The 130,117-nt window shown below is 44.3% G+C and overlaps 5 protein-coding genes across 13 annotated transcripts; 3 read left to right on the plus strand and 2 right to left on the minus strand.

The window, feature by feature from the left end:
• The first annotated feature begins 1,080 nt into the window (after positions 1–1,080).
• Positions 1,081–19,248, plus strand: PHC1 (polyhomeotic homolog 1). Of its 7 annotated transcripts, none has more exons than XM_064644810.1 (16): positions 1,081–1,198; positions 4,957–5,113; positions 5,704–5,814; positions 7,000–7,077; positions 7,585–7,626; positions 7,836–7,985; positions 8,927–9,082; positions 10,197–10,695; positions 11,016–11,776; positions 13,366–13,513; positions 13,623–13,831; positions 14,415–14,529; positions 15,081–15,189; positions 15,865–16,015; positions 16,510–16,741; positions 17,073–19,248. In XM_064644810.1, the coding sequence occupies exons 2-16, from the start codon at positions 5,000–5,002 to the stop codon at positions 17,225–17,227; spliced, it is 3,030 nt and encodes a 1,009-aa protein (XP_064500880.1). In that variant the 5' UTR covers positions 1,081–1,198; positions 4,957–4,999; the 3' UTR covers positions 17,228–19,248. The 7 variants fall into 7 exon arrangements, with proteins under 7 accessions (XP_064500880.1, XP_064500881.1, XP_064500884.1 ...); XM_064644811.1 differs by having other exon boundaries at positions 8,951–9,082; XM_064644814.1 differs by lacking the exon at positions 8,927–9,082.
• A 367-nt stretch (positions 19,249–19,615) lies between these two features.
• On the minus strand, positions 19,616–25,141 carry M6PR (mannose-6-phosphate receptor, cation dependent). Its single transcript, XM_064644822.1, has 7 exons — positions 24,945–25,141; positions 23,472–23,642; positions 23,095–23,267; positions 22,896–23,005; positions 22,566–22,696; positions 21,919–22,045; positions 19,616–21,363 (listed from the first exon to the last, which is right to left on the minus strand). The coding sequence occupies exons 2-7, from the start codon at positions 23,639–23,641 to the stop codon at positions 21,241–21,243; spliced, it is 834 nt and encodes a 277-aa protein (XP_064500892.1). The 5' UTR covers position 23,642; positions 24,945–25,141; the 3' UTR covers positions 19,616–21,240.
• A 208-nt stretch (positions 25,142–25,349) lies between these two features.
• On the plus strand, positions 25,350–40,581 carry LOC135409384 (killer cell lectin-like receptor subfamily G member 1). The gene is made up of 6 exons (XM_064644823.1): positions 25,350–25,473; positions 28,488–28,667; positions 33,135–33,227; positions 33,938–34,089; positions 36,689–36,792; positions 37,748–40,581. Exons 2-6 carry the CDS (start codon positions 28,550–28,552, stop codon positions 37,857–37,859), a joined length of 579 nt encoding a protein of 192 aa, XP_064500893.1. The 5' UTR covers positions 25,350–25,473; positions 28,488–28,549; the 3' UTR covers positions 37,860–40,581.
• A 2,795-nt stretch (positions 40,582–43,376) lies between these two features.
• On the plus strand, positions 43,377–73,393 carry LOC135409376 (alpha-2-macroglobulin-like). Its single transcript, XM_064644802.1, has 36 exons — positions 43,377–43,609; positions 45,439–45,622; positions 46,678–46,837; positions 47,716–47,768; positions 48,283–48,303; positions 48,647–48,815; positions 50,007–50,091; positions 50,920–51,043; positions 52,425–52,539; positions 52,777–52,886; positions 53,376–53,534; positions 54,860–55,087; positions 55,404–55,467; positions 55,947–56,089; positions 57,906–58,055; positions 58,704–58,874; positions 59,472–59,622; positions 61,321–61,429; positions 61,768–61,996; positions 62,268–62,394; positions 63,041–63,162; positions 64,458–64,509; positions 65,015–65,098; positions 65,480–65,656; positions 66,155–66,239; positions 66,747–66,903; positions 67,225–67,299; positions 67,581–67,746; positions 68,030–68,253; positions 68,842–69,060; positions 69,417–69,544; positions 69,888–69,978; positions 71,222–71,290; positions 71,683–71,785; positions 72,369–72,410; positions 73,214–73,393. Exons 1-36 carry the CDS (start codon positions 43,521–43,523, stop codon positions 73,237–73,239), a joined length of 4,461 nt encoding a protein of 1,486 aa, XP_064500872.1. The 5' UTR covers positions 43,377–43,520; the 3' UTR covers positions 73,240–73,393.
• A 2,591-nt stretch (positions 73,394–75,984) lies between these two features.
• On the minus strand, positions 75,985–113,208 carry LOC135409377 (alpha-2-macroglobulin-like). 3 transcript variants are annotated; one of them, XM_064644804.1, is made up of 36 exons: positions 113,002–113,208; positions 108,677–108,860; positions 107,827–107,983; positions 107,232–107,284; positions 106,505–106,525; positions 104,575–104,743; positions 103,214–103,298; positions 102,366–102,489; positions 101,507–101,621; positions 101,270–101,379; positions 100,277–100,438; positions 99,789–100,016; positions 98,066–98,129; positions 96,696–96,838; positions 96,192–96,341; positions 95,808–95,978; positions 94,973–95,066; positions 93,447–93,573; positions 92,925–93,153; positions 91,767–91,893; positions 91,047–91,168; positions 88,608–88,659; positions 87,907–87,990; positions 87,623–87,799; positions 86,659–86,743; positions 85,954–86,110; positions 85,604–85,678; positions 83,274–83,439; positions 82,080–82,303; positions 81,277–81,495; positions 80,793–80,920; positions 80,359–80,449; positions 79,706–79,780; positions 79,216–79,318; positions 78,602–78,643; positions 75,985–77,101 (listed from the first exon to the last, which is right to left on the minus strand). In XM_064644804.1, the coding sequence occupies exons 1-36, from the start codon at positions 113,088–113,090 to the stop codon at positions 77,076–77,078; spliced, it is 4,428 nt and encodes a 1,475-aa protein (XP_064500874.1). In that variant the 5' UTR covers positions 113,091–113,208; the 3' UTR covers positions 75,985–77,075. The 3 variants fall into 3 exon arrangements, with proteins under 3 accessions (XP_064500874.1, XP_064500875.1, XP_064500873.1); XM_064644805.1 differs by having other exon boundaries at positions 94,976–95,066; positions 113,002–113,206; XM_064644803.1 differs by having other exon boundaries at positions 94,967–95,066; positions 113,002–113,206.
• Positions 113,209–130,117: the final 16,909 nt, after the last annotated feature.

Genomic DNA, 130,117 nt, shown 5'->3' on the forward strand with positions numbered 1-130,117 from the left:
GTTGTGCAGGTCTCCACTGTGCATCTTTGCATGTGCTGTACACGACACGGGCAGAAAACCTCCCAGGCACCATCATTACCTCTGTGTTCTGGCTGTTCAGCAAAGCTTGTTCCAGGTACCAACACAAGCAGCTTACAACCTACATTCTTCTCCAGGGCAGAGGGTGACAGGACAAGAGGACATAGTCTTAAACTGCACTAGGGGAGGTTTAGGCTGGGCATTGAGAGGAATTTCTTCAGGGTGATCAGATATTGGAATGGGCTGCCCAGGGGGGTGGTGGAGTCACTAGCCCTGGAGGTGTTTAAGGGAAGAGTGGACATGGCACTTAGTGCATGGTCTAGTTCACATGGTGGTGTTTGGTCACAGGTTGGACTCGATGATCTCAGGGGTATTTTCCAACCGAACTGATTCGGTGATTCTGCGATACACAAAGCTACTAACGTTTAACAAGGTTAACCAGTCTCCAGAAGGACCGACGGTGAAGTGTACCCCAGCACAGGGGACATGTGCTCAGGTCGGCGAAGAGCACTCTGTGCCTGCCGAACCACCGGGCTGTGATGCTTATCAACACCTCTGTGCCTCGGTCCGCCACCCCTGCAGGCCCAGCACGGAGCCGCGAGTGCGGTGCCGGATGGCCGATCCAGCCGTTCCCGCCGCTCCCAACCCCGCGTCCCGCCAGGCTCCCGCTCCCGTCACCAGGGCAACGGGCAAGCGGCGCCCAGGGAAGGGCACCACGTGCCCGGAAGCGCCTCGAGGGAGGAAGTGACGGAGGGCCGGGGGAGCCCCGGAGGCCGAGATTTAAAAAAAAAAAAAAATTAAAAAAAAAAAAAAAGAAAAAAGGGACTAAAAAAGGAATGTAAAAAAGAAAAGAATAAGGGGGGGTCCGGGGGCTGAGCGGGCACGCGTCCCGCCCTCCGCCTCCGGGGCCGCCCCGCCACAGCGCGGCCCCGCCGGGAGCCGCGGGCAGGTCCCGCCCCCGGCACCGCCCGCCCCGGCCCGGAGCCCCCGCCCCGCCCCGCCCCGCCCCGCCCGCTCGGCGGGCCCGGCCCGGCTGCCCGCGCGCGGGGGGCGTGTCGGGCGGCGGCAGCGGCGGCGGCGGCGCGGGGGCTCCGGGAGCGCGGGCACCGCGGGCACCGCGGGCGGCGGAGCCGAGCGGGGCAGAGCGGGGCAGAGCGGGGCAGCGCCGCGGCGGCCGCAGGTGAGACGGGGCCCGGGGCGCGGGCGGCCGCGGCCGGGAGAGTTCCCCGGGGCCGGCGCGGGATGGAACTTGACAGCGGCGGCGGTGCAGCCATTGTCTACCCGGCCTGGCCCCGGGCAGCTCCCCGGCGCAGCCCCGCTCCGGCCCCCGGGCAGCCGCCGCCCGGCTCCGGGCATCCTGCGGCGCATCCCGCCTCTCGGTGCGGCGGGGCTGCGGTCACGGCACGGCGCGGCACGGCACGGCACGGGCGGTGGGGAGGGCGCCCGCACGCCGTGCCGGGTGAACTTTGCCGCCGGAGTTGCCGGCGGCCTGGGTGCCGCCTGCCCCCTGCCAGCCTGTCCTGCCGCCCCCCGAGGCCGGGAAGGGCGGGCCGGGCACGGCGGAGTAGGGACAGGGTGGTGCGGGGGTCCTGCAGTGCTCCAGCGTCGCACCTACTGCTGCTTCCAGAGCATCCTAGAGCAGAGTTAGCATGTCCCGGCAGCTTCGCACCTCTGGTTAGGTAGCTTGGAAGCTGTTGTGGAAACGTACAGTAACGGAGGAGAGTGCGCTGCAGTAGTGCTGATTATCAGTTTTTCTCCCCCAAACCTATGGGGCAAACCTGTGCAAATCTTACTTGTTTGCTAACTTAGTTTCTCAAGGATGATGTGACAAAACCAGTTAGAAGGTTAGGAAATGTTCTGCAGACAGCAGTCGTGTGCCGGGGGGAATGGATGGGGTGAGCAAGTAAAACTTTTCTGCCAAGTGTTTGATGACTAGAGTAGATGTTTGACCTGACTCTTCTCTGCTCTTATGCTTGAGAAAGGTCAGGAACTTGTAGATGGGCCACCTGTGGTGTTCTTGGGGTGTGCTGAGATCAGCAGTGTGGGTTAGGCTCTGGACTGGCCCATGTTCTCATGCTTGTACTGCTGCCTGAGCCAATTTTCTCCCTTTTCCCTTCGTTTTTGCTGTGTGGTCATTCCTGCCATGGAGCTAAAAGGCCTTTGTATCCTTCAGGGGCTGCCTTTTAGGGGTGCAGTTCTAGCTGTTGTTCAAAGGTTAATTTCAAGTAATGGCCACATTGTTAGTCTGGGGGGTTTTTTGTTTGTTTGGAAAACCCATGGTTTAATCATTTTTAGTGAGTTATCCAACTCATGGAGCAGCTAGATGAGTCAAGTGATGTGATAGCATAGTGATCACTAAATTTTTGTAAGAGGAAGGTGCTGGAAGATGCACTTGGAGGAGGGGAGGGGGTGTAATTCTGCTATTCTGTCTGGGAATAGCCTGTGTTTGGATCGGATTACACTAACATGGAGCTGCAACCTTAGATGAACTTGCTTGGGGAAATACTGTGTCTTTTCACTTTGGTATTTGGAAAGGGTTTTGCTGGATAACCCTACTTGCTGTGAGTGACTTAAAATTCTTACTGCCCTTCTGCAGTATGCTTTTCTGTCCATGTCTCCAAAAGGCCTTCTGCCTGCACAGAAATTCAGCAAAATTATTCAATGCCTCTCGTGCGAGAGGTGTTTCAGTAAGATTCTCTTTGTTCTAGGACCTGATTTTAATAAGATCTAGATCAATATGGAATTCTCAAAAATGCTGGTAATCTTGGGATTAGTGCTGTTTAGTGAGGAAACACAGATTGGTGAAACAGAGCACCAAGTCAGAAGCCAGGTTTCCCCTTTTGCAGCTGTTGAGGGTAAGGGTGAACATTAGTTACATTCTTTCCTCTCACTGACACTTGTGGCATCATAAGTAAGGTAATTCAGCTCACTGATCTGGCAGGAAATGATGTTGAGGGTAGCTTTTCTGCAGAGTTAACAAGCTGATCTACTGAGCACCAGAAATGAGGTGAATGCTGGGAGGTTGAGCGTGAGCAAGGGAGCATAAATTGTCTTCTAATGGCAGCTGAGCTACTAGAAAACTCGGTGTAATGTGTGTAGCTTCACTTGCATTTTAACTCCATTCAAAGTACTTCATTTATCCACCACAGTGGATAAAAGTCTGTATTTATTCTCTTCCTTCTCAGTTTGTTTATTTTCAGGCTTCATTTAATTTTTGTGGTGTTGCGCTCTGGGGAAGACCTTTGAGGCAGTTGTTTCTCCAGAGCTTTTATATTCTGGATAGTTTTATTGCCCAACTCTTTCTAGCTGTAGTAGAGTTGTGCCTGAAGATGGTAGTGACCAGTTAGGGGAGGCTCAGGTGAAGAGAAGATGACTTCAGGGCAGAATTACCGATGGCCGCTGCTGAAGCAGTGCAGGAAGCCAGTGTTGGATTAGCAGGGCGATGCCTGGGCAGGACTTGAGGGTAAAGATGTATATGGGAGACAGGACTGGAGCAGCAGCTTTCTGCTTGCCAATTAAAGATTTTCCAGATTCTGAGGAGCAGGTTTGAAGCAGCAATTCCTTCATTTAGCCACCCATCCTCTGCAGTGTTAATGCTGTTGCCCTACTTTTGAGTTATCTGCTGTCCTTAACACCATGTCAGAATTTAAAAAGTTGTCTGGTTGAGACTATTGTTGAACCCTCTTTTCTGCTGCACTAGTCTGTTTGTTTATGCACTAGGAAAACATTGTTTGGTGAAGGCTGTGAAGCTCAAAATCTCTGGATTTAGAAAGGGCTAGATAAAGGGGTTGTGCCAGTGGTCTGGACTCCTGGAAGCTCATTTAGAGGGGTATCATATAGAGGTCTCATATACATTACAGAGGAGCCAGCTGGTGTTTTGGAAATAAATAGGCTGTCAGTGATAATAGGACTATCAGAAACTTTTTTAAAAATCTTACATGAAATGATATCCTTCTAAAAAGTCAGGTTTGCGTTTTTTTTTTTTTTTTCCCGGTGGAATTCTGTTGAATAATCACTTTTGTTCCCTTTTCTGACTCTAACCCCTCCTGCCACTACTCCTGGTGTAGCTCACGTTTCTTGCTGTAGAAAACTCCCTGATCATGTCAATGCATTACTCTTCTGCTAAGCACTCTCTTCAGTCTCACTTCTCTTCCTCTTGGCTGATGAAAACGTTCTCCAGTCCTTTCTCAGTCCTGCGATTCACTGCAACTCATCTTTCTGCTGCTGGAAGATCTTGGTTCTGCATGACCTCTTCAGCAACTTTTGCCTTACAAGTATTGCCAGTGAACACTTCATCCACTCTGCTTCTGACTCCATTCCTCCTGAAAGCAACTTGCCACCACAGATACCAGCCTCTAGTCTGTTATCCAAGAGAAGATCTGTCAGGAACTACAAGTAGTTAGAAAGTCCATATGATCGGAGAAAGAAAGAAAGGGTTGAGGGCTGGAGGCTAAGTTAGGAGAAGGAGGGACAGAGTTGGTATATCTGCAGTAGGGCGATGGAGTTGAGGTACTGGAGGAGGAGAGGATCAGAAGTTGCCAAAGTGCAATGGAGGACTGGAAGCACAGTGGAATTTGCCTGAGTTCACTAGCCCCTCTTGAAGGAAAGGTCTGTAAACAAATGATTGCCTGAATGAGCTGCAGCTGCTCCTTCACTACCTTTTCAAGATTTCATGATGCCGTAGGTTCCAACTATAGCATGGTAATAAAAATATGAGAATGTGTGCATTACGTCTCTGACTGTGGTCATAAAAGATTTAAACTGTGAGTATAATTTCTGGGTGATTTCGGAAGCCCACCATCCCTGGTCCCTGTGATGTAGCAAAGTTGTGCATGGAGCCTGGTATTGAGATATTCCAGTAAAAAAGCTATGTAATGTAGTGAAATACAGTTTGTTTTTTTCTGTAGCCTGACTTACTTTCCAACTCTCTCAATGTAGATCTGGAGTCCAGCTCAGCCTGAGCTCCTGGGATCCTGTCACCATGGAGACTGAAAGTGAGCAGAACTCCAACTCCACCAGCGGGAGCTCCAGTTCTGGAGGAAGCACCCGTCCTCAGATATCACAGATGTCTCTCTATGAGCGACAGGCAGTACAGGTGAGACACAGTTATGTTCTGGGATGGCAGGTGCCTCAGTGGAAGGTGGTGGTAAGCTCTTTTGTGTTCCCCTGAGTTATGTGTCCAAGTGGGAGCATGCTCAGAGGACTGTCGTGTTTTCAGATTTAGAAATTCTTATGCTAGCCCTCAGTTCTTACAGCCTGAGACGTCATGTTTTATAGGTTACTCCTTCAGTGTCCAGCCTCTTAGGTATATCCTGTACTGTGATCCAATACATTGATTTTAGCCTGCTGTTCTAGAGCAAGTCACTCAGTTTACCGTCCCAGCCTGTCTATACCCTCCATACATGGGAAAACTTGTCTGCGTATGTGACCACACACATCCCCAGATTCCTGGAGTTTATTAAGCTCTTGCAGGTGTGCTTCCTGCTGTCCTGGAATACACCTGTGATTCAGTCTGTTACCAAATTTGTGACTGTACTATGGATTTTGAGGTGCTAATCTAGTGCATGCTTTTTTTCATTTGGTCTAGGGATGTTCTTGTGGCTGTTACTTATTTCTTCATTGTGCTCTTCAATCACCCTTCAAGCACACACAAGTTTTGACAATTGGGTTTTCCTCTTTGTCTAGGCCCTGCAGGCACTCCAGAGGCAGCCCAATGCAGCCCAGTACTTCCATCAGTTTATGCTCCAGCAGCAGTTTAACAGTGCCCAGCTTCACAGCCTGGCTGCTGTCCAGCAGGTGAGTTGCCAAGAGGCAGAAGGAGAGGAATTGGATCATTCTCTGGGGAAGATCCAGAAGTTATCTTCTTGTGCAGTGCCTTGTGCACTGAGGTCATCCTGATCCCTGATGAGACAACAAGTCCTCTTGTTTAGAGTTAATACAAACAGCTTAGTAAACTGGAAGCCTGATGCAAAGATTCATTTGTTTTTCAGGTACAGAGCAGGGGAAGATAAAATTTGGTATCCCCATCAGGGAAGTTGCACTCCAGAGGCCTATGACTACCCCCTGCACCTTCTTTAAATAAAAGATGGGGTGGTTAAATCAGCTGTGAATGCAATAATGTTAAAAACTGTATTAAAGGGAACAGTGGATTGTTACTTCTCTGAGAATAAATGTGTTTGTGTTTGAGTGAAATTTCAGGCGGTATCCTCTGAATTTTCTGTCTTGAAACTTAGTAGCTCATGTTTTCTTTAACAGCAAGAGGGACCTGGGGTGGATCTTGTCCAGCCAGGAGGCTTTCTTTTTAATTGAGACATATATAGATCAGTATGAATCAAGATATTTTATGATGTATAACTATTGAATATTTTTTTTTTTATCAACTTTGCTCACCTACTAGACTTTATCATCAGTTGAGGATGGATTATGTGTGATGTGAATACAGTTCTGTTTGTGTAACAATATCTCAGTAGCTGAACTCCTTGACAGTCCAGGATGTAGTTGTTCATAAAATACCTACCTGTTGTCTTATACTACTGAAAGATTAGAATCCTCGTGTCATTTTTGCAAAAATCTTAGTTATAAAATTAACTAAACTCATACAGGTGAATTCCCATGGGATCAGAGAGGGGGAAATAAAGAAACCAATATTTATATTCCTCCACAAACCATATGTACTGTAATCTGAAATTTGTTACTTGGAGTACTATCATTGCATTGTTACTAAACTGCCTAGTTAGCCCAGCAAAGTGCTAATACTGCAGGGAATGTCTGGATGTTAACAGTGGATTTCAGCATTAGGGTGAGAGCTGCAGTGTGTAGCATGACAAGCTGGGGGACAGTAGGGTGTTTACCCCTGGGTGGAAGGACTGGAGGTCCTTCACTGTCAGGCTAAGGGACTAGGTGTTCTGACAAAGCCAAATAATTGGCCTGGATTAAAAAGTTTGTTCCAGGCACTCATTTCTCTGTCAATCTTTCTTGCAGGCTACAATTGCAGCCAGTAGACAGGCCAGCTCCCCCAACACTAGCACCTCTCAACAGACCACCACCACCCAGGCTTCTGTAAGTAAAACTGCTCCCTCACACATATATTGAAGCCTCCCTATTACTCCCCACGTTGTTTTTTCTCCTCTTTGTATTTAAGGATGGCAGTCAGCCACACAGCTTCTGAGAATGCTGGGAATCCACTTTGAGGATTTGGGGTGCTATCATTATTGGTGGGGGTTAAGGAGACCAGATAAGGTTTTTGGGTGGGAGAGGCCTCTTAGCTGGAAAGGTAGACATGGATCTCTGTTTGCTGAGGCTTTGGGGTATGTTGTCATGTTTTAGAAAAGGGTCAGGACTTTGGAGAAGGAGTCATGGCAGCTTGAAAGGGAATCTCCTTTTGTCTTGGGCAGAGTAGTAGTTTGTTGAATGAGAGGATGTCTGTTTTGTAGTGAGTATTGAGAAGCTTGGATTTGTTTGGAGAGTAGATGAGTGGGTAGGGTAGAGAAGATTTTGTGGGTTTTCTACCTTTACTTGAGAGGCTGGAGAAAATGATGTAATTTTTTTTTGGATCTCTTATTACAGTTGCATGCTAACAGTGATACTCAAGCTCAGCATACGAATGAGGTTAGTATCCAGGGCTTTGGCTAGTTTAGATTGCATAGCCTCTAAGATGAGCCCTCTAAGACAAGAACTTTCTTCTTCTTGGTCCCCTGTGGGATACAGGAAAAAAACTGTAAAATGTCTGTTCTGGCTGTACCCCACTAAGTGAATTTGTACTTATTTCTTGGTCTCCATGTCTTCATATATGATTTGGAACTTTTTTCTGTTCTAAGATCAACCTAGCCACCACATCAGCTGCTCAGCTGATCAGTCGGTCACAGAGCGTGAGTTCCCCCAGCGCCACAACCCTGACACAGTCTGTGCTCCTTGGGAATACCACCTCACCACCTCTCAACCAGTCACAGGCCCAGATGTATCTTCGGGTAAGAGATGTGCATGCAAAATGTGTCCTGACCGTGAAACCCGCTTAATACCTCCTTCAGTGTCTCACTGCTTGGGATTGCTATCACCTATGGACTAAGTCTAACTTTATGGATTTGCAGTGTATTTTAAAATTGTATCGGGAAACTCTTGTCCCTGAAACCACAAATTTGATTCTGGGCTCTGCTTTTGAGGGTAGATGAGCTTTGTATTTTGTGACTCAGGTGAGAATGTTAACAACTGTGTGTCTCTGCTCTGCATAGATGTTAAAGATCCCATAGCACTTCTCACTGGAGTGTAAATGTGAAATATATGTCCTAGACTTGAATATAGCTCACAGAAAAAGAACTACTCTTCTGGTTCAGTACTGGAACAGATATATGGTAAATTATTCTTCTACTGTTGCTGTGCTCAGCAAGTTTAGAAACATAAATGAATGTGAACAAATAGTCATTGCTTTAATTGCTTTGAAGTTCAGCTAAATAGAAAACACTAGGCTTGACTATATAGTTAATCTGGGGCTTGGTTACCTACTTAAAAAGTCAACTGTGTCTCAGTTGACTTCAGATACAGATTGTAATCCCCATCTTCTCAAGCAACCCTGATCTTGGATGTATGTCTTTTATCGCCATTTCCCTACCAGTCCCTGGTAAACATCTGAAAATTCAATGATACCTCAGTTTTTTAGCCAGCCTCAGGCAGTCTGTGGGAGTTGGCCCAGGCCCATGTTTGATAGAAGAGTGCTTGTTTCCTTGAAGAAACTGTTCTCAGTTTCCTGCTCCTGAGGGTTAGGTTCAGTGTTACAGTGCAAGGAGGGTTGGTGGTTTTGCAGTGTGTGACATTGCAGCCCAGTGTTGCTTTGTAATGTTTGCTTGTGGTTCGTTGTCTTTCTTTTTCTCTTCCCCTCCATTCCTTTCATTCCACATCATCTGATCCTCAACAGCCACAGCTGGGGAACCTGTTGCAGGTAAACCGGACCCTGGGTCGCAATGTGCCTCTTGCCTCCCAACTCATCCTGATGCCCAACGGGGCTGTGGCTGCTGTCCAGCAGGAAGTACCACCCACTCAGTCTCCTGGGGTCCATGCAGACACAGACCAGGTCAGTGACACCCCCTCCCAGTGACACCCCTCTTTCCCCTGCTTTCTGTCACCCCACACTCTGGTCTTTGTCTTAAGCTGTCCCTGTAAGGCAGATCATCTCTATTTTATCCCCAACCTGTGTCCCTGTGCAAGCAGGAGATTCTGTTTTCTTTTACCACCATATTTTCATGTTTGCTTTTTGCCTTCAGAGATGGGACTAATTTCCGCTGAAAATTTCTGATGTGAGCCACTGGCTGGATCAGCCCCATTTTCACAGTTTTATGACTGTGCTTGTGCAGAAAGAACTATGTCCAGTTTTCAGTTACTCTTCAGTTTAATGTCTTTGCCAGAGGTAGTATTCCTTCACCCAGCTGATTTGTTCTTGTAAAGATGGCAAAGATTGAACAGGCCACAAGGTCTTAGTTGCTTCATTCATCTGTAAGTAATTCTCTGGGTCAGGGAACTGCCATGGCTTTTCATTTACCTTGTCTTATCCCAGTCATTCTTGGGATTTCCAGTTACTTCATATTTTTCTTGTCTGGAGCATTTTCTTTGAAGAAAAGTCAGCCATGATCAGACTTTGAAGAGAACATTGCATTTGGGGGAGGAGTCACAACAGGATGGCAGCACCAAATTACAGAGGAACTGGTGAAATTGGAAGGGGTGCTGGCCATAAGTAGATCTGTGGGCCTGCTGAATGGAAAGCCCTGCACAGGGGCAGGAGGCAAGTGGCACAAAAATTGAAAAGGAATGATTGGTCTTTAAAGGAGTATCTCAGTGCTTTTAGACCCACACTAAACTGGGTCCTACCAGTGCAATGGTATGGCAGGCAGGTCTGAAGGCTGTAACATGCCTCGGAGAAAGATGGTATCCTCAAATCTTGTTCACAAAGTGCCATGAGATCTTTAATTTCCATCAGAGATGGAGCAGGAGGGAGTTCAGGATAATGTGCTTCCTGAGACGGGCCATGCCTGAGCTTTGCCCTGCGGTGTTAGCCATCTTCTCACGTGAGACTTGAGGCATCAACTTAGCCTGCATGCCAGTAGAGTGTGTTGCTTACACATGCTCTGTCAAACTCCCAGCAAGTAATGTGTATAAAGCAAATGGATTCTGTTTTGTATGTGTGTTTCTAGGTGCAGAACTTGGCTGTGAGGAGCCAGCAGACCTCCACCACTAACACCCAGCTCCAAGGCTCTGCTCAGAAGGCAGCTCTGCCAGGAAGCTCCCAGGCTTCGGGCTTACCACAGGCCACCAGCACAGGCCAGACCATGGCAGTGGCTCAGGCCTCCTCTGGCACTGCTGGCCAGTCCCTCAACCTGAGCCAGGGAGCAACAGGCAGCAATGGTGTCTCTGGGGGTGTGGTGGCAAGTGGTGGGAGCCAGACCTCAATGGGATTGAGCCAGACCTCCTCGGCAGGTGCTGCTGGCAGTTGCCAAAGGAAGGGCACAGGGGTGGTTCAGCCATTACCAGTAGCGGCTGCCCAGGCTGTGACTGTCAGCCAGGGAAGCCAGACAGAGACAGAGAATGCAGCCACAAAAAAGGGCGAAACGGACAGCAGCGGACAGCAAACAGTGGGCATGAACCTCACCAGGACTGCTACACCAGCACCCAGTCAGACCTTGATTAGCTCAGGTAAGTGCACACCTGCTTTTTCTCTTGGAGACCACTGGGCTTTCGCAAGAATAGCATTTGAAAGCCCTGATGGTGAAAGGTTTTCCCACACACCTCCCAGCTTCTGGGCTCCCAGAGACCTCTTGTTTTGAGGGGTTATTCCTCCCTATTAGCATGAGAAGTTGATTTAGTCCCTTATGTCCTCTGCCAGTAAGCTAACAGTCATTTTGGAGCTTAATGTCTCAAACCAATGCAGTGGCTGCCTGCCTTGTTTTTGTTGTTCCCAGCTGCATCGTTACTAACTTTTCTGCTCTGTTTTTTCTCACTCTATGTTTGTGTAGCAACGTATACGCAGATTCAGCCACACTCACTGATCCAGCAGCAGCAGCAGATCCATCTGCAGAAGCAGGTGGTGATCCAGCAGCAGATAGCCATTCATCACCAGCAGCAGTTCCAGCACCGCCAGTCCCAGCTTCTCCACACAGCCACTCATCTTCAACTGGCCCAACAGCAGCAACAGCAGCAAGCAGCATCTCTGACCCAACAGCAGCAGCAAGCTCAGCCTCCACAGCAGCAGGCTCCACCTCAGAACCAGCAGCAGGCTCAGACCCTTGTGGTACAACCTATGTTGCAGTCCCAACCCCAGCATTTGCAGCTCCAGCAGGACAGTCCTTGCCAGCCAGCCACAAAGTCACCTGTTCCAATTCAGTCAAAATCTCTGGTCACCCCCATCAAACCACCTCAGCTTGGGCCTGCCAAAATGTCAGCAACACAGCAGCCTCCACCACACATCCCAGTGCAGGTAGTGGGTACTCGGCAGCAGGGCTCAGGCCAAGCCCAAGCGCTGGGTTTGGCTCAGATTGCTGCAGCAGTGCCGACATCCCGGGGAATGCCAGCTGTAGTCCAGCCTGTTTCCCAAACCCATGCTGCTTCCCCATCATCATCTTCAGCTCCAGCATCCTCACAGGAAGCTCCCCCTCTCACCACAGGGGTGAATTTGGCACAAGTTCAAGGCACAGCCCACATGGTGAAGAGCCCAGCTTCCTCTCCAGTTGTGGCTCAGATGCCAGCAGCTTTCTACATGCAGTCTGTCCAGTTGCCAGTAAGTGATACCATTGAGAAGGAGAATAGCATATGGATTCTCTTTGTTCATTCCTAGGACACCAATCGCAGTCCAGGCCCAGGTCAGTGGGATGGGATGGGCAAGGGGTTTGGGGAAAGGGATGTGGAGACTTTTTTGCTCTCAAAAACACTAATTCCAATCCAACCCCTGGGATTACTGACTACAAGCATTTCTCTTCCACATTATCATTCAAAGGCTTGCCCCAAAATGGGGCAGGTGTCCACATCACATATTAAGTATGACACGTAACAGTGGGGTGGGTTGACCTTGGCTGGCTGCTGGGTGACTACTAAGTTGGTGCTCTATCACTCCTCATTCACAACAGGACATGAGGAGAAAAATACAATGAAAAGCTTGTGGGTTGAGAGAAGGATGTGGAAATCATTTGCCAATTACCGTCACTGGCAAAACCAACTCAATTTAGGGAAATTAATTTAATTTACTGCCAATTAATCAGTGTAGGGTAATTGGAAAAGAACAAATCTAAAAAATACCTGCTTCCTTCCTCGTGGGCTCAGGCTTCACTCCCAGCTTTTCTACCTCCTCCCCCTGAGGAGTGCAGGAGGACAGGAAATGGGGGTTATGGTCAGTTCTTAAGGTTTTGTCTCTTTCTCATGCTTTTCCCTTGCTGTAGCATGGGATCCCTCCGATGGGATACAGTCCTTTACAAACTTCTCCAATGTGGGCCTTTTCCACAAGCTGCAGTTTTTCGTAAACTGCTCCAGTGTGGATTCTTCTGTGTCACAGACCCCTTGGTATATGGTAGCAGATACTGACTCTAGGCCTGAGAGGATCTCCTAGCAACAGGCTGTGCAGAGGAAAACAAAGATGGTTCATGTTCCACAAGCCTCGTCTGTGCTGGTGTGAATTGTCTGGTTAGGACCTGCCTAAATCCCTGGGACAACAGCACTTTACAAACTCAGATCATAGAATCATAAATGATTTGAGTTGGAAAGGACCTTAAAGATCATCTAGTACCAAGCCCCCTCCTGTGGCAGGGACACAGGTTGCTAGGCCAGGTTGCTCAGAGCTCCATTTAGCCTCACTTTGAACACCTCCATAGCCACTTTCTGAGATTGTTTCTAGACTCCGTCTGCTTCTTCAGGAAGGTGTCACAGGATTTGTCTCATATTTAGAGTGGGGGCAATTATGCTCTTAGGGAACATGTGTCCCCTGCTTTTTTGACTCTACTTTGCTGAAACTGATGTGATTTAGCCAAAAACCTGTTTGGAAATGAATGCCATTCCATTTCATTCTTCCTGGAACAATCCTTTGAGGTTCACATATTGTCTTGATATTATACCAGTGTATCAACATGAATTGGGACACCAGATCCTAGTCCGTGGTATGGTAGTGAGTATTGTCAAGCTTTGTTCCTTGCTACGCAAATGCTCCTAAGTGGAGGTATGTACTGTGAAGGAGTTAGAAGCATGTCCAGAAGGAACCAGGCTGGAAATCAAGTATGATGGAGCAGGATACTTTTTTTTTTTTTTTTTTGCCTTTTGTCTGTTGCGTTCTTTGCTTTGGAGCTCTTCTATGTGCTTACGTGTTCCTCTTTATTCATGCAGGGCAAATCTCAGACCTTAGCAGTAAAGCGCAAGGCAGAGTCAGAGGAGGAGAAGGAGGAATCACCCAGCGTCACTGCACTCCTGCCTGCCAGGTCCTCTCCTGTAACAGACAGCCCCAAAAACATAGAGGAGAAGAGTGGCCTTGGAGGTGAGGTACAAAGGAGAGCTCTGCTTGTGTGTGCTAATCATCTGATCTTATATTCTGCTTGAAGTAGGTGGAGCAAAGGGAACTGACTCTTGTGCTGTTAACTTTCCAGATAATTCTGACACTGCTGCCATTGCAACCCCAAATACCACGTCAAGTGAAGGAGCCTCAGTTACCCCCACCTCTGCTGCCACCCCAAACCTGGCAATGGTGTCACGTCAGATGGGAGACTCCAAACCCCCACAAGCCATCGTCAAGCCCCAGATCCTCACACACATCATTGAAGGCTTTGTCATCCAGGAAGGAGCAGAGCCCTTTCCAGTAGGGATTTTTTGTTTTGGGGGGAGGGAGTTGTAGAAGCTTCTTGGGAGGGTGGTGGGCTTCCATCTTTCCCCATATTTCAACTCAGCATTTCTAGCTTGAGATGCAGACAGTGAAGGGGAAGGGAATGGAGGGAGGTGTCTTGAATGAAGCAAGGCATTAAGAAGTGTCATTAAAGAGAACGAGTTGGAAGGAGTAGAACAAGTATTACGGCAACTGTTTACTCCAGTAGTCCCCAAAGCAATAATTTATGCAAGAATTACAAGGAGGTTCTTCTTTCTGATTTTTAGTGAGGGAAAGATGCATTTTGAAGAGGCAGTGAGTGAAGTTGAAGCAAATAAGGGGAAGTGCAGTTACATGGAATTGCAGGCTATATATATTGCAGGCAGATAGTATTTGGGGATCTTTGAACGAATGGCCAAGCCTCTGAGTCAGGAAGGACTTAACTTTGTTCAGCATGTCTCCTTCCCTATAGGCAGAGAGATTCTTCTGAGCTGAATTTTGAGCTGCATATACTTTGCAGAAGATGCTGAACACAGAGAATCCTTTACTGTTGGGTCTAACTCATTCTCTTCCTATCCAGGTGGGTTGTTCTCAGCTGCTGAAAGAATCTGAGAAACCACTGCAGGGAGAGGCTCCTTCTGGCCAGAATGAAAACCTGTCCAGCAATTCTCTGGGAGGGGACAGTGCTTCCATGGGTGAGTTTCAGCACCAGGAGGTCTAGTTAGTGTTACTGAAAATTTCTGCTCTCTGATACTGTATTATTAACATTATAGACTTGTGCTTCTTCCTGCTACCTCTTAAGAGACTCAAGCTATGGACCTAGAATCTCCTTTTCTTGAGTGCAGAATATTTTTTGTTGTTAATATGATCTAACACATCCCATGTCAGTAGTAAGCAGAAGAATCTGAACTGTACCTGTCTCTAATGACTGTGAAGGATGTGTGGACAGAGCAGAGAGTGCAGCTATGAAGATTTCCCCCCCAGCCTTGTAGGATGTGAGGGATATGCTGTTTTTCACTTGTTCCATGAAACTGTACTGACAAAGAGAAAAAACCTGCTCTGTTCAATATCCTGAAGTCCTAATTAGTGGAGCTTCTTCCCCAAGCTAACTACTTACTAGATTCAGTAGAAAATCATGCTTGGAATCTGTCTCTTCAGAAGAAGAGCAGTGGAATGGAGAATCATTGTGTGTGTGATCTGCTTCAGTTCAGATCATCAGCTAGTGTGTATCTCTGTATCTCTCTAGAGCTTGATAAGAAGGCAAACTTGTTGAAGTGTGAATATTGTGGGAAGTACGCCCCAGCAACCCAGTTCCGTGGCTCCAAGAGGTTTTGTTCCATGACCTGTGCTAAAAGGTAATAATAGCAAGACAGAATTTTCCTTCTCTCTGACTATGCATTTTATGGAACGGGGCATGTGCCCCTTATCCAAGTAGTTTACAACACTGCAGTATATCTGATTCTCCCTCCATGGGATGTACTGGCCACAGAGATCCTTTAGGACTCTAAATGATTTGTAAATGCTTCTAGGTCCAGAGAGGTGGATGTGGTGTTGAGTATAAACAGAATTTCTGGCTTGCTCAGGAAATGAAGTGGGAAGGGGGAAGTTCTAGGGCTGCAAAGAACCTCTCTTCAGTGAAATGTACATTTGACTGACTAAATTAATGCACACTGATCGCTGTCTGATACATTGGTACTAGACAAAGACACAAGGGAGCATTTGGGAAAAAAATGGGGAGAAGTTAGACTAGTCATTGCTGCTTCCTGTTGATAGCAGAGTGCTTGTTATGGGTCTTTTTTCCCTTAGGGGAATGACTTAATTGACCCTTCAGATGTTAGATCAAGACTCTGGTGTCCAAATATTGCTTGTGTCAGAAGTCTGGACTGGTTCCTTCCAAGGGGAAGTCTTAAAAGGAGGAGGAACAGAACTTGATGGTAAAGAGGAGTTTTATCCCCATCTAGAGCAAGGAGAAGTATTAGGCTTAGATAGTTGCTGTTTCTTAACTGCTGCTTTGCTTCTGCTTATTTGAGGTACAATGTCAGCTGCAGCCATCAGTTTCGGCTGCAGAGAAAGAAGATGAAGGAATTCCAGGAAGCTAACTATGCTCGTGTGCGCCGACGGGGGCCTCGGCGCAGCAGCTCCGAAATTGCTCGAACAAAGATCCAGGGCAAGCGCCACAGGGTAAGGACATTGTCCTGCCAGGGCAGGTCTGTGTAAAATTTGTCGTTGCTGGATGTACCACTTTGTCACAGTGGATGTAGTTATACAGAATGTGCTGAGTGCACATTGACGCACTTGTTACACAAGGCACAGTGAGCTGTTCCAATCATTCATTGACTGCAGAAAGTGGATTCGTGTTTGTACTTGTTCTGTTCACTCTGTGTTCACTCCCGTGTGTGTTTCGAAGGTCTCAGTGAGTGAGATCAGCTGACAGCCTTGCTAGAAAACAATCCACATGAATGACTTAAATCAGATTATAGAAGAATTGAATGAGCTTCAGTGCTGATGTGAGGAAGAGAGGGAGCTCTTGGGTCAGCTGCCTGTGGACCAACAGCCTGAGACAGTTGTTCCAGACTATTGGGACAACTTCTGCTTGTCCCAGTGTCTTATTTTGCAGCTAGTAATTTTGAATTTTTTACAAAACACTTTTTGTTTTCTTTCCTATGGGCTTGTAGGGTCAGGAAGACTCGAGTCGAGGCTCTGATAACTCCAGCTATGATGAAGCCTTGTCCCCTACATCTCCAGGACCCCTGTCAGTAAGGGCCAGTCATGGAGAGAGGGACCTGGCAAACTCTAGTATGGCCCCACCTACCCCAGATCTACATGGCATCAACCCAGTCTTCCTGTCCAGCAATCCTAGTCGTTGGAGTGTGGAGGAAGTGTACGAGTTCATTGCATCACTGCAAGGTGAAGTTAAGATCCTCTCCTGCACTCCTGTGATCCAGTAGCATGGGGAGATCTGTTGGCTCTCGTTCTGGAAAGAAAATAGTGTCAGTGGTGCCTAGTGCTCTTGCATGTTTCTGAATTGGAGTAAGTCATACAGATGGATTCTCAAGATGCATTTCTCAAGTATCCTGTGTGCTCAGGGAGGCTGAGGACTAAAGTGGGGAGGGGGGTCGGTTAGATTCCTAGCTTGCTTTTCTGTACCCGCCAGAGGTGCAGAGAGTAGGTGCAGGGGAGTGCCCAAGGCATGTATGTTTCTCACTACTCTTTTTTTGTTTGTTTGTTTGTTTCACAGGGTGCCAGGAGATTGCTGAGGAGTTTCGGGCACAGGAAATTGATGGTCAGGCCCTGTTGCTTCTAAAGGAGGAACATCTCATGAGTGCCATGAACATCAAGCTGGGACCAGCTCTCAAGATCTGTGCCAAGATCAATGTCCTCAAAGAGACCTAACAGCTCTGAAGCCAGAGGTCTCACGTTTGCTCTGAGCCCAGGGCAGCTGCCAGTTTTGGAGCATCCTGCTGGGGCGGGGAAGAATGGAACAGTCCCCTGTGGTCTTGCATTCAAGAAGAATGAGAAGGAATTTAACTGATTGAAACTGCCATGCACAAGCCCATGTCTTGATCTCTTAATGGTGCTATGAGGTTGGGGAGAACTGCCACCTGGGGCCTTTAAACTACTTTCCTTCTTACTGATTTTGAATATGACTCCCCTGTATACCACATAAAACTGTGAAGGGGATCTCTTTCTGTCTTAAAAGACTTCTGAAAGGGAACTGCCCTCATCCGTGTTTGCCGTGGCAGGTCTGCTAGATATTAGTTTTGAATATCACTGCCAGAACTTGAGGCATAAGAGCTGGCCCCACATGGACATTGGGAGCACCTGTGCTTGGGGTTTCATGAAAGGTAACTAGAAAATTTTGAGTGAGAAAGGTGGACAAAGAAGAATTTGAGCAAAAGGGGCTGCTGCTTTTCCACTTTTAAAAATACCTAGGCTGCTCATGAACTGGGTTTAATAGCCATTCCAGCACACATACCAAACTTGAAGGCCTGTGGCAATAGGAGCTGTCGTGTCTTCACTCTGCATGTCTACAGGAGACAGTAAAGCTAAAGTGTTGTGGCAGCTGTTCACTCCAGGTGCTTCTCTCAGAACCAGTCAGAGGATTTTTCCTGAGTGCTCATGACAAAGTGATGGGAAAATCAAAGGGGAGGGAGATTGTCTAATATTAGGGAACCTTGCAGCACTAGGTTTGTCTTCCCATTGTGCTAGGGCATAATTTACAGATCCAAAGGAGTCTCCAGAAGCACCAAGGCTCTTTGTGAAATAGGCTGGTTTTTTTTTTTTTTTTTTTTTTTTTTTTGTGTGCGTGTTTTCTTACCAGTTTGTATTCTTTTGTCTGTCTTCATTATCCTCAGGAGAGCTTATGGGACAAAGTTTAAGCTGGCAGGACTGTACTGCCTGCCTAAGGCTCTTTTTTTTTTTTTTGGTGTTATAAAACAAATATTTCTCTTCCTCAGTTAAAAAACTGAACACGCCCCACAACAACTGAATACTAATTCTTTAATGTTACTTCTCATTTCAGAAGGGTAGAAGTTATGTTATAGACCGAGTTCCTCCTGTTCAGCCCCTCCAGGTTTGGGTTTTGGCTTTTTTTTATATGTGGTATTCTGAAGTTTTGTAACCAAATTGCCAAAGGTGAAAATCTGGGCAGAGTTCTCTTCCAGAAGCACCTCTGCTTCAAACAAACAGGCAAAAAACCTGAAGGAATTACACAAACTATGAAGAGGTAAGTGCCCTCTACAGCCAAATACCTGAAAGCAAGATGGTGTTATAAACCATGTGTCTTGGCTTTTCTGTTTTTAGAAGTTCCACATGAGTATTTGAGTAAAACATAATACTGTTCTGTGTGGAAAGCATCTACTGTTGCAGAAAAGCTGTAGTGACATGGGAGAAGGCCTGATAGCATAGGTAGGAAAACATTAGAGATCTTTGGAATGGCCTCTTTATTGACCCCTCTTAGAAAAAGAGAGGAAGGAAAGTGCTAGTAGATGGATAAAATGTGGCAGCAGCTTCCTTGCATTTTTAACTATACTGTTGGATCTCTTTCATTACATCCTTGTTCTTGGGAGAGAAGACTTCTGCGGCTTCATGAATGAAAATAGGCCCAAAGGAAGTTGCCTATGCTTGATTGTACCCTGATAACACTATTTGGTCCAATGTAATCTGGGGGCAGGGAAGGAGGAGGTTAGAATCAGCAATCGGCAGAAGAAGTGTGCCCTTAAACTGTTTTATCCTTAGCAGGCTGGGTGTGATAGAACTCCTGTTCAGTTTGACCCTTGGCAGGGTGGGCAGACAGCTAGCCTGCCAGTGTTACTAGCTACTTCTGAGGACTGGATTTTATTTCAGTCAAATGGGAAGGCTTCCCTTCTTCATTTCATGTTCACTGTTCTTAATAAAAGGATGCTTGATCAGGCTTTGCACGTCTGGCTGCTTTTTAATCCCCCTCCTGAACCTGAACATTAACCGAGTCTTTGAGAAGTACAACCTTCATCACACAGCTACTTTTGATTTTTGTTGCTGCAGAAGAATACACAGCATAACCCATCCATCCATAACTACCTGAGCTTTTAAAGTTTCAGTTTTGAAAGATGTGCATAGCCTTCCCTCTTAAGCCCTAGGGGAACTGGTGTGAAACAATGTGGCAGCAAAAACCATGAACTAACATAAATGGATTCATTATTGGCAAGAGTAGTTCAGGCACAAGGCACCACCTTTCAGCCTTGGGTAAGAGAGATACTTTGGCACCAAAGCAAGCTCCTGTTACATCAGCACAACACTTCATAAGGTTTTTTGGTCACTTTATTTTTGAAAGTTGTGTTTTGTACAAAAAAAATTACCTTAAACACCACCATGAAAAACAGTTACAACAGACTTCCTATTTTTCCCATGTTATGAGAAAGACTGAGACTGTAACAAAAGTCAAAGAAAGCAGGAATTGTTTGCCCACTCTAAACCCAGCAAAAAAGCAGGGCTACCCCTTTTCTCTCAATGTCGTTGTTCAGACAGCATTAAAAATACATGAATCTTGTCTGTACTCTGCTGTTAACAGTAGTGGCTTGCTTATTCACAGTCTCTGCCCTCAAGACTGAGGGCAGTTCTCCTGCCAGTCCACAATAGGGTAGAAGGGGATTGCTCAGAGTGTAGCCTCTCAAATAAAAAGCCATTAAGAATCAAGGTGCCAAGTTCCAGAAGGTTCCCCGTAAGTCTATAACTCAGCTGTACCTGCTTTTCACCAGGGCCCCAAGAGAAGATCTCTCACTCCCAGACATTGGCAGCATGTGAGTACCATCTGCACAGGGCAAGTGTATTAAGACTGGCCTGCACCATGCTTAAGGGGACAGTAATTTATGAAAGTTGACCAAGTAAGTGCAAGAGTCCCTTATGCAGTTTTCAATGTGTTACCATTCTTATCCTGGGCTTCCGTGGTTCCTATTATATAAAAATAAATTCTGATAGCTTCACAGGAAAACCCTCTGCCAAACAAGGAACTTCTGGCAAGCATGAAATCACAATGCTGACAGTGACTGTGCTGTGTGGGCAGTCACCTTGGGAAGCTTGTATCAGAACTCAAATGGCAGCTACCTGTCTCATTTTGTCTTAATGTCAGTTCAGTTTCAGCAAATGTTCCTTTTCCTTAGCAGCACATCGTTTCCTTTTGCTTCTCAATGATTGAGAAGACAGAGACAATATTTTGACTGAACTGAAGTCATGAGACTATATTTAACTCCTATATCTTTTTAGCATTGCCCCTCTCCAGTCTGAGAGGCTGGCATGCATCCCTTTACAGCTGTTGAAGGAAAACAGTGCATACTTCTCAATACTTTGCCATTCGTAAAACAAAAGACTGCACAGGTGCTAATGCCTCTTCCGCCCCCAGAGTCTGGCATAGAGCACTCTGTGCCAGGTATGCCAGCAGAAACTGTGTAACAGTGCAGAAGCTAGAAAAGCTGAAAATGCATTCAAAGAAAAATAATTCCAGTGTAAACCCTAGGGAAAAAAAGACAAAATATGCCTTTTACAGTGTCAGCTGTTTTAGCACATGGCCTTTTTTCCTTCCCCTTTCTGCACCCATCCATGGCCCTTTTTTCTTCTCAGTGATTCATCTCCCATTCCTGCTCAGTGCTGAAAACTCATATTGCTTTCTTGTTGTCTTTACTCAACTCTCAGCACTTCTCCCCGAGCTTTGCTGCATTTTTAAAAACCTAAAACAGCATTATATTTGTAAGACACACCATCAGGGACCAGTGCTGTTCACATCCAGAGGCATCCATGGGACTCAACACACCGGAGACGGCAGAAGCAGTGTAAAGAAAATCAGAAGTGAGAGAAGGAGAACTGGCTGGGAGGCACCCGGCTAAACAAGCACTGGGAAGATGGGGAGAAGAGAACTTGGTGTGGAAAGCCTATCACATTGGTAGCAAGTGGTCATCCCGTTCTTCTGACTCCTCGCCCAGCTGGTCATCCCCCACACCACGGTACGCGGCTGGCGCGTTTCGAGGCTTGGATCGGCACACAAAGTCACAGCCGTCCTACAAGCACAGGACATGGCACCAGCATCAGACTCTGCAACTGACTCAGCATCCAAAGCAAAGCGGCTCCTGCGACCTCTTTTGCTAAGGGATTATGCCTATCACTGTGCTACCTAAGACATGTCCCCAGAACTTGTCTTGACATAAAAACATCCTACTCGGTCATGAAAGCTCTGGGCATATTGATTAACAGTGTGCAGCAACATCAGGCCAAGGCAAGCACGAGGGATAAATGGCACTGCCTATAATGACCAAGGGAGGGTTTCAGGGAGGTCGGACATGAGTATTTCACAGTCCCCAGGTGAACATTTCTCTCTGCAAAGCATTAATCCCTAAAAAGTATGTGTTCCAATTACGTAGCAGTTGCAGGATAGTGGCAGGGAATCGGTCTTGGCAAGGATTCAAAAACAGAATACTCAAGAAAAATGAAACAGATATCTTCTTCTTCTGCTTCAAAGTACATCACTCTGGCAGTAGGTCTACCCAAGAGACATAGTCTGCCATTTTCTCCTAATACAGGTGCCAGGCTGGGAATATACAGGGATTTTCACTCACCGCCACCAAATTGCCCAGATCTTGCCAGAAGGCAAAGTGAGGAAACTGCTCCATGCCCTTTGCTCCCACTACAAGGCGCTGGTAGAGGAACCCACCAATGATGTAGACTGCAATCAGTGAGGCAAACCTGGAATGCAGAATTAAAATAAATAAATAAAGCTGAAGAAATCCTATAGACAATCTATTTCAACCCAGCTACCTGCCTCATATTGGCATTAGAGCAAGTATCTGAGCACCACTCAAGAGCAGAGCTAAGGTCCCCAAATTATCGATTTGATAGTATAAATCTTTTAGCAGCATTATGTGAAGCAGTGCCTCTAAGCACAAACACAGAAAATTAGTCAAGATTCCTAGTCTGCATTCTGAGCTCTAGCAAAGAGCCATTATACATTTTTAGGAAGTCACATCTCCATGTTTAAGTGCATTTATCTGTAAGCTATGAAGGACACTCTTTACAGGGAACAGAGCAGCCCTGCATCATGCTTAGAGCAAGAGCTTTTGTCCAAAAAGCTCAGAGGCATAGTAACATCTAATGGTGGCTGTGGGTAGGTATACTACAATTTGTTAGTCTACTATAGCATTTGCGAGGTTTCTAAATAGCACTGGAGATTATGGCCTAGGCACAAACAGCTCTTCCAATGACTCACGTGATCAGTAGAATGGAGCCAACGCTGAGGTGGGAATTCTCAGCTGGACAAGCCACACTGCTGTCCATCTCAAAGAGGTAGAAACATTCCTGCTCCTTTTCCCGCTCTTCAGAAATAATGCTGAATGAACTCTGTAATTTGGAAAAGTTAAGTCATGTGAAAACATGCCCAGGCACACTGAACTTCACCAGGAGACAGTTTTATCATTGCTGGTGCAGCTAGGCAACAGATACTAGAGGACACCTTGCTGGCCCCTCAAAGCCCTTCTGCTTACAAACAACTACTTGTCTGGCAGCCTCCTGATCCTCTCCCACCTCATATGTCACTCACCGCTGTAACTCCTCGCTTGCAAGAAATCATTATCACAGCTCGTCTCTTCTCACCACTGCAGTGACTGCCATATGAATCACCTCCTTTATAAATCAGCATGATCCAGTCACCTGCCAGGAGAGAAACATACAGGCTGCAAATCCAGATCAGGAAGCAAAAGGCAGCTGCTGAGTAAGAAAAGTGTGGAGTGGAATCTTACTTCCATTGAAGACCTGGGTTTCATTGATTCTTCCTATCACTGTGGTCTTTCCATTCTGTCTATCTGTTTGCACCAGGCCACCATAATCGTGAGAGGTGCTGTTGACCTCCCTGCACACCCTGAATTGGTAGACGTAGTTTTCCGTTTTGCCTTTCTCCACAGTCACGTTAAACCTGCAGCAGGGAAAGGACAGAACAGACAGCCCATCGGATTACAAAGAACAATTCTCAGAGCAGCAGGCACTTCAGACCTGCAAAAGTCAGAGTCCATACAGACGGGGGGAGCCCATTTTGCAGTTCTACCCCAAATCTTCCCCTCCTCCTGGCCCAAGGGCTGGCACTGCACAGCCCCGAGGCCTGCAGGGTGTTGTACTGTACCTCATGTGGCTCAGGGGCTCCAGTTTCTTCAGCAGGGCTCTTTCCATTTGTGACTCACTGCTTTCATCACCAATCACATCACAGCTCCTCTCTTCAGACTGCTCAGCCCCCGCTACAGCCAGGGCCATAAAGACCAGCAGCAAGGCAGAGGTATGGCAAGGTGATGACATCCTGGACACAAGCCACAGGAAACACAGAGGATTAAGTGTTTCAGCCCCCTGCAAACTAACTTCAGGGTCACGGAGTCAATGATTAGCCACTTCCTCAGTCCTGACTGCAAAAAGGAGAAGGTGAAGTCTAGAAACAACTCACAGTTCCCAAGAGACACTAAATTTGAGTCTCTTACCTGGCCAAAGGCAATTCGCTTGGCCCACTTGGGAGTCTTTTCTGAATTTTCCCTTGGGACCTCAAAACGTTTTGCTGCTGAGCACATTAATTAGCTGCCAGACCAGAGTCCAGCAAGTTGAACACTGGAGTAATTTTCAGGCATAAGCCACTGTTATTGCATTGCACCGAGAAGCCAGTCAGCAGAAAATTATTTATCAGGCCTCTAATCAATCCTCTTCACAGATCTCATGTAAAGAGCTCACAGGAAAGACCCACTGTGATTAGTCAGGCTCTGTTTGTTCAAGTGGCTTAATCTTAATAATTATCTTTCTAGTACTACTTTAGCTGAGAATCTGAAAGTGTTTAATACTGCTAAGCTGCAACTTCACAGAAGTTTTCTTCTGTTTACACAAGGGAAGAAGGAAAGCAAGACATCCTGTGTGAGATCCAAGCAAAGAAGCTGTAATGATAACAATAATAAAATCTAGAAGACCTGGCTTTCAGGTTCATGCTAAAATCACATACAAAACATTCAATGATTGCACGAGCCCACCAGCGCGGTGCAACAAATTCTCCTGCCGCAGATTTTGTTAAAGCCCCACGTGCTGGCGGAAGGCAGCCGGGAGACCCTCAATTAAACAATCACCCGGCTGCAGACGGGCACAGAACCCATCTGACTGAACCCAATGGTTTCCCCGCATCGCTGCCGGACACTGCCGAGCCGGGGCTCTGCTTGCCACGGGGGCCAGGCGCCAACACAAGGTTAGAAACGCCTAAACCACAGAATCGGTCCAACTCCTCGCACAAGCAGGGCCGTCCTAGAGCACAATGCACAGGATGGCGTCCAGGCGGCTCTGGAATATCCCCAGTGAGCGAAACTCCACAGCCTCTCTGGGCAGCCTGTTCTAGTGCGCGCTCGCTGAAATGAGGAAGCCCGTGACACGAGGGCTCGTGACTCGTCTCTCCCGAGGCCACAGGCAGGTCCCTGCCCCCAGCACCGGACACGGCTCCTCCCGGGAACCTGCCGCGCGCCGCCGGAAGCGACCCCGGCCGGGCCCCCCCGGCCGCTGTCCCGCGCTCGCCCCTGCGGCTCCCCCTCGCCGTGCCCCGCTCCGCACCGTCCCAGCCCCAGCCCCGCGCACCCACCTGCGGCCGCCCCCGCGTCCTCCCCGCCGCGCACGGGCACAGGCGCCGCCGCCTGTAGGGAAGAGAGACCCGCGGGTCACGGGTATCCCATGCTGGGCGGGCCGCAGAGCGCAGGCACGGGCGACACCGGCCTCCTCCACGTCCCGGCCGGCTCCCCCGCCCGCCCCGCCAGCCGGAAAGAGCGTGGCGGAACTCGCGCTGCCACCAATGGGAGCCCGGGAGCCGCCGGGATCGCCCGCCCAGGAGCGGCCCCGCAGCGAATGGAGCGCGGCGGGGAGAGCCGGGCTGCGCCGGGCCCCGCCCACTTCCCTCCTCCATCCAATGGGCGGGGCCGGGCCGGGCCGGGGCCCCCGCCTCCCCTCGCTTCCCGTTCAATGAGCTGCGAGGGCCGGCGGAAAGGGCGAGTCCTCGGGGGGGCGGGGCGGCCCTTTGGAGGCAGTGGGAGGGAGAGGGGTCGGTGAGAGGCGGTGAGACGCAGTCCTACGGGGTGATGGTCGCCGGGCTGCCGGCTGGAAGTCACCTCATTCAAGTGCGTTGTGGCTTTCCCAGCTGGAAGTCGCGCTCTTCCCTCTTCTATCTCCGGTACAGCAGCAGGCAGGCTTCCCGGCGACAGCGCTCCCCTCACTCCCGCTGCCGGAGGCAGTGGTGGTCCAGCAGTTTGTCCTGGGGCTTTGCCATCCCCGCCGGCTGCCTCCAGAGTGTTAAACGAGCGAGGGGTCTAGACCAGTTCACAAAACTGCTTTGTGTCCTCGATCCTTCTGATTTTGTCCCCACTTCGTATCTCTCTGGTAGACTCGTTCCAGTACGTCCATGTTTTGTTATACTTTGGAATGAAGGTGTCTCTCCCAGCTCCTTCAAGTTTTGCCACTGCAGAGGAATTCCAGGTCCAGCTGATAGTGCACAAGGGTGGTGGACTTGAGCATCTTGGGTGTGATTCATAAAGCTATAAATTATTTGAGACTGGCCCATTTAAAGGACATTTATCTCCTTAAGTCATGCTCCCACTGCAATGATAAGAGAGTTCACTTTCCAGGGGTCTGTTGCTGGAAGGGACAGTTGTTCCTTGTCAGAGTTCTGAGGCTTTTGCATCTTTTACTTAAGAAAGAAATGTGTTGTTTAGTGAACTTATCAACATGCTAGAGAAGCCACTTGTTTGAGAGAGGTTTGAGAGATTTCCCCATGGTATGCTGCTTCAGCAGTGAAGAACTGGGGGCGTTGTTGGCTCCTGAAAAACTGCTTGATTTAGTCCTGCTGTGATTCCACTGGGAGTATGGCACAGCTGCAAAAGTCAGACTTATTTATTCACACTTAGCTATTAACTGTGTGTTGCCTGCCCACCTCCTACGGTGTGACTGTTCCCTCTCTACTTCCTGTTGAAACTAAGAATTCAACTTACTGCTGATATTTGAGAAAAAATGGTAAACCACATCAAAACAGAGCTCTTAATTCTTTCTTGCCAGCCTTTAGTTCTCCAGTTCTTCACAAATAGCGCTGTCTTTATGGTCACTCTGGCCCTGTAGGCAGCTGTAGGGCCTTTTCCCCTTGGTCTGGGCACTTAGGCTCTGTCTGAATCCTGTTGGCTTCTTTTCAGCCACACAGATTGTATTCCCAGCTAAGTTGTCCTTGCGAGTGTAGTAGCACTCTGGGCTTGAGAGCTCTCTTTAGACTTCTGTATTATCCACTCAAAGCATTCAGGAAAGACTTTCTTCCTCTTCCTTCTGTCTTCTGCCTTCCGTTTCCCTTCAAGCACAGACTCCCTATCTTGCTGTCTACAGGCTCTACCCATGATTGCAAGGAATTTTGTGGGTGCTACATGCCACCCTTAGGGGCAAGTGGAGAAATTTGCAGAAATATCCAATTCATGCCTTCCTAGACATGTGCATTGTAACAAATTGGCCACAATACTGTATCAAACTAAGCATCCTCCCGTGTAATCATTTCTCAAATTTAGAGCATGTCACCAGGACACATAACAATCATCCCTGTTGGGAATAGCAGTCATCTCAACTACTTACTTGAGAATGCTCAAACAATTCTGGTAAATTACATGTACTGTGCTGAAGATGTGCACCCTGAGCCTGGCAAACATCCTCATTCTGAGCATGAAATGAAAAGGATCAGAATCTGGATTAAAACAAAAATCAGCCAACTATGCAGCTAAGAGGTTTCTCAGGATGCTAGAAGCATCAGTAGTCCCCACCATAGAATCAAAGAATCTTTTAGACTGGAAAAGATCCTTAAGATCATTGAGTTCAACCATTAACCTGACACTGCCAAGCCCACCACTAAACCATGTCCCTAAGCTTCACATCTGCATCTTTTTTAAAAACTTTCAGGGATAGCCATGCAACCACTTCCCCGGGCAGCTGTCTCAGTGCTTGATAATCCTTTTGGTGAAGAAATTTTTCCCAACATCCAATCTAAACCTCCTCTGGTGCAACTTGAATTATTCTCATCAATGGTCAGTACTTCAAAAGAAAAGTATCCTTTCTTGTTATTGCTGACCACGGAGTCACAAAATGATTGCATTGGGAAGGGATCTCTCAAGGTCTTTTTGTCCAACCCCCTGCTCAAGACAGGCCATCTACAACCTGGTCCACCTACTGTGTCCAGACAACTCTCTATTGAGGGAGACACCTCAACCTTTCTGGCCAACTTCTGTCAGTGTTCAATCACCCTCACAGTAAAAAGGCGTTTCCTGATGTTCAGAGAGAAGACCTTCTGTGTTTCAGTTTGTGCCCATTGCTTCTTGTCCTGTCACTGGGCACCATTAAAAAGATTTTGACTCTTCTTGTAACCTTCAGGAATTTATATACATTAATTAGATCCTCTCCAAGATGTCTCTTCTTCAGGCTAAACAGTCCCAGCTCTCTCAGCCTTTCCTCATAGAAGAGGTGCTGCAGTCCATCATCTTTGTGGCTCTTTGCTAGACTCTCTCCAGCATGTCCATATCTCTCTCATACTGATGCTGTTAAGGTGTTGACTCAGAGAGCCTTGAGGGATGCCAGCTGTCAGTGTCTGCCTTGTGTCACGAGCATATTCACACTGGTGTTTGGTGTAGAAAGAGTTCCTAGTAGACGTGTCGAGAGCTTATAAGACTTCCTTCTAAAACCCATACTGTCCACCTCTACTTCCCTTTTGACAGCAGCTGGGCTGCCAGTTTGCCATAGCCATTGCTTATCGTACTTTTCATCTTGTGTACATCTATTCACCTTCTTAGCTTGTGCTCTCATTATCCACCTGCTTCTGACTCTGAGAGGAAGCTCCTCAGAGCAGCGCACATCCTCCCAGTTACTGCATCAGTGTAACCATGCCCTCTTGCATTGGGAACAATTAAAATACTCATGAGCTTGGTGATTAATCACCTTTTCCACCAGCAGTTATTCTTAAAACATCCTTCATCAGATTAGGAAATGGAAGTTACTGCAGTAACACTGCTTTCCATTCTATTGTAAATTTGGTTGTCTTGAGCAGCTGGAGATGGAGGCTGCAACTTCACATTACTTGTCTTTTGAATATAGCCTCAGGTTTCCTGTTTTGCAGGCGTCGAGCCCTGTTGTTCAACAGCCTGATCGAAACATCTTGTGCTCACTCTTTGCTTTGGCATGGAGGGAAGCAGATCAGAAACTTCTGCAGCTGACATGAGTGAGGAGGTAACGTATACTTCTGTCAGATTCTCTCAGGCTTCTCCGCCAAGGGCCAAAGCTTCACAGGAAAAAAGAGGTAAGAAAGCCAGGTGAGGTCAGTCAACAAAAGATTTTGTTTTGAGTGCAAGCAAGATCTAATAGAAACCCTCTGAGCTGGCCACTGATTCGGAGTGCCAGCTTAGGGTGCTGTTGCTTTGGTTCTAAAATTACTGTGAATATTTTAATGTGAAAAAAGCTGATGGGTTAGAGACCCAGCATTGTCCCCCTCCCTCTCTGTGTCAGACCTCTTTCAGTGTCTACGCCTGGGCATTCAACCCAGGCATCCTTTTGTCCTCAAGAGGTTTAAGGTTGTCTGCTTGTCAGCTATAAGAGATTGTGAGCAATAGTTCTTTGAAGGACAGGCAAGATGTGAATACAGATAAATTAGAGGCATATGGTAATCAGAGATCAGAGAGAGAAGGCATATGATATCATCCAGCCTCTCTCCCCTGGGGCTATTCAGGATTCTTTTGTAATAGATTTTTTTTGTTTTCTGTGTTCTAGTTTTATATATCTCCCAGTGAGCAAGTTTTCAGCTTTTGTCTTGAGACAGTTCTGCAGGGCATCTTACTATCAGGAAGATTTTCTTAGTGCTTTCCTTAAATTTTTTCTTCCCTTATTTTCCCTCCATTACTTACCCCTGATAGGCCTTGTCAGTGTCGCATTGAGCAATGCCTCTGGCTGCTTAGTTGAGAAATGCCACCTTGGAAGAGTGAGATTTTGTACTGATGGTCATTCTTTGTAAGTGTCTCCTTGCAAAATATTGAAGGGGTTGGAACTGGATGATCTTAAGGTCCTTTCCAACCCAAACTGTTCTATGATTCTATGAAATGCCTGTGTACTTCAGATGAGTTGTGTTGCATTGGCTGCAACACTGATGGTTCACCTTAATTTTTTTTACAGTTGTTACAGCAGAGGGGCTCTTACTGTGGGATACAAGATTTCTATGCTCTGATCAGAATAACTGCATATACCTGTGGTGGTTACTGCTGCCTGGTCACTTGCTGTGCTATGGAAACAAAGCCAGCACAGAAACCCCCAAGTTTCTCTCTAGTACTCACATTTGATCTGCCTGGGAAGCAGTCTTGCTTTTGCACGTGGTTTCATCTGAAAACACAGTGACATCTCTTGAGATGTTTGCATTTTTCTTTTTAATATTCCTCCTTTTTACAGTCTTTTGTGTACCCTCATCTTTTTGAGCTAAAGTCAGAGAGCCTAAAATAAGGAAGCTGATCTTTGAACACACTTTCTGTGTGTGTTATTTGATTATTTCTCAGCTCTCTTCAGCATGCAAAGGGTCCCTAAGGAGCTCAGTTCAAGTACCTTTCTTTAGAAGATCTTTATATTCAACTCTGTCCCTGCCTCCATCACTTTTGAGAGGCATACTCTCAGGCGTTTTTTCTCTGTTCAAATGCACACCCTTGCTGACTTTGTAGTCATCTCTGTGGCACACTATCACGGACGTATAGCTCAGTCATCTGATTAAACAAACAGGTTTTGGCTCTTATGAACTCCTCAAAAACAAAGAGTTGCCCTGGTTGTGTCTTCTGTTTGGCTTCCAGAGAGTCTTAGATGTGCTGCAGTACTAAAATGTCAGTCCAGTAGTCACTTAAGACAGTGTTAGCCTGGGTGATGTGTTTGTCATTTCCTTTTTTCTGCAGTTGGTCTAAAACAATAGAGAGCTGCTCTATTCATTGCCGAGAGGCACCAGCTCTCGGTGCTGACATTTAAGGATTAACTGTTTCACAGACTGTCATCCCAGCCTTGTCCTGGCAGTAGTTTTCCCTAAAATCAGTTAACAGTTATCTGACTGATCCAGGAGATAGCTTCTTTGGAGAGGCAAGAGAGGAAGGAAAACAAGTGCAAATCCTCAGAAATATGACCTCAGAACCAAGAGATATGTTTCAACAGATATTTATCCCCTTTTACATAGTTTTCAGTTGCAATCTGCAGAGAAGAATCTCCACCCTATCTGTTATCCTTAGGCTGACATTCTCTTGAGGCTTATTCTGATGACAAAACCCAAGTCACCAGAGATACAAACATGACCTTACAAGAGGAATAGAGAGCAGAGTCAAAGTTCAAGTTCCAGACTCAGTTCAAGTTCCAGACTCAGTCCAAGTCCTTCAATTCTCCCATTATCTCCTTGTGTGAAGCCAAGGACTACTTGTAACTGAAAAGTCTTTCTGTATTTTGTAACTGAAAAGGGGTGGGGTTTTGTTATTTAATAATGAGTTTACAAAATAAGAAATGTTGTAATTTTTTAAACTATGATTGGGCAACTAGAAGCCCTAAAAGCTTCAGGAAACATGACAAAACCTTTATCTTAGAAAAGATCTTTATACCAAAAGAATGACGCTTACAACAAAACTCCCTCATGCTCTCCCTTGTTACCTTAGAAACTTCTTCTAGCCAAAATTGCAGGTCTAATATATTGCTAAAAATGAGAAAATGACCTTAACATTAGTGAGCCTGCAAACTGCTCAAGATCAAAATGAATTACTATTTATTAATTTACTGATTTGGTCTACTTTCTGTATTTGACAAAGCTTCCAGCGTTTAAAGGACGCATTCTTGTTTTTTAAGTGAAGTCCCTTTCCCCTCTCTTTTAGTGCTGGCTTTCTTTGTCTTTCCCATGCTATTCTTGATACGTGATGTACGTTTGTTTTCAGCCTCCACCAAGAGATCAAGTGTGTTTCTTTGGGTCTTGTGACATGACCAAGAGAGAAGCACCTCAAATTTCATGAGATCCAATGGGGACTTTGTTGCTGGATTTGGGTAGAAGGCTCTGGAGCATCACAAGAGCAGGATGTAGTACATAAGTTAACTGCACATTTACTGCTTTAACTTCGAAAGTCCTGTTGTCTGTGCTGCTATCATATTGAGATTAATAAAACAAGCAAACCAAACTCCCCTGGAATTTATCTGTGGCCGTGTCATCCTCTCCTCAGTTGGGGTGAGAGGAGATTTTAGTGGTGGGATTTCAAATGTTTTATGGAAAGTGAATGCCTCTCAGGTCAAACACAGCTGCAGGAGATGACAACGGGAAAGCAACATGCAGCCTGGAGGTTAACATGTCCTGCTGGACAAGAGCAGATCTGTAGGAAAAATCCTTGCTTTCAGTTTGAGAAAATGGCAAAAATACCTGCAGGACAAGGAAAAATGCAGCAAGAAGTTCTTTATTGCAGTGCTGGGTGCAATCCTAAGTCGCATAGGCCTAGAAGCACACCAGCCATTTGAAACACACGCCTTTTGTATTCTCTTGGTTACATAAGCTGTTACATATTCAGTGATTTCCAGGTTTTTTACCTTAAAAGGTAATTTCTTGGACTCAGGAGGGGGTGTTACCCTCCCTCTTGATTGATTTGTGACGTATCCCCCCGTACGTTGTGCAGGGGGGTCTCTCCGCACACAACGGGTAACCACACCACAGAGGGTGTGGTTTTTTATTTTTATACTTTTATTTTTATTTTTATACTTTTCCCTATTCCCGGCCACAAAGGTTCCCTGGCGTCAGGCCCAGACAGGACCTTCCACCTTACAGCTTTTACGATACGCCTAAAAAACCTCTTGGAATTAAATGAAAAAAAAGAAAACCCCACCCCTTTCTGTTTTCCACTAAATTCATTTGCTTATAATAAAACCAGATTATTTATTTCTCATAGATCTCTACATGTCAGTCCTGACCAGCCCTTTGAAAGGAAGCTGTGCTGGACTACAGTGGAGGCTGCCCCAAGGACTCACCCTCTGCCACTGGTAGCAATTGAACAGCAGGTGGTGGTGGTGAAATTGTGGAGGGACAGACATTCCAAGGTCTTCAAGGCTGGCTCTCCCACCCTGCCACCCCACCATGGAAGAGGCAGATGAGAACATAGAACTGACTTGGGAGTATCCTGGGAAGATGTAACACGACCATGTGCCTAAGCCTGTGAACAGGATGCTAAGATTAAACCTGTTACTGTTGCTGAAAGAACTAGGGGAAAAGCTTTGGGTTTCTTCTTACATTTAAGCTTGAACATGGTGGCTGTAGCAATACAGCTCTGTGTTTCCACCCCAAACTTCAATGCTGAGGCAGGAGCCGGTTTGTTGGGAGGCTCCTGCCAGCACAAGGCTCCACATGGTGCCTGGGGGGCTCCAGCTGACTTGTGGTAGGTGCTTCCTCTTCTGGGGTCAGCCACCACAGGGGTCGGACCAGCTGTCTCTGTGGCCAGGAAGGGGCAGAGCTGTGGCTGATCTGGAGATGGGCACCTCCTGAGAAGCTCAGGCAGGGACTGATTGCCCCAAGCCCAGCTGAAGTGGGACCCTGGGCCAGTGGGCAGGGACATGGGGAGACCCCAGGTAGGCTGGGCAGCAGCAGTGATGTCAGCCATGTGCAGAGTGTAGACAGTGTTGCTCTAAAGAGTTCAATTCTTTACGGAAATGCGCTGGACAAAGCAAACTATGTAAAACCATGGTCAGTTTTCATGTGTCTCCTGCTCACTGTGATTTCTTTTCTCTTTTACAGCTCCCCATCTGTGGTCAGCGGCTGTGCTGGGCTTGGCTATAGGCTTTGGGATATTGAGCACCTCCCTAGTGATTGCTTTGATTTGGAAGATGAGTAAGTGCAACAAGGCATTACTGAGAATGAGCAACAAAAGCAAAGGACTGGAGACTCATCTAAGTACTCCATTATACGGGGTTAAACCAGAAGCTATTCTAGGTTTCTACCAGCCTTATGTACCCACTGCCTATCCAGAATATTTTGAAGAATTTATTCCTTGTGCAGACCCCAGGCAACCCATTTCAAATTCTGTGGCAAAGAACAGTGAAACATATTGTAAAGTTTTTGTAGACTTGCCAGCTGTAAGTGCAGTGTTAAACTGTAGAACAAATGTGTAAGGTCCGTTACACTTCTGCATGCATGCAGAAGGTGCTAGACCATGAGGAGGAGCCTACTGTTATCTGCTTAAAATCCATTCACCTGATGTGTGGCATAATCACAGTGTACCCACAGAGTGTACTCTGCTTTCAGATAGCCAATTTTAGTTATTGGATGTCTGAGTAGTTCAGTGGAAACCTGGGGTGGGTGGGTGTGTGTGTGGGGGGGTGCAAGCATGTGCTTGCACCAACATCAGAGTGCACGTGACTATTGTAAGAAGATTTGGAAATTGCACAGAGAATCTGTGTTTGTGCATTGTTATTTTCAGATGCTTGTGTTTTCTGCATTGCAACTGTCCAGAAGAGTTGCTTTTCAGTAGGTCCTTGCTGATAAATGTATTTCTGTTGGTTAATGATAGAGAAAAGCTAATATTTTGACTTCTTTTACAGATGGATCCTACCCACACTGCCCTGAAGAGTGGGTGGCCTACAGAGGGAGCTGCTACTCCTTCTCCAAGGAGGAGAAGGACTGGAATTCCAGCCAGGTATCTTGCTGGTCACAGGGAGCTCACCTCCTGGTCATCAGTGATACCTGGGAAATGGTAATGATTTTCTTAGTCTTTGAGGATCTCCCATTTCCTTGCAGATACTAAGTGACTGACATCCAAGCAGTGTTGTCACTTCAGCAATATTTTGGCTTTAAATGAGAGGAAGGACTTATAATTGATAACAGTGCACTGCCAGTTTCAGTATACACCTTAGAAGTTTGCAGGAAGCAGAGAAGCAAAGGGGAGAAGGGGGACATGAGGGTCACTGTCAGCTACTCAGAATCATCCTATGAAGAATGTTAGGAGACAACCTTTTCCACTGCTCCTCTCCACCTCCCCTCCTATCCTCAATAAGGCTGATTGAGTGAGTACAGGAAATGACTGTGACACTAGGCAGTCACGTACTCATCGCTCACAAACCAGTAGTACATCCCCACTCTCAAGGAATGCTTCCTTTTCAAAAGCTGTGCTTCTCCTCCCTGCAACTGCTCCAGCTCCTCCTGCTCAGTGACCCATCCCATTCCCCGTGTTCATGCATGGATATTTCTTTCTCAATCTGTTTTCAGTGCTTACTTCCCGTCTCTGCCAAAATACCTCAGTTGTGCTGGTGAAAGGAGGAACCAGCTGTTCCTCTGCAGGTGCCCACTGCGGGCAGGGCATGTATGGTCACTAAAGAAAGGGGTAGTGCTGGTTACTGGGGCACTGAGGCACATCTGCTTAAGTAGAGCAGAAGCCTTGATCTGGTTTTGCGCAAACCAGGGCTTATTAGCTTGGGTCCAATGAACGTGGACAGCTTCCAGTCCCTGGACAGAAGTTGCATTGTATGATGTTCTGTGGGGGCTTAAAAAGCCAGGTCTCTGCTTGACTGGGAGTATGTACCAGGCTTTCACATTTGCTTAGACAAATCCAGACTCCTTAAGAAGTAGGCATCTTCCTCAGGTTACCCGTTTTTGTGCATAAAAAAAGCCTCCCTGGTCTGTCTGCTTTCTTACTACCATCTCTGCTGCTTGAGTGTTACCCATTATCCCTGCTCAGACTTACCCATCTAAGTGAGATTTTCCTAGCTATCCATGCCTTATGCTGCAAGGACTATGATTGCTCCACCTCTGTGTGCCAGGGAAGCGCGGTCACCTCCAAACCACCAGCAACACTCAAGTAGTTCCTCAAGCTGCTCCTATTCCCACAACTTTACCAAGTTAGCTTTGTTAATGCTTCTCTGTGAAGATGTCTTCTCTGAAGCTTTGTTATGGCAGCAGGAGATAAGGATGGAGCCCAGCCATACAACTGAAAGGTTGCTGTTCTTTGGTTTCATTGTAAAGGTGGACAAGAAAAACTTATCTCTCCTGGCTTTGTCTTTTATTTTTTTTGGAGGGAAGGGAGGGGCAGGGGATTTACTTCAGGGCTAAGTTTCTGTTGCAGGCTTCACCTTTTAACAATAAACAAGAGTTAAAATTTAGCCAAAAGGAAATGAACATTGCAAAAAAAGTAAGAGGAATGTTTGTATAAAATTTGAAGAGCTTTGTTCCTGGGTTTGTTATGCATCTGTCAGTGCCTGCACTTCCTGCCCTGCCCTGGTTTTACCTGTAATTGTTAATACTTTGTATTAGCTTGCTAGCTAGCTCCATGGTAGAGTGTTAATATTAATTCTAATAGCAAACATTCCTACATAAAGTGTGTAGGAAACTCCAGGAGATTGAGGTGCAGTTCATAGAATCATAGAATATGCTGAGTTGAAAGGGATCCATCAGGATCATTGAGTCCAGCTCCTGGCTCTGCACAGGACAGCCCCAAGAATCACACCATGTGCCTGAGAGCACTGTCCAGAGACTTCTTGAACTCAGACAGGCTTGGTGCTGTGATCACTTCCCTGGGGAGCCTGTTCCAGTGCCCAACCATGCTTTGGGTGAAAAACCTTTTCCTGATATCTAACCTAAACCTCCCCCTACTCAACTTCATGCCTTTTCCTTGAGTCCTGTCACTGGTCATGAGAGCAAAAAGATCTGTACCATCCCCTCCACTTCCCCTCGTGAGGATGTTGAAGGCTCCAATAAGGTCTCCCATCAGTCTCATTCAGGCTGAACAAACCAAGTGACATCAGCTGCTCCTCATATGGCTTCCTCTCCAGACCCTTCAACAACCTTGCGGCCCTCCTCTACATGTCTCTAATAGCTTAATGTCCTTTTTTATATTTCGATGCCCAAAACTGCACACATGACTCAAGGTGAGGCTGCTCCAGTGAAGAGCAGAGCGGAACAATGACCTCCCTCCCGACCAGCTGGGGATGCTTTGCCTGATGCCCCCCCAGGACGCGGTTGGCTCTCCTGGCTGCCAGGGCACTCATATTCAACTTGCATATTCGACAACAGTTGTTTCATATATATTGCCCTGAGAAATGTCCTTTGAAGAATCTCCCCAGGACGCTGAAAGCATGCTTACTTCCTTGTGAATGTACACATAGTTTTTATTCCAGGCATGATTTGCAAGGCTGATCTTCCTGAATAGAAGGTGTGGGTAAGCATATTGTCAACCACTTAAGGAACAATCAGGCAAAGGGATGTATCTTGCTTTCTGTTCTCTTTACTTATCCTGACCTCCATTCTCTGCTTGGCTTTCATTAGTCATTAATCTCTTGGTAATTCATCATCATTTCTAGGATCTGTTCAAGCATATTCAAACAGAATGTTTCTGGATTGGATTGAGGAACAGCACAAGCTCTGGATGGATTTGGGAAGATGGCTCCATATCCAATTACACCAAGTGAGTTTCATTCTATTTTAAAAACAACAGTGCTAATTCATATTGCCTGGTGTTCTACAATACCCAGAGTTCCTACTCCAGATCTCAGGACCTTTCTTCCTGGGCAGATTTTCTTCTTCCTGTCACCTGTACTGCACTAAGCTCAACATGGTCTGCTTTTTACTGCCCTGCACCTTGTAAAGGCATGTACCTGTGAAAACCAGGTCTAATATTAGTATTGCACTCCCTACTTCCCTCCAGCTGCTCAGACAAAAGATTTCATATACCTGCACCACCCACACAGATGCTCAGTCAGAAAGGCATATGGCTTTACTAGGTTTAGCCACCTTGCACCAATTCTGTCAAGTGCTGGTGTCACTGGGTGTGAGGACCCTGCCCTTTGCTGCTGCACTGGTGCCAACCCACATCAGAACCTTAATTTCAGCTCAGTCTCTACTTGGACAAAACTCAGCATTTTGCATGAGGGTTTGGTCCATTGACTTTGCCTGGCCTTTCCTTTTTATGGCAGTTAAGGCAATCAGTTAGTTTCTAATGCCTCTCCAGCAAGGAAACTCACCCAAGATCTCATTGTCAGTAGGTCAGTACTCTAGGCACTCGATTTAGTTCCCTGCTTAAATCCAGCTTTCCATTCTTACAAACTCCTTGGAGGTGATCATCTTTCCATGAAACACTCAGCACTGCCATTCTCATGCTGGTGGATATCACTGCCACTGCAAGGCATCATGTCTATGTTTCATTCTGATTTAGGTTCCACAATGGCAAAATTACTTGGTAGTAGCGGGAAGGTGGGTTCTTTAGTGTACATTTTATTTTCTAACAGCTGCCTTTTGGAGGTTGGGTTCTTTCATTTCCTCTGGGCTACACCCTTCACAATCAAATGTTTTTTCTTTCTTGCCTCCAGGAGACAATCTCAGCATTTTCTCTCAATCTCACTTCTGTTCTGTGTCTCTTGCAGGGTCCTCTCTAACAGCCATGTGCAACACTGTGCTGTCCTGATGAAAGGTCGTTTTCATGCCTCCAGCTGTGAATTTCGTGCTCCATGGATCTGTGAGAAATCGCTTAGATAAATCCTATGTACATTTTCATCTCGTAACGATCTCATCAATGGTATGAATTGATCATTGTCCTGCAAACCAAAGCTTCACACAAGAGCAATGACTTGCCTTTTCCATACCATCACAAAGGTGATTTGCCCATAAATGTAAGTTATCTTCAGTGGTAGATCTGTTCTCAGTCCACATGTGTTAGATTGCTGCTGTTTGTAACCAAGTGAGACCTTGGACATATTCCCTGGCCTAGTCTTTCCCTATTTGTCCTGTAAGAGCAAACAAAAGCTTTATCACAACAGATGTCTTCAGATCTTTGAGGGTGAGCTATCAATTTTCCTTCAATTTTGAGGATCAGATTTCATTTCCATTCCCCGCATCTCCATTGTCTGATATCAGAAGGACTGGAAAAATGAAGCCTGATGTTCACTGGCAGAAACATATAAACAGATTTTCCCAGTGGCAGCCTCTCCTTTTGCATCCCAGTGCTATGAGTGGGAGAAAAGAGGGTGAAGTGCAACTACAGCTTCTGTAAATCCAGCAGAGAAAATAAACCTCTAGTACTGCACTGGACCAAAAGCGTGTACCTGTGCCATTACTTCTCTCTGTTGGAAGGAACTAGTTGCAGGCCATGTTTTATAGGCCAACTTTAACCAAACTAGTCAAGACACAGGAGTCAAAGGTATACAGTTAATTGCGTGAAACTGAATCAACCAAGAAATTGTTTTCCTCTCCACTTCTGCACTTTCACACTGCAGAGAGAGGAAGCAGTGGACAAATCCTTAATAAAAGGAACTTTCAGTTCAAATAGAGCAGAGCCAGGCTCAGAGTTTGAACAGCATAAAACCACAGTGAATATTAAGGATTGGACAGTAGATTGCATTTCCGCACAGCTGGAAAACTTTTTTACACACAGAGATTTTGTTCCAACAAAGGAAGAGAAATTTTATTAATTTCCAATTTATCCTCTTTATGGTAATATATTTATATTTCAATTTACTATTGTCAATTTATCCTTGGTCAAGAATTGCAGTCAGAGCAGTAAGTCTGAAAGGACTGCCTGATGGTGGATGGTCCTGATGCAAAGTTACTGCTATTACCCAGTCTGAAGGTTTGACTGACATACAGGCTGCTGAGCCCATATGAATGACCTCTGAAGCACACGCAGCAACCATGGGCTGCTCTGAACATCCACCTCACTATGCAGATATGATATAGTGCACAGAAGTCTTTCCGTGGGGATTTCCCAAACAGAAAGCCTTAAGCCTTGCCTTGGCGAGCAGCAGGTTCCTGGTGGATGTTCTGAGGTGTGTGTTTGTTCTGGCAAAGACGGGCTGGAGAAATGGGCTGACAGGAACCTTGTGAAGTCCAACAAGGAGAATGTCAAAGTCCTGGAGCTGGGAAGGAACAGCTCCATGCACCAGTACACCATGGGACTGACCCACTTGAAAGGAAGCTTTGCAAAAAATGACCTGGGAATCCTTTTGAACATCAGAATGAATGTGACCAGCAGTGTGCCCTTGCTGCAAAGGAGGCAAATAATGTCCTGGGCCACATTAGACATAATAATGCCAACAGGTTGAGGGAGGTGATCATTCACCTCTACTAAGCACTGGGGAGGCCACACTGGGAGCACTGTGTGCAGTTCTGAGCTTCTCAGTACAAGAGAAACATGGACATACTGGAGAGTCCAACAGAGGGCCACAAAGATGAGGAAAGGACTGGAGCACATCTCCAGGATCTATGAGGAAAGACTGACACAGCTGGATGGTTTATTCTAAAGCAAAGAAGGCTGAGGGGAGATCTTATTCATAGAATCATAGAAGTACAACAACCAACTTTAGCATTTCAATTCAGACCCCATACAGTTTACATTTGCTTCATATTTTTATTCTAATTGGAAGGAAATCCTTACCAGCTACCAGTGGCATTATCTTCCATCTACTTAACAGGATGTAACACATGAAAGTGTCAAGGCAGATGAAGACAAACATATGGATCTTAGCATACTCAGCTAAGTGGATATCTGCTGAGCCTCGTATAGGGTTTACTGAGCTGAGAGTCTTAAGGTGGGAATGTTTCCAGCAAGAGTGTGTCTGTTTATGTGTGTGCCTGCAATATTAAGACCTGAGTAAACCGCAGTGTACTAGGAAGTGAAAACCTTTTTTCATCTGGGATTGTCTGGGTTACTTTGGGTGAGTCATTTTGTCTGTGCTAAAATCCATTCAGCTATCAAAAGATGGTTGTCCCTGACTACTAGAAAGTTACGAGGTCCTACAAAATAGTGATGGAGACTTTGCCTACTTTGTCAAAATGGTGGTGGCATCTGCAGAAGGAAAGCTAATATTTACTTTACCAGAGAATCCCAGAGAAGAAGCAGCTTCTTATATTATCATGACGTGTAGGCAAGGTGAGCGTGTCTCTGAGCTTGCGTAGTTTACCTTGTCAATAATGGAACAGCTTTGCTTCCCCTAGGATTTTACGGTGAAGGGCATATTATAATTTATTATATAATAATGATTTATTATTTTAAGATATTAATACGTTAATCTTTAGCTCTTCAAATGTGGGGTCTCAATCCCATCCCAAAGAGATGCGCAGGAAATGTAAGATAAATAAATATATTAGGTTGCCTCAAAAGTTGAACAGTCTTTGAAGGGAAAGGATTTTTAGCTGTGGATTTTACTTTCAACAAAGCACGTAGCACCTCTCTGGGTTCAAGTTTTTGCAATACTAAAGCAATTTGGAGCACATATATTCAGTTCCATGAAAAACAGTTGAACAAGTATCTTTGGCAGAGCTTTTAGTCTTCTATCTAGAGCATGTTGATATAGTTGATTGATACATACTGATTTTCTTGGAAGTAAGTTCTTTTTGTATGAACTCTGTAAGCCATCATGAACGAATACTGGAGGAGCATGACTAGCAGATTGAGGTAAGTTACAATCCTTATTCTCCATGTCATTTTTAAGGCTGCACTTGAACTCTGTCGGGTGTGCTGACCCCCAGTTCAAGAGGAACATGGAGAAACTGGAGGTAGTCCAAAGGAGGACTGTCAAACTGGTCAGAGCATGGGGAGCGGGAAAATTCATTGCTACAGGGAGTGACAAGGTAGGCAAGACTTGTTTAATCTGACCAAGAGAAAGCTGTAGTGATTAAATAACTACCTACAAATACTTGAAGGGCAGTTACAAAGATGTTAGAACATGAATTTTCCTGGTAGGGGCAGAGGATATAATGTGGGGCAGTGGCTGCCACTGCAACTTTGGGAGTTCAGACTGGACACAAGGAAAGACATCTTCACCAGAGATTAGCGCAACGCAGGAACACATCATGAGAGAGATAGCAGGCTCTTCATCCTTGGAAGTTTTTAATATCTGATTTGACAAAGTCACAGCTGACAGCATTGGCAGAAGTCCTGGTATAAGTGAAAAGACGGACTACATAATGTCCAGAGCTCCCTTACAACCAACACTTCTGTGATGCTATTAATGAATGAAACAAGGTTCTTGGTTTAGATACAGGATACTTAATGCTGGTTTTGTACAGTTGGGGCACCTTTGAGCTATGTCAAATGACAGAACTTCAGATTTGCTGAGAGAAATCTCTGAAAGACACTACTAAACCACACTCTCCTTGTGGACAGGCCAACACCTTGTGGGAGTTTTCTTGAGGATTTAAGCACTTAAAATCTACCCAAAAAGATCCAGAAAGCCTCTTTGCTTTCTCAGTTGTACTCACAGCAAGTAGAAATGGCAGGGAAGAGTGGGAAAATTCATTGCCACTGCCTTGTCTGTGCCACCTCCTACAAGCTAAATGACATGGGCAATACAGAGACCCTTGAAATTAGGCTGCTGGGGTCCAAGTTACTATTGGGAATGATATAGAGGCCAAGCAGTTTGAGGGCAGTTTGGTATCTGTGAATGTTAAGTGTACTCACTGGGATTCTCAAGCCTTTGAAAACTTGTCCCTTTCAATGGACTGAAATAATTTCTCTTCAGTTTTTGGCTACAAGAGCACATTTTTGACCAAGGTCCTAATGATGAGGAGCTGGCTTGGGAGCAGTGTGAGCTGTTTGGCTATTTGACAAAAGGCATTCCTATGCCATGTGTACTTCTGCACCTTGTTGCTGTAGGGTTTATGTTCAATCAGTCCAGCTCCTGACCTGTTTGAACCAATGTAAATTGTAATCTTCAAAAAGGCTTTGACCACTAAATGTGCAAATCCTCTTCTCTGTGGGTGAGGCAAACTTTACTGGGTTACATTTCTTTTGGGCAGGCAAAGTGACCTTTAGGCATCAGATGGAGAAGGAAGAGCACAAATCTGGGCTGTCTTTTTGCAGTCCCCAAGGAAATTGGACACTACTATCCTCTTGTTTCCTATGCAGGTCACTGCAGGGCAGAATGTAGTCTGTAATGAAGATTTGTTATTGCACTGCACTTGAATTTCTTAACTCCAAAGTTCCTGAGCTTACCAAAGTTCTGATGATGATAGTAGGAGAAGGGAAGGACAGTCAGAAAATCATTTTATCCTGCACACTTTTTAATCTGAAAATTATGCTTTACATCCTCTAACATAGAGCTCCATTCTTTGGAGTTTGCATTAGAAATATAAGTAAGGCAGATATTCTACTGCCATTTACAAGGGTAATAATTACCAGAGTTATTGATCTTCCTATTGCAGACCAATGTAAAGACAGTAAAGACAGTGGTCAAAAAACCCTATTTCCCTCTGTGATACAACAGTGCCCATCACAGTGCATTACATAGATTTTCACCTAATTAAACCAGGACAACTCCATCAAACAGCAACAACTTGATCTAGATGTACCAATAACTTGACCCAAAACAACAACCAGTGCAGGGAAAGTAAGACCCAGGCCACATATGTTCTGCTGGGTAGGGGTAGCTGCTGCTCTGGGGAGCTGGTTAATGTGTTACATGCTGTTAATGAGTTGAACTTTTGGCAGCTTCCCATCATGTCACTGTCCCTGTTTCTGTCAGGGTGAAGGCCAGATTATTTTAGATGACTTGATGTTTCAGGCACTCTCTGGCCCCTTTTCCTGGCATTAGCTTTGATGGGACCAGGAATGGAGATCACAAGGGAACAGAGTGGGTGGAGGGAGAAGGTTTTTACAGTTTAAATTCCTTGTTTTCAGAACCTTCCCGTAAATGCTGGTTAGGCACACCCACTCTTGTTTCCCAAATCCTAGCTCAATCTCCTGCTCCCAGTCTGAAGGAAATCAAACAGTGCCTTCTCCTCCAGCAGCCCCCATGACCAGTGCCGTGTCCAGCTCCATACAGGGAGCCCTGCTAGAAATGGAGGCCTTGCCCTCATCCTCTGCTGTTAGCCCTTTATTTCTCTAGCTACCACCTTTCATCTTGCATGGCGTGCTGCCCTGCTCCAAAAGAGACACAGCTCCAGCCTGCCAGGAACCCTCCCCTCCCTCTCTCCCCCAGCACCTGGCCTTCTGCCCGGACTTGGAGCTGCTAGTTCCAACTCCTCCTTACTGCCTCTCCCTGTTTCCGGATCAGCCCTGGCCCCCAGCCCTTATCTCCTCCAGTCCCTGGGCTGTTTGTGAAGGAGACTATAAAGGGCTTGACTGGGAGAGTAGAGGGGGAGTAAAAGCAGCACCCAACCACACTGGGGGTCTGCTTGACTCAGCACGTCCTGCTCTGCACCATGGGGAAGAATGGGCTGCTCATCAAGCCAAGTATCTTCCTGCTTCTCCTCTTCATCCTTCCGGGAGACACCTCACCCATCACAGAGCCGTAAGCTATGCAGGGGGGTCTCTGGGCAGGCAGGAGACTGGAGTTGTATTCCTGTGTCTATTGCTTTATCCCTTATCTTCTGTGTGCTTTCTTTTACCCAGGAATAAAGACACAAGGACTGGGTAAAGTGCCTTCTACAAACAGAAACTCTAGTGCTTCAGAGGGACACAAAACAATATGTGGAACTGAGATATCAGTAAAACTTCAGGGCAAAAAAAAAAACAAACAAAAAAAGGAAGAGGGAAAGGTCTATGAGAATACCTTTGCTGTTTCAGTGAATTGACAGGATTTCAACAAAATTTTCTGCAGAAAATTGGTTCTTTTGAAAGGCAACTTTTTATAACTGTTTATACAATGCTTCTTCTTGAGAGAGAGACTGTTTTGAAGGGACAATGAAAGGTTTCATTTTGGGTATCCTTCTCCCTAGGTACCCTACAAAAATTCATTTTGAGTACCCTAATACCAAGGTGAAAGTCCCAGGAGCTGGGAGTAGTTTTCTTGATTGATAATGAGAAGAAAAGGAACAAATAACAGATCTGGGATGATCAGAAATGGCTCTATATTTTAATTAACATTTTTCAACTCAGCAAATGGAATGAAAATTCTTTTCTCACCCAGGGTCATGTGGCACTGTAAGACTGTGACTGTTCAGGTCTGTGAAGATATATTGTGCCACATCCCTTCTTCACCCCCTTTTGCCTTGTTTGTATGTGAAGGGAGTGTGTGTTATGTACATATGTCTACATGTATGGAAGGAGCAGTGTATGAGGGGTCCTGACACCCCAAAGACTTTCTCCTTTGGCTTTTTGGGAATGTCTTTTCCTCCCTCACAAAGCACAGAGTACCTCACCCATTACAGAGCTTTAAACTGTGCAGGTGGGTTTCTGGGCAAGCCTGTGCTGCTGTGCTTTCATCAAATGCAGGGGAAACAGACAGTGGGGTTGGGGTCAGAGCGACCAGAGCTTTCTCCCTGCAGATCACTGATGGACATAAAAGTACCAGAGCCTCTCCTACTGCTGAAGGGAATGCTCTGCCTTACTGCTGAGGTGTTGAGGGCTCTTCTCCCATCTGCTCGCTGCTCTGGGTATGCCCACCAGAGGCCAGTCCTTGCCCACCAAAAAGTGAGAACAACTGGCATTAGGCAGATCAAATTTGATTCCCAGATGCAGTGCTGGGCACCACGACACCACTGGCAAGTTGCCTCACTGGGAAGGGAGGGACAGAGTGAGGGAGGCTGCGTAGGGCTCAGCGGGAATCCCCTGGTGAGCTGAGACAGAGAGGCTTGCTTCTCTAAAAATCTGAAATTTGCTCCAGTGCTATTGCTTAAGATCTGGCACCACACTGTGGCAGTTTCGAATCTCTGTAAGGAATGAGAGTAGTGCTACAGATGCTTTGAAGCATGTAGTCAATGGCATTTATTCACTGGGTACTGGCACTTGTGTGGCTCCTGAATCCTACAAACAGCGTCTAGCAAAGGTGACAATTGACTTTCCCTCTCCTGGCTTTATTCAGGGTCCCAAGTAGAAGTGCTTCTGTTGTGCCATAACCTGGATAAACATAACCATTCCAGATGTTTTCATTGAGGATTTCCTCTGGTATTTTACATTTGAGTCTGGCTTCTCTGCTTTCCCAGGCTGTTACAGACATGCTGGAAATCTTGTTACACTCCTAGCAAATGCACCTCTCTCCTTGTACAGTGAAGGCTGTAGTCATCAGATTGGTTTATTTGTTCTTTATGTAAAGCTATCAGATTGATTTATTTGTTCTTTATGTACAAATCCTCTTGCCTGTTCCTGCCTCTCTGACCTATCTGTCTCCTCTCTTCCTAGGCAGTATTTGGTGCTACTGCCCTTTGTGATACACACGGATTCTCGTGAGAAAATCTGTGTTCAGCTGACCCACCTGAATGAGTCTGTTACTCTGAGTGCCACACTCGAGCATCAAGGGGAGAACAGGAGCTTGATTGATGATGTGGTGTCAGAGAGAGATGTATTCACCTGCATCCCTTTCTCTGTGAGTATCTCATCCTTGTGGGATGATTCTTTGTGACAGGGACAAACTGTAAAGGCACTGAGAAGTAATGACCAGAGTAACACTGGTAGTTGTTCACCTACTCCTTGGCTAAAGGTATATCTGTTATTGTACATCCTCAACACCCTCTCACTGTTGAGGTCTCCTTCATATGTTACCTGAATGTGAGATGCTGAATCCTGGAAAGCCACCACCTCTCTAGGAGAGGAGGAGGCCAGGAGAAATAAGTGGTTTTAGTATTGACGCTCTTGACGACTGTTTGGTGAAATGGCTCTCCACATCATCCTTCAACAGCTACAGTTTGTCACTTGAGTGCCTTCAAATTGTAGTAGAGCTTTTGGGCCTCAGATACATTTTGCCTCGTGTACGCTGAACTAATGTAAGAACATGGAGCTGTGATTGCCTGTATCTGAAAAAGACAGCAAAGAAGGAAATTTATAGCTTAATGTAATCGACAGACCCAGGGACTATAACAAGTTGTAGGCAGCTAAGAAAGGTGATCATTTAGGTGAGAACAAAGATTATGTCTTTGGCCTGAAGACTGAAGAACTGGTGTTCAGGACACTGAAAAGATTGGCATTTGTGTCTTGGTTTGTCAGATGTGGGTTTAAGACTGATTTTGTCACTTGTGAGAGAGAGTTATAGTGGTCTGGCATGTCTGGTTTGAAAAAGGAAATGTTCTGCAAGGACTAGGGACATTATCTGAAAGAGAAGAGGGACTATTCCATTCTGCTTGTGAATGCTAAAAGGAAACAGATGGAAAGGTTTTGATCCAGGCAAGTAAGAATTTCCTAAAATTGGGTATTAGAGCTGGGAGTTCCATTGCTGCACAATACTTACACAATCACTATGCAGCAGAAGGAATGAGTAGAAATATGGGACAAATAAAGATCAGTTTCTTGTTCCTGATTATAGTTCCTCTCAAGTCTATGTTGGGCCCATCAGGATTTTATAAGATCTCTTATTTCACAAAAGCCAGTTTAGTTCAGGAAGCTTTCAAAGGTGGTCCGTAATATAGTTGTCATCTTACTTTCCAGCTTCCAAAATCAAACAACCCATTACCAGGCACATTTCTCAGTGTGACAGTGAAGGGGCCCACCCTGCAGTTCAGGAGCCGCAAGATGGTGCTGGTCCAGAATTCTGAGAGCTTGGTCTTTGTCCAGACAGACAAACCCATCTACAAGCCTGGACAGACAGGTACCAGGAAAGGAGTGAAGATTTGCTTTTTAATCAAAACTTTATACTAAAGCTGTCGAATTGTGCTGGCCAGATATCAGTTGCTTTCAGTGGGGGTCAGAACTGCAACTTCATGGCTGAGGCTTACGACTTATTGCTCCATATAGGAACAATTTGGCGAATCTTAAGATGCATGCACATGTATAGGGCACCTGCACACACTCCTTCTGTCACTGGGGCCTCTGTTGTTGTGTTCCCTGCATTTAGGGTCCGCATTAAAATCAGAGAAGGACTGGATATTTGTCCTATAGAGAACAGGGCCAAATTCAAACAAAGTCATGAAATAGCTTTCAAAGTGGCAGCTGATTTTGTTCAATGAAGACAGAGAGAGTTATGTAATCCATTTATTTCTTCTGGGCCGCTGATCTCCTAAATTTGGCTTGGATAGAAACAAATGTCCTAAAAGAGATACTGAATACTCTCTCCATCCAGAGCTGACACAAACTTGCAGCCAAGTGATGAAGTAACTTGCTTGCATTCATCCTTCCCAGGAAGTCAGTCTAGTTACAACAAAATTAGAAGACCCATATGAATTCCAGCACAAAAATATGTCCTTGCAAAGCAGACAAAGGCAACTTAAGTTTAACTTTGGTCCCAACTAGTGAAATTCTGATGTCCATGATCAGTACGATGTTCACACTGCCATGAATTTGCTCTTAACATCCTCTCATTCGTGTACCCATCCTAGATGGTGACCTAGCATGACTTACCATTCTAGTGAATGGAATTTCTTTAGAAGAGAACACCTCTGTTCTCTGTTATACCATTTGTTTTTGTAACTGGTGTTTACTGGTTGGTGACTGCACTGTGGAACCTCACTCTCTGCCTTTCTCCATCAGTCCTGTTTAGAATTGTTTCTCTGGATGAAGAGTTCCATCCCTTGAATGAAGTGGTAAGTATAATACTTCCTTTTTCAAGTTATTTGGCCTTCAGTCAATTGTGAGAAAAAGGATGAAACTGGGGAGAGCTCTCAGTATACTTGGATAGCTGTGAATTTTCTGGGTCACCTCAGATCTTTTTAATGGGGTCTGTTGTCAAATTTCTGTATAAGGCAGCCTTCTGCATTCTTTCAAAGGTTTGACAAACTGCAAGTGAACAATTCTGGTGTAAACAGTGAGCAAATCTGCCACTACCACAGTGTACACCTGCTCTTATTGTCTTGCAGATCATCCAGAGATAGTAACTAGTAATTTCAGTTGTCTTTTCTGCCTGAGAAAAAGAATTGCCCCTCCTGTCCACCCCAGCCCAATGTACCTCAAAATGTTCTGTTGTTCCATATCAGGAACTTTTTTCCTCATCCTATTGGGTGAACACCTTTTACCTTGAGACATGATCACAGCCCTAGTCATTTCACTGTGTTGTGTGCACTCCATCTAAACATGTTGTTTCCATTCTTCTTTTTCTAGTTTCCACTGGTGTATATTGAGGTATGTACAAACATTTAATTCATGTTCACATCTATCGCACCTCAACTCAATAAACAGTTGTCTCGAGATGATTCTTGTTTATTTTTTGTATTAAGCAGATCCATTACATTAATTCAAATATACAGCACTCTAACTCATATGGTGACTACCACGTACCTGGGCCCAGGTTACAGCTCCTCTGTCATCCAGCTCTGGACTCCAGACACAACCCTACTTGTGCCCCCTGCTCCTCCCCTGCAGTCTCCTGAAACACAGGGGCTGGCCCTCCCCTCACTGCTTTTGCTAAATCTTGTTGCAGACTCCCATTGTTCTCACAATCTCCTTGTGATCACATTATCTGTAGGACCCAAAGAAAAATCGTCTGTACCAGTGGACACAGGTAGAGTTAGAGATGGGATTTGTACAGCTGTTCTTCAACCTCACCTCTGAACCTGTGCAAGGGACCTACACAGTGGTGGCACAGAAGACCTCTGGGAAGACAATTCAGCATTCTTTCTCTGTGGAGGAATATGGTAACTGTCACTGTGGTTTCAAGTTCCTAACAGCTAGTCCCATGGGGCACGAAAGCTTAATTGAACAGGGTGGCATATCTGATGAGGATGTCCAGCATGGCTGGAAAATTGTTTCTGTGTCCTCTCCCTCTCAAGAATCACCTGTTTATGAGGAGGTGACTAAAGGACTTGAGTGACCTATCTCCAGTCCTCCCTAAGCCTCAGACAATGCAGTGCAGTTCTTCTGAACACCTACCTCAGCAAGGCTCCTGTCACAAGGAGCAAAGTGCTTCAATCAGTGTGTGTGGACAGCCACAATCCTCATCTCCTTTCAGAGGCATTTTAAGGCCACAGCCTTATATCCAGTTGGCTGCATACCTTTCAAGTGTCATCCTGTAAGTCTGGGTTTAGGCTGGGGCTGTCTGTAAATTAAGATCTTGCTGTCCTCCCCACAGAAGCTTGCACGATGCCTTAGTGCCTTAGTTTCTCTCTGGTTCCATCTGCTTGACCGAAAAAATAGTATCCCAGTACACACCTGCACATGGTTGCAACCAGCATAGCTTTCAGCAAGCCAGCTGCAGCCCTTGTTGCATGATCTGACATGATCCAGCTCATGCAGCAGAAGGGTGTCCTGGAAGATGAGTCTGGAAGTCCTTTGACCTCTTACAATTGCAAGACTGTTCTGTGTCCTGTGGCCTGCATCTCTCCTAGTTCTCCCAAGACAGTCACCTTCCATTTCCTCTTCTGCAGTTGTGTTTGAATGGGATATCACTCTGTGCTATGTCACTGGGGAAGCTATGGAGTCTTCCTATTTTGCAAATTGGTAAGATCTATATGCTTTGGAAATGCAGAGACCAGGCTGCAGTCCCAAATCTCTGTATTTGTGGCAAACCTGTATTACCTTACCTCTCTATTTTACTACATCCTGCTGCTGTGGGACTGATAACTCATGTGTTCTCTAAGAAGCTGCTGTGTTTTAATAGCTGGTGTAAATGATCTTGTCTTCTTATTTGGCACAATGGTTGGCTGACTGGTTTTCACTGACTTCAGTGGGATGCGCAGGTGACAGAAGCCTCTAAAATCTGACCATTTAGATGTAAAAGCATTTCAGGGAATTTTTAATAACAGCCTTTGAGCTGCCTTCAAGCAGCCTTCATATGTCATTCTTATGTAATTCTGCACCACATAGACTGTTTTCCTTTGGTTCTGCAGTGCTGCCAAAATTCGAAGTAATAGTGAAAATGCCCAAAGTGATCACCATTCTTGCTGAGAAGCTGGACGTGACAGTTTGTGGACTGTGAGTGCCATTCTTTCAAGTTCTCCTTGATTTCATTTTTTGATTCAACTGCTACTGAAAGTTCAGTTGTGAGCTTGAGATATGAGACTGTATTATATTTCTCATTCCTTTTGGGGTCCTAGGACCACAGAGAGTATATCTATATATTAGATAGAAGGCAACAGTTACTGTTTGTTATACTTTGTATGTAACATGTAGAAACATATTGTTGTTCTGGTTTTTTTGGGAGGGTGTTTCTTGCATATTTTTTGAGTCATAGAGGATTTCACACCAGCTACAGTTCTAGGGAAGAGGTCTTCAGTTTAGTTTACCCAGGAGTGTTTTAACTGTCTTCCTCTTGCTAGTGTGGAAAGCCTAAGGGATGCAGCCACACTCTTTCCTTTTGGGCACCCCATTTAATTCTGCGTAGCAATGTAGGGAGAGCCATGCCTTGGGCTAAAGAATGACTCAAAAGACCCAGTGCTCTTACATACACAAACCAGTCCCATCAGAACTGTGTGGTGAGGTAGATATTTTCAACATATTCTCAAAGATGAGGGGACTCTCAACTAAATCAGCATTAGTGTAAATGAATTCTGAAGACTTATGTGTTATTCCCAGGGATGGAAACAGGACTATTAGATTCAGTGCTTCCACCTCTGTTGCCAAGCTTGATCCTGCCATGTTACCAAATTTATTTCTGCTTTTTATTTCCTGTGATGACCCTCTGTATCCTGGAGGTAGCTCTAGGGAAGAGTCCTCGAACCACTGGGGTGAGCTTGTAAGTTTTCTCCATCTCTCTTACATTCCTAACAACTCTGTTTTCCTTTCAATCCTCCGTGTTGGTAGATACACATTTGGGAAGCCTGTTCCTGGTCTTGTGAGCTTCCGTGTCTGCCGGAAGTTTGAACACACAGGCCGTACCTGCTATGGTGAAGAGGATAAAGCAGTGTGTGAGGAGTTCTCTGGACATGTGAGTCATCATTACTCTTGTGGGTAGAGTGATAGGAGAAAGTGTTATTTATTGAGCATGCCTGGTAGGCACAGCTTGCTCTAAACGTGTACAAGCATAGTGTGAAGAGTGTGGTGAGGCACTGGCACAGGTTGACGAGTGAAGCTGTGGATGGCCCATCCCTGGAAGTGTTCAGGCCAGGGGAGTTGGAACATAGATGCCCTTTAAGGTCCATTCCGACCTAAACCATTATGTGATTCTATGATTTTATGAAAATCCATGTATTTTGAGGAAACCTGAAGAAGGAGAGAAGGTTGGGTGCAAGATGAAATATGAACTGTAAAAATAGGGGTAAGGTCTGTGCAGTAAGAATGATATGGGTAAAAGCCATAAGATGATGGAGAATGAAGAGATGAAAGAAATAAGGGAAAGGTCAGATGGAGTGTAAAGAGTATAAGAGGGAAATGAGATAGAAAAACCATGAATGATGAGAGTACAGTTGGGGTTGTCTTATGCTGGAGACGGTGTTAGAAGCAGGAAAGGAGTAGAAACCAGGGGAGGGGATGATGCATTTTGAGCTAGAAGGAAATGAATATGGGTTTAGCAGTAGTGGTTAAGACAGACAGGAAAAAAAGTAATTTTTTTCACCCTTCCAGCTGACAAGTCTACAAAAGCAAAACTGGGTGGAGTTTGGAGGACACACAGGTACAACAGTGCTACCTTGATTGACAGAAACAAGGGTAATAGAAATTGTGGAGATATGCCAGAAAAAGAAAACAAGCAGAAGACATTCTTGTGGTCCTTGGGCTCTGATACAGTATGATGTCCGGAATTGCCTCTGCCACTGCTGTTATTCATGTTAAAAGAAAATATAAATACTGCAGTGCTAACCTCTGTTCCGGGCATCTCTTCTGTGGAAACTTGCCTTGTATATGAAGATCTTGAAGAGAGGTGACAAGCTTTGGAAATATTTTTCCAGCTGTCATCTGTTTTCTACACATATACAGGCTTTGGTTAATGTATCGCTCATATGGTTGATGCATTTTAAATCAACAGCAGTATATTCTAAGGTGCCTGATGCCTGACAAACTTTTCTTGTGTGGCATACACTTGACTAATTCCCTATGCTTTTGTACCAAATGTTTGAAACTTCAAATTTCACAAACACATACAGAAAAATCTTCTAGTTTGCAAACTCTTTGCTCTGATGTTGCTGCAAGTACTTCAAAATGCTTTTGGCCAAGTTATTTGGGTCCTTTTCCGATTTTGATGAAAACAACAGAGGGAAATTATCTGTGGGCTTCTCTTTCAGTTCAGAGCAATGCACAGTGATGGATTCATTAAGTGGAATAACCATTGTATAAAAGAGAATACAATGGTCTTATTTGTTTCCCTCCAACAGGCAGACAACTATGGCTGCATTTCTGAAACGGTAAAGACCAAGTTATTCCAGCTGAAGAGAAGTGGATATGAGAATAAGCTCCATGTGGAGGCTAAGATTAAAGAGGAGGATACAGGTATGAATCATCTGGATGAAAGAGCCATATAATAAGGCCAGGAGAGACCAGCAGAGGGCCCTGCCAAATAGGAATGAGGGAGCAAAGCAGACTTGCTTTTCTGGAATCCCAAAGTTTTCCTACATGTCACCCAGGACCATCAACAAAATAGTTTGTCCAGCAAAGGAGGGTTGGCCTAGAGTAAAAGTAATTCTCATCAGGCAGAGGCAAATTGGTTCTTCATGTTTCTTTCTGCAGGAGTGGAGTTCACTGGAACAAGCTTCTCTGAGATCACAAGCACCATTAGTAGAATCACCTTTGAGCATTCAGACTCCTACTACAAACGTGGAATCCCCTTCTTTGGGCAGGTAGGGAAACCATGAGAATGGAATGCCATGAGTGCTAAGCAATGATGCTACTGAACCTCCTGCCCAACCTCTGAAAAGGTGCTGGACCTCAGTGCTACTAATCCCTGTGGGTCTCCTTTCCTCTTCAGGCTTTCAAACTGGGGAACAGCAGCTGAGAACACAGCCCTCATTCTGCTTACCCATCTGTCCTTGTGCTTTTGCTGCTCCAGTTCAGTAAAATTCTGCTTCTCCAGTCACCTGTTAAATAGGAGGCCTTGGGGGTGTGAGTGCATGTCATGCTCCACCTCCACTCATCTGACCCAGAGGCAGAGATAAGAAAGAGACAAAGAAAAAATATTCAGAAAGTTTGCAGCTCTCTCTGAAAGAGATATGTGTAAAGTGTTGTGTAGGCTTCCTCGTATGGCATGGACCCAACATCTTTAGCTTGGTGGTCTGCCAGTCTGTTCAGGTGGCAGCTGTTCCTCTCCTGTACTGTTTTTGCTCCTCCAGGTGAAATTAGTGGATGGGTCCGGTGCTCCAATTGCCAATGAAACTGTGAGGATTTCTTTCCAAGGGGAACGGGAAGAAAACTACACAACAAATGAAGAGGGCATGGCACAGTTTGCTCTAAACACTTCCATGTTGTCCTTTGACAATGTTGGAATTAGGGTAAGTCCCACAGGCAGAGGAGGTGATGAAGTCACCCACAGGGCTAGAAGGGGAGTACCTCTGAAGTTTCTACTATATATGCAAAAGCAGTTAGATTATTGTTCCTTGTTGTTTGTGCCAACCTTGACACCAGTTTGGTGGAAATAGTCATATAACTAACTGGGTTGCCATGTCACAATTGCACTTATTTTGTAAGTATTTAATTTCTGCTTGGCAGTAGGGTTAGAAGGAACATCAAGAGATCATAATGGTCCATTCTGCTCCAAGGGATCATCAGCCCGATGTAGACAAATCTGTTTCAAGGGTGGGTCTATCTCCCATGATGGAGTGCTGCTAGTGCTTCACTGTCATTTTAATTGAATTATTTCCCCATCTTAATATCCTTTGTGGTGAGTTAAGGCAAGCTGCATATCTCAGAGTTTGATGTATAATTTCAAGTTTCTAAATAGACCTCCTAATTTTTTCCTTTTCTTTTTTTTTCTTTTTCCTTTTTTCTGCTGTAAAAAGAGTATGAACCATTCACATAAATTCTCTCCCAGGTGTGGGATTTGTTTGTCTGGATTAGGGCAGAATATTTATGTCTAGAATAATATTTGCTCTTCTCCTTACAACTCTCTCATCACAGGTTAAAACCATTGAAAAATTATCCAGAAGTTACTACTAGATGCTTGAAGTTTTCAGATTTTTGCAGGGTAAAAAAAGGCAAGCATTCCAAAACATAATGAGAAAGATAAGGAAATAAGGGCATGTGAGGCACACATGAATGCTAAAGTAGTGCCCTTCTAAATGGAATATCTTCCCCTTGCTCTCGTTTTTAAGGGGCTCTTTCAGCTCTTGAATTTCTATTCAATTTAGGTTTTGAATTATTAGGTGGAGATTTTCCTCCTTTTCTATAGTATCCATAGCTTGATCTTGTCACTGGTGATATCTTAACTGAAGAGCACTATCCCTTCTTCAGTGCCAATAATAAGGAAAGATACGAAAACCAGCTTATTTTCTCTTTAAACTATCAGAACATTAGAGGGGCAAGGTATTAGTGTAAAGAGTCCTTTAGGGGATACTGATAGTAAACAAAAATCTGATATGATTCAGCTTGTTTGACACAAACTCCAGCTTATCTGGTAGTGAGGTTGTTCCCAATGATTCGACAAGGATACCACCACCCTGTCTTGCACTTTCCAAACTCATGGGGTTTTTTATGTTTTAGACTTCCTCGTTGCTACAATACAAAAAAATACCAAACCTTTAATATTAGTATATGAATTTTGGCTCCAGTTCAGCCACTTGTGTTTGAGGATCTTTGTGTGTATTTTCTCATTTTCCAGGCAATTCATAAAACACACCCCTTCTGCTACGATCGCTCCTGGGTTGTTCCATATTATGCAGACGGCTATCTCCAACTAAAGCGCTTTTACTCTCCTAGTAATAGCTTCCTCAAAATTGAGCCCAAGTCTGAGGCACTAAGCTGTGGCTCCTCCACAGAGATCAGGGTGCATTATATCCTTACTCCGGAGGCCATAGCAGAGCAGAAGAAAATCACCTTTTACTACCTGGTAAGTTTGCACTGCCATACAGTGAGGTTGTCACTGGCAGTGGTAGGGGGGCTGGAAATGGAAATCGTGGTTTGTGTCAGCAGGCTTTAAACAATTTCTCATTGCCCTTCTTAGGTTCTTTCCCAAATAAATGGGAAAATAAATGTTCTTTGCCCCCTGGGTGAGCAGTGGGATTCTGTTATAGGGGGGCAGAGAGCAGCTGAGCGAGGTGTGAGCAGCAGACATACGGCTCAGTTGCCCTCCTCTCAGGTTCTTCCACTTCAAAGTTTGGCTCATGCATAACCTCAATCACAACAAAGTTTCTGCTTCCATTCAGGTGATGGCCAAGGGAAACATTAAGCAAGCAGGCACCCACATTCTGGATTTGGACCAGGAGAGTGGTGAGTTCCTCTTCCCTACCAAATTGTCACTGTTGTGGGAGGCTAGGGAACTGTGGCAGACACTCTGCTTCCATATAAATGCAGGGATCCACAACTCCATGTCCCCTAAGATCTGGGAAGAGTATGACCTTTATTTTCTCTGCCTTTATTTAGACTTTGCACAGATTTGCTCTAATCCCCTGTGCCAGCTGTCTTTGTTCTGACATTTTCTGGGGCTCGAGTATTCCTCAGAGACACAGTCTGATGGTCTGTTTTAGAAACCAAAGCAAAATTCAGCACACTTATGCATTGGAAAACAGGCCTTTTCAGTCAGACAGTGAGACTTACGCATCTCTGTGAGCACCAGTTTATCCCACTTGGATGCCTGGAGTTTCATAATGGCTAGGATGAAGTTCAGCATAAAGTCAAACTTTGAATTTTGGCTGCTCCAAGAGAGGGTTTCTTGCACCTTAACTTTTTACCCTTGCTTTTTTTTCTAGCCAGTGGTATCTTCTTGCTACAGCTGCCTGTACAAGCTGATATTGCTCCAATGGCCCAAGTACTTGTTTACACCACTGCCCCCAGCAGGGAGGTGATTGCTGATTCAGCCAAGTTTGACATAGAATTATGTTTCAACAATAAGGTAAGTGTCCACTTCTTGAGGCAGCAACTATCAGACTGCAATGTGGTCAAGCTTGATTACTTAAGATTTAGCCTGGCTAAGCTAATTTCTTTGGATTTACTAACACTGGACAAGCAGCATATCAATTGTAGGTAGCTTCACTGCTTACTGGTTTGTGCTAGCCTGGAGGATATCAACTGTTGGAAAAAAAGTGCTAGCAGGGACTACACTGATAAAACCCCTGTTAGCAACTAGTCAGAGCCACTGATCCCACAGATGGTCCTGGCTAAGAAAAATGTGGTGGAGATGCATGATTTGTTCATAGTGCAACACATCTGTTTCACTTCCTTTCACATAAATTCATTCCATCAATGAGGTGTCTGCTTATGGAGCCACCAAGCAAAAATAAAACACACATAGCCCTAATCCAGTGGGCAAAGCTAATACTTGTCATATCTCTCAGCTGCTGTAAAACTCATCCTGTCATTTTAATTTCTATTGTATGTAAATGGAGATAAACCTTGACTGAACCTTCCGAGCAGTGTACAGTGATGCTTCAATAGCAGTGGTGAGACTGAAAGAGTGCAGAAAAATAAAGCTTCCTCTCTGTGAGCACATGCACTATTTTTCTCTTTCAATCCCCCATATTTTTTATACAGAAGAGCAGATTGATATAAGAGCAGTCCTAAGAAGAGAACAACCTGAAAAATTTCCTTGGGGACTAAAGAATACTAGATGCTGCTGAAGACAGTCCCTTGTTCTGCTAAAATACAAGCTAAATGAGTTCTTGAGACTGGTTACACTATACGAGCTTAGTCACCTGAATTTTGTTCATGTACTAAAGGTCATACTATGGACTGCATTAAGGTCTGTCTGCAAGCCAAGTGCCAAATGATTTACATGATTGGATACTGCTTTCTTCTCTGAAAGCATGCTGAATACAAAGCTGTTGTCAGTCTGGATAGGACAGACTTAGGGCTATCTCTATGCCAGGCAGTTTTCCTAGTAACAAGCTTGCTACAGTCCTTTTTCTGCCATTTCCTGGAGAATATTTTTTTACGGTCTCAAGAGTCCACCCTGGGAGAGTTGGAGGCTTTCTGGTTGGGACATGAGGGAAACTGGCAGCTGATGCTGCTTTGTCAGGCAGCAGATTACTCTGAGGATGCTTTGATCATTGCATGTTCAGGGAGGATCTGTACTGCTGAGGAGAGAGAAGATTTATGCAGGTCAGCCATCTTATTACAAAATCATGTTATGTGGTGATGACAACAACTTTTGCTAGCAAGAACTTCCAGGGCACAGGTAGGTAGGGCATTGTTAGAGTTGTGAGTTAGGTTTTGGAGAAGTCTGGTATGCCTCAGCAAACAGGCCAGCTCTTCAGAATCGTTACCAGCCAGTAGATATTGCAGTATTGCTCCAGGGCATCACTACTTCTCATGTTACCAAAGAATCTGCTAAGCAAGGTGTTTGCAAGCTGGTTTTCTCTCCACAGACAATATCTGGGTGCAGTACAGAGACTTGTCCTGGTTCAAGACCATGCTCCATTGCCTGAACACATCTAGCCACTATGTGGGATTATCTCATCATGCTCACAATGACCATAAACCCAAAACCACCTTAAAAGTTATACGAGCAATTGTGATGCTTGAAGTTACCAAGAATTCTTAGTACTGATTCCCCTCGCCCTGCAGGAAGGGAACAGTAGCATAGAGGGAGTGTAGGAGGAGGTGTGAAAGTCTGTGGGGGCTTTGTAAGGTTAGAACTGAATGTGCTCAACTGGAAGGAAAAGTCGTGCAAGAGTAGGGCATCTGTGACATAGCTTTTCCTGTGGTTACAGGTGGACTTAAAATTCTCTCCTTCAGAAGGCCTGCCTTCCTCTGATGCTCATTTGCTGTTCAGAGCCTCCCCGAACTCCCTCTGTGCTGTCCGTGCTGTGGACAAGAGCGTTCTCCTCATGAAGCCAGAAGCTGACCTGTCACCTACCTCTGTAAGTTCTTAGTCTGTGGAACATGTCAAAACCTGGCAAGTGCAGCCCAGTGCTGGGATGGAAACAGGGAACAGTCCCTCTTGTCAGAGCTGACACAAAGCTCCCCTGTGCTGTTTCTCATCTTCTTCCAGCGGGCAAAAACTGAGAAATGGGCTCCAGTTGTTTCTTACAGGTTTTGTGCGACTGTAGGGATGGCAATTAGAAAGCTTTCTTAGGAGTCCTGCTTGTTTTGGCCAGAGTCAAGCATTGCTGTGTATTTGATGACAATTTTTCAGTTACTCTCTCCATTCATGGATTAATTTTCTTGGATTAGTGTCAAAGAGTTTATTCTCCTTTTGCCAAGCAGAAAATGACAATCCCTGAGTAGAGAAAAGTACTACAGATGGTTTGGCCAGTGTAATTTTTTACATATTTGAACCATAATACCCAGAGTAACATGCAGTCCATAAAAAATGATACAGTATCTTCAAATTTGCATCCTTTTTTTGATTCCCAAACTCCTGTTGCTCCCGCCACAGGGAGGATCATGGGAATGTGGATGTATGTGCTCAGGATGTGACTTTTATGGTGCTTGCATCCAACTTCCTGAGTTGTGTTTTATAACAGTGGACGCTAAATATACCAAATACTTTGTCTCTTTCTGCCTAGGTGTATAACTTACTGCCAGTGAAGGAATTGCATGGCTATCAGCATGGTCCAAACATGCTCTTCGAGGATCCCCTGGACAGTTGCATTCCCGCGAAGCAAATAGTTGTGGACGGGATCACCTATGCTCCAGTAATGGAGGTGAATGAAGAGGACACTTACAGCATCCTAAAGGTATAGGCCTCTTCCATGGTTGTGGAGTGGAGTGGGAGGATGACTGAAAATGCCTAAGCCTTCTGTGGCATCGTGCAATGTAACAAGGGAAGGGTTTGTGAATCTGAATGATCTGACACTAATTTTTATCCAGAGGCGCGCTCAGTGAGAGTCATAGGCTTTACTTGTCTTGCCAGCTTTGCTCTACTGGAAAAGGGATCAGTCTCAGTCTTCTTCTCACAGGAAAAGCTTTGAGGTTGACTTGAAATGAGGTTCTACCTGAGGATAAATAATTCCATGACATCAGTTAGCTCGAATAAATCAATGCACCTTTGAGCTGCATTGTAGTCACAGACATTTCCTTCCAGAGAGAAAACTCCCTGGCTCATCCTGACCCCTAGGCTGGACTTGGACTGGAACCTGTGGCCCAGAAACAGAGGGGATATATCCTTTGGTCTCTCTGAGCCACCCAGGCACTCAGGCCCAAGGCTGAGGGGATTGTCTCAAGGTCCAATCCACACACAGTAACAACTTTTCCATTTTGAGGCAGTCAGGTCTGCTGTGTAAACCTCAACAGGATTCAGTAATAAAAAAATGTGTTTGGTTTCTCTCCCACAGGATATGGGTTTAAAGGTTTTCACAAATACCAAGGTGAGGAAACCTTGGTACTGCAGCCCCGATAATTACGCCAGCCCCTTCTTTCGACATGCCGGCCATGCATCACCTTTAGTCGCGGCTGGAGCACCGATGTATGCAATGAGGACAAGTGGTAAAGCAACTGAGTTTTGTTATCACTTCCGTTCTGAACAGAGAGCCTGTTTGTATTTTGGGGTGAATACTTAAACAAGAGCTGGGGTTGCGAACTGAAACCTTGGAAATAGTACCGAATTGATGGGTTCAGAGATTTCAGGTTCTGAATGGGTTTTGCTGGGTTCTGAAGGTCTACAGACAAATTTTGATAACTCCACATTAGAAGTCAACAGAACCAGGCAGTTTTCAAAGACTGGCAGAGAAGAGGGTATTATTCTGCTGCTGAATTCTCTGTTCATTAGGCTTTTACAGTAGACTCCTTTTCTCAGATTATCACTTAAGGAACCTCCAGTACCATTTTCAGGCTTTTCTCATTGACTCAGCCAGTTTTATGTATGGTTAAAACTATGAAGTGCGTGACAAATTTTTCAGTGACAAATTGGTAGACCTTGGGAATGAGAAGATATATGTGGTAGAAGTTCAGTCTGAAACTGACCCATTCTATTTCTAAGGTCTATCTCAGTTACACTGTAACTCTTTGGGCAACAGAATTGGCCGTGTCATTCTTCAGAGTCTCATATAAAGGGAAATATCTTAGAAATTACAAGTTATTCTATCTGGATAGCTGATTCAGAGAGTTTTCCCTTGGCACAAGAACCTGTGCTTTTGTACGTGTCCAGTTTGAAAACAATTTCAACTTCTGACACAAGTTGCTAAGATGCAGGATAGGTGCTTTTTAATTACTGTAAACTGAAATAGGCAGCAGTAAGAAGACTGAAATACCACAGTAGACAAATAAAAGCAAGCCACCTGTCACTTTTGCTAGGAGCTATGTGATACACCTCTGATAGATTCTTTCAGTTGTGCCCTGAGACCTTCTCAGGCTCTGGAGGTGCCTGTTGCGCAAATAGTATGAATATTTGTTAGCTACACAATTGTTATCCAAATGCAGAAATTAATTTAGCCAAAGTAAAGATGACCAAATTAAGAACTTTTCTTGTTTATCTGTTTGGATGCATCTTTCTTTCTGATTGTAAAAGCCAGGCAAAGCAAGTCCCACTCACCCCATCTTTGTTTTCCAGTTGTTCAAAACTGAAGTAAAACAATTTTTTTACCAAATATAATCCCAAACACAGAATATTTTATTGAGAATAAGTTTTGCATGTGAAAACTTTGTTTTAGTCAAAATAGTCCTTTTTACTCCTCCCAAATTCCAGCTGCATGTTTTTGTTTTGACCATCCTCATTGTAGTTCTTGAAGAGGCAGGAAGGTGGTTTTCTGAGTCACAATGACCCTACAAAAAAACCTGCAACAGAGTGCTAGTGCTAGTTCCAGTGCTAGCTGGCCTGATAGGATGGAGAAGATGGTCACATCAAGGCTGTACCTGAAAGGGAAAAGGCTGTTTGCACAGAAGTTCCTAAATAAGTTTTTGCTCTAAATCCTTTTTTTAAACCCCATAAAGTGCTGCTCTGCAAACCTTGAGATCCTCTGGATCCTCTTTCCAGCAGGAAATATTGGAAGGCTAGGTCTTCTTTCTAATAGGAAGTGAACCTTAAATTTCACTGCTGCTGGTACTAGTGCTCTCTACAGCCACAAGCGTCTGCTGCTGATTGCCACATAGATTGACACTTTCTCAGACTGAAGCATGATGCTGATACAGGTCTTGCTTGTTTAGAATTATCAGTAATTGATTTCTTTTTCATCTCATCACATGTAGGCATTGAGGCAGATAGAATTTATGAGACCTCAAGCACTCCCGAAGTGGTGACAGAGACAGTCCGAAAGTATTTCCCAGAAACCTGGATTTGGAGTTTAGTACCTATAAGGTGAGTACCTTGGGCCAGTTCATTCCTTTTAAATAAAACTGGGTTTATAAGGTGAAAATATGAATCCCAAACTGTTTGCCAGCCTTTTCAATACCAGAAAGTCCTTCACTGTTTGCAGAGATCACTTGGCAATCCTCTGAGATGAAATTACTTTCAGCCATGGTTAAGTTTGTCCAAGGAGTGGACTGGAAGAAGATGTAGAGTGGTCCTACAGTAGCAAACATACTGTGCCCCGTAATTCACACAGACAATACTATTTCATAGGCCAAAATAGGTACAGCTTGTCAACAAAATGCCATAAAAATCATCCCTCTGTCCTTGCTTCTGTGCTTCATCAGCTCTGAGGGAAATGCTGATCTAGATGTGACCATCCCTGACACCATCACCGAGTGGAAAGCCAATGCATTCTGCACTTCAGCAGACACAGGCTTTGGCCTGTCTCCAACAGTGTCCCTCAAGGCCTTCCAGCCCTTCTTTGTTGAGCTCACCATGCCCTACTCTGTAGTGCGTGGCGAGTCCTTCACACTGAAAGCCACCGTTTTCAACTACCTGACCGCCTGCATCAGGGTAAGGGAGGTTTAAATCCTTCTCTGTACCTATGTACCTTCTTGTGCACCTCTTGCCTTCCACCTAGCCTTCTTATCTTATCTCTCAGTAGACCTAGGCTCTTCACCCTGGACATTCTTATGTTATTTCTCCTATATACTCCAAATGCAGAACCCACAACTTCAGTTCCCTGCTCCTTTGCTACTGAAGAAACTGCTATTTCTATGGCTTCCTAGCTCCCCCTCCTTCGGGATCACCCTTCCCTGATTGCACCTCTCTCTACAACTGGCAGGTCAGTGTGACTCTGGCTCAGTCTACTAATTTCCTGGCTATTCCAGTGGAAAAGGATGAAACATCTCACTGTCTTTGTGAGAATGGGAGGAAAACCGTGGCTTGGCTGGTGACTCCAAAATCTCTAGGTAAAGGTCTCAGGGTGCTAACAACTGCAGGAAAGGTTTCTCTGTGCTCTTCTTCCTGTTCACCTATTGGGTGTTAGACCAACATGTTTCCCTGGAAACCATTTCAGTTGAGTGTGTCTGATCTGGGGTTATTTGGGAGGCAAACACTGGAGATTCATAGTGTCCAAGACTGTATCTGGCACCACATGCAGTACCATCAAGCCTTATGGCCCTTGGATAGCATCTCCTGAAGCCAGAGACATTGTTGGACAGCAGACATATTGCGTTAGCTCCATTCCTCCCTGAGATTAGATATCTTCTCCATGGGATCTTTATATTTTGTTTTCATTGTTATTAAGTGTTGTGGTAGCAGCTATGGTGTCCATGCAAGGTAGCAGAGTGCTGAACAGCAGTGGGGCTGGTCATTCTCAACACTGTCCCAGATTCTGGGAAAGAGTCACCAGAGTCACCTTTCAATTACAGTGCAGCTCATCTGCTCCGGGATGGCTTCTGGTATAGACAGTTTTGTTTTTGTGGGGAAGAAATAGGGCCTAGATGTGACAGAAATCCCCATCCATGAGCCTGCACGTTGAAACTCCTGGAAGTGGCAGTGACTCCCCTTGCCTGGCTCTGCCTGGCAGGGCTGACTGACCCCTGTTTCCTCCAGGGCAGGTGGAGTTCTCGGTGAGCACTGAGGCTCTACAGAACCAGCAGCCCTGCGGGAACTACATTGTGGAGACCCCTGAGAAAGGGCGGAAGGACACAGTCATCAGGCAGCTGCTGGTGGAGGTATGTGGGCTGTGGGAAGGGAGCGCTGAGCTTTCCTGTGGGTAACTGTGGATGCTGGCATACAATTGGACAGGATGCTAGATAGTCTTATCTAGGGTCCTTTTCTCATTAAAGGTTGGACCAGATGACCTTTTGGGAACCCTTCTAATCTGGCCCGGTCTATGATTTTATGAGATCACAGCGCAGAATGGCAATATGATGGGCTTATATCATCCTTATACTTTGACAGGGCTGCATAAAGACTGCAGCTTAGTAATCTGTGTTTGTCTCCTGGTACACTAAACTTTCCCTATCTCCTATAATAACGGCATTTCTACTCCAATCCATCCTTCCCTTTAACTCCTATTCCAATACACCCTTTTTATAGCCTCTCTCCTTCTTTTGAGACACCCTTAGTAAGCATGGGCCAGTCAGCACATGCTGCCTCTCAGCTAGTTGAGTGGCCAAGCAAACTGCCTCAAGCTGAGTGTTTTACAGTTCTGATTTGATAACATAGTCTGGCACGAGGATGAAGGTGGGGGATTCACAAGCACCTATGGAAATTTGATGACTGTAAAGAAGACCCCTCAAAACTCCAGTTATTGTAAAAGTCTATGAAAACATGTAAAAATTTTACATCTTATCCATTTCCTGTGGCAAAAAGAGTTGCTGATGTGATATTGTACATAAGGAAATATTATGGGGCAGAATTGGATATCCTTTACAGGTAATTACTAATTTATTATACACTGAGTGTGGTAATCTGGCAGGTAGATTCTATGTTCTTAGCTTTTCTCTGTATCATAAAATTCTCTAATGTTTGCCCACTATGTTGGATGCTACCAGTAGTGGCATCAGATATTACAGCGTACAACATCTTCCCTTTCTATTATTGACATACACATTTTTTTTTCCCCTAAAGCATCTAAAGCATTATGGTAAGCAGCACTGCAGAAATCTCTTCAGGATAGGTCTCTCTAATCCTGCAGTCCTTTTGTTACAAGGGTGTTATGTGTTTCTCACTGCATAAAATATTTACAGGTCACCCATGCGATAGTCCTGCGGTGTTCTCCTCTCCTTTTCATGCCCTTCCTTCACACACAACACTAATCATTTAGGATCATATTTCTTTTATTTGCTTAGATTATTTTTTCAGAGCTCTGTATTTCAGGTAATGTTTGTGACTGCTTCTCCTTCTCCAGTTCCCTCATTTTTCTTTTTATTTATCTCTCTGTCCTTGTTAAGGATTCCTGTCTGTCTGTATTTCCTGTCTCACTAACTTTTCACCTGTCTTGTTTTCCTTTATCCTACCCAAGCCGGAAGGAGTTGAGAAGGAAACAACCCAGAATTCTGTGCTCTGTGTAAAAGGTAAAGCCCACTCTTCCCACTCTCTCCATTTGTTCCTGTGTGCTTTGATGGGTGGGATGTGCCTGGAGGAGGCCTGCTTCTATTATATTCCTGATAGTCTGATATTTTTGTGTAATCAAAACATGCCCCATTAGTTGGGAGTCTGAGACATAAGACAGAAGAAAGTCCTAAAGAATGGACCATCCTGCTTAAGCATCATAGGGAGCTAGGACAGATTTAGGATGAATGTTTTCATCTCTGTTCTCTCGAGTGCTGACATTGGAGTCTTAAATTCTGTCTCTTGTTTTCTAGTGCAGCCAGGAAAAAGCTGTAGACACATGATCTACAATGACTAAAAGTGTTTGGGAGTGGTTTCAATTCAGAGATCTTGTTATAGCCAGGAAAATATGAAGTTACTGAAGTCAGGGCATTTCTGATAGGAAATGTTTCACTGAGGCCTCCTCCTCTTCCATTAGGCTTTTCTTGGAACCTCACTGAAGCTGTTTGGGTCTTGTTTCTTTCTCAGGAGTGCCTGTGAAAGAGAAGTTTTCCTTGTTGCTACCCACAAATGTGGTACAAGACTCAGGCAGAGCATATTTCTCAGTGCTGGGTGAGTGAATAGCTTAGCAGAAGAACCATGTGCTGTTTCTGCTTCTTTATGTTGGCCTCCTACCTCTCAGCTTTTTCTTCTGGTTTCTAGCATAACTCACTCTTGTGTTTAATCTCTTCTGTCTTGAGCACTTTCCCTTCCAGTTATGCTCTTTCTTTTCCCCTTTCTGCATGCCCTGTTTCTCAGTGTTCTCACAGTGCCCTAACTTTTATCTCATTTCCCTCTCTTCTGTTGCTGTTCTGTGTTTTTTTCCAGGATCTTTATCAACCTAAATTGTCTTTTGTTCTTCTCTGATATTTCCTGCTTCTCTCATTCAGCTTCCTCTTATTCTAGCCAGCCCTAAGTATTTTATACATCCCTCTGGTATCTCCTGCTCCCCAGGTGACATCATGGGCACTGCCATGCAGAACCTGCACCAGCTCCTCCAGATGCCATTTGGCTGTGGAGAGCAGAACATGGTCCTCTTTGCACCCAACATCTATGTCCTGGACTATCTGAACAAGACAGGGCAGCTGAGTGAGGAGGTCAAATCCAAGGCCACTGGATACTTAGTGAGCGGTAAGCTGGGACACGGCTTTTGCTTCTGCTTTGGCTTTCTTCCAGATCCTGCCTGGGGTGGTTTTGTCAAATGTTGGCCAGATGTGGAAAGAGAGCTTCTCTCATACACAGATGGTCTCTGCTGCATGCCTGAGAAGACCCTTCACTGCTTTTCCCTTGATTATTTTTTGTTGCTTAAACATTACGGTACCTGATCATTGGACCCACTTTTCTCATTGGGTGGCAATGCAGTGCAGAGTTGTCAGGTGAGCTGCTACAGTGACTTATTGATTGTCATTAATATGTCTTACTTTCCTTCTGAAGAAAGGCAGGTATTGCTTTTCCTCATGCAGTACAAGCAATGCATGGAGCTGGGGATATGCCAGTACTTTGTATTGGCTAGGAGGACTGACCTACTCCTCTCTCATCTGCCTTTGCTGACACAGCTGTTTTTCTGTTTCCCCATCCCTTAGCAGACTCTTTCTGGCATCTGAATCTTGCTTTAACTCTCCATTGCAGGTTATCAGAGGCAGCTGAACTACAAACACACAGATGGGTCTTACAGTACCTTTGGACCACGTTATGGCCAACCAGGGAACACCTGGTGAGATTTCAATGTCACCTATGCCTTCCCTATATGCTCCTCTTTCTCACTCACATGTTTATAATGAATACTGCCTGACGTAAATAGGAAATGCTATTTGTAGACCAGCAGACCATGAACTAGCAGAAATTTAATTATTCTTCCCTGTAATTGAGTACTACTGTTATACAGCTATTTAACTAATTAGCATGCAATTCCCTAGATTTTCTAAAGAGGAGGTTTTTTTAGATACAGATGTATCTAAGAATCATTGTCTTCCAAACTGTAGCCTCAACACGAAGGGATCACAGGGTTTTATGAACTGAGAGAGGCACAAAAATCAAGGTGGAAAGAAGTTTTTTGGCAGAATATTTTGAGGTGAGGATACAAAATACATGAGGTTTGACTAATTGGCCCACAGTTCCCCAGGCCTTCTTGCCTATCTCCAGACAGATGATGTGCACATGAACCCTGTCACTTGAGATGGGCAACAGGCTTGCTCAGGCCCTTTCTCTTTCTCCCTTTCAGGCTCACAGCTTTTGTCCTCAAGTCCTTTGCCCAGGCTCGGCATCATGTCTTCATAGATGAGAAGCACATCCAGGATGCTTTTGTCTGGCTGTCCTACAAACAGAAGGAGAATGGATGTTTCCAGAGTTCTGGGACACTCCTGAACAATGCCATGAAGGTGACGTGTCTGCCTGGTCATTACTTCATGAGTCTAGAACTTTACATGAGTCAGACAGGTGCAGTTGAGGCTTCTTGAACGTACAGGCAAGTGGGATATTGCCATGTCAATGGCAAACACTAGGGGGGTCGCCATTTGCCATTCTGTATGATCACCAACCTGCACTAATCAGTGGAATTGATACCTCCATGTCAGCTGCAAAAGGAAGGGGGAAAGCTAAGGCTTTACAATGCAGAAAAGTGTATGCTCACTGGAGTGGGAGAAAAGACTGAACATAAGAAGCTAGGTGGGGTCAGCATCTACGTTTGTATTTCCCTGCAGGGTGGAGTAGACAACGAGGTCTCGCTGACAGCCTACATCACTATCGCGTTGCTGGAGATTCCTCTGCCTGTAACTGTACGTGGCTGCATCCTAACTTGAGTCAATTGTGTTGTGTTAGTCTATGACACAGTATGACCTATATTTGTCAAACTGGAAAAATGACTTGGTTGTTGAGCCCTGTGATATAAGAATTTGGTGCTGTCAATTTTTTATTTCTGAAACACATTGAACCCTACTTGTTTTTAGATCTTATTCTGGCAGATCCCTCCTGAAAGTTCAGTGGGATGATGTGCTCTTAGTAAGTCAAAAAACCTCATTTCTTCTGAGCCTTCTAATCACTGGTTATCTCTCTCCAGCACTCATTGATACGAAATGCTCTGTTCTGCCTGGAAACAGCGGCAGATCAGAAAGAAAACCATGTGTACACCAAGGCACTGCTAGCATATGCATTTGCCCTGGCAGGGAAAACAGACAAGCGGAAGACATTGCTTGACTCACTTGAAAAGGAAGCTGTGAAAGAGGGTGAGTACTCCTGGTGGGACATCTCTTTCATAGGCCTTGTATCTTCCCTTGATAAAATGGCTTTTGTTGGTGGGGAAATCTAGGCGTGAGGCTCAGCAGTCTCATACTAGCTGTAAACCCACAAAATGTGTAACCCTAACCCTTCCCCCTTCATCCTGCATGACAGATGCATCCTGGAGGCTGCATCCTCCCACCTGGAGTTGCAGCAGATCAAGAAGTCCCCTGCAATAACTAGTAGTAATTGCTTGTTGTCTTGTCTCCACGCTCCCTGCCTCCTGTGAAGATGGGTCTGTTCATTGGCAGCGACCTGGGAAAGAGCCAGAAGTTGATCTCCCCTACTATCGCTACCGAGCTCCCTCTGCTGAAGTGGAGATGACAGCCTATGTGCTCCTTGCTTACCTCACCTCTCAGCCAGCACCTTCCCAGGAGGAGCTGTCATTTGCATCTCATATTGCCAAGTGGATCAGTGGTCAGCAGAATCCCAATGGAGGCTTCTCCTCCACCCAGGTGAGCTGCTTCCCATTCCCTCCTGCGACTTCGCACATCAATGTTGGAGGATGGGACATGTCAGAGAGCCAGGTGGGAGCCCAGTAAGGTTTGCCAGGAAGGTGGGAACATTAGACGTGCAGTATATCCATGCAGTACCCACCATGCCAAGTGCTTGAAATGCTAGAGGCAAGTATGTCAGGTAGTGTCCTTGGGAATGACTGAAGCTTTGATTAATGACCTGATTTTCTTGACACAGTGGGGCAGAATGATAGGGACACAAGGAACGTGTGTTTGTGCCGTTGGAGAGGGCTCATGCTGCACTTTGTTTGTGCATATAAAATTGCTGCTTTGTCCTGTAAAGTGCAAGGGAAGGCTGTGCACAGCTCCACACCAAGGAGGTCATGGAACCTACAACTGCTATCCAGAGGACACAGGAATGGAATGGGAAGATGCAAAAGCTGATCTTTGCCTCTGTCTTTTCTACTTAACACTGGAGAAAGTGAAGGATGGATGGGAGGGTGCCAACAGAAAGGGCAGAGCTGTGGGAGGGCAGGCTATGGCAAGGCTGACTGCACCCCGCTGGGTGCTGGGATCTGTCTCTTTCAGGACACAGTGGTGGCTCTCCAAGCCTTGTCCCTGTATGGAGCTCTCACTTATGCCAAGAGCGGGGCAGCTTCCAAAGTGACCCTGCAATCTGGAGGGAACTTCCAGCAAGACTTCCAAGTGGATCCCACCAATCGGCTGCTGCTCCAGCGCATGTCCCTTCCCCGGGTGCCAGGGGAGTACAGTGTGGAGGTGTCTGGTGAAGGATGTGTCTACCTGCAGGTAGGTGGCATCCTGGGAGGGGAGCCCCTTGCCAGGCCAGAGCCATGGAGAGGGCAGAATCATAGAATCATCTAGGCTGGAAAAGACTCTAAAGATCATTGAGTCCATCTCCACCTGGAGAAGAAGGGACAGGAGAGAGGGGAGAAGTGGGAGGGAAGACTCTGGGTAAAGGGAAGAGGAGAAGAGCAGAGTTATGTGGAAGAGAACGAGTGGGAGGGAAGGAGGGAAAGACCTGCAGTGTGGAGGAGCTGTGAGAATGGGAGGAGTGGGGAGGCTGGATGGGGGAGAGCATCCCCTCTCTCCAACACTGGGCGTCATGCACACATGCTCACACATGGCTGCTGCCTGTCGCCTAGACAAGCCTGAGGTACAACGTGCAGCCCACACAGGAGGATGCACCTTTCATGCTTCGTGTGTACACTATCCCGGAGACATGTGTGGACTCCAAGGCTCACAAGGTCTTTGATATTGGCATAAATGTCAGGTGAGTCTATGTTTTGGTCTGAGCCTTGCTGTCCAGCCATGGGGGCTGGAGGAGGTCTGGTTGTCCCCAGGGTGAGCCAGTCTGGAAGCCCTGGAGGTACAATGAATTCCTGGGACGGTGGGCAAGAAGCAGCTGGGCTGGGTCCTGCAGTGGTGAAATTGTGTGGGCAGCCTAGAGCTGGGTTAGTGAGAGGCTGCCTAGATGACTAGGAGAACCTGGCCTAGCTGGAGAAGAAGGTGCTGGGCTGCCAGGACTTGGTGTGGTGCCAAGTGCTACGGATAAGCTGGAAGTGTCCCCAGCTTTGACTTGATGTGCACTGAATCTTTGTTGCTCAATTCCTTAGTTACACTGGAGAGCGCAACAGCTCCAACATGGTGATTGTTGATGTGAAGATGCTGTCGGGATTCATTCCCTTGAAGTCCTCAGTGAGGAAGGTAGGATGCTGTTTGTCATACAAACAACACTGAATCATAGAATGATCAAATTAATAAGGTTGGAAAAAACCTCCAAATCCAACCTTTGACCGAGTCCCACCATACCTACTCATTACCATATCACAAAGTCTACTCTTTTTTTGAACACTTCCATGGATGGTAACTCCAGCACTTCCCTGGGCAGATTGTTCCAGTGCTTAACCACTCTGTCAGTGAAGTAATTTCTCCTAATATCCAACATAAACCTTCTGTTGCAAAACTTCAGGCCATTTCTCCTTGTCCTCTTGCTATTTGCCTGTGAGAAGAGACCAAACCCCACCTGGCTACAACCTCCTGTCAGGTAGTTGTAGAGAGGAATAAGGTCCCCCTGAGCCTTCTTGTCTTCAGACTAAACAATCCCAGTACTCTCAGCCACTCCTTGTAAGACTTACATTCCAGTTCCTTCTCCAGCATCTCTGCCCTTCTCTGAACCTCAATGTCTGAATTGAGGGGCCTAAAATGAACACAGGATTTGATGTGCGGCCTGACCAGTACTGAGTACGGGGGAAAAACATCCGCCTTCTTATTTTCAAGACCCTTTCAAATGTTTGTAGCAAACTGCAGGGTGTCAGCTTGATTTTGCCATTGTCAGCTGCACATTTGACACACACAGTGTTCTCTTTTCATACATGGCCTAAGGCCAGTGCAAGTGGAGATGATGTTATCACTCTAGGAAAAATAGACTAAATAACTTTTTCTTTAGACTGGTGGGAACTTTTATTTTCACTGTTTCCCAACAGCTCCCTATTAACAGTGTCTGTGTATAGTATATTTAAAGTAATGCTGTTTCCTTTTTCCCTCAGCTGATCTAAAAACATCTTATAACATTGTAACTTTTTAGGTGTTGGGTAACTATTGGAGATGCTGAATACAGGCATGAACTAGAAAATAAAGGCTATAATAATATAGTGCAGAACTAGCAAGCCAGAAGGAACATATTTTCAATTAATTGTTCCATCACTGTGCTTGAACCAGTGCTAAGTCTCCTCTGAAGCCAGGTTGTACTTCATCAGCCAGACTGGCGAATGGAAGGCCTGGGGACCATGATACCTATGTGGCACAACAAGGAGGCAGTTCTGTGCTGCTGACTTAGTTCCCTGAGTGCTACAGTATTTCATCCAGAGTGCATCACATTTACAGGACTGTGCAAGTGGCACAGGGAGGCCACCATCAGTGCAGTAACATCTTGGTCTTCTTCCTTCAGCTGGAAAGCCACCCTGTTATTGAGCGCACAGAGTTAAGTACCAACCATGTCCTAATATATCTGGAAAAGGTGAGTATCCATCTGGGGCGAGGATGAGTCAGAAACACAAGCACTGGGACTCTTGGCCACATAGGGCAAAATATCTGGGACTCAAAACTACCATGGCTCTGATAAGAATGGGACCAAATCCTGTACTGACTTCTTCTAACATTTTAGACTTACTGCCACTTTCTTCCCAGCCCTTAGCAGGCTTTCCTTCCAACCTGTGCACAGATCGGGCCCAGACCTTGCCACCAGGCAGAGCTTCCCCCAGGGTTTCCCCTTGCCCTCAGCCAGGCCTGCAGGCCCCATGTTCCCCCAGGGCCAGGGACGGGTGGCAGAGCAGAGTGAGGGGAGATGGGCATAGGGGAGCCTGGGACAATGTGGAGCCCCCCCGACCCTCTACCGCTTCCCTTCCCCAGCTGAGCAGTGAGACCCTCAGCTTCTCCTTCACGGTGGAGCAGGACATCCCCGTGCAGGGCCTGAAGCCAGCCCAGGTGAAGGTCTATGACTACTACGAGACAGGTGAGTGGGGGTTGGTAGCGCCCATGGGAGCAAGGGTGGGCAGTGGGATACGTGGAGTGGCATGGGAGCTCCGCAGACCCACAGCTGCTGCTGGTCTGGGCCATCACCTTGAGCTCTCTGAGTGCAGAGGGGCCCAGGGTAGAGCCATGGGTGCTGAAGGTCCTGTGCTCAGGTCTGGCCCCAGAGCACAGCCGTGCCTGTGTTTGCAGGCAGACCTGCTGCTCCTTGTGTCTCTGCTGTCCTGGCTGCTGCGCCAGGCTGGCAGCAACAGAATTCTTTGTCTCCACCCCACCCCAGTGTACTGGGAGAAGGTGCCTGAGCAGCCCTTGGGCACACCAGGGTAGAGACCTGCTGGAACTGCTTGTTCGGGGTGGCTCTGCCTTGCTGCCACTGCCCCCAGATGGAGCTGTGACTTGGCTCCTCCCACCCCAGTTGAGATCTGTAAAGGGAAGTAAAGGGAAGCTGGGGATGGTGTTAGCGGCCTGCTGTGGAGCCTGGGAAAAGCATCTCTGGCACCTGTCCCTCTGTCAGCAGTGCCAGGGGTCATGGCAGTTCACTCTCTCCTTTCTCTTCTGCTTTCCAGATGAGTTTGCCACACAGGAGTACAGTGCTCCCTGCACCACAGGTAGGTTCCCATGAACAACTGAGAAGCTCCAGCATGGGCTATTGCAGGTTCTCTTGAATTAAAGTCTTTGTAGACCTTGCGTTTCCCCAGCCTGTGTATACTCAGCCTGTGTATACTGCATTTATCTTCACTGTGCCTACTGCAGTCTTTTGGCATGCCTCAGTACAGAAACCAAAAGCACTGCTGCCACCCAATTTCCTGTGTAAGATCAGATACAGCTTTTATTTTCACTCACTGAGAATAGCAATCTCAGTGTTACTGCCTTCATTTGCACAGTGGCAATCATCTTTTCCTCTGTGTTTGTGTCACATTATGCAAATAAGATTGAAGTCGCCCTTGGGATGGAACACTAACACCCAGCATTTTGTGTCTATGCCCTTTTCTGGGCCACGTCTGCTATGCTTCAGACACTGAAATGTACTGAGGAATTGTCTCCCAAATATCTTGGTGAAATTTTCATGTTATCCACATGTCTTTGCTGAGGACCCTTCAAACTCTGCTTGGTGTTATTTTTTGCCTTCCCTTGGGAAATCCAATTGTTGAGAGAGAATGTGTATTGGGATAGCTCATGTATCTCCAGGATAAATCTGCCTCCCCTCCCCTCTCTGTAGCATAGATATTTTGAACATGTCCAGCCACTCCCATTCTGTTATCTGTCTGCAACTGGGCATTTTTAAGTGAAGCAGTTTCCCAGAGTTGAACAGGGCTTGAACTCACATAGCCACCAGAACACAGAGATGTCCAGGGCTCTGGACACTGCTCACCAGAATACTTATCTTACTCTGTCCTTTTCCGACCTCCAGTCAAGGCTGAACAGGGAAATTCCTGAAGAATGCATCTTGTCTGAGTCTTGCTGTATCAGCTCATACGTCTCTGCCCCTAGAAGATCTTCTTGTTGAGGGTGGGGTATTGAAACATTAGAGGAGGACACCTCAAAAACACAAAGGAAGTAACACTGTAAATAAATTAAGTCTTGATTCTCATCAGATGTGTCTGGCTTTGTTTTCTGTTACTGTGTCTTGTCTCTCCTCCCATCCGTAGCTCTGACTGTGTCATGGCCTGAGATTTCAATCCAGAGCCATCCATGGCAAGGTGGTGTTTGGAAATATCAGAAGGCAGACAGCTTTTAGCAGTTGGGAGATTTGTGTCCATACTTGCCAGTTCTCTAGGAAGAAAGGAAATCCTACCGGATCCATTCTGCACTGGAAGTTTGTCTCTTTGACTCTAAAAGAGGATGTTTTCTGCAAGATGATCCTTGGACAAAAACCTCTGATCACATATCACCTTTGATCTCACTGTGAAATCACTGCTATGAGATGGAAGGACAGTGTGATCTTTCACAGCAGACTAGATAGAAGTGAAGGAAAGACCTGTGGACTTTTCCGTTCTAGCAGTGAAGACATTGTCTGCTTGCTTCTAAACAGCTAAAGTGAAAACAGAGAGGGACGGGGATCTTAACAGTGTCATTCATAGAATTGTTTAGGTTGGTGAAGGCCTTTAAGGTCATCAAGTCCTACAATTAACTCAGCACTGCGAAGTCCACTGCTAAATCATGTAGGGTTGCATGGGGTTGTTGTGACCCAACTGTAGGACCCAGCATTGAGCCTCATATCATTGGCCTAGGCTCATTGATCTAGGCTGTCCAAATCCCGCTGCAGAGCCTTCCTATCCTCCAGCGGGTCAACTCTCCCACCCAAATTGGTGTCTTCTGCAAATTTGCTGAGAGTGCACTTGACCCCCTCATCCAGGTCATTGATAAAGGTATTAAACAGGACTGGCCCCAACACTGAGCCCTAGGAGACACCACTGGACACAGAAGCCAACTGGATGTAGCACTATTCACCACCACTCCCTGGGCCCAACCATCCAGCCAGGTTTTTACCCACTGAAAAGTGCACCTGTCCAAGCCATGGGCAGTCAGTTTCTCCAGGTCAGTGCTGTGGGAAATTGTGTCAAAGGCTTTACTAAAATCGAGGTAACATCCATGACCTTTCCCCCATCCACTAAGTGGGTCACCCTGTCACAGAAGGAGAACAGGTTGGTCAAGAAGGACCTGCCTTTCCTGCTTGATTGCTTGGCTCTCCTGTACATGCCAAGTGATGATACTCAAGATAATCTTAGAATTTCAACCAAGAACCACACTATGAGCCAAACCCCTTGCATTTTTTATGAGAACCTTATCTTCTACCCCTCACTGGAGGCCTGTAGCTGTCTTCTAGTTTTTTTGAGTAATTTCAATACTTTTTTTTTTTCTCCCTTGCAACTAGGCTTACAGTGCTTCAGCAGAATTCAGAGGAGAAGCCATGGATTCTGATAGTTTGGGTTAAACATTAGGCATGTCAGTTTTTTGTAAGATCACATTTTCTCTGGTCTAGATCTCTCACAGGGACACAAGGGCAATCAACCTCAGTTCAAGAGGTCATATGGAACCATGTGTATTTTATTTACATGTTTATATGTGCAGAGGTGCCTTTCACCCTCCCAACGTAAGCTGAAGAAAACACACCTGTAGGAGTCCCTCTTGTATCTTCTTTCATGTACACAAACCCAGATTGTCAAAAATTTAAGTCACTGATGCAGTAAAGGACCTGTATTTGCTTCAGTGACACTGATGTTCTTAGCATTATTATCATCCATGTGGATGTCTCAAGACTCTCTTTCCCCTTCTTAAGCCAGAATTCCTCACTGTGTGAGGACTGCAGTTTGCTCTGGCCCCTTTTATATCTGTCCTTTTGCTATGGGTCATGAGAAACTGACTGTGCTGAAGTGATATAGCTGACACTGTTATTTAGGGGCAGGCAGGTTCAGAAGTGACAGGTCAACAAACTTGTGCGTTCACACACAGGTTTGCAAATACAGACCATCCTCTACTGCAGACTGTAGATGGATGGCAACGGCTCCTTTGTCCTAGTTTGCTTTCTGGTAAGTAAATGAGCTCTGCATGGTTATGGCATGAGATCTTTACTGTCTCAAAAGAAACAAAGTGATCATCATGACAATTTAATTTAAAAGTCTGTAAAATTTCTGGAGTATGTTCTGTGTTTTGCTGCTACCTGGTTTTAAATTAATCAACACCTGTTGCCCATGGGCAGCCACATCACTTGGCATTTGGAGCTCCCTGGCCATTCTGTATCTGTGAAGCAGTTTGATATTTCTCTGCTGAACCAGACTGTGAATCATCAGTCACATTCTTGAATGTCCTCCATAGTATACCATTAGGAAACTTTAGCAAGGCTAAAGGAAGTACAGGAATGTTGGAATATTGAATTTCTATCCCCATGGAGCATGCATGGCATGCTTCAAAGGCAAATCACAGTGGTCTAAAATTCAAACAGTTTAATTCAGCAACCAAAGCCTATGTTGCTTTCAGAACTTGGAAAATTAATTGCCTAGTGGTCAAAAAATAGATGGCTTTACTCTTTCTAAATCAAAACAAAATGCAATTAGCTGGACTGGAAATACTGTTCAGCTTTCACTGAAGGTGGTTCATTCCATAGACTTCTCTGAATATGAGGTGTGTAAAGGTCTTGAATGTGTAAATGCCAAACATCACAGAAGACAAAGTGACATAATATTAATATCTAGCAAAATAGATGAAGAATTTTATTTATTCTCAATTACATTTTTTGTACAGGCTCACTAAAACAAATCAGATGGAACATACTTTGGATACACAGTGTGCCATGATACCGAACAATAAGCATTTCATGAGAATAAACAGTCATGTAAGATCTTTCGGCATTCAAAAAGTTAAACCCACAAATTAATGAGACAAAACCAAGAAAAGGGGAGCATTCCTGGAGATACATAAGAGGCCTATAGAGAGTTTCATCAAAGCAACTCTATGATTTAAATAAATGTGCCATTTAGACTAGACTTAGACAGGTTGGTTACGGGCAAATGCCATTAGCTTCTCCTTGGGAATCTCCCAGAAGCAGTAGACACAAGGTATGGAAGCTTCCACAAGAAGGCCCAAGCTCCAACTGGAGAACAGGCTAAGTTAGCAGCTGAAGGCATAATGCATGCACACATTCCTCCTGCCACCATACACTCTAATCTTAGAAGAAGGCAGACTATATCTCTTTCCATTCTTCTACAAACAAGAAACAATCCCAGAAGGGCTGTCTACAGGTAAGATCACAGAGGTTGAATTTCTTTTAACATTAGCTGATCATCCAGGCTGCCTACTTGTGGGAGACATGGACAGCCATCAGCAGAGACCAATTCTATCAAGGTTATGGTTTCTAAGCCAGGGAGAGAAATTGTTCCCAAGAAGTACCTGTCCTTCTCCATTGATTATACAGGATCATAGATGACAAGTTCAAAGAACATAGCACAGATAGAGATACATTAGAAAGGCTGACCCCAACTTAAATCATTTGGTCCTCTTTTTTTCTTCCTCACTTGTCAGTCTTACTACCCTGCATACAGGCATTCCTGGATGGTATACTCTTCAGCTTAAGAAGCCAGGGAGATTAAAGCTGTGACTGAAAGCTGAGCAGGAAAAATCAGAATTGGGAATAAATTGTTCAAAAATCATTGGTGAGTACAGTTAATTTATTTGTAAAGTTAATTTCCCACTCCTTGCAGGCATTATTCATCTGTCACTCTATGGGCGGGGTGGTGGTAGTGAGGCAGGTGGATTCCAGCATCTGGGAGTATTCTTCATGCATTGCCCTGGTCTACTTCCTCTGCAAGAATGAAAGAAGATGGGAGGGGAGAGAAGTTAGAGAGATATGTCAGTTCCCCCTCTCAGGACGAACGACAGAGAGAGCAAGATGTGGATATGGAAGCCAGGTTGTGTGAGAAGCACAGAACAGGAGAGCGAGTTGCTGTTTCACCAGGGCTGACAGTTATCCACAGCACTCAATACTCATGTCACCTTCAGGGCTATATGAGGTTGAGAGAGGGCTGAAATTCATTCTGACCCACTGGGAGAGATAAACAGAGTAGGATTTGTCACAACTGAGATGTACACAGGAGCACAGTGCAAACAGGCAAGGATGTTCTGTGCAACAGTGAGACATACTCTATTTCTTTCTCTGCCAAGAGTGGAAGGTACCTATGGCACTCTACTGCCCTACTATTCAGAGCAGGGAAGGAAACTTGACAATTGAGATTTGCCTTTTAAGTCAGTGCAGACTACCTTTGTACACCTAGACCAGGGGATGAACTTCTTAAGTAGCAATTTCCCAGTACCCTTTTCAAGGAAGATAAAAACTCTGCCTTTTAACAGAAATGAGGAAGAGTAGCCTAAAATCTAAAGCCTCCCCACCAGTCTCAGACTGAATGACCAGACCACACCAATACATCCTTTGGAAATGCTTTACTATCCACTCAAGGTCCATCAGGACTTATGTGCATTTTTCCATGAACTGAGGCTATAGGTCCAAAATCAACAGAACACATCTGTACCTATGGACACAGCCCAGGTTAGCAAGCAGTATGGAGTAAAAGTGTGGGAGTTCAGGCTCTTTTCCAAGATACCAGGTAAGAACATGAAAGGAGATAAATTTCACCATTTACCACCAGCAAGTGACAAAGCTTTTGCCTTCCCCAAGTCCAGATCATTTGTTCTCTTCCCTCAGATGGCACAGTCAGGCCCTGTGAAAAACCACTTCCCAGGAACTCTGCTTTACAGAAACCTCCATATTCCAAACACGTGAAACTGAGCAACTGGGGGGAAGCAAGACCTGTCATTCTTCATATTGGAAGACTCCACATAGGATGAGAGAAATATCCTTGGTCAGGGCCTTTTACAGAAGCTTCCACATTACCTGAGCTCCGAAGCTAAACACATGCGCCCTTGTGCTGCAGAGAACCCTCTCCCCAAAGACCACAGTATTTCTGTCCTGCCAGCTCAGTCTCCAAACCAAGACTGAGGAATGGCTGCCTTGGGTAACGAGGCACAGCTGCCTCCTGAGAGACAACCCTTCTGCTTGGGCAGGAGGTAGCTGAGCAGGAAGCAGCTGTTGCTCCTGGTAGTAGCTACCAAAGGCAAACTTGCCATCTCTTGGGAAACAGCAACAGTGTAACTCACATGCTCTCAATTTCTATGCAATATCTGTGCCTGTAAGACAGGCAAATGTAATCCAAATTCAAGCATGAAGAGAAAAGCACTGCCTGGAAACTAAAAAATACAATTAAGAAGATGTAAAGAACTGTGAAGCGAAGGGGTTTCGGTACCCTACCTGTGGTGCAGGGAGCACTGTACTCCTGTGTGGCAAACTCATCTGGAAAGCAAGGGAAAGGAGAGAGTGAACTGCCGTGACCCCTGGCACTGCTGACAGAGGGACAGATGCCAGAGATGCTTTTCCCAGGCTCCACAGCAGGCTGCTGACACCATCCCCAGCTTCCCTCCACAGATCTCAACTGGGGTGGGAGGAGCCCAAGTCACAGCCCTGTCTGGGGGCAGTGGCAGCAAGGCAGAGCCACCCCGAACAAGCAGTTCCAGCAGGTCTCTACCCTGGTGTGCCCAAGGGCTGCTCAGGCACCTTCTCCCAGCACACTGGGGTGGGGTGGAGACAAAGAACTCTGTTGCTGCCAGCCTGGCGCAGCAGCCAGGACAGCAGAGACACAAGGAGCAGCAGGTCTGCCTGCAAACACAGGCATGGCTGTGCTCTGGGGCCAGACCTGAGCACAGGACCTTCAGCACCCATGGCTCTACCCTGGGCCCCTCTGCACTCAGAGAGCTCAAGGGGATGGCCCAGGCCAGCAGCAGCTGTGGGTCTGCACAGCTCCCGTGCCACTCCATGTATCCCACTGCCCACCCTTGCTCCCATGGGCGCTACCAACCCCCACTCACCTGTCTCGTAGTAGTCATAGACCTTCACCTGGGCTGGCTTCAGGCTCTGCACGGGGATGTCCCGCTCCACCGTGAAGGAGAAGCTGAGGGTCTCACTGCTCAGCTGGGAAAGGGAAGCGGTAGAGGGTCAGGGGGGGCTCCACATTTTCCCAGGCTCCTCTTTGCCTCCACACTGCCCCAGGCCCTCTCACTCTCCCCTGCCACTGTGCCTTGGCCCTGATGGCACACAGGGCCTGGCTGAAGGGCAAGGGGAAACCTTTCCCCATAATGGGGAGAAATCACAGGGCCTGATCTGTGGAGGGAAAGCCTGCTGAGGGCTGGGACAGAGTTTGTCTCCTATGAGACATACAAGGTTGGTGACAAAGAGGTTTATGATCTGTGTTTACAAGCCTGGAGATGGTTAGCAATTCTCTCCGTTGCTGTTGATGCTATTGCTGGTGTGCTGCAGAGCTCACTCTGTGCCCCATGGCAGCCCTGAGTTAGTCCTCACCTGCTCTATGTACAGCAAAACATGATTTGAGTTCACCTCCGTCCGCTGGATCTGGTGAAACCAGGTGTTTGAGAGCTGGAAAGAGGAGACAGAAAAGGTTGCTAATCTGATGGAGGTTAGACAATCCTTCTAAGTTTCCTCACACCAGCAGAATCCCACCAATTGGGTGCTGAGAAGTAAAGCACAGGGAGAGTACTTCCCAAGGGACTTCTGAAACACTCTTGTATAAAGCCCCATACACTAAGTGTTCCCCCAGTTCCCATCATCTCAAGCTCTTGTACCTCCTTGACACAAAAATGGAATGAGGGACCAGCATTGTCAATGGCTGTCATCTATCTCCAAAGACTCTTGAGCTCCTGAAATTAAACCTAATGGTCTCCTTCCAGCTCTCTTTCTCAGGGCCAAACTCCACATATATTTGAATAATTGCAAGCTACCACAAATGCTTGAGGTGTCTACCTGGCAGGTAGGTGAATGAGGCTCATTCACCCCTACTTCACAGCTGAGGGTTGGAGGACCTGGAGGAAAAGTTGGACAGGTCCAAGAGGGATGAATATACCAGGAAAAGAACTAAAATCTCCTTTAAATAAGGAAATTGATGCCCTGGATTAAGGACAGGTATACTCCAAAAAATGCTTCACATATCATCCTACCTTCCTCACTGAGGACTTCAAGGGAATGAATCCCGACAGCATCTTCACATCAACAATCACCATGTTGGAGCTGTTGCGCTCTCCAGTGTAACTAAGGAATTGAGCAACAAAGATTCAGTGCACATCAAGTCAAAGCTGGGGACACTTCCAGCTTATCCATAGCACTTGGCACCACACCAAGTCCTGGCAGCCCAGCACCTTCTTCTCCAGCTAGACCAGGTCCTCCTAGTCATCTAGGCAGCCTCTCACTAGCCCAGCTCTAGGCTGCCCACACAATTTCACCACTGCAGGACCCAGCCCAGCTGCTTCTTGCCCACCATCCCAGGAATTCATTGTACCTCCAGGGCTTCCGGACTGGCTCACCCTGGGGACAACCAGACCTCCTCCAGCCCCCATGGCTGGACAGCAAGGCTCAGACCAAAACATAGACTCACCTGACATTTATGCCAATGTCAAAGGCCTTGTGAGCCTTGGAGTCCACACATGTCTCCGGGATAGTGTACACACGAAGCATGAAAGGTGCATCCTCCTGTGTGGGCTGCACGTTGTACCTCAGGCTTGTCTAGGGGACAGGCAGCAGCCATGTGTGAGCATGTGTGCATGATGCCCAGTGTTGGAGAGAGGGGATGCTCTCCCCCATCCAGCCTCCCCACTTCTCCCATTCTCACAGCTCCTCCACACTGCAGGTCTTTCCCTCCTTCCCTCCCACTCGTTCTCTTCCACATAACTCTGCTCTTCTCCTCTTCCCTTTACCCAGAGTCTTCCCTCCCACTTCTCCCCTCTCTCCTGTCCCTTCTTCTCCAGGTGGAGATGGACTCAATGATCTTTAGAGTCTTTTCCAGCCTAGATGATTCTATGATTCTGCCCTCTCCATGGCTCTGGCCTGGCAAGGGGCTCCCCTCCCAGGATGCCACCTACCTGCAGGTAGACACATCCTTCACCAGACACCTCCACACTGTACTCCCCTGGCACCCGGGGAAGGGACATGCGCTGGAGCAGCAGCCGATTGGTGGGATCCACTTGGAAGTCTTGCTGGAAGTTCCCTCCAGATTGCAGGGTCACTTTGGAAGCTGCCCCGCTCTTGGCATAAGTGAGAGTTCCATACAGGGACAAGGCTTGGAGAGCCACCACTGTGTCCTGAAAGAGACAGATCCCAGCACCCAGCGGGGTGCAGTCAGCCTTGCCATAGCCTGCCCTCCCACAGCTCTGCCCTTTCTGTTGGCACCCCCCCATCCATCCTTCACTTTCTCCAGTGTTAAGTAGAAAAGACAGAGGCAAAGATCAGCTTTTGCATCTTCCCATTCCATTCCTGTGTTCTCTGGATAGCAGTTGTAGGTTCCATGACCTCCTTGGTGTGGAGCTGTGCACAGCCTTCCCTTGCACTTTACAGGACAAAGCAGCAATTTTATATGCACAAAGTGCAGCATGAGCCCTCTCCAATGGCACAAACACACATTCCTTGTGTCCCTATCATTCTGCCCCACCGTGTCAAGAAAATCAGGTCATTAATCAAAGCTTCAGTCATTCCCAAGGACACTACCTGACATACTTGCCTCTAGCATTTCAAGCACTTGGCATGGTGGGTACTGCATGGATATACTGCACGTCTAATGTTCCCACTTTCCTGGTAAACCTTACTGGGCTCCCACCTGGCTCTCTGACATGTCCCATCCTCCGACATCGATGTGCGAAGTTGCAGGAGGGAATGGGAAGCAGCTCACCTGGGTGGAGGAGAAGCCTCCATTGGGATTCTGCTGACCACTGATCCACTTGGCAATATGAGATGCAAATGACAGCTCCTCCTGGGAAGGTGCTGGCTGAGAGGTGAGGTAAGCAAGGAGCACATAGGCTGTCATCTCCACTTCAGCAGAGGGAGCTCGGTAGCGATAGTAGGGGAGATCAACTTCTGGCTCTTTCCCAGGTCGCTGCCAATGAACAGACCCATCTTCGCAGGAGGCAGGGAGCGTGGAGACAAGACAACAAGCAATTACTACTAGTTATTGCAGGGGACTTCTTGATCTGCTGCAACTCCAGGTGGGAGGCTGCAGCCTCCAGGATGCATCTGTCATGCAGGATGAAGGGGGAAGGGTTAGGGTTACACATTTTGTGGGTTTACAGCTAGTATGAGAATGCTGAGCCTCATGCCTAGATACTACTTTGTTCTAGACTCCAGATTCACATAGACACTTATGGACTTGGGCACCTCAGGGAACCAGAGACCTAAGAAGGATACTGCTCTTTCCCTTTTTGAGTAGAGATGCCGGGGTTGGGCAGTGACAGAATCTGTGAGACAAAATGGCTCAAAGAATGTGACCAGGGCTTGACAGTCACTTGCAGTTGGGGAGACTTCCCTCAATACCCTGCTACCCAACATTTGAGCAAATCCACTGGTCTGATTTAAGTAGAATGCTTCTGAATTGTTACATGAATTCCTAGAAGACTGAGCTAATGCTGTGGCCTCCACAGTGACCTGTATGTTCATTTTCTCCCTCAGCACATCCAGCACTTCTCTGATTTACATGCCTTGTGCTGTGCAACGTCAACTTTGTTCTATGTTGAGCCCGTGCCCTGGAAGGAATGCCCATAAACATTATTAAACCTTTGCTAAGTGGTGCCTGGTGTGGCAAGAGGAGTGGACCAAGGAGAGATGCCAGCAGAGCTATTCTTTAGTTTATTACTGAGGGGATGGTACCTGGTGCTTCCCAGTGAACTCCCTCAAAGCAGAGATTTAGGACTTGGGACTGAGAGGGAGTTCTCAGAAAGGTAATCCCTTTGCACAAATCTTTCTTCTCCCTCCACCTTTTCGTACTCACAGAAGCCAGCTCCTACATTAACAATTATCCCACCAACAAAAGCCATTTTATCAAGGGAAGATGTAAGGCCAATAAAAGAGATGGCCCACCAGGAGTACTCACCCTCTTTCACGGCTTCCTTTTCAAGTGAGTCAAGCAATGTCTTCCGCTTATCTGTTTTCCCTGCCAGGGCAAATGCATATGCTAGCAGTGCCTTGGTGTACACATGGTTTTCTTTCTGATCTGCCGCCGTTTCCAGGCAGAACAGAGCATTCCGCACCACTGAGTCCTGGGAGGAGAGAGAGAGTGAGCTGGAGCAGCCAGAGATCACACTGAGGCCCATCTTAGAACATCAGGAATTGGATGGTACCTATGGACCCTTGGCAACCCCACTGTCTGCTCTGACAAATATTGTAGTACTGTGTATCCCTTCCCTTCCAGGCCCAATAATCCCTAGAACAAATGGGCAGCCAAAGGCTGTTCCTTATCTTGTATCTATGTTTCTCTAATATGTCTTGTTAATGGTTTTTCCCAGTTTGATTTAAAGACTGAGAAGCAGGGCTCCGATCCTTCTGTCTTGAGAAGAATTACTTCCTTTCTGTAGGTGTCCTGAATACTTGCTTTCCTCCTTCAGCTATTGCCCTGAGACTCTTCTGTGCTTTCACCCTCTGCTCCGTCCTTTTCTTTTCATTGTTTAGCTCCCCTTTTTTAGGACCTTCTGAAAAAAAATTAATTTTGTTGGAAGCCGATAATGTAGATTCTAGTTTGGCAGGAAACTATCTCTGCATAAGAAAGAATATTTTTTTTGTATTTTCTGGAATGTTTTTTGTGAGACATTAACATTAACAATGTATGTCTTTTCCAAGCCAGAATCTCAAGTATGGTTTGAGAGTGCAATTATAAAAAATGTAACTCCTTTACACAGCGTTAAGTAATGGACTAACAGATGATGTGACTCCATCACCTTGCAGCCAGATGCATGACTATTTCTCATTTGTGATGGAAAACTGCTATAAAATTGAAACAATAATACTGCAGAGACAGCGTGTCATGATCTGAATCCCAACAGCACATTTACAGCTTAATCTAGAAGTAAAATATGTATTTTTCAGTGGCTTTGTCCTTTCCCTTCACTGGATGTCTACTGGAAGATGAAATCTTTTGTGATCATTTCTGGAGATGTAATTCAGCTGTGTTTGAGAAAACAAAGACTAAAACCAAAATCGGTTGTGTCTATGCCTCACCTAAGGTTTCATATGCTTACTACTATTTGTAAGGTAAGTGTTGGGGAGGAGTTCAGTCTAATGACAGGATGTGGTATTAGACACACATGGTCAGAACAGTGCTAATAAGATTTTTATGAGGGTTTAATATAGCTTACTTATAGAAATATTCTGTATGATTGTCAATAGCCTTAATGACTTAAGGGCTGTGTTAAATTTAGGATTTCATGCAGCTTAACTTGAAATGCACCTATATCTCACTCAAATTCTGACAAACCCCTTCCTTCACATTCAATGGTGGTTTTAGGCTCAGACAGGGAGTTGAAAAAATTTCTTTGTTATCCAATACAGTTTCTGCCTGAGAGCTTGTCTTCTAAACACAACACATACCAAAGAAAGAATACTTTTCTGGTGAAGTTAATGCCATCCATGTCATCTTACTGACAAAATAATTCCTTCTATTGATTCTTGCTACATAGGAAAAAACTTGGAAAACAAAACAGTCCCTACCACATTTGGAGTAGAGGAATTACAGCAGCCTGGCAACCACCCTGGCTCAGCAGGCCTTCTGCTGCAATTCATACCCCAATTTTACCTGCACCACAGCCTTGTCTCAAAGTGAGGGGATCAGAATAACCAAACCCTCATTGTTCTTAAATAGGCCTCAGGCTTTTCACAGAGTGACATTATGGTACTCTCTATAGCTATACTTTATTACCCATAGGTATACCTTATTCTTCAAGCATTAAGGATGGGGATTTCCCATAAAAAAATCTAGAAGAGGCAGAGAAAATAAGAATGAACTCTGAGTGTGCGACTCTTTTTCACATGCCTATGCTGTTGTGTCTGCACAACAAAAGCGGTTCAGCAGGAATGTACCATTCCAAGAAACAAAAGGAGATTTTTGTAGGAGTAGAAAACTTTTTGGCTCACTTCAGAGAATTAAATCTTATTTAACTAATTTTTAATCCAATCTGTGTGGAACCAATCAGTTATTGTCCACAAAAGAACTCAGAAAAATGTTAAGTAAAATGTTTGTATGGGAGAAAGGATTGGACAGGGAAGGAAAATGGAGGAAAAGTGTTAGTTTAGTCTAGGCTTAAACAGAAAGACTATTCAGGTGGGATTTCTTCTTTCAAAAGCTAAAGAGACCTGATAATCTGGTGGGAAGGGATACTAGTAGGACAGGTTAGTACCATCTATGGCTCAGGTTGGGGTGCGGACACATACAGTTACAGGCAGAGGAATCTCCAGCAATGCAATAGTGATATAGGCTGTCAGTGTGACCTCGTCATTCACTCCACCCTGCAGGGAAACACAAAAGTAGTTGTTGGTCCTACACAGCACCACTGGCTTCTCTCTATGCAACGTATTTACATCCTGCAGAGACAAATTCTTCCTAGTCTCCTGCTCATGGTAAGTCCTTCAGAAGATGCTGCTGACTTCTTCATGCTTCTGTGATAGCTCCTCACTCTTCTCCAACCCCCAAGTGACAAAATAGCTTCATTGACCCAGATTGACTTATGGTCAAGTTGCAGCCTGACAAAAGCCATATGGAGCCAACCAGGCAGACACATTACCTTCATAGCATTGTTCAGGAGTGTCCCAGAACTGCGGAAACAGCCATTATCCTTCTGCTTTTGAGTAAGCCAGATCAAAGCATCCTGGATGTGCTTCTCATCTATGAAGATGTGAGGCCGGGCCTGGGCAAAAGACTTGAGGACAAAGGCTGTGAGCCTGAAAGTGACAGAGGGAACCAAGACATTCTGAGCAGGTCCTGTATCCATCAGAGGTCATAGGGCCCATATGGGCAATACTGTTCTGGAGGAAAGCCGTAGAGGCTACAAGACTTGATCACAGGGGGTTGGTTGGAAACTGAGATAGCTTAGCAACTCAGTGAGATAGGGACTAATGCTAAATGGAAGCTGCTATTCATAGCCCTGAGGACTGCAGGCAATGGCACTGGGTAATGGCACTGTGGGGATTCATCATCATCTTCTGCTAACAAGAACTAGCTGTACCATCTTTCAGGCCACCCTCACTTGAGCTGAAGAAGGGTGTCAGAGGAGGTAAGTAGCTATCAGTGCAGCACTGCAAACCTAAAAGGCACCTCCCTTAACATCTTTTCTTCCCCCATTATCTCACATGATTATTCTGTGATGTCATGATAATAACTTCATCTCCAACTCCATTTCAACCTCAACAATGGCCAAGCACAAGAGAACACTGAGGAAAGGGAAGGCACGAAAAGCAGTAATGAAAAACCAGTGGTACTGAAGTCTTACCAGGTATTTCCAACTTGCCCATAATGTGGCCCAAAGGTACTATAAGAACCATCCCAGTGTTTGTACTTCAATTGCCTTTGATACCCTGAAATGGAGAGTGAAAAAATATTTCAGTTGCCACTGTACTTTTCAAGGAGCCATGCAAAGGAAATGTAGCAGATATGGGACAAAATGTCCCCCTTAACTAATGGCAGAAGTGTGAGCTATGTTGCTAAGTATCACAATGGAAGTTCAGGCAAACCCACAGCTCTGAGTATCTCCATTTTGGTGCTCTTCCACTCTCCTAAAACACCTGGAAACTGAGTATCTGTGATCATTGCTGATCTCTGCCTTAGACTAGATGAGGAGAGGTAAATGAATCTCAGACTTGAGAGAAATGAGAGAATGGTTTCCAGAGGAGAACTGATAAAAAATGTGAACCCTACACAGGATAGAGATGCAGAAAACAGGGTGATTTTCATTGGAGGAAGTGCAATATTCCTGAAAAAATAACTGAGTCAGTAGCATATACCCATCATGTGCGTATGTACCAGTGTTATGTCTATCAATATGCCCTAGATAACATGTTCAAATTCTGCCCTGGTCAAAGGTGAGCAATACTTTCTAAATCTCAATCCTAAGGAGGGTTCGAGATCTACATAAGCAGCTGCCATGATTAGTGGCTATAATCTGATTTATGTCTTTCATATAACCTTTTTCTTACAGAAAGAAATCTTGAGTTATTGCCAGTTCTGGACTTTTCCTATGTTCCTGTTTGGATGCTGTTGTCTCTCATGCTGTACCTTCACTTGAACATAGGATTCTTTCTTACAGATACTGTATTATATACATCTCACCTACCAGTGTCATGTTCCCTTCTAGAGACAGCCTCCAACAGATCATACATGCCAGTGGACAATAGTGTCTTTATCCAGTTGCCAAGGGAAGGGATGAACAGAAAAGCAAAAGCTGTGTCCCGTCTCACCGCTCACTAAGTATCCAATGGCCTTGGATTTGACTTCTTCACTCAGCTGCCCTGTCTTGTTCAGATAGTCCAGGACATAGATGTTGGGTGCAAAGAGGACCATGTTCTGCTCTCCACAGCCAAATGGCATCTGGAGGAGCTGGTGCAGGTTCTGCATGGCAGTGCCCATGATGTCACCTGGGGAATGAGACAATTTACAGTGTAAATTAGCCATTAGACTGAGCACAGCCTGAAGTCACCGTGTTTCAAAATAGCACGTGACACTTAAAGGATGCTTCACTTACCTAGCACTGAGAAATATGCTCTGGCTGAGCCATCCACCACAGTCTCTGGAAGAACCAAGGAGACTGTCCCTGTCATTGACTTTTCTGGGATAAAAAACCAGATTAATTTGGTTACAATTCCAGATATATGTATATGCATGGTAGCAGCTATCCCCTGAACAGGGTTTTCCTGCCTTCAAGAAATCCATTTATCTGTAATTTTGTTGATGATGCTTCCCATCCTGAAAATTTTGTGTTGGGCCTTCAATACCCTCACACACAGATTGTCATGGACATCTACATGGCACTATCAGCTGGCCTTGACTGACAAATACACTTTCCAACATATTTTTCTGGCCTCTTCTGCTTCAGTGAGCTGACCCGGCTTACTGCAGAGTCTGGTTTGTGATTTTACACCTGTTGAATGAAAGGCATTAGAGATAACCTTATTAAATCCCAAATATTCTCTCCCTGCAGGGACCTGGCCAGCCTCAGTTCCTAAGAGATAAGCTTCTGTCTCTGTTGACACTATTACATCTTCAGGTCTCCTCCTCTAGGAGGAACTGATTTCGCTAACAGTTGGACATACATCTAATTTGCTTAATTTTATCACTTTCCTACACCTTTCTTCTCATAGTGGAGCATTCACAAACCTTTTCTTCTCTCTTTGTCTTTAGTCTCTACCATAGCAAAGAAAGTCTTAGAAAGCAGATGGCTCTTACCAGATGCACAGAGCACAGAGTTGTACGTAGTTTCCACTTCAGTCCCTTCCGGCTTGGGGAAAAGGGCAAGAAGAAAAAGCAAAAAATGAGAAACAACAGCAACAACAACAAAGAAAAGGAAGACATATCAAAAGGAAAACTAAAAGGGACTTTTTGGAAATGACTTACAAGGTTTTCTCCTCCATGTGCTAAACTGAGGATAATTGAGGACTATAACATACCGGCTAATTACAAGTATGAAATGTAGTACATGTTCTTTCCTTTCTTATTATTGAGAGAGGCCCTGCAGATTCACAGGTTGTGATGCAGATAGCATGCAAGGTGCTGTTACCAACAGTGCTAACAGAGCCACAGGACCCTGTTTTCCAAGGTGCTACCCACTATGGCCCAGTGTAGCTGCAGTGATGGCTGAGTGCTGGGGACACTGGTAGGATATGTATGCAAGAGCTTTTACAGGTGGTAAAGCACTCCAATGCACCCACATGTGACATGTTGCAACAACAAAAATCTAAATATATGCCATAGTCAATTGGTGATTCTATCCTGCTGTTTCAAAAACTCCTAGCCTATTTTTTGAAGTCAGAAAAGAATCCCTCTTTTCTGTTGAGATAGGTGAAAATATTTTGCAAAAAACTCAGGAATTAAATGTTTGCTATAAACTATTTTTTGTCAGAATTTATTGTAGGGAGATCCCGGCATTATTTTTTAACCTCCAAATAGGAGAGTTCCCACTGCTTCATTACTATTTTCCAACTTTTGTCCATTGAAAATTTTTTCCAGCATGCAAACAATGGTGTTATTGTCTTTACCTTCTCACATAGTTAAAATTCATTGTCTCTCATCCTTCAATAGGAAAAGACAGAAAAGTATTAAAAGAGTAGGAGAAAAAAGAAAAAAGAAAAAGCTTTTTGGATAAAGTATGACAGAACTAAATGCTTCTATTTGCAAAGGTACCTTCATGTTTGTTTCAGTATATCCTTGTGATATGCAACTGAATGAGAAATCCATTGTTTTGTTTGATTTTGAACATTTCAACAGGAAATTAAAACACACACTGTAATTATTTGAAAGATTTTCCTTTCCAGATGAGAAATTCCTGGGTGAAAAAACATCCCATTTCCCAAAGACCTCTCAGCAAGGCTTGGTTTCTGGATGGGCAAAAGGATGCCCCAGAGCCTTTGGCACAGTCCCTTCTCTCTCTGGGATGCACTGCCTACTGTAGGGAATATTGTCATCCATATGTTCGTGACAATGCAGCTTCACCCCAAGCATGTTTCACTGTATCCACCCCTACTAATTAATTGTTGAGCCTTGGATGCTAATCTCTGACTCCATCCAGTCAGGGCTTGCTGTAGATTAATTACCACATTAAAAAAATAGGATAGGATGAGCAATCTCTCAGACACCCTGAGAGAAGCATCTTTAATACTTGTTCAGTAATTTTCATTCCCCTGCCATCTGGGAGAAAAGACTTTACAGTGCTGATCTTCTAGTAACCTCAAAGAAAAAAATAAAGTCTTTTTTCCTGAAGGTATATATGAAATCAGGAAATTTTCCTGAAATGTTAAACAGTTATTCATGTATTATACATACAAACCTATCTGTAAATATTTTAAAAACAAAGGTGACTAGCAGATAGGATTGTTGTTCCATCAGTACATTCAGGTTAGCAAAACGTTTTCTGAAGTTACATGAGTCCTAGCTCTGCCTTACTGCAAACAGGAATGTCTGCAATGTAAGGAGTTATTTTCATTATATAGATTTCACTACACAACAAGCTAGTACTCTTTGTTTGCTAATAGCATCACAGGGAGTCATACTGTGGATTAATTTTATGACTGGCAATTTATCACGTGAAAAGCTGTGCTTTTATCATAGCAAAACACTGATTAAGAAAAAAGTGTACAAAAGAATGAAAAAAATAAAAGGTTAGTTACACTGTTTTGAACATTCTTAAAAGTGTAATAAAACCAGTTTGAAACAGCGATGGTAGTTTTGTTTAGAAATATTTGTAGGTTGTGGTGACTGTTCCATATTTCAGAGTCCTAGCCATGTCCTGGAGGAGAAGCATAAGGTTTCTGACTAGTGTTTCATTTACAACCTATCCCTGTGATTTATTACAGGTAAAACCAAGGAGTTCTTACTTATCTCTGATAGGATGTCTCAGAAAACCTGTCATTATGGCCTGCCTTATTATTTCTGTCCCACTGTGTAATGTCAAACCCTGCTTTTACTATGAGATAGCAACGCTATGAGTTATGGGCTCTACTGGTCTGGGCTAGATTTGTCAATGCTTCCTTTATAATAGCTTGCATAATTAGAGTCCTACAAGCCTTTATTTCTGCTCTCATAGCTAAAAGAGAAAACCTTTATCATACAGCAACTGTTGCTGTTGCTATTGCTACTTTTCTGTGCCACCAAAATTAGTATCACACATACCTCCACCAGCAGCTGTCTGATGACTGTGTCCTTCCACCCTTTCTCAGGGGTCTCCACAACTGCATTCCCGCAGGGCTGCTGGTTCTGTAGAGCCTCAGTGCTCACCGAGAACTCCACCTGCCCTGGAGAAAACAGGGGCAGTCAGCCCTGCCCGGCAGAGCCATGGAAATGTGGGTTTGTGTTTGTGCTAGGCACCTCCTGATACATTACAGAGCTTTTCCAAGAGGAGAGCTAAATTTGAGACAGTGTTTTATCTTGATCCTCATGCAGCCTTCCAGGGCACCTCCTTCAAGATGGCCATACAAGCAGGTGGTCCATCAGTCAGAAGAGAAATGATGGGGCGGGTCTTGCAAATCAAATGGTCTTGTTCTGGGACCATCAAAGCAAGCTTTGATTAAAAAATTTCAGACCCAGAAACATTAAGCCAAGGCATTCTTAATTCCACAACTGGAATATCTGAGTACTTTGCATGTATTAAGGGAATTTGTGATTTCTATTTACGTGTTAGGAAAGCAATGGCCTGCAACACTTACACGGTTTGTTTAGGACTGGAAATATTACACCCAGTGTAGTGTCTCAACCTCAGGGTTGGACTTCTCCCTTCTGACATAGAGAAGATCCTTCCAAACAGGTTTTGAATTACCCAGCTCCTCACACCAAAGATCTAATGCCCTACACAGATATCTGATCTCAGTATGTTCTTGTTGTCCAGCTTCTTACCTAGAGATCTTGGTGTTACTGCCCAAGCCACAGTTATTCTTTCATTCAGGCAGATGCAGTAGGATTCTTCCTGTTTCTCTGCTGGTATAGCCAGGAAATGAGTAGATTCAGCCAGGGACACGCTGACCTGTTGGTTGCACAGACAGGTGACATGAAGTTTGGACTTGCAGAGAAGCTGAAGTTATTGGAGGCGATGCAGTACATGGAAATGGGGAGTGGAGTTTGTTATACTGTGGGACTGAGAACCTTATGGATATTGCAGAGAAAGAACTGCCTGATAAAGAGGGAAATAACTGAGATGTGTAAAATCATAAGGTAAGTGTAGGGAACAGGATCTTTGGAAAGAAAATCAATTCTGGGAAAATTAATAGTACAGACCACTTGTGCCATGAATTAAAGACACTGCTCATGATTAGTTAGGTAAAAAGATAAAACACTAGTGGTGGGAAACCAAGTAAGGGAACAAGGAAAAGTGGATTAGAGGAACCTGAAAACAGCAAACAAAACAGGAAAGACAGGGAAATAAATGAGAGCGCATTGGAATGACTGGATCAGTGCCCCTCCTTTTTTCAGCTTCATTCCTTTCAAATAAAAATCTGTATTTCTGAAAAGCTTAGCAAAGGTGGTTGAGATTTCATACCAATCATTTTCCAAATTCTCTTGACTTTTTCATTGGTGAAAAAATGCAGACAAGAATAGTGAAGCTGTATAGCTCTGTTCTGTGCCTTAGGGACAGATGCAACAAATCAAAGGAAGTCTGCATATTCCAGCAAATCTGCTGTGATATTTTGTGAGATGAGACTAAAGGCTGAACACAGGTATCCACCCTGGTGAACTTGGAATTTCCATGTGCAATGATGCTATGGTCTGTAAATAACCCAAGTCTCATATTTCTATAGGACAGTGACATAAATTTGTAATGACAAAGGTGGGAGTCTCACTAGCAGAGCTTTAGGTTCTGAATCTAATGGAGCTTTCTAAACTTTGGCAGGAAAACATACTCCTTCTTTATTGATACCGCAAGGATTCCTACATATGTACACTTGTATGAAATTATAGTTAGAGATCAGTCATCTGGCTTGGGAAACCATGCTATAAGTGACCCACTGTAGTCTTCCCTAAGCTGCTGGACTGAGCAAAGTTGTGCAAGTCTCTTACCCTGATGCAGGCGGTCAGGTAGTTGAAAACGGTGGCTTTCAGTGTGAAGGACTCGCCACGCACTACAGAGTAGGGCATGGTGAGCTCAACAAAGAAGGGCTGGAAGGCCTTGAGGGACACTGTTGGAGACAGGCCAAAGCCTGTGTCTGCTGAAGTGCAGAATGCATTGGCTTTCCACTCGGTGATGGTGTCAGGGATGGTCACATCTAGATCAGCATTTCCCTCAGAGCTGGTTAGGGACAGAGAACAAGATTTCAGTTATATTCTGGTGATCGTTCTTCTTAGCCTACTGCATAATATCTGCTGACAGCAAACTCCTGACCAGCTGGGATATGGGCACTGGCTTTTGCATGTTCCCCCAAAGAATCCTATACTTAGTGACCTTACAAAATCCCTCTGTCTACTAGAAATACCGCTCTCACTGAAATACCGATACTTCCTTTGAGGCTTTAACATATAGGTTAGTAAAAAAAGTAAGGTTTTGGCCTAGTGACCACACTCTACATTCCCTTAAACACTTACTTCACTGAAACTATGTCCCAGATCCATGTCTCAGGAAAGTACTTCCGGACAGTCTCCACAGTATTGTCACCAACCATACCTTCTTCCATCTCATACTCCAAATCTTCAAGCAGATTCATTGCAGTGACTAGGAAATTTTTCCATGACAGGAAAAAGGAAAAGATGTGTCAAATTCTAATCTAAATCAGGAAGATACTTTCCTTCCAGGTAGTGGTTATTCTTAGATAAAATTTTAAAATTCAAAGCACAGCTTTGAAATCTTGGCCACTGAAAACAAATGCATTTCTCTGTTGCCATCTCAGTATTTAATTTTTCCTAATGTTGCTGCTCTTCTTACAGAGATTAGATGTAGTGGAGCATTCTTCCCTCACTGCCAGCAAACAAAGCAGTGCCAAAAGAACCATGTATGATGATGTTATTGAGGGTATATTTCTGTTGCAATACAGAGTCAAACATGAAACTTATTGTCTCCAGATATTACTGTGCCAGATAGGTTAATAATCTGGATGAAGAATTGATTGAGTTTATAGATAACCAGAAACAGAAGCCACACTTAGCCCTCCATCTAGGATTTTTTTTAGATGAATATGGGTCTTTACATCTTTGGCCATTTGCAACCAAATGGGAGGATGCTTTCTCACAGTGCTGCATACTTTTGTGCCTTATTGAAAGGTTTTCCATCAGCCTTAGAAGATTTTACATCTTTTCAAAGGAGACAGCTGTCTTGGGCCATACTCTGATGACAAATCCTTCATCTCAAAACCAAAGATCTGATCTGTTATAAATAGAAGGCTAGAAGTTATCACCGGACCAAAAGCTATCCTTTTAAAATCAGAACTGTGATACTGCACTGGAAAAGTCAGTAACTGGAAGTGACAAAGGTAGGAGTCTTATATAGCCTTTCTAGTCTGAGAACTACTCGAGAAAACAAACATACAAACAAACAAAAGTAGTATCATTGTTATATCTTCATAGTCACTGAATCTGCAGCAAAGTGATGTGACATACCCAGCCCCTTCTAGTCATGTGAGTGGGAGAGCTGGGAACAGAACTAAATTTCTCATCTTCCAGTGGTAAAATATCGATCATTTGTCTTGGCCCACTGCTGCCCTAGTTGTTCCTCTAGCTATTGCTAGAATGTGGCTGCCTAGAAGTAGAGACTCCTTTTTTAGGTTTCCACAGTTGAACTCAAGTCTGATGGAAAAAAAAAAGCCACTACTTTGTGCTGAAAGATTCTTTTAGTGCCTACAAGATCCCTGCTGTAGGGGCTGGCATGGGAGTCACCAAGCACACACAGTTCTAGCCAGACATATCTGTCTAGCTGGGAAGATGCAGGTAGAGGTAGAGCAGTTTCATATTTCAGGACTGAGTCCAGAAGGGATTGATCCTGAATTAGGTTAGCATATCTGAACAGAATCAAATCTGACTGATGTAATTAATATTCAAAGATGTAAAGGGAAGGAAAGAAGCAGGGTAGTAAATTTTAGGAAGTTGTGTGGGAGGTGAAATCAAGAAGGTACTAGAACCACTGTAACTCCTTTCCATCATGTGTCCTGGGTAATGCTGGCAGACTTCAGGCTTATGGATCTTGCTGCTAGTGAAGACTTTTAAGCCCAATTCCTAGTAAACAAAGAGAAAGAAGAACAAAAAATATGAAAAAACCTGGTTTGGATATAAACTTGATTTAGTATGTCACGAACAGATGTACTTAAGTCTGGTAGTGATCAGAATAACAAAGGCTTGTGTATAAATTCCAGATAGACAGGTTTAACCCAGATGCTGAGGCTCTATCATGTTACACTCATACTATGGCTAAATTCTGGCATTATCAGATGAAATACTAAGGCCATAGGTCTACTTTGAGCACAGCTGCCTGTATGAAAATGACATGCGTGAAACACATGGGATTGAAGGGACCCAAAAAGTCTTGTGCAAGACACTTTAGATGGGTATAGGTGGATTTTTGGGTTATCAAAGTAACTGACACTTTATTGAAGACATCTTTAAAGCAGAGAGAGAAAACATGAAAGAATGAGGAAGAGTTTCTAATATTATGGCACTAGAAATAATTTCTCAGGACTGTTTCCTTACTCGAGCCCATTTGCAGGTATCTCTATTAGCAATGAGGAGACCTTTCAAAGTTTTAATGGTTCAGAGAAACACTCAGGTACCAGTGATGGGCTAAGTATGAAGGGCCTGGGCTTGGTTATTTTCTCACATACGAAAGTTAGCAAGTTTACAGCAAATGAGCTTTTCTGTTTTGTTTTGTTTTGTTTTCATTAAAAAATGCTTGAAGACAGATGAGGAGAGCAGACAATTCCAAAAAGGGACCAAAAAGAAAAATGAAAGGCTGATGCTTACTTTGAGAATGTCATAGGCATCACCTTCACCATCAGGAGAAATGGGTACGTAGACAAATCCATTTACTAACATATTCTCAAGTGACACACAAGGGTTTACATTGTCTTCTTCCAGGTAGTAGCCCTTGAAGCTATAACCTCGGATTTCCTTCAGTGGAAGAAGATCATACACCTAGGTAAATGCAAAAAAACCAGGGGAAAATGTTGCAGATCAGCACTTATAGGGGGAGATTCTATCTAACACTCCGTTGGTAAATGCCAGCTTCTGAAAAACAAGTGCAGTGAATGTACCTGTAAAAATACATAGCCCCATGTCTATAGTTGTGTTAATAGGTATTTGGTTGGTTCTTGTACTTGCTCATTACCAGAAGTAGCCAAGACTTACAGAACTGGGAGAGAGCTCATTTTCAGGCTTCATAAGGAGAACGCTCTTGTCCACAGCACGGAGGGCACACAGGGACCTTGGTGTGGCATGGAGTTTTAGGTGTGTGTTGGAGGCAGGAAGACCTTCCTTGGGTACAAAATTCAATCTCACCTGCAAATCCAAAAAGAAGTTCAAACAGCCACTTTTCCAGACACTGTTACATGCTATTATACTGATGCTTCTAGCCTTGTGAACTAAGCTCTGCTAGTGTCTTGCAATTCTCATAATATATATTCAGCTTTGACAATGTAATTAATAATGATGACTGATTTGCTTTTTTATTCTGTCTTGCCCCATTTTTTATAGTTATAGCTTTGTAATTTATTCTGGTCAACAATCCTCAGTCAATATCTGCTCAGATCACTTAATGAACACATTGTGAATTCTGCCTCCGTTCTGGAACTCATAACTGAACTACTGGTCACAAGACAAACATGGGTTGCATAAACTGTGACATATACTCACTTTATTGGGGAGACAACTTTCAACCTGGAAATCTGCTGAACTGGCAATGACTTCCCCACTGGGCGAAGTGGTATAAACAAGCATCCGTGCCAGGGGAGTGATTGCTGCCTCAACAGAGAGGGTCAGCTGAAATGTCCCATAAGCTAACAGAGAGAAAAAAAGGCTGATCAACACACAAGAAGTCCCAGTATATGCATTTTCCTTTCCCAGATAAAACAGTCAAGTTCACTCATGCTGAATATTTTTAGTCAGCAGGGGCAGGAATACTGATACATGATTGAAGCCTATGGCGGCTGCTGAAGATACCTGCATTCAAAGAGTGATCATGAATAGCCAAATGGAGCGAGTTTGGAAAGCTTTTAGATTCTCCCCAGTTAACATCTGGCATAATTTCTTGATGTTCTCAACCACTGTTTCCCTCAAGCTCCAAGATCTACCAAAAACAGATGAGGGAAAAAAAGGTAACAGACTATTGTAAAGGGAGGCAGCAGTCAAGGTTGCAGAGTGGCTGAAAGAATAACTGGGAAAGTTACTGCTAAGCAAGCATTTAGCTGGAACACTAAACTCTTGCTCCAAGCACAGTAGAAAATGCCCCTCTGTGCTCTAAAACTCTTTTTATCTGGGCCTGAACCTTATGTCACAATCTGGACAAGGCGACAGAACATCTCTTGATATTAGCCATGGTGTTAGTTTAGTAACTGCTACTAGTGAGGATGCAGAACTTTGTACAAACATACAGCACCCAAGACCTTTTACTTCCATAAACTGTTTATAGCCACTGCAATGCAACTCCTTCTCATAGACTTACAAAATATCTCCTGGTCTTATTGTCCGAAGACATTTAAAGTTGCATTACAGCCAGTCTCAGTTACTGAAATGTGTAACCCTCAGACATTTATATGAATAAAATTAAATGTATTGGTTAGAATATAGGTATGTTTGGGTTTGCAGGCTTACAAGGCAGGAACAATATCAAAAAAATGAAGGAAAGAGAGAGAAAGAAAAAGAGACACACTTCTTTCTGTTCACTGTACATGTGATCCCACAACACTGGTAAGCATCAGCAGTCAGAATAGGGTAGAGTGGTCATCAGAAAGTGCTGGTTTTAGGAAACGGCCAAAACATTATGTTTATTTTTTGTGATATTTTTTAACATTTTATCATTAAAAAAATAGCACCTAACAGAACTCGGAGAAAACAAAACTAATCCAAGACACTTCATCAAAAAGATCTAATTTTGAAAATTCAAACATTACATTTAATGTTTGAATTGAACATTAAATTAAATGTTTAAATCTAAATAATTTATCTATGTCCCCCCTTCCCCCAAATTATCATTAGAAATACTGAAAATGCATAGTACTGCTCACCATCTCCAGGTTTCACAGTCAGATCATGGGTGTCTGCTAATATAATTTCTCCCTTGGCCATCACCTGTGTGACAGAGAAACCTTCTGTAATTGTTGCTACTGGTGTTGAAAGGAAGGAGAAGGAACAGTCAGTGGGTTATCTGTAGATTGTTAGTATAAATAGCATTGGCAACTGTGAGCAACACCGAGAAGGTATTAAGCAAGTGCCAGACTAGAATTCACTGGGTCTTGGGAGACAAGTATTCACTCCTAGGAGGACCAATATTTTCTCACTGATCAGACCTCTCTTGCTTTTGTACATATTACGGGTTTGAATGCATTTAATCTCTGACCCCACGTAAGTTTGGGGATCATATGCACATTTCTAACAATCTGGAACAGATTGAGGGGCAAAAATTCTCCTAATTGCATTCTCAGTTGCATTGTGAAATAGTCTGAAGAAAAATTTAATCAGGATTAATTTCATAACTCCACAGAGTTGGGACAGAAGAGTACAGGCTGCAAATAATAAGAGCTTGAATAAGGTACCTGAATTCAGGCAGTAAGCAACAGCCTGAATGCTACCTGTAATTTCTTCATTTCTAGAAGATGATTCCTTTTTCACAGTCAAAAATGGTTTCTATACAATTACTCTCCAGAGGAAATATATATATTCCATAGCACCATATTTGAATTTTGAGGTGTAGGATCCACTCCTATAAAAATTGAAGGTATCTCACTGTTTGTTTACCTACTGTATGTGCATACTTAAGACCAGCTTTCCCAGGCTCCAAGGAGAAGCAGGTATGTTGTCCTTCAATTAGCTCTTAGCAGTCTTGAAAATAAGCACATAGGCGTCTCTAGCAAAGGTTTCTATTCTCTTTTTTGAATCTCAGCCTAAGTCCCCCAGTGTTCTGTACAACCCATCAGAACGGAATTGTCTTTTCCACTGATTTCTTCTGGTCCTCCAAAGGTACTTTTATCATTCTGCTAGTGTCATTAAATGGGAGAACCAGAAAAACAAAGAGAGAAATAAATCCTATTTGAATTTTCACCTGATTCTTCCTGTTCTTCCAAGCAAAACTGGGATATCATCTTTTGGTTACAGTTCAGTTAGTCTCTCTTCTCTGACCTCCAAATTGAACAAATTCATAGTTCTCAATGCCAGCGTGCTATAGTCTATTCTGACCACTGTGGTATCCCGAACTTTCCATGATTGCTTGATGTTCAGCCTCAGCTCTAAGTTTATTGGGTTTTTCTGGTAGTGTAGTTAGAGGTGTTGCTTTAGTTTCATCAGTCAGATGACTACCAACGGGCAAAATGGAGTAGAAGATATTTTTCCTTCTCATCTTTTATCTTCTTATTGTAGGGTGCTGGTTTCTAACTAGTGGCCATATGTGAACTGGAATTTGGAATGGGGGAAACTGGGAGTGGATTATCATGAAATGAGAGTCTTGGGTGGCTGTGCCAAAGACAGTGCTCTCTTCATCAGTATTCTGTCTCTCTTCTGTTCTGAGTAAAACATGTACACCCTACCTATATCTGCTCACAGAAGACAGAGAAATGAGAAATATTAAGGAAATGTGTTTAGATTGCACTGCAGCAGGTCACACTTTCCATTTCAAACCCTCTCTACCATTAATGGCTATATAGCAGTGCAGTAGTTCCTCATCATGGAACATAGATAGAGATGACACAGTACTTTCTGTGGCCATAGATCAAAGTAGCCACAAATACTTCTTACCAGGTAGTAAATGACAATTTTCTTCTGCTCCCCTATGGCCTCCCGTGTGAAGATATAGTGCACCTGGATCTCTGCAAGGGAGCCACAACTTAATGTCTCATGCTTTGGCTCAATTTTGAGGAAGCTCTTACTGGGGGAGTAAAACCGACTTATTCTACGCATGGCATGCTCATATGACGGTGTGATCCAGTTGCTGTCATAACAGTTCAGTTCAGGTTTATGATCTGCCTGAGAAAGAGGAAAAAAAGTTCATAGCTAAAAAGCCAGGTAACAAATGACATAAAAGTCCACAGAAAAACTCTGGATATGTTCTGTATTTCCCATTCTTAGAAGACGGTAGAGAACATGCACAGAAGACACAGAGAAGAGAGGTGACCTGCCAAGAAACTTGCCTTGTTTTCCAGCTGGCAGAAAGACTGACAACCCATGGATAGATATTTCCCTGTTGATGAGAAAGACAGAGGCTTACCCCTGTCTGTACCACTCACTCGGATTTCCAAGGAGGCTTGTGTGAAGGCGGTAGTGTCTATGGAAAACGAGGATTGTCCCTGCTCATCTGTAGTGTAATTCCCTTTGTATCTGTCTCCATCCACAGAAACTGTGATGGTTTCATTGGCAATTGGAGCATCAGTGCCATCGACCAGCTTCACCTAACAAAGCAATAACAAACTTCAGGTTTTAGACTAGCAACAGAAAATAATACCCAAGTAGTAAAGCCACTTGTCTTTTTCCTTCTTTCCAGGAAGGATGTTTCTTGACAGAGAAGAACAAAAGAAAAGAATGTGGAAATGTGTGAGGCAAGTCCTGAGTTGAGGGAACAAATGAGAAAATTCTCAGTAAAACAGGCTGATTGGCCCATGGAAATAATCTATCAGGACCCTAAGTTCCTCAGTAGTTTTAATACCCCTGGCCAGTCTCATTTGGGACTCCACTACTTATCATCTACCTCTTGGTTCAGGAACTCTATGTTCTGGCTTGTGCCTTGTCCCGGTAGACCTACACATAGCTCTTTCTCCTGCTGTTCCCATCTGGTTAAGTGGACTTTCTTGACTGGGTTCAGTCCTGACTCATCATCTCACATTGTCAAGTGGTCACTAGACTGTTGGTGGAACCTGTTATTGTCACCACTCCTGCTCTGCTCAGTTTGGCTGAGTAGTTGGGACTGTGCTCTTGTTGATGAGGTCACTACGCCTGTGTTGTGGTCACCCTTTGCACCTGGATAACATTCCCTTGTGGAATAGTCCATGCTTGTTGCTCCCTGTCAGAACAATGGGCCTTCTCTTTTGTACTGGGCTGACTGCCTGGAGTGTCAGGGTCATGTGCCTCTTAGAGTGCCCCAACTATCAATAATTCATCTGCCTGTGCAAAGGCAGAGGAAGGTGGGCCATGTAACCTGCACTCACTGCTCCTCCATCTAATGGGATTACACTCTTGTGTGTTTGCTATGCCATTTGTTGTCCATGGTCTCAGAAGTTCCTTACCCTCCCGAAGAGTGGAATCCCTGGTCTGTACTGAGAGTCCAGCAGGTCAAAGCTGATTTTGCTCATGATGGGTGTGATACCACAGGAGCCTGTTCCAGTCATTTCTATTCCTGAGACAGAGCCCAGTAAAGAGGGATTATTAATGAATTTTTAGTCATGTTGGTCCATCTTTTTTGTCTTTGCCAGGCCCTCCTGTTAGGGCCTGCCACCACTTTGCCATATCCATGTGATACATACCTGTGCCATCTTCTGTGATCTTGCCTTGTACCTCAATGCTCATCTCATATCCCCTGCGCTGGAGTTGAAATACCTTGGTCCTCACTAGACCAGAAACACACCCACGAGCATCTGACTAAGCAAGGCATTGGAGAGAAAATTGAAATTCTGTGAACAAAGTTGGTGCCATGAAGGACTGAAATAGAGGCCCCAAACCCAACATGCCTAAATTCTGTCCATGAAATCCCAGACTTATGTCTCCAAGACCAGAATTTGTGTTTGGCCTGTTTCCTAGTGTTTCATCTGTACGTTTTCTCTGTTCTGTGAGGTACCTGACACACAGTTCTCTAAGGCACACACTGATTTCCCTGTTAACTTCCTCCTACCTTAGTTCTGTTTTTCTTCCTGTTTCTTCCATTGTCTTCACTGCTTTCCTTGTTGCCATTTCTCCTGTATTTGACCCATGTACAATACTACCTCATCTTCTTTGTTCCTTGTTCTCTATACTGCTTTCTTGTTTCATCCTCATCTTTGCTCCTCACTCCCTGACACTCCCTCTCACAGTCACAAAACTCTTTCACAGATTATTTTCTTAGTTTTTGGAACAATAGCAGGGACCTCATGGCTGATAACTGCAGATTTGTCACTAGTCTCAGTGGGGTCAGGATTCCAGTTGTGGAGTTTTCATCATCAATTCTGTTTCCAGTTTAACGACCCCTCTCTGAAGCCTGCCTTCCTCTGAGATTCTCTGCTTTTCCCTGGACAGAGTGCTATCTCTGATGTTCTACTATCTCCCAACAGTCACAGATTTGGTCTCACTTAAGATAATATTGCCCATTAACCATAAGGAAAAAATACTACATGTTAATTTGGGACTCACCTGCCTAGTGAATTCTTCACACACAGATTCTGCCTCTTTTCCGTAACAACTTGAAGCAGAATGGGAAAATTTACGGCACACTTGGACATTCACTAAACCAGGAACAGGTTTCCCATAGGTGTACCTATAATCATAATGTGTTAATGTATCAGATGAAGAGACAATCAGTCACAGTCACACTCAAATGCATCTCCTTAGAGACCTCTGTGGACAATTTCCTAATACTTCTTCTTAAAGGCTGACTAATCTGATATTTTAATGACTCTAGTGATTATATTTCCATCATTTCCATAGTAAGATTCTGCCATTATACATGGAAGAAACATCCATTCTGTTCTAGGGGGGAGGTCTCTGCAGAAAAAGATTGACTTTAGAAAATTATTTCAGCCAGGAATATTCTTGTATTATAAACTGCTGAGGATTCAGTGAACAAATGGAAAGGCAACCAGGAGCTCAGAAGGAGCAATTTATGAGTTAAAAATGAGAACACTGGGTTTGCATCACCAGCGTAAATTATGTCTGATCTGATATCTCTGAGTATTTGAGGGTTCAGGATTGGCAGAGAAGCTCTAATTGAAGAAATGCAAGGACAGAAAGAGAAAATATACAATGAACTGGGAAGTGAGAGCTGTGGACCAGTTTGACATCATCTTTAAAGGAACACAGAGAAGACCCTTCACTTTGACTGCTCAGACCAAGTAGCAATCTCAGGATTGACAGAGTGAAATAAGCTTGCAATGGATGCCTGGGAAAAGTATAAAAGCCTTCACCAGTTCTTCTTTTGGTCCTTGGTAGAAAGGAGGAGTGAAGGATAAGCAAGAGAGATTTACTAGAGCTCTGTAACTCACAGACCACAGACAGATACTGGAAGCTCGTCGTCCTTAATCGTGATCATCCTGGGCAGCTTCACCAGGACCTCAAACTTGGGCAGCACTAAATGAGAGACAGAAAGTCTGATATGAGATGAGTGAATGACAGCTGTGTACTATACAGTAACCCAAACAGAGAGCCAGGATCATCTTAATAGGAACCTCTTCGTGCTCTTTAGCAAGGATCTCCTACCCCTTCCCTAGGTTTTCTCAGCCTTCACCATTGTTTGGGTTCAAAGGCAATTAAGGAAGTTTGTAGTCCTTACCTTCTCTTATTTACAGCACATGCTTAAGTGATCCCACTGGCACCAGAAAGCTGTGTAGATCCCTTCTGTATGTCCATTGAGAAGGACACATTGGTCCTGTGTGTTGTGTTCACAATTCATAATTTGCAACTAGGACTTGGAGCAGCACATTCGCCACCTTTGTAATTTAACACATTGAAATGTCTTGAATCATTGATTCTCTTGGTTGATTCTTACTGTTCAGGAGGTCCAAAGTTGCTCTTAGGCTCACTAACATGTACCATGGGATACTGTCCTGCATGCCCAGGGAGTTCTAATGAATCTAGCCACAGACTCTCAGGGCTATATTTTCAAGGGGAAGAGGCAGCAATAAAGCTCAATATAAAGGGGTACAAGTAAAAGACATATTTTGCTCCTGAGTATTAAATTACATCCCTCTTCCCATATTGCATCCTACAACCCTAAGCCTCCAACTACTCATGCTCAGGACTGGACTGAAGCATGTAATGGCCTGCTTCCAGGTGGTGCACCTGAGGTGTTTTTCACACTGCAAGGAAATAACAGCAGGGTGGGTACACATCCAGACCCAGGAAGTGGAAAATAACCTTGGGTTATACATTTTAGACACAAATTTGTCTCTAAAATGGGAGGCAAGGCTCAATGTTTCAACCCCAGAGCACATTTCCTCAAAAGACTGTAAGAGAAATAGCAATAGGAAAGATTCACAGAAATGACTCAAGAACAAATAAAAGAAAAATTAGCCTAGTGTAAGGCTAGAAAAGGGACATACTTCTTTGATCTTGTGGGGTGTTCAGAATGATCTTTGTGGGAGAAGGAACAGACCATCTGTCACCATGGCACGTTGAAGCCTATAACTTTGTTTGTGGTCAAATTATTCACCATGCCTGACTTTGAACCAAATAAGCCAGCCACTTCTGATTCTCAGTACCTTCTGGCTCAGCCCCTATGAATCCCATTGCCTGTATATTCAGTCCCTCTTTTCCACATGCTGTTCCCAGGAAATTCCAAATTGAGAGGTCACAGTAAAAGGCATTGCTGTCAACCCCACTTGCAGCCCATACCTCCTGTCCTTACCATATTCCTCCACACTGAAGAAATGTTCCACAGGGGATGAGAAGCTCTTCTGCACAACTATTTTGTAGGAGCCCTGGATGGGGTCTGATGTGAGGGGGAAGGAGAGCTGTATAAGGCCTGTTTCTAGTTCCACCCCTTGCCACTGGTACACACGGTTCCTCTGGGGATCCTACAGGTGAGAGTAAAAACATCACAAGACAGGAGACTCCTGGGGACAGAGCAGTGCAGTGCCCAATTTATATGTCCTTGCTGGGATAGGCCTGTCTGTAATTATTCAATAATCTGTGAGGATCTGTAAGCACTTAACCTGTCAATTCTGCATAACTAGCATGCAAGAAAGCTTTTTAACCCTGATGGTCCTGTGTTGTCTCTTCCTCAGCTCTACCTGCATGCTTACGAATGATGGGGCCTGAAATCTAGGAAAGACAGACTGGCAAGGTAGCAAGATAAAGAAATTGATACCAGAAGTGGAACACAGAGAAGGGAAGATCCAGACGTTCCCTCCTAGGAAGGAAGTTTCAGCTTCCTTGACTGGCTATACAGCCTGCAAAAAGGGTTGTTTTTTTCCCTGCCTGGAATGAAGACTGTTGAAGTACCAGTACACAATCTGATGAGGAATCAGATGCCTGATATATCTATGGGACTGAGAAATGTACATGTGTAAGAGTCCAAAGCTACTGATGGGCTGGGGGAGTGGGAACATGAACAGAGGGAAATGTACCCCACATATGGAGCTCTCTTTTCTTGTATCTCCCTGCTCCTAATGCCGGAGCTGAAGTCTCACCACTACTACAGTTTTGTAATGTTCATTATGAACTATCAATAATTAATTCACTCAGCCCCAAATTTCTTGTAGAAGTCACTGAATTGGCACAGTGGAGCTACGTATTTTGATGCCCCTTTCCAGGCTGCTCAGTAGTATAGTTAATGTTTACAGTCTTTCATTTTCTGCCTGCTCTTTGCTTTGTACCTTGTCTGTCACCAAAAGTTCATTTACTCTAGATAGGTATGTGACTCAAGGTATGTGACTACGTGCATTTACTTCACTGAGATTTTATCTCAGCGTTCAGGGAAAACCAGGATGTGAATGGCATCTCCCAACTGGAGGTCACCAGTCAGGGGGCAGAAGCGGGGGCTGTCTTCCCAAGAAGCACTCTGGGAGGACAGAGCAGCCAGTGCTCTGACCAAATCCTCTTCATTATCACATTTCAACCCGGATAAAAAGCTCACCCCTTAATGTGAATGACACCACTGGGCTTCCTTGGAAAAGGAACTCAAGGAAATGTTTACAGCTGAGCTTGTGATCTTGTTTCCATGATGTATCTATAGGGAAGGCCTGAAAGCCAGTGTGTTTTTCCTCAGAAAGGTTTTTGTTTTTTGTTTTTAGTTCTAAATGACATAAGCAATAGGTCATGATAACAGTCCAGAAATAGTAGGCTCATTCTAACTTCTGCCTTGGTGTTTGACTAAGATAAATTAGTGACATTAAGGGTCTGGATTGATGGACATTTATTTCTTTAGCAGTGCTGACTTTTAGGCTGTTACCTTTCTTCACTCCTGCCACTCTTTCCTTTGGTCCTTAGCTTATTTAACACAGTTCTCCAATTTCAACCACACTTGGCAAATAGAAAATCTTAGTTCTGATTGGAAGGAGGAATAAGCCGTTCTGATATGACCTCTAGGCAAGTGTAATTCTGTTCACAGCATGGCTTGCATTGATTAACTATTTTGTTCCTACAGCACATTTTGCAATCAAAGAACCATTGTTGGAACTTCTTTTGATGCCCAGCTACTCAGCCTTCTTGTACCCAAAGGAAAAAGTTCATAAGTCCTATGTTTTCCTTTGCACCTCAGCCTGAAAACACTGCTGGAGACAAGTACCTCTGTGCCTGCACATTATTCTGAAATAATAACATGGTTATCCACTTACCTGAATGTAGACAAATGGAAACTGTGAGGAAAGAGCAAAGAAAAATCAGTATTAGACATCTTAGTTACATGTGGATGGAAGTAATTTCCAGATTTGAACAGAAGGACAGAAGAACAATCTTCTAAGAAGTCCTTTGGGTTCTTCCCTTTTTGTACTTGCTCTTTTTCCTTGGTTCTTGATGGTTAAGAGAATATTTTCTATAATATTTTAGGGCCCTGACTTTTCATCTTACCACAGTATGAAAACGTGATGAAGTAAGAGTTTTCAAAGAACTTGTCTGCATGAGGAACTGATTGTCAAATAAGCTAAAAGGGTGGACTTACACCCATGACCAGTTCCTTAGAACAAAGTTCTTGTCATTCTGCTCTCTGTCTCTAAGCTTGTGGTTGCACCCACTGCCAGAAACAACTGCACATCTGTCACTTCCAATGGAAACTTGTCCTACCCACATTTTCAGTAATGAGATCCCTGCCCAGATGCTTAGCCACATACAGGCTTTTGCAAATCTGGCTTTAAACATCTGTATGCTTTTGAAAAAGGGGACATGTTTTTCAGCCAATAGAGACAGGTGGAGTGTGTCCCAGGACAGAATACGAAATGGGGGAAGGATGGTGTGAGAGAGTATCATATGCTTTAAAGGCTGTCTTCAGTGGGTCTGGATGATGACAATAATGGTATTAATTGGGAATCAAAACTCCTGGTTAACAACAAGTAATTAAGACTCTACCTTCTCATTCAGTGGGTAGAAGTCTTTGTCCAGAGAGACGATCCGAAACATAACTGAAGGGTGTAACGGAAAAGAAGGAAATTCCACTGTTAAATTTTTAGCCATTACCAGGAAATATCAGTGTTTCAATAACTAATAACTCAGATTCATTCCATGGATCAACAGTCTCTGAACTGAGATCTTTCAGTAATGGAAGCAATTACTTCAGGTTCTTTCTTTTTTAGATGGTGAGGGGCAGATAAATTTAGAAGGATAATTAGGTCTTGGCTGAATTGAATTGTGCCTAGGGAGTGGCTGTCCTGCTTTGTTGATTCAGGTGCAGCCAAGGGAGACTATGCTTTGAAGTTATCCCAGTTTTGTGCCACCAGTTAAGTAGAATGAATCTGAGGCTATGTCTACATCTGGCTAAGATGCTGTGCCTGGAGGATGAAAAATAGGAATGATGAAGGTACCACATGCCCTAGATCTCAGCTGACAGATATAAGATTTACTGAGAGTTTTAACTTCCCAAAACTTTTAAAGTATAGTGCCTCTGGGGAATTAAGTTCTTAAGATTTTCTGCTGTCATAGTCAACACCAACCCAACTCCCTGTACCTGTTTGTCCAGGCTTGTAGATGGGTTTGTCTGTCTGGATGAAGACTAAGCTCTCAGAATTCTTGACCAGCACTGACTTGCGGCTCTTGAACTGCAGGGTGTCCCCCTTCACCATCACAGTGAGAAATGCCACTGATGTGCTATTGGATTTTGGTAGCTAAGGAAAATGAAGAGGAAAACTGTTTTACAGATTCACCCCATTGCCCTAAGCCTTTGAAGGACGGAGCATTAGCTGGGTCAGAAAGTTCCCTAAAGGGACAAAAAAGACTCAATGCATGAAACAAGAGAAAAACATTATTCTCTTCCTTCATTTATGCACTTTTTTTGAGAAATATTGAATCTGATCTTACTCTATTGTATTGGTGATTTATCAAAACAAAAATTAACCCGAATTCATTAATTAGGGGGTGAAACCTGTTGCTTACATTACTCAGCAACCGCTGTCCTGCAGTAAAAATTTGTGAATAAGCTCCAGAAGGAGACAAATGACCTCATGAATCTCACTATCTTTAACCATTCTCCAGTTTCTACAGTTTTGATTCCACCTCAATACTTTTCCTCTGAGGCTTATATAGATCAAACAAAAATGGGATACATTCTGTCTGTCAAAGTTCCAAAAGACTTCTCTAAGTCCTGCATGCACAGAAACATCATGTGGGACACAGAATTTGACAATGGTGGAAAATTATTCCTCATAAGGCTACCACAGTTAGATATCCACATCGAACTAAATTTTTTGTTTGTCTTAGCTTAGAAGGCTGGTTGCCTGATTTTCATTTCTGGACTGTTTGGATCTACTACATCACGTCAATAAACACAAGAGATCATCCCACAAGGATGATATACTCACAGAGAAAGGGATGCAGGTGAACACATCTTTCTCTGACACCACATCATCAATCAAGCTCCTGTTCTCCCCTTGATGCTCAAGTGTGGCACTCAGAGTCACAGACTCATTCAGGTGGGTCAGCTGAACACAGACTTTCTCAGGAGAATCCGTGTGTATCACAAAGGGCAGTAGCACCATATACTGCCTAGGAAGAGAGGGAAGCAAGAAAGATCAGAAATGTGAAACAGTTTTAATGGAACAGTATTAAGTGAAAGGAAATTAACAAATCAGCATGTCTAATCCATTACTATCCCTGTGAACTGCAGTGCATATAACATGAGCATTCATTTTATTTTGGGTTTATACATATTAAACGGCCTAACTAATTAGCCTAAAAGCCGGAAAATGCTTGCAGTAGAAGGAACAATTTCTATGCTAATAGAGAGTGCTTTACAAAGGATGTTTTGTTTGGCTTCACAGCAGGGAGAAAGGAAGGTTTGAAAGGTTCCAGGCTGTTAATTGAATTTTGTATATCCTACAATCTCCTATTGAGACTCAAAGGCACTAGTTAAAAACAGTTGAAAAACCCCACCCAGTTGTCTGGCTGCTCCAGTCTTTGCCTATCCAGGTTTCCAAATCTTTCACATGCTGAGCAAAGATGTGAGCAGTTTGGGACCTTATTAAGATGAGCACACAAAGTATTTCAGAGTGTAGTGTTTTATTGCAACTCAAGTGTACTTGTGCCTTCAAAGAGCTTTTGACAAAGGTCCCTCACAAAAGACCCTTAAATTCATCTGTCATTCAATAAAAGGGATCATTTTACTAATAAATCAGAATTATTAATTCTGACCCGGATTAATTGGTTAAAAGATAGGACAGAAAGGGTAGGAACCAATGAAAATCTCTGGAATTTGTGTTGGGATCCTTGTTCTTCAGTACACTTCTAAATGATCTGAGAAGTAAAATTTTCTGATAATTGTCCAGGGTAAGAAAATACCTAAAATTGACTTATGTATTTGTGAAAAAGTGTTGTTATATGGTAGAACTGAGTAGCAAAAATGGCAAATGAACTGTTCATAAATGGAAAATAACATCACTAAGTGGGCTATTACCACGCAGACTTGAGCACCGTTGATCACTCTTGGAAAATTCTCATTCAGTAATGAGTAACAAAAGGACTGTAGGAAAGTGTTCAGAAAGGAGTAGAGGACAAATACAGCTTTGTCCATCCAGAGCTACATTGTTGCCTGGGCTCTGGGCTTTTTGGGAAATCCTAAAGCTACTGTGGAGGCAGTGAAACCCAGGCAGTACCTCAATTTCCTTCACCACCAGGCAATAGGATGAAGTGTGGTGAGGAGCCTGGCAGCAACTCTGCTCAGCCCGTGCTGCTTCAGAAGCAACGACAGGAGGGAACTCCAGCCACCCAAGGAGTGACTTACTACTTGTGACTCTCTGCATTCTCCAGTGTTTCCCTTCTTCCACAGCCTTCTCACCACAGTTTCACCTCATGCCTGTTTCCCCTAATCTCATTTTCCCTGTCCCCTGTCAGTGGCACTGGCAATCTGACAATAACATCCAGTCTACCGAAGGGACAGCGTGACCTAGTTTGTTGGGAATTTGGCCTCATTTCTCTTCCTGTTCACTGTTCTTCTGAAATTTTGGCCAACTTGCAGAACTTCTCCTTAGACTGGTTTCCCTGCCTTTGAAACAAAGATATAAAATATGCTGTTTATAGACCTCTCTTTAGGTGTTTTGGGATGTGTTGGTGAAAAGAGCTAGATTAATTAAAGTACTAGGAGAGCTTTAAGTAACTTGGGTCACAAAATCCATGTGTAGACATTCCAGACAAAAAAAAAAAACTGCCTAAAGAGACCTCAGCATCTTCCCTGCATGCAACAAGCTGTTCTGACAAGAGAGGCAGTGGCTCTGACAGAAGCATGCATCAAAGGAGGAATAGGAAACCCTGGGGAGAGTGGCTGAGGCAAAAATGATGAGTTTGTCTATACAGAGAAGGTAATACTGTAGCTTAAGGTGGAATCATGTCTGTCTGTGTATTGACCCTCAGCTACTTACTAGAACAAGCACCTAATCAAAGAAGGCAGTGAATTTCATCAGCTCCATCAGCCCAAATCCATACTTGCCAATTCAAGTGTCATTATGACCTACATTTCTGACCATATGCAGTGTATTCCCAAGCATGTACACTGCATTGTAAAACAGCTTACAGAATAGGAGAACAATACCTTCTGTTGCATTCTTCCAGAATGACACAGAGAAAGAAAAGCAATGGAAGAAAAAGAAGCAAAAGAAAACATATCTTGCTCAATATCTTACAGAACAACAAAAGTTTTGTTTGCAAAGGACCTCTGGATGTCTTGAGACCAACTTATTTCTTGGAACAGCACTGTTGCAAAGGACTCCATAGATGGAGTTTCTACCATCTCTGTTCCAGTGCTGCACTCTGTGAATGAGTTTTTTTCTAATATGTAGTCTGAACCTTGTGTCTCCCGTGCAGCCAGCCACATCTAAAATAGCAACTGCTGCTGCCCAAAGAAGTGATATCACTACTTGCACAGGGCACAGTAAGCAAGTCTTAGCTGGAAGTTTAATTTTTGTCTTCAGTTTAATTTTGGCTTCCCGTCTGTGTTGTACACAGCACCTGATCTACTCTGCAGCACTTAAAATCACTTATACTAAGTAGCAATTCATAGCTCAGACTCCACTGCCTCCCTGCTGGGCTCCTATCTTCCTTCCGGGGAACACAACAACACTCCTGTCTCTCCCACCTCATCCTTTCCTCCTTCTTCCCTCCCAAAATCGGGCTCAGATCCGGGACAAAGACCAACCTACAAGAAAGATGGAGAGAGACTATTTACAAGGGCACATGGTGACAGGACAAGGGAGAATGGCTTCAAACTTAAAGACAGTAGGTTTAGATTAGATAATAGGAAAAAATTCTTTACTGCGAGGGTGGTGAGGCACTGACACACGTTTCTCAGAGAAGCTGTGGATGTTCCATCCCTGAAGTGTTGAAGGCCAGGTTGAATGGAGCTCTGAGCAACCTGGTCTAGCAAAAGGTGTCCCTGTCCATGTCAGGGACCAGATGATCTCTAAGGTCCCTTTCAACCCAGGCCAGGTTCTATGATTCTATGTTGCCCAAAGGTCTTAACAGGATGGTTTTATTCCCTTTCCCCCTGATGTTGAGCAAGGATGAATTAAGATTACTTAATTACTTAGTTACATCAGATTTCTGTAGGGAGACCAGAGACCTCTGCCTGACCCCAAGGCAGACTTGGCTGGCTGATCTATCCTGGAAGCATCCAAACAGGGCAGATGAATGAGGAGTTGATAGTACACTATGATTTAAAGGTCCTAGAGGCTGAGCCAGTCATCACTTCACCTCTGACCACACAGTGGGTGGCAGCAGTAATGCTGCACCTTCTGCCATACCTGTTAGCACTATGGCAGTGCTTCTGGGCATGAAATCTCTGCAGCAAGCATTACAAGACCTGTGTGTGTGAGAGCTGCACTTCTGTCAGCACAGCAAGAGGAACAGTGTGTGACAGCAGCTGGAGTCTGAAGAGGGAGACTGCTCCCACCCAGATTAGAGACTTGAGAGCAACACTCTTTGCTAGGGGAGGCTGGGGTTGGCATGCCAGACTCCAGTCAGCCTGTGCCACCCCAGGCTGCCCCTCTCCTTGGGGCCATCAGCAGAGTGTGTGCTGTTGGTCTGCTAAGCCCTGGCGTGGATGTCCAATGGATGGTGCTGGCGCCAGACTCTGCCGGAGGAAGCGAATCTAGGTCACAGATCCTCTTTGAGAACGAGTACATCTGATGCTGCCAAGGGAAACAAACTGGCAGGAGAAAGGGGAACAAACCAGCTTGAAAGCAACAGGAGAATGTGGAGAAGTAACTCAGTGATTAAAACAAGGATACTCTAGGAAGGGAAAGTGTCTGGAATCTGTCATCAGACCCAAAACCCCCAGGCCCTGAGAGGTTCTTAGGCAGAAACATACTTAGGCAAAGATGTTGTGAGGATCCAGGTCTGGACTATCAGGCAGCTGCAGAGCAGGACTGTGGGCGCTGACAGAGATTGGGGAGGGAGGGGGGAAGGGCTCGAAGGGGGGCACTGGCAGAGATGGCAGTGGGGAGGGGTCCAGGACTGGACAACTAGGGGGTTACAGAGTGGGAGTGGGGAGCACTGCCAGAGCTGTGCAGGACACACAGGGCTTGGTTATTAGTGGGATTCAGGGCAGGAATGGAAGAACTGGCAAACAGAAAGGAAGAAAACTGAAGGAAAAGGGGAGCACTAAGACCTCCCTCCCCCCTCCGCCTGTGCAGCTTACGGTTCTGCGCTGGGAGAGGTATTTCCAGGAAGGAAGAAGAGAAGAAGGAGGAAGATGTTTGGTTTGCTGGGCAGTTTGTTCTTCCCCATGGTGCAGAGCAGGTCGTGGTGAGTGAAGCAGACACCCAGTCTGGTCCGGTGCTGCTGTTTTCCTGCACCTTGTAATTCTCCTCCACTCTCTGCTCAGTCAGCCTCTTTATAACTGCTCTCTGCAAACAGCCCAGGGGCTGGAGGAGATAAAGGCTTGGGGCCAGGGCCCATCCGGAAACAGGGAGAGGCGGTAAGGAGGAGCTGGAACAGAGGCACAGTATTTGGCCAGAGACTCTGCAAGTGGGGGAAGGGTATTTATTTGGATAATGCTTATATTATAAATCTTTGAATGATTCGTCCCCTGTTTTCCCTAGACCATCAGAAATCTGCAGTGCTGGGGATACAAACTATATTCAACATAGGGTAATATTCTCTGTGAGCATCATCAATTCACAGCACTCTGATGTAGGGTGCTCTGATCTTTTAAGCCAAAAGCCAAGTTTATAGGTATTTTAAGAACAAAAGAAAACCTGCAGACAGAAACACTGCTCATAACATGTTCACAGAATACTGCCATAATTTGCTGACAAAGTTGTTATAGGTTAGATAATTAATTTGTTGGGAATATAACCCAAAATGTGATGGGCCGCTGCTCTAGATATGGAAGTATGTTCTGTTTTAACTGTGAATATGTACAAATATTACACAATGATGTTGGGAGACATCCTTGCCTCCCTAGAATGGTGATCATCTTCCATCATTCAGTGTCACCTGGAGCGCAAATGTTCCAGGTGGCTCCTCCTTCCCATTGCCAGTTCAGATCTGTGCTGCTCTGAGTCATGTTTGTAACAGATGTTGCTCAGAAATAGTGCTGCAAACCTCTGGTTGTAGGAGCTTATCTAGAAGCTGAATCTAGTGAGAAAAAAGTTAGCTAAATTCCAGCAGATCATTAAACAGAAATATTCAGTTCAAACTATGAGCACTTCCTGACCAGCCTAACTAGGTAGGGTGTTTGCACCAGTCCATGGAAAACTGTTAAAATTGCAGCCATAGTGCTATCAGCATGCCTTCCAGTGCTATGCAGTGAAAGGGTTCAGTAACACTCTTTATGGAGATTCATGATCTCTGTGAAGATTTCTGTTGTGTACGACTAACCCGGCAGAGAAAACTCTGCAGCACAAACCACCTTGAATGTGCCTTTGTGAAACCATGTTAATAGCAGAGGTTCTCTGTTCTGCACAAGAGAGCTTATTAGACCACAACAGCACAGGCAGCCCTATTTGCTCTCTGTCTGAAGATCAAGCTTTGAAAAAGAGTGAATGTTAAGACTAAATGTTAGCTATAACAGTATGTCTTGACTCTGACATACTAGCCAGAAAAATGCAGGGAAGAGCACTGCAGAGGACCAGGAGAAATGTCTGTAGATAAAAGGAAATTTAAGGATGGTGTTCAAAAATCAGGCACAGACTCTTGTAGAATTAAATTTATCACCTTTTGTAAACTGCAAAAGTTAGGAAAACAGTCAGGAGGCAGCCAATGTCTGCTGGTGGGAAGTGTTACAAATATATGTCATATGGAGAAGGAATGAACACATACTCACTCAAACCAGAAGATTTAGCAGACTATCAGTTAGAGATGGAAATACTGATAAAAAGACAGGGTTGTGTAACTGCCAAGTAATAAAACCCATACAAATCTTTTTCCAGAAATACCCCTGTCATTTGTCCTCTCCCATCTTTTACTTTAATAAATAAATTGTGCAAAATAGTGGCTTTCAAAGAAATAGTGTCCTGGGCATTTGCTGGAAAACATGACTCGTGCCAAGTTGTCTGTTGTCATTTAGACTGCTGAAAACTGAAACCAAAACCCAATCTGAATGGACATATGCAAAGTACACTTTAAAGTTGAGTATATAATAATTCAAAATTCATAGATCTACAGAACAATCAAACACTGAGATTCAAGGTGATATTTGCTTTCATCTTCTTCCATGAACTTACCATTCACAAGGTATAAAATACCTGCTTCTCAGTTCCCCAAGAACCACTTGCCAGCTCTCTGACACCCTAATTCCCACTTTGCTCCACAAACACTAACGACCCTATTAGCTCAGGCAGTTGGTGCTTCAGCTGACTCCTCTCTCACAGAGCTCAGAACAAGTGGTCTGAACTTGTACTTAGCTTGAAAGCTTTTGGGTGTTTTTTCAGCCCTGAAGGGGAGATTGTGTGTTTGAAAGACTGGCTGCTTCTTCCAACAAGGCTGTATATATCACTGCTGAAAAAGGCACACAACATCTTTGCTGTACACAGTGGTGGTTTCAATGACCTATCAGTCATAATTTTAACCACAGGAAAGATATTTCCTCATGCAATAATACTTCATATGTGTCTGTGGTCACCGTGCACATGGCAGGTCAAGAGAAAATCTGTACGTGCCTAACATCTTCAGTGACTGGTCCCCATCTTAAGCTGATACAAAAGGCAAGTGAATCATTGTACCTAATTGTTGATCACAAGAAATTTAAATTATGCCATGTCACAGTAAATCTAACCAAAATGCCTAAATCAAATTTCTTATATCCTTCCAAGCAGAGTGGATTTCTATACCAAATGATAGCAATTAATTTTGGTTCTTCCTGCTTTAAAAGAAATGATTACATATGTTTACTCTCACTTTTAAAGATAGCACATCTTTTGGCTGTTTCATAGGAGGTTTTTGAAACATATATTTCTAAAGCTAAATTAAAACTATAACATTTTTCTGAAATTTTGTTTTGTTCCAAAGAACACTTGGGAAAATTAGCTTAATTCTAGATAATTCTCATAGAGATCACAGTAAGTGTTATATTCCAGTAAGTTACATGTGCTGATACACTGGATTTCCTTTACAGATATTATTATATTTAAATGGAGCGAGACACCAGGTCAGTAAGTAACAGATGCCATGGAAGCACTTTTTCTGAGTGTATTGTTACGACTATTTTTTATTTTCTGAAGCATTCAAATTTCCACAATATTTCCTTCACAGTTTCTTTTCATCAGCACTTTAAAATGTATTATTTTGAGTTGGACTGACTGACACAAAAGTTAATACAGGCCATGATGAATATTGATAAATTCCGGTCACAGCACACTTTATCCTCCAAAGTTTCCTCTAAGCTCTACAGTCTTCAGTGCATTGCTTGGCAAAGATGACAGAAAAATTTGATGTGCCCTACTCCCAAGTTTAAAACTCAAACCTTTAAACTCCCAAGTTTATGATCACTACGGAAAGCACATTTTCCCTTGTAAATAATGTAAGATATTAAGCTGCGTCATTTTAATCACCTTAATTCTGGCATAGCTTCCTCTGACTTCTTTCTTTAGCTTTGTGGATGACTGCCAATTATCCAATAACAGAGTGGCTCACTGGTGACTGCAATTGCAGGAAGAAAAGGTGTCTGTGAGTGGGTGTAAATACTCTCAGTACTATCACAACAGTATTATATGTGGGAATCCTTGTCTGCCACAGAAGTCTTAAGCAATTTTGGAACCACTGTCACCAAAGATAGATAATCCCAAGAAAGACACTTGCATCTTTAATATGTTCCTCTTCTGTCTCCTGAAGGACTGTAGCACAATGCTGAACCCTCAAAGCCAAAGCAAAGCAATAAATTGAACTTCAACCTTTGGCTTTGAAGAACAGGCATGTGTTAAAAAACTGAGGAAATGATTCTTGAAAACTCTGGTATTGTGCCTAAGGAGGTCCATGTCCTTTCACCTAAGAACCCCTGTCAGAAACCAGCAGGTCTAGTAAAGGAATGTCTCTCGCTAGTACCTACATCCTCTTTGTATGGTGACAGGTGAGAAAAGAATCACTGTAAGACCCGAGACTTATATTAACAGCTCTGGTTAACAAAATTATGCTGGCTGTTCAGCTAAAGGCTGAAAAAATACTCCAGGAGAGAAAAAAAAATAAATATTTTTATTTTAAAGGAAGTCCAAATAATGATGTTGGTTCCCTAACCTGTGTATTTAAAGCAAAGAAATCAAAAGCAATATATTTCAAATGACAAAAAATATGACAAGAAAAAGTAATTGTATAAATCAATAGAAGTAACAGCAACACCCAAAGACATAAGAAAGGGTTTATTATTGTGTGGGAGACAAAATATTTCACAGGCCATAGTTAAGAGAAGGTCCTTTATCAACAAACCTCAGGAAATAGGAATATTATACAAGTTGCAACAAGCAGAAAAAGGAAGATATGCAATGAAATGAAATGCCATAAAAAGGCTTCATCAGCTAAACTTCAAATGAAACTGAAAATGTCAGAACTAATAAAGATGATCCACTTTGGTTGCTTGTTGAATATCTTAACCTGAGAGAAGGGCCTGGTGGCAGATAAACTGTTTTTCAGACACGGACAGCTGGGCTGCCAGATATAATCCATATTTCAGTGGTGTCATATGAACAGATGAGTAAATTCAGGCATGGCAAGTGCATCAATTAATTATTCTCATTTTGATGCACTTTGTAGATTAAATTGCAAACCAGATCGGTGGCTGCATTTTTAAATAGTCCTGTGACCATATTTTATGGGATATAAGGTAGCCCATTTGTAGAGTAAGCCCTACAGAAAGTAGGGTTTATCTGCCATTCTCAGTTATATTATAACAAACTTCATAAACTTGGTCTTTTCTTAAAAGAAATCTAGACTGTGTGTTGCAAAAAAGGCTATAACCAATGTTGTTAACCCTTGGGCATGAGAGACCTATAGTGTGTCTCTCTGATACTTACAGTGCACAGCATACACAGAGTAGGATCAGTTGTTGAAATCCCCACTACTAAATCCATTAAAGGCAATTAGTGAGAGATATCTAATAATTTTAAAATATATAAACAAGAAACTCTTTGCATGTTCACAGATATTTTTTGGATATTATAGAGAAATGAAGATACTCCCTGATGCAGTAATGAATGACAAGCTATTTTCATTTTTACTTTTGTACTACTCATACTATTGCCAAGGAAGGGGAGAGAAAAAGCCAAAGCATTTACAAATGTGTCTGAGAACAGCACTTGGGACAATTATCTATGCTCTTTTTGAGTCATATGACTGTGCTTTTCAGATAAAGCTTTATCATATAAAAAGACATACTAAATGCACATAAAATTTGTGTTTAGCTTTAGCTGTTATATGCTCCCTTTCTCCTCAAATGAAGTATAGGCATCTCATAAAGATCATTCTGCTGGCCCTGAGGTTGATGTTCAAGGTAGGTTGAATGGCACTGAAGCCAGACTTTCCTCAGAGATGCACAGTGGCAGGAGCAGAGGCAATGGGCCAAGCTGCATACAGAGAAATTCTGAGCAAATGAAAGAAAAAAAGTGCTTCCCCCAAGGGTTATGTAATAACAGAATAGGTACCCACAGGTCTCATGAGATATCCATCCCCAGAGACCATCCAAACTTAATAGCACAACGCCATGAGCAAGAGTGCCAGTACAGAAAAAAAGTACTTAAATTGTGTAGGCATTTCAAAGATCTTTCCTGTTTGGATTTGATGTTCAGTTATAGCTATAAAAAAAGTGAAACTCTAAATCAATGCCCCCTCTGAATGGCTTTGCTAGAAGAAGGGAGCAGAAAGCAGTGGCATAGACCACGCTGTACTTGTCTGGTATAACATTCACTTACTGCAGAGATGTGCAAGGGGTCTCACTCCTCAGCAGTGCTGGATGGGGGTCCTGGCCCCCTCCACAGGGGCCTCAGGCCAGAGCCTGCAGTCTGAGCTGAAGGGGCTGAAGTTTATGCTTAGTTTATGCTTAGCTGAGTTAATGACTTGTTGGGTAACATAGGGCAAGTCCATTGGGCTCTCTCTGCACTACAGCTAAGCCAGATGTAATTTGGTACTCAAGACAAGGGTCTTTCCCCAGTGCAGAGAGGAGCTGAGATTCAGCTGCTGTGTTTGTTCAGTTTGAGATGGAGGATGCTACAGGAAAGCCAGACAAGAAAGTCCTAATGGAGCATGAGGCAAGGAAATCAGATATTCTCATGTTTAATCCTTTCCCCTGCACTTCTGCTTTGTTCTGTTGCACCTTGATAGGTAGGGCAGAGCATGTTTGACCTTTCATGTCAGGGAAAGGTGTATGAGCCATGACACTGCAACCCAGCTGGAGAACAGACCATTTATCAGGTCCCCTTTGAACGCTGTCCTGCTACAGAGCCTGCCCTGGTGGCATTACACCACTGCACTTCCCATCTCTTTTGGGGTACCCTGCACTGGAAACAAGTGGTTGGAAGGGAACAGGACAAGACCTTGCCTAAGCAGCCAAGGGCTCTGAAGAGAGAGCCACCTGTGCATCCCACACTCAACATACAGGACTTTCCAGATGAGCTTTACCATGGCACAGACCTTGGGTCATTGTGTAATGTGGACACACCTTGCCTTGACAAGGAGAACAGCAAGGGGAATCAGTGGGGCCTAAAGCTAGTCACTTCTAGTTAAGTGAAGTAGAAAACACATGGCATGGTTATGCAATTGCTTCCAGGATTAACCCAGCCTTAACCTCCCCATGGGTAGTGAGCCAAAGAGTACGAGGCTGAAAAAAATGTGCAAGGTTAGCACTTTAGTAGCACGCACAGAGAGTCCTGTCAGTACACTGTATGGTGATTTTTATTCCCTCTACCTCTGACTACCTTGTTTAAGTTTACCCTCCCTTCAATCTCAAATAGGAATTTTTAAATTTCCCAGCTGTCAGGTTACATACACAGTCTGACGACACGGAGTCCAGAAGCCCTGCTGAAATCATGTTCTCAAGGGAGGTGCTGGTTTGCCCAGCAGGAACATTGCTGTGGCAGAAACATGGAGCAGAGGACTCCAGGACAGGATCAAAAGGCATCAGGAGATGAGTGTGCGAGTGTGCTGAGCTTGCGAGAGTATCAGAAAGGGGAAGAGTAAGAAGTTTCCTTGAAGGAGGCTATTAGGTCCTGTATTCAATGCAATGCCTTGCTTTTAGGATTTTCTTGACCCTCAAAAGTTAGCCCTTTAGGAGGTTGAGCAGAAAGAAGCTTTCACTTTCTTTGAGCTGCACATTAGCTTACACAATGTTGCTTCTTCACTTGAAAAATTTTTGAGAAAAATTTTAATTGTTGCTCTGAATAAGAAGTTGAAATATACATGAGTGATGTTCTCAAGAAATCCTTCTCTATGTTATGCCCCACAGCCAGTGGGGGCAGAGATGTGACCATGCTTCTCTGCTACCTGCCTGATGAATAAGATGCAGAGGGTCATTTGAGTGCAAACAGAGCCCTACCTCTCTAACTGTCTACCAGGTAGGCTGCAAATGAACTCAAAGAAATAATCAGAGAACAAGGCTGAGTTGTTTCCTCAGAGCAATTTGACACATCACCATTTGTTGACTGAAGGTTCCTCTGGCACCTTTCTGGTCTTTGATCACTGAATTGGTTGGTCATTACTCACACTTCTATTTGACACAGATGGTGAGAAGAACATCTGTAAAATAAAAGAAGTCTTTCAGCTGAGGTCTCTCTGTGCCATTGTTTAATAGCTTGGCACTATTATGTGTGACACTGCAGGGATCACAGAAGATTTGAGCCAAAAGATGGAGCAACTAAATTCCCTGGACCAAGGACTCTTTTGTCTAACAAGAGTGCTAGCTAAGCAATTGAGGGGCCTAAGCAAGAGAATGATGCTACAGTGGAGCTCATCTTTCTGGAGAGATCCATTTTTTTTACACTAGATTTTGCATCCTGCTGCCTGCACTGTGGATAAAACTCACCATCTACAGTAAAAAAGCTTATGTTCCCTTTCCAAAGTAAGTATCATCAATATAAGTCATCTTCTTAACTAGGCCATGACATCAGGCCTTTGCAGATCCTTGAGTGTGAAATCCACATGAACAGTAAAACAACTCCCATGGCATAAATAAACTCTACAAGAAGTATTTAATACAAAGGGAAGTAAGCTTGAGAGAGCATTATAGTCAAAGATATTATCATGTGATTATACTCTTTGCTAATTCTTTTTATTAATAAGAATTGAATTTCAGAATAGCTTTTAATGTACTTCTAACAGAGCCATGCACAGACCCATAGGAGATCCAGAAGCTGCAGAGCAGATGTGAGGACACTGACAGACAACCATAGTGAGTTGGGAATTTCCCATTTCTCACAGTGTTGCTGACTCAGTTCAAGGACCTGCACAACAATTGCAGCTCTTTTAAACTTAGATGTGCAATACTGAGCACAGTAAACCAGTTTCAGTGCCTTTGAGTTGGCAGCAGTATGATAGTCTGTAGCAACTCTTAGGCCAGTGAACCTGATTTTCTCACACATAGGCAACAGAGTTTGCTTAGCCTGTATGTCTTGCCAAAATTCAAGTGGTTCTGACCTTCTAATGCCTAAAGCACTCCCTCCTCAAATCTCAGATTGAATGATATGGCACCTCAGGATTATCAGGAAAAAATTACATTCAGTCTAGTGGGTGTCCCTGTCTTGCTAAGACCACAATTAATATGCTTCAGTTTCAGGTGTGTGGCACAAAACCTAGAGCCAAGGTTCCAGAAATCTTGGAGGTGTCAGAATGTGTTTTAAGAATATTGCTGTTGCCTGTGGGAGTGGGAGCCAGGGAGACATGATCTACATGCATATATCTGGAGGAATGGTATGAGCATGGGATGTTTATTAGATTTGATTGCAACCAGCAATTAGCTGAGTCAGAGGATAAAAATGAGTAATAAACATTACATTTTCAGCATGTAGAGGAAGGGATTGCACTGGGAAATGTGCACTTGATGTTTTTATATTCAGGTTTGGCCTTCCAGGAAGAGAGGGCTCCAAAAGAATGATAAAAATGCACACTTCTTTTTTTTTTCCCCAGGACCTTGTTTCTTCCCAGAAAATGATGTTTGGCAGAACAGAATAACATTTGGCCAGACCTTAGGGGATTTTTATGAGTTCCATGTGCAGTGTACTGAAGCCTTAGTTTAATTGGCCTTAAATCCCTCAGAAAGATACACATCCTGCATCCACATCCACTCAGCCTGCTCTCTTTTTTCAACCTTGTTATTGTAACTATAGATTTCTCTTGCTTTAGTCCAGTCTTATGCTCATGTAAGTCGAGTCAGTTGCTACAGTTTGGGGTGTGTCAGGAAAGCAAAATTCACAGCCTTTTCTTTAAAAAAGCTTTTCTCCTACTTCCAGAGAAGTTTTAATTTTGGAACTTAGCATGGAAACCAGCACTCTACCCAAAGCTATTTCATGCCCCACAAATTCCTCATCTGTGGAACTTAACGGCTTTTTATAACATCAATATCATGCATATCCTAGGTGGCCAGTCCTGCGCAATTCTAAAACTAAAATTGCTTAGTACGTTTTTCAAAAGAAATTGACTCAGGAAGAGGGATATTCTGCGTTGACATGACTAATTTTCACTGGGGGAGAAAAAAAAAAAGCAAGCCCGAGCGTGGCTTTAGCGAATCGCCCGGTGAGATGGATCCTTTCAAAACACATGCTAGCTCTCAGCACTTGAGCAGTTTGCACTGAAATTCTCGTTCGGGCCCTTGCACGGCAGGATCCATGCCCGGTCCCTCCCCGTCTCCCCCCAGATCCGTTCCCGCTCCATCCCTGTCTGTTCCCCGATCCGTGCCCAGTCGGTCCACATCTTCCCCCAGATCCAGGCCCAGTCCATTCCCATCTCCCCCTGGATCCGTGCCCAATCCATCCCTCCCCGCTATCGAGAGGAGCGGAGCGAGAGCTCCGCCTGGCGAGTGACGGAGGAGCCGCGGCCATGAGAGCTCGGCGCGGATGGGCGAGCGCTGCCGGCGTCGCGGTGGCCCCCGATAAGAGGAGCATCATCCATGTTTCTTCCCAGAGCTCTGCTGCCTCGTCTCCAGCCATGCCTCCCTGTGCTTTTGTCCTCCCTGCTCCGGTAGTGCCTGGCTCACACTGTTCCCATCCATCCACCAGCTCTGGCACGCTGCAGCCCAATAGTGCTTTGTGTTTGCAGAAATCACCGTGACTCCAAGTGTAACGAAGTAGGGATTAACAAGGGGTTCAGGAAAACGGAGAGGCTTGGCTGTGGCAGGGCATCTTGATCCATCGTGATCTCTTTTGGACAAACTCTGGCCAGACTTGTGGACTGGAGGGCCTGGAACGCTGAGATCAAGGATATGGGACCAGGCGCTTACCAGGCTTGGACTGCAACTGGCCCCTTTCTTCACCCTCTCCTGTACTAAGCATGATGCAGTGTCACTCCATGATGTCCATATGTAAACCCCTATGCTTATGCTGCAGAGGCAGAGGCAGCGCCCTCTCAGGGCTGGGGAAATGTGAAGGGCTGTTCAGCAGCCGTGAGCAATGGGTGCCAACCTCTGGAGGTGGGAGGGACTGAACATGCTACATTTTGTGGTAGTTGCCAGCAGTTATCAGGTGTAGCTTAGAGAGGAGGTGAGTGCTGCAGGCAGGACAGGTATGTTCCTCTCGTCATCCTCCTCTAGCCAGCAATCATAGTATGTGGACTATCATTAAAATGTCTGTTCTGTGACACCCAAAAAAGGCCAATGCCCAATGTAAAAGGGAGGTTTATTGATGGAAAGGTATACATGATTATGCTACATATCTGGAGAGATGTGCCGTGAAAGGAAACAGCGAATGCGACACTCGCTCAAATGACCATAGAATCCCACTGTGATTTGTAACGTGAAATGGCTCTTTCCAGGACTTCATGACAGAAGCAAATAGGGTGCTTGACCACTTGTTCAATGTTTATGGTTGTCCTGCAGAGGAAAATCCAAAAGAAAATAACCTCAATGAAAACAAACCAATGGCTGCAGGATACAAAATACAGGTATTTTACTTTAAGATACAGGGTAGTCAGTTCCTTCTGTGGAAGCTGGACCAAGGTCTGGCAGCAAGCTATGCCTGTACCCCTTGGAAACTGCTCAGCAAATAACAACCAGCATAACCGCTGTGCTGAGCAGGTTGCAGACTGGACCTGCTCTATAGCAAGGCAATATTGTGCCTCTGACTATTTAACACACTGGTTCCGTGATTCATGCCACCTCATGATCTCCTCAGATAACTGTCCATGAGAAGGTTTCTATAAGTCCATGTGAAACACCTTGCCTATGCCTCTGAAGCACAGGCTTTAGGGGGGGAGAATTTCAAGGATGGCTACAGGTAGACTGTTCCTTGCTACGTGTCCATGCTTTTGAGGAAACTTAGAAGGTATTTCCCAATCTCTCCATTATTCTGCACTTTGGCTTTCATTCTAGAAGCTAAGCTTTTCCTATGAACAGCAACCTGGTCTCAACTTGGAGTCCCACTGCCATGGTACAGGACCTGGCTACTGTCTCTGTCTGCTCCCTGAGAAGCCTCATGGAGATCTTATATCTTTGAGAACGGTTATGTTTTACCCACTCTTTCAATCCCCCTGCTCTTGCTACTTTATATTTCACTTCCTTACCTGCTTGGATTTTTTTCTGGCTTTCACTTACCTTTTTAAATCATTAGTCCATTTCTTCAACAATCTCTTTGCAAGGTGATGTATATTGAGGAACAGCATACTCTTCTGGAGAAGAAGGAAATAAATGTTCCAATTAGCCGCTTCCTGTGCCTTTCCCTGGAAGCAGATATACCTTACGCATGCTTAAGCTGGAGATCCTTGAAATGTCCTTCATTCTGACACATGCATTTTTGTTTTCTAGTCATGCTCACTCGACACCTTGGGCATGAGACCAAACTCACTGAACTGAAATGACTCTCTCCCCTGGCCCTAGATTCAGATACTGATGGAGTTCGGAGGAGTGTTGGTTCCAGCAGGGCTGGGTCTCCCTTAATGCACACAGTGTTTCTACTGTCCCTCCCCCAAACTTCAGACTGGTTAAAATCAAAGACCTACCTGTTTCATAGTAATCATAGATCTGCACAGGAGCTGGCTTGGAGTGGGTCACTATAAAGTTCTGCTCAACTGAGAAAATGATTTCTTTCCTTTTCTTCTGTGTGATCTGGAAATGAAGGGACAGAGACGACGTCTTTTTATTTGTACAACACCATCTGGAGCAGACAAGGGGGGTAACATTGCATATTCCAAATCCCACTGATGCTGCACGTAGAGTATGGTACAGAAATTATCCGAAACGTGTTTGGAGACTCCAAAGTGAACCTGAGCTGAATAGCTATGCGTTTGTTATCCTGCTTGTATTACCTGATTCTGTAATTATTACAGATCCTACAGTCAGAGAAGGAAAAATTGTCCAAAGGGATTGAGTTTAATTCTCCATGATTTCTCCAATGGTCAGGATGATAAAGTCTGGTATTCCAATACCTCCCATTTCGGACATGAACATTATGTTCCACCAAGAAATTGGGAATCAATTTAATGTACATCACTGGGATATTGGCTTCTTTTGTTAGCTCTACAGGTCCACGAGCAAATTTACTTTGACATTTACTATGTAAATTCTGATTCAGAGATTAGATTACAGGTTAAATTTTGTAGTGAACTAGTGCAAGAGAAGTAATGGAAATCTTTCCAGAGGAGAACAAAAGCAGTGTTTCATGTCCTGTTGGAAGGACTGAGGTTTATGAGAAACCTACCAAGGAGACGTACACACAAGGGAACCTCTTTTCTTGCGTTTATCTACTTTTGACTGAAAGGAGAAAGAGTTTTGATTCATTTATTTGTGCTTTTTTGGATTAACTTTGTTTTCTAGTGGCTAGTAGGGCAGGTGTCACTTTGAAGCTGTTTGGAAAGTTGGAAAATTACATGCAGTTTGGGAAGTAATCTGCTTAGTGATTATGGGGGGAAACTGATGAGGAAGACAACATGATAAATGCCTTTTATAGAGTTTAATCATATTGTAGTTGTATCTATTACATGCTGTTTCCATTCTTTGTGGTAATCAAATAGACAGTGACCAGAACTTACATTTTGCAGATGAAGAAGAATGTGATTTTTCTTGTTTTCTACTTGCATCACTGTATTACTGCCAATGAGCTTTAAAACAAGAAAATGAAGACAAATATTTTTATAAAACATTAAAAAACAAGTGCTACCTCAGCCCTTATCACTGCATGGCTGTGGGATTCATTCTTCTCCTAGCCAATATCAAGGGCTGGAAACTGGTTTTTAGAGTCGTTGCTGAATAGATGGAAAGAATAGAGAAAAACCTACCACTTGACTTAGTCTTGAGTATGAACACTTCCCAAATGCACAGTCACTGAAATTCATTTGGGGAATACTGCCTGACTCCAGTGTGATATATTTTTCAGGGCTAGTCTGACAGGTTTCCCAACAGTTCCCTACCTGGGCAGTGTCAGCTCCCTGTTGCAGCTGCCTGCTGGTCAGTCTTGAGCAGGAACTTTTCCTAGGTTTTAATGTGGGAAGGTCTGTGTGTTTGAAGCTCCCTGTAGGGCATTCCCTCCACCCAGTAATAAAGACAGTGCAGCCATGCAAACACCTCGCAGGGTTTGTGGCTGAATGATTCTTAACCACACCTCTGTTTCTGTCATGACCAGTCTTCTCCTCTGTCCCCGCAGGGACCTCAGGAAGGGGAGTCTGTTGCACCAGGAGCCTGTTCTCATTGTTGACAATAAATACCTTCTCAAAAGGCTTTTTGGAAGTGATCTTGACTCCATTTTGTGTAGCAGAGTTGTAGGTGGCCTCACCATAAGCAGCGAGGGCTTGAAGAGCAATGACTGTGTCCTGAAGAAAAAGAAAATAATAAAAGACAATTAGCTACGCAGTGTGACCAGTGCAGAGGAGATCAAAGTCACAACTCCAATATGAATCACAGTCACTTCATCCTGGCTAAAAAAAGCCTAAATCTGTGTATAGTTCTATGGTTCCCATACAAAAGGAGCCATTTAATTCTGTCATGTGTGTTTTAGGGTGGAAGAAATCTCTCTCCCCATACAAAGGTCTCAGAACATAAAATCTGAGCACTAGAACACACTTCTAGAGTTTTTCATTGTGGTGAATCCTGTGTTTTCTGAGGAACTGCACAGAACTTCTTGGTCATATAACAGCTGGGACTTGGTGTTTTCTAGGCTTGTCCCAGATATAAATATCTGTATTTGTTGCTAGTCAAATTACTCTTGTGTGGCTTTAACCACTTTATAGTTAAGAAGAGGGGGAAAAGTAGTATTTTGGTCTCTCTAAGAGAGAGGTGTTTGGTCTCTGTGTGTTTTAGATGGCAGATGGAAAAGTGAAATGAGGATTTATTATCAGTGTTAGTCAGATGAAATGGGATCTCAGAATATAGGTGCCAAGATGATAAAGAACTGGCCCAGTCTACAAAGGTTTACTAAAGTATTTCTACAAAACTTTGAAGAGAAGACAGGACTTGGGAGGTGAATCCTGTCATGCCTAGATACCATGCAGAGCTTTGGTCAAGATAGCTCGTGGACATGGGTGGGAAAAGTTTAGTTTGTCTCAATGAAATTTGCAATCCACTTGCTGATTTCTTATGCAGATTTTTATTCTGTTGGCTGAGTGTGTGCAAAATGGGTAATTTCTCTCTCTTTTTTTTTTTTTTTTACTGTTCTCTTTCTTTTTTTATCTCTACAATTCTTAATGACAACTAATTGAAGCTGCATTTGCCAGGAAGCTGTTTGAAGTTTTAGCAGTCAAAACGGTTGACTGATGTGGGCTCATGTCTAATAATGTTTTCTACACTGAATAAAAACAATGGATGGCATTTACCATACTCCTCCACAAGGAATGAATGGTTTGTTCTATCTCCTGACTTCTTTGCTACAGTAATTTTGTAGTTCCCCAGAATAGGTTCTTCAGTTAGTAGGAATTCTTTCTGGATAATGTTCATCTTTGATGCCACATTTTGCCACTGAAAGATCCTGTTGCCCCTTGGATCCTGAATAAAAAAAAGAATACAGACTCATGGGTTGTCTGCCTTGGAAATTTTTTGCTACCAGCATACAAAACTAGAACCAAAGAAGAAAACAGGACTTCAGCAAATTAAAGTTGTTTTAACTCGCTGGAGAAGCTGCTTAATGCATGTGCATTGAGATTAATTATGCCTTTGTACTCTGATTATTCATGTTATTATTAATGCAGCTAGATTCTTATCTGTTGTTCCCAGATTTAGACATCCTCTGCCACTTTATTTATTAGTCTCAATTATCAGGGAAAGTTGTACAATACTGCTCTTTCCTGCTCTTTCCTGGTCTTTAGTATATGTTGCTCTAGATTTGTGTCAAGAGTTGAGAGAAAGAAAATCTCTTTTGCGATTTTCCTTCAGCCAAGTTTATCCCACACAAATCTTGGCCTTTGGAAACACCAGTATCTTTTTTTCAGCTGCCAGGAGTAGGACGGGAGCATTTCTTCTGCATTCACTGGGGTAGCATTTGCCTCTTGGTATATGTTATGGCTAGTTAGACTAAAGAAAACACATTCACACCATTTCCTTGACTCTTTAAAGCACAAACTTGAAGAAAAAGACGTGGAGAACTCAAAATATGTATGTTTCACTGCAAAGAAAGCAAAGTCATCTGACCTTATGGTATAACATCAAAACTTTTAAGAATGCTATCTAGACATGGACTGCAATTGTTATTTTAAAAATCACCAGAAAATGCCATGGAAGTACTAACATGTAGTTAGTAATTGTATTCACAGACTATATTTGTTCATAGTTTTTATCATCACTTGAGTTACAAAAAGGTATATCCCAAAATAAGTTGAGCAAACTGGAGGAAGTAGAGAGGAGTCAAAGGTAGACACAAGAACACTAAAACTTTTGACTGCTGAAATAAATATAGGTGTGCTTTACATGTTAGTCTGTCTCAAAAAGCATCCTTGGATTTTGTGATGTTTCTGTTAATTTCTGGTGGTGTACTTAGGAGCAAGATTTGTCTGTGTGTAGACACATATAAACTGATGTGAGCACATGTGCCCTGGATTTTATTATTATTTATATGCATAATGTAGTACAAAGACAAAAAATTCTTACCTCGATTGCAATCAGGGGGTACTGAAAGAGGAAAAAACAAAGTGGAAGAAAAGATTAGGTGGCTGATCAAGCACAAATTATTTTTTTCTCAGGACTGTGAGACATATAAAACCAATAGTCAGTATAATATCATTAGTATCCCAATCTCTTACTTTAACCATTGAAATAGCAGTTTTACTTCATTAAGAAGCTTACATAAAGGGGAGAGATGAAATGAGAATGTTGGGACAATTTCTGATCATACTAGTTTTAGTGCAATCCCAGAACATCTGAGTGAGAGTTATAGAGGCACATGTAAACCATGACTTGGGCTTCTTATTAGCACCAACTCTTTTGTAAAAAAGAAGTGTTGTGCTCTGCATTACAACCACATGAGAGGAGGACAGTAAAGACCCTTCCATCTATTGGTTTATGTACTATGAGCATGAAGACAGATTGCTGGCAATGAAGAGAGTGCCTCTGAGGAGGTAAACAATTGTGGCAGCAACTTTCTTTTTCAATTCCCCCATTTCTAAAACAGGCAAAGTGCCAGGTGGATGACTTATTGATTCTTGCAAGGAACAATTGTCGAACAGTAAAAACAGGAGATTGAACCATGGGCTTTCTGCTTAGAGCTAAAATAATGTCTGCAGTAGCAAAGTGGAGGGTTCTTTTCAGCCCTTTCCCAGTGATAGCAGAAGATGGTTTGTCAGGAATTCAAATGGCTACACCCTTGCCTTCTTCCCTCTGACTCTAATGTAGGGGTGGATTATAGCATGTGCTTAGGAAATCACATTTAGTGTCTTTAGCATTTAGTGTCTGCAATATCTCATTTTATCCCCATCAATCCTTTATTGAAAATTTGAGAAGAAGCTGTCTTCCAAAAATTTTAAATACAGGGGAATATGACTGGTTACTCACCGTTTCCTGAACAGGTTTAAAACTGAAATCCAGGGCAACAACACGAAACCTCACTGGAAAGGCAAGGAACAGGGTGTTAGCATTAACCATAGTTTGTTTGGCTGAGCATGATGTTTCACATTCATTAATACTCCCAGTTTCACAAGATCTTTTAACAGTTCCACTTGCATAGGATGCACATAATGAAATGCATCTGAAGGCAGAAGAAACCTACACA

The sequence above is a fragment of the Pseudopipra pipra genome, chromosome 2 (assembly GCF_036250125.1).
Source record: "Pseudopipra pipra isolate bDixPip1 chromosome 2, bDixPip1.hap1, whole genome shotgun sequence".
Taxonomy (NCBI): domain Eukaryota; kingdom Metazoa; phylum Chordata; class Aves; order Passeriformes; family Pipridae; genus Pseudopipra; species Pseudopipra pipra.

Bases quoted from the DNA above. Each gene is read 5' to 3' on its own strand.
- PHC1 (XM_064644810.1), top strand. From the start codon at position 5,000: ATGGAGACTGAAAGTGAGCAGAACTCCAACTCCACCAGCGGGAGCTCC. The intron at 5,114-5,703 runs GTGAGACACAGT...CTCTTTGTCTAG, and splicing joins ATGAGCGACAGGCAGTACAG to GCCCTGCAGGCACTCCAGAG. The intron at 7,627-7,835 runs GTTAGTATCCAG...TTCTGTTCTAAG, and splicing joins AAGCTCAGCATACGAATGAG to ATCAACCTAGCCACCACATC.
- LOC135409377 (XM_064644803.1), bottom strand. From the start codon at position 113,090: ATGGGGAAGAACAAACTGCCCAGCAAACCAAACATCTTCCTCCTTCTT. The intron at 107,984-108,676 runs GTGAGTATATCA...CATTTTCCTTAG, and splicing joins TCACCTGCATCCCTTTCTCT to CTACCAAAATCCAATAGCAC. The intron at 81,496-82,079 runs GTGAGCTGCTTC...TGTCTCTTTCAG, and splicing joins GAGGCTTCTCCTCCACCCAG to GACACAGTGGTGGCTCTCCA.
- LOC135409384 (XM_064644823.1), top strand. From the start codon at position 28,550: ATGGAGGGAAGCAGATCAGAAACTTCTGCAGCTGACATGAGTGAGGAG. The intron at 33,228-33,937 runs GTAAGTGCAACA...CTTCTTTTACAG, and splicing joins TGCTTTGATTTGGAAGATGA to ATGGATCCTACCCACACTGC. The intron at 34,090-36,688 runs GTAATGATTTTC...CATCATTTCTAG, and splicing joins TCAGTGATACCTGGGAAATG to GATCTGTTCAAGCATATTCA.
- LOC135409376 (XM_064644802.1), top strand. From the start codon at position 43,521: ATGGGGAAGAATGGGCTGCTCATCAAGCCAAGTATCTTCCTGCTTCTC. The intron at 55,468-55,946 runs GTGAGTTCCTCT...TTTTTTTTCTAG, and splicing joins GGATTTGGACCAGGAGAGTG to CCAGTGGTATCTTCTTGCTA. The intron at 68,254-68,841 runs GTGAGCTGCTTC...TGTCTCTTTCAG, and splicing joins GAGGCTTCTCCTCCACCCAG to GACACAGTGGTGGCTCTCCA.
- M6PR (XM_064644822.1), bottom strand. From the start codon at position 23,641: ATGTCATCACCTTGCCATACCTCTGCCTTGCTGCTGGTCTTTATGGCC. The intron at 23,006-23,094 runs GTAAGATTCCAC...CTCTCCTGGCAG, and splicing joins AACCCAGGTCTTCAATGGAA to GTGACTGGATCATGCTGATT. The intron at 21,364-21,918 runs GTGAGTGAAAAT...CTGTGCTTGTAG, and splicing joins ATCTGGGCAATTTGGTGGCG to GACGGCTGTGACTTTGTGTG.